The sequence below is a fragment of the Pelobates fuscus genome, chromosome 5 (assembly GCF_036172605.1).
Source record: "Pelobates fuscus isolate aPelFus1 chromosome 5, aPelFus1.pri, whole genome shotgun sequence".
In the NCBI taxonomy this organism is placed as follows: domain Eukaryota; kingdom Metazoa; phylum Chordata; class Amphibia; order Anura; family Pelobatidae; genus Pelobates; species Pelobates fuscus.
This window is the reverse complement of record NC_086321.1, coordinates 128,322,974-128,467,152: the sequence shown is the minus strand read 5'-3', so window position 1 is coordinate 128,467,152 and position 144,179 is coordinate 128,322,974. Positions and strand designations below refer to the sequence as shown.

General features: G+C 40.2%; 3 protein-coding genes across 3 annotated transcripts in view; 1 reads left to right on the top strand and 2 right to left on the bottom strand.

Annotated features, from left to right (window-relative positions):
• The window catches only part of PSMD9 (proteasome 26S subunit, non-ATPase 9), a 10,847-nt gene extending 5,540 nt beyond the window's left edge, over positions 1 to 5,307 (bottom strand). The window contains exons 1-3 of the mRNA XM_063456990.1: positions 5,166 to 5,307; positions 4,699 to 4,801; positions 3,777 to 3,964 (exon numbers count right to left, since the gene is read on the bottom strand). Coding sequence (XP_063313060.1) covers positions 3,777 to 3,964; positions 4,699 to 4,801; positions 5,166 to 5,285 — 411 coding nt within the window. The 5' untranslated portion in view covers positions 5,286 to 5,307. The remainder of the gene's footprint in view (positions 1 to 3,776; positions 3,965 to 4,698; positions 4,802 to 5,165) is intronic.
• Positions 5,308 to 28,383: 23,076 nt separating this feature from the next.
• On the top strand, positions 28,384 to 43,939 carry HPD (4-hydroxyphenylpyruvate dioxygenase). The gene is made up of 14 exons (XM_063456989.1): positions 28,384 to 28,462; positions 28,637 to 28,663; positions 29,864 to 29,926; positions 30,872 to 30,976; positions 31,065 to 31,107; positions 31,835 to 31,917; positions 31,998 to 32,087; positions 33,326 to 33,429; positions 36,313 to 36,390; positions 39,225 to 39,387; positions 42,100 to 42,171; positions 42,284 to 42,406; positions 42,513 to 42,629; positions 42,903 to 43,939. Exons 1-14 carry the CDS (start codon positions 28,460 to 28,462, stop codon positions 43,011 to 43,013), a joined length of 1,182 nt encoding a protein of 393 aa, XP_063313059.1. The 5' UTR covers positions 28,384 to 28,459; the 3' UTR covers positions 43,014 to 43,939.
• Positions 43,940 to 58,454: 14,515 nt separating this feature from the next.
• Positions 58,455 to 127,012, bottom strand: SETD1B (SET domain containing 1B, histone lysine methyltransferase). The gene is made up of 18 exons (XM_063454268.1): positions 126,940 to 127,012; positions 126,660 to 126,814; positions 126,238 to 126,336; positions 125,411 to 125,681; positions 105,259 to 105,371; positions 102,372 to 103,511; positions 87,348 to 88,142; positions 85,415 to 85,588; positions 83,919 to 84,006; positions 78,908 to 79,122; positions 78,324 to 78,417; positions 77,598 to 78,080; positions 75,804 to 77,315; positions 72,924 to 73,090; positions 70,760 to 70,891; positions 69,836 to 69,955; positions 61,786 to 61,923; positions 58,455 to 60,070 (listed from the first exon to the last, which is right to left on the bottom strand). Exons 1-18 carry the CDS (start codon positions 127,010 to 127,012, stop codon positions 59,897 to 59,899), a joined length of 5,943 nt encoding a protein of 1,980 aa, XP_063310338.1. The 3' UTR covers positions 58,455 to 59,896.
• Positions 127,013 to 144,179: the final 17,167 nt, after the last annotated feature.

Below are 144,179 nucleotides of genomic sequence, written 5' to 3'. Positions count from 1 at the left end.
AAATTTTGAGTAAAATAAAAAAAAAGTCTCAGAACGTGAACGATCCTCCGTACCCGAACAAATCATACCACAAACATGTTCAATTACACACACTTTAGACACATTTTAAATGCCTGAAGAACAGTTACATATCCCCATCCAAACAATAATACCTCTTCTCCTTTCCACTTACGCCAAGCATTTTAAACTCAAAGGCTAGCAAGGGCCAAATAAACAAGGTTAAAGTTTATGTGGGCCACAAACAAAAACAAACGTAAATTTTTACCCCTCTACTAAACCCCAGCCCCTGTTTAAAAAAGAAATACATTTAAAAAAAAACAACAGTGTCCAGAGTCCGACCTCTGGCATACCCCCCAATGGCCCCATCCACACCTTAAAAAAAGAGGATCCCCCCGTTACTCCTTGAAACTCTCACACACACACTCACTGACAGACACATTCACTCACAGACATACACACAGACAGCCATACACCTATACACACAGACAACCATATACATACACAGCCATACACCTACACACACACACACACACACACAGCCATACACCTATACACACAGACACACACAGCCAGCCATACACACACACAGAAAGCCATATACCTAGACACACACACAGACAGACAGCCATACACCTATACACGCAGACAGTCAGATACACACAGGGTGGGTTTCTTACACTCAGCGCTCCCTCACCGCGGCCCACATAAATATTAGTTGTGGGCTGCGAGTTTGACATGGCTGACTTACGCCAACAACTCTCATCATTACAGGTAAAGTGAAGTTACATTTTTATTTCATTTACTGTACATTGTGTTTATTATTTTCTATATGATTTTATGCATGTAAGGCATTATTAAACTGTAAAATGAATGTTAAAAATTCTGTAATTATGGGAGTCTGGAACGGATTAAATAAAATTTACATTCATTCTTATGGGAAATGTTGATTTAGTTCTCGAACAAATCGGAACTCGAGCAGTCTTCTCGAACGGATTAAGTTCGAGTTCCTAGGTTCCACTGTATTGTTTTTGAGGGGTCACTATACAAAGAAACTGAAGTAGTAGCAATCTACAATTTAACTTGTTCCTTGTACAGATTCCATTTGTGTGGCATGAGCAGACACAAAAATACAGCCACCAATGGAAGTAGCAGTTAAGCAGTTAAGCTCTGTAACTATTTGAGCACAGCAGTGCTGTAAAGTTTACAACTTTAAAGGGTCCTAAAGAATAGCAGATGAAACTGGAAAGCGTACATATCACCAAGCGGCAATTTTTAGCAGCATACTGATAGAGGCTCGGCATGTTAATGATAAACGTATGTGGGGAATAAAACGGGAGATCTTATCTCTATCAAGAATAGCACTTCCATCTGCTGAGGAACGCTGTGGCATGACTCACAATGCAGGACACATGGCTGATTTTCCTCCCACAACAGATGTTATTGGAACAAAATAAGAACCTCAATGAAGAGCATAAAGTAAATCTTTATGCTGCAAACCTACAGAATATCGTAGCTATAAGATAAGGCCAGGGACTAATGAAAGTATTCAGAAAATAGGGCAGACTAGATGGGCCGAATGGCTCTTATCTGCCGTCACATTCTATGTTTCTATATTCTATCTAAGAATGTGTCCATCTCACTATGGTCTTTCCAGGAGATCAATAAAACTCAGCCCATATCACAGCTAATCTTACTGCATTTTGCCAGACAAACAATCATGAAATTGAAGATTCAGCTAAAATAACATTCACAGAAATGTTAGATTAACACACAGAGTCATTGGATATAACAATGGCTTCCCTTTTCTGTTCTGCTCTTGCACTTTCTTGCATCAAATAACAATACTATGCAATATGCACTGCAAGCACAGACAGGTATGCCTTAACAGAAAGCTCTATCTGATGGTCTCCTATTGTACAGGCTTTATATAATAAGAAAGTATACATTTTAAATGGACACTATGGTCACCAGAACAACTACAGCTTAATGTATTTGTTCTGGTGAGTAGAACCATTCCCTTCAGGCTTTTTGAAGTAAACACGGTCTTTTCAGAGAATAGTCAGTGATTACAATACAGCCTAGTGATAACTCCGCTGGCCACTCCTCAGACGGCTATTAGAGGTGCTTCCTGGGGCAGTGCTGCACAGTGAGCAGCACTGCCATTCAGTGTCTCCACTCTCTGCAAGCAGACAGTGAACTTACCTCATATATTATAGATGAATTGATTCAATTCATCTCTATGAGGAGATGCTGATTGGCCAGGGCTGTGTTTAAATCATGCTGGCTCTGCCCCTGATCTGCCAGTCTCAGCTAATCCTATGGAAAAGCACTGTGATTGGCTCACAGATTTACTTCTGATGATGTCAGCTGGCAGATCAGGGGGTAGAGGCAGCAGCTGCAGACTTGAATACAAGTAAGATTTGACTATATTTAGGGAGGCAAGGCGAGTAGATTGTGTTTTTAACACTATAGGATCAGGAATACATGTTTGTGTTCCTGACCCTATAGTGTTCCATTAACCTGGTCAGCTTATACACTCAGCAAATGAATAATGTAACTTCCACATTAAGAAAAAAAATCAAGCAGGGGGCTGGTCTGTAGGTGCCTCGGAGCATGAATAATACAATTTAAATGAAACGGTTATGGTCCCTAGACAACCTTTTAAAGGAAGACGGTAAGCACCACTGTAGTGGTTATGGGGTACCCCAAAGTAGTCAACTTGCTGCTAAGAGTTTTACTTCTTACATGGGTTATGCTGAGAGACGCTCTATGCCTCTTTCATTTAGGTCATGAGAGCTGGAAGCTCCTGCAAAGAGCTTCTGTTAGCTCTCCTGGTGCAGGGCCAATCATTGGCTCAGTGCAGATAATCTCTACTCTGAGCCAATGAGCTAAGTCTTGCACTGCCTTAGCTCAATGAAGAGAGCTTCTAGCAGAGGAGGTGGAGAGCAACACTCAGTGAATCCAAAGTAAGAAATCAAACTATTACTAAGAGGTTTGCCTAATTACAATGGGAAGGGGAGGCACTCCTGGCAATATAAACCTTGATATTTTATTGAAATCAACCGTCACTGCAATGTTTTAGTCCTCTACACAGACTTATTTTAACTTGCTGACCCTAAAGCTCAGAGGCTATCATTGCTGTAAATGTTTAAAAGGCTTTGAACGGATAAGAGAAATGTTGGCATTATTGAGTGGCAGCAGATAGGCAGGGCTTTGGGTGCTGAGAGAATTGTTTAGCACAGTTTGGCAAAATACAGGGGGGGGGGGGTTGCAGTCTCTAAAGACTAAATGACAACAACACAATGGGCTGCTGTGGTTTTGGTGCTTATAGTATCCCTCTAATATAACAAAATTACCTGAAAGTTGTTGGATTTATATTGGCAAATTATTCAGCAACTCAACTTCAGTGGACTCACTCCTGTGATCATTTCTATATAACATAGCTTGTTCAATCCCGCCTCTACATTCCCTCAAACAAATGAATTATAAAAGACCACAATGCTGTTTGCAGCAATAAATTGTATAATCTGCAGTGTAAGAACTACATAGCAATGGTCACCTTATTACATGCCTGCAATATTATTCTGTGTAAACAAATACTCCATGACCTCTAAAGTGTGTACACACAATGCAAGTCTTTTAGTCCAATATAAGCACTAATTTAATTAGTGAACCTGTATTTTGCATAATGCAATACAATCTTAAAAGCGAAAAAAGTGCTTAACCCCTTACTCTCACTTTTCTATGACCAGATTCCCTGCTGTAATAATGCTTACAGATAGATTAGCTGGAGATCCTGGAGTAACTGCATCTATTTGGGCGAAAGATTCGGGCAAATTCTGAAGACATGCTTCTGCCTGGGCTTCAGCATCATCCTTATTGCGTTTCTCTTTCTCTCGGGAGTGCAAATTGTGAAGAGCCTCCTCAATTTCTTTCATGATGGCTTTGTGATCATTCTGCAAACCTACAGAAGTGGCATTAATAAGCAATATCGTTTTACTAGGTCTGCAAATATTAAGGAACATAGAGAATGATAAGATCTAATGTGCCACTGCTTTTCTTTATAATAAAAAAATTCTGCACATTTAAGGTACCCTTAAAGTAAGGAATATAGCTCACCTATATTGTACCAACATTCTAGCTTTCAATGGTGACCTTGACTGGTGTAGTGGGCTGTTTAGGAATAATTCCCAAAAGGAAATGTGTACAAACATAACACATATTAGGGGGATGCACAGCAGTGCTCAGAGCCAACTAGTGTAGCATTGTTGTAATGCTAGGAATTTATTGTAGAGTGCTGCATAATTTGTTGGAACCATATAATTGATGATTATAATAATAATAATAATAATAACAACAGAAAATTAATTTCAGTTTACCTGTATCGGAAGGTAGTAGGGAGCAGTGTTGCCTAACCTTGACTTGAAAATGTTTCTAAACAATATTTCCCATAATCATGAGTACTATAGAACCAAGTCAGTAAGATAAGAAAATTAGATATCTTGGGAACTAGTATTAAAAAAAAGTGATAGTATTATAGGTTGGATAAAGGGCACTAGAGAGAGCCATCTGTATGTTATTTCAAACTTAATCTAAAAAAAGATAAAGCTACATGCCTCTAGAGCTATATCTCAATTCTTACAGTCAGTGAAAGTCATTATAAACAAGTAAGATATGTATTTTTAAAAAAGAGCTTACAGACAATGTTGTGCCTTGCAGTGCGAACTTGATAAATGTCTACATCAGCTCTTGGGTATCCTTCTCTGTCTATGAGCGGTGCATCCATACCGATTCCTTTTTGCTACAAAATAAAAGTATGGTTATTGTGCTAAATATATGCATTTAGGAGGAGTGTGTGTAAATATATACATATAAAACTTCTATGGTACAAGTTGATTACAAAACAGCTGAGTCACACACTTTCCTAGGGCTAAAGAGTAACTTTCCATAATTTTATGTATGCATTTAATATATCTAGAAAAGCAATTTCTGGTCAGACATAATTTAATTCTCATTCAAATGATAAATCCTTACATTTGTTTAGCTTTGGTCGCTGCTTCCCCCCTACTATTGAAATGGTTTGCTAGTGAAGTTCTGGGACTCGTGTTTACCTAAGCCATAAACAATCAATGACAGGGGGGTGTCAATTTTTACTCCACACTTACATCCTCCAGTACATCGTAGTAAGCCTTAATCTGTGCTTCGATCTCATCCTTCTTGGCAATCAGAGCCTGGACATCAAGCATTGTGACAGCAGATTCACGTGGAACCTCGGCTTCCGACATATTACTGTCTAATAGCAACAACACATGACTACAACTACGGCTACCCGCAAGTGTCAAACATATGCCGGGTGCGAAATAGTGACCCAGGAAGTGTATCCATTACAGTAAGGTGAATATTGGTGCATTTGGCTCCTCTGATTATTAGGTTTGACTTCAGTTCCAGGACATGAGAGGGGTATGGGTTGATCTATTAATTATCCAAGTTTGTGTATATGATCAAATGTTATCAATTAACATTTTATTATTTTATTTTATTTTTATCATTATCTGGTCAGTATAATGGAGTACAAAAACATATTGACCAAAATGGCACTCAAATACTAGAGCAATTTGTCAGAAAACGGCAGTAAACGAAAGCTAAGTACCACCCCAGCCCAGGTATGTCCACAACAGAAAAAGCCATCTGAATCTGATTAAAGACAAACAGAATATACTTTACTTAGTTATTTAATTTTTTTAAATGTAACATGACATTTTTTTGCATTGCAGGACCCATGTGAGGGTTGCAATGGAGCAACTCTCACATCCCATTTTTTGGAGTGAGGAGCAGAGGTAATGCACTAGAGAACTCTATCTGCCACAACATGGTAAAACTGTGACAAGCAGCAAAGGGCTGTTTTGGTGTCACTTTTAGCATTATTAAATTTAATCTACAATTTTATAACAAGACACGGAGGCTCCTATTGCATAACCCTTTCTTTACTGTCCACCAATAGCAGCAAAGAATACAAATATATTGAAAAAATGAAGAACATACATTAACATAGGCCCCTCCCCGCTCAGGTCCCGGTATATTAGGCAGCACTTCCCTTCCATAACCCTCTTTCTTTGCTGCTCCGATCAAAGATAAGTACATGTCACTTCTTTCAATACTATTTTACAGTTATTGATATATTTATATTATCAGTATTAGTTGTTTTTTCTTTATAACCGTTAGCTATCGTTATGGTTATTATTGTTATTAGTATTTTATTGGTATTTTATATATTTTATTAATAATTTATTAATATATTGTATTATCATTTTTATATCCTGATTACCTTATTGATTCTTACTTTTATGGTAGTTCACCTCTACTACACTTGGTAGTTGTGTTTTGTACCCAGGGTCCAGACCTCTCTGTCTTCTCTTACTCCCCGTTTCTTCGCTTCCTTCATTGCTTTCCCGCATCGGCGCCATCTTGCGCACATTTTTCTCTAAACTGTCTTTCATAGTGCACTCTCATCGCTATCACCGTTCGGCAGTTTAGGCCATTCGACTGTTTTGCCGCGTTCGCCTGTTTCTTGCAAACGGCCCATTCGGCAGTTTTGCATTTTGTCCTATACTCTCCATTATATTCACTTATTCACCTCTTTTAACCGAATGTTTGGTTTTTTCTTTTATTCACCTTACTTCTTTTTACCGCGAATCTCGCGAGATTCTCGCCGGCCATTTTCTAACCTCCTGTCTCCTTCCCTATTCCCTGTCAGAGTGTGCACTGGTCTGGGCCCTGGTGAGATCGCTTTTTGTTTGCTCGTTCGTTCTTTGGGTGACTAACCCAACAAACTGTTCCTTGTCAGTTTTCTCTTTAGATTTATTGATTCACTCTATTTAAAATGCCTAAACCCAGACTAAACTCTGGTTCACCTCCCTCTGGGGAGTCTGATACTCCACTCGACAGGGGAGAAGGCCCTGTCACCTCAGGTAATTCACCTACTCACTCCGATAGAACTACCCACTCAGATGGGACTCAGTTCTTAGCGCTACAGCGCTCAGTGACAGACGCCATTATGGCAGCCATGGGGTCCATGTCCTCTACTCTCTCCCACACCATTTCCCAGGCCCTCCAGCCACGTCCTTTGGACGAGCGCTACTCGGGCTCCACGACGCCTCAACCGCGTCCTCCTGTGGACCCACCGGGAGATTTACCCAGAAAAGCTACCCACAAATCTAAAGGTCCCTCTGCCTCCAGAAACACCATGACTGGCGTACCTTCGGTCGCCCCTGAAAGCGTGTCACAACCATGCAAGAGAGCCTTTCCGCGCCAGGCAGAACGGGCGCGGCTATGGAAATGTGCCAGAGCACAGGTAGAGAGCGACTCCGACTCAGAAATCGGGTCAAGTGAGGAGGCTAAGATTGAGTCTGATAGCGACTCCGAAGCGGATACCGCTCATGCAGGTTTTGACCTCCTTCCCTCTGCCCAGGCAGAGATGTCCGGAGGCGAACCAGGGACTAGGCACTCCGCGACCGCGGAGTCCGCCCTTGTGGACCCGTCGGGCGTTCCACTCTTCGACCCGGATGATTTACACCATCCGAGATCGGCAGAGTGGCTCCCGGCTGACCACGTTGCCACATATTTAGAGAAGTGGGTGCGACACCCACTTAGTAAAGCGGCACGCAACAAAATGAGGGCAGAGTGTCCAAGGCCTGTTGTGCCTAACAAAGTTTGCGACACTCCAGAGGTAGACCCCAAGATGACCCAATTCCTTACCAAGCTAGGCTGGAACCCCCGTAAAGGGCTTGAATCCGCCTTGAAATCCTGCCAGGATAAGCACTTGGACATATTTGGCCCTTTGGCTAAACTTTTTGATTTGGCGGAAGACGCCAGAGCGGAAAACCGCATGGTTGACCCTGAAGACCTACGTGGTTGGGTCCAGAGAGCAATCTGTATTGCAGGGAATGTTAACACCTCTTTATCTATTGAGAGACGTAAGGCTATCTTATTTAAGATAGAGCCCAAATTGGCGAACCTCGCCCTAACAGAAGCCGGTAAGGACGCCCAAGGCCTCCTCTTCGGCGATTCCTTTATAAAAGACTTGGGGCGTTTTGTTGGGGCATTTACTGCCCTGGATAAGGCTCAATCCTCTATGAGGCGAGTTTTCCAGGGACGGGTCTCTACCAGGGCCGGCAGATCCAGGAGCCGTCTGTCCGGCCGGAACTATGTCCAATCCCGTGGCACGGGACGAGGCTCTTTTCACCAACGCTCCCACTACCAGGAGGCTAACACCCGCCCCTCCTTCTTCCCATCTCGTGGACGTCCGTGGCGATCTAGAGGCTTCCGAGGACAACCTGGTTCGAGACGACCCTACGGTGAGTTACCTCAAGCCTCATGTTTTTTCTCATGTTTGTGTAGGGGGCAGACTCCGACATTTTTTGCCAGCTTGGTCACAAATTACCTCAGACCCCTGGGTACTGACTACCATTCGAGGGTTTCACATAGAACTGATAGACAACATCGTACACATTCCCCCTCCTCGACCGATCTGCTTTTCACTCCAGGATCGCAGACGGATCGACATGGAGCTTTCCACCCTTCTTACCAAAAGGGCTATAGAAAAAGCTCCTCCCGAACCCACAGGGGTCATAAGCAATATTTTCCTTGTGGAAAAGAAAGGCGGACAATTGAGGCCTGTCATAAATCTACGCCCCCTCAATGCCATAGTCCGATACCGCCATTTCAAGATGGAAGGTATTCACCTATTACGGGACCTTCTCCTTCACGGAGACTGGCTAGCAAAACTAGACCTCAAGGATGCATACTTGACGGTGCCTATTGCCCCGGACTCCCGAGACCTCCTACGCTTCCAATGGCAACGAGAGACTTGGCGGTTTACATGCCTACCCTTCGGCCTCTCCTCGGCACCGTGGTGCTTCACAAAGCTACTACGTCCTGTCATGGCATGGCTACGCAGCCGGGGAGTTCGTCTAATCGTATACCTAGACGACATACTCCTTATGGCCCAAGATCGCTCCACTCTCCTTGCCCACCTACGGCTGGCCATAGACCTCCTCTCCCGCTTGGGCTTCGTTATCAATTGGGAAAAGTCATGCCTAACCCCCGCCACGCAAATGGAATTCCTAGGATTCCTCGTGGACTCAAAGGAGACGACTCTGAGCCTGCCAAGGTCCAAGATTCTCACCATACGCAAGGAGTTACGCAGAGCTCTAATTCGGCCCCAACTCACCCTGCGACAGCTGGCACGGCTCATTGGCCTACTGGCCTCATCTATACAGGCAGTGTTCCCGGGCCCACTCCACTACCGGGCACTGCAGCGCCTGAAGATCGCACATCTGAGAACCGGTGCGTCTTACGCAGACCTAGTGTCCCTGGACACCGAAACGAAAGACGAATTGCGTTGGTGGATTCTCAACCTCTCTGCATGGAACGGCAAGGCGATCTTCGGCCCGCAACCGGAATTCACAATCGATTCCGATGCAAGCCTCCACGGATGGGGGGCCCATTGCGACGGGATATCTACAGGGGGTCGTTGGTCGGCAGCCGAGTCACGGCTACACATCAACGCGCTGGAACTTCTGGCAGGCTCCTTCGCCATCCGCAGCTTCGCGAGGGACAGAGCCCTAACCTGCATCCGTCTACGAATGGACAACGTCTCGGCGGTGAGATATGTCAACCATCTGGGGGGTACACAATCAGCAGTGTTGGCCACCCTGGCGAAGGACTTTTGGGAATCCTGCCTGGAACGGAACCTGATGGTTCACACGGAGTATCTACCTGGTCTGCACAACGTCCAAGCAGACTGGGGGTCACGTTATCTCTCAGACTCCAGCGACTGGAAGTTGGACACGGAGGTGTTCTCCAGTTTATCATCTCTCTGGGGTCCCTTTTCTATCGACCTCTTCGCTTCCCGACTCAACACCCAGCTATCTCGATTCTTCAGCTGGAGGCCAGACCCGATGGCGGAGGCAGTAGACGCCTTCCTGCAAGACTGGAGCAGGGACCTCCTATATGCCTTTCCACCGTTTTCCATGATTCCACGCTCCCTCCTTCAGACCCGCAGACACCGGGCAGAACTAGTCATGGTAACCCCATTCTGGGACACCCAATCTTGGTTCCCCCAGATTCTCGAGATGACGTTGGACTACCCACGGTTGCTACCACCACACCACAATCTGCTGCTAGACCCGACGGGACGGTGTCACCCGCTCCGCTTGGACGGCTCCCTCCCACTCCTGGCATGGCGGATCTCCGGGGACCCTGGGAAATCCAAGGAGTTTCGGACACAACTAGACGCCTGTTGGCGGAAGCATGGGCCCCAGGAACTAGACGAGCCTATGGGTCAGCTTGGCGAGCTTGGACTGGCTGGTGCATGGCTAGGGACGTGGATCCCGTTTCGGCCCCTGTAACCACGGTTCTGCAATTTTTGACGTCCCTCTTCGAGGCGGGGAAGGCTTACAGGACTATCAACCTTTACAGGTCAGCCATCTCGGCAATTCATCAAGGTTTCGATGGATGCCCGGCGGGTCAACATCACTTGGTGTGCCGGCTCCTTCGGGGCTCACGCTTCTCCAGACCACCCAGACCTCGCTACTCCACGTCATGGGATGTGTCCATAGTCCTATCCTTTATCTCGTCGTGGCCCGCTAACTCAGCGCTCTCCCTGAAGCAACTTTCTGCCAAATTGGTCGGCCTGCTCTGTCTCGTATCCTGCAAGAGAGTTTCGGACGTTAGAGCCCTGGACTTCGATGCCAAGTCGTACACCCCGGACGGGGTCACGTTCAACATTAGTCGCCGGACAAAAACCTCTATCAAGTCAGTGTCCTACCCCGCTTTTCCTACCTCTCCAGCGTTATGTCCAGTGGCTTGCCTTCGCGAATACGAAGATCGTACCAGATGTCATCGTTCACAGGTATCCCCACAGCTGTTCCTATCCTTTCGGCCACCTTTCCGTCCGGTCTCTAGCACCACACTGTCACGATGGGTGCGATGGTTATTGGATCAGGCAGGCATCGATACCACGATCTTCGGCGCCCATTCGGTCCGGGGAGCCTCAGCATCCTCGATGATGACTGCAGGGGCTCGTCTGGAAGATATTATGAGGACAGCCGACTGGTCTAGGGAATCTACCTTCCGTGAATTTTACTTTTACGGCCGTAGTTAATCAGCTTTAAACTTGCAATAGGAGCCTCCGTGTCTTGTTATAAAATTGCATGATTTTGCTATTACATGACGAAAAGTCATGATTTTATTTTTGTCAATCTTTGTTTTTATTGAGGCATAGATTAAGACAATACAGAATGCAAAGCAGGGTTTGAAAGCATATAAACGTACGGTATAGAAGTCATAGTTAGTGCGTAAACTCCCACTTGAGTCAGCCTCTTTTTATATTTTAAGGTAACGGTACAGGTTAACTACTAGCCAACAATGCTGCGTTCGACTAATTGTAAGGGATGTATAGGCTATTCAGGCATCATACTGTTTTGAAACTATGTGTTATATTACAGGCTTTAAACATACATTTCTAGTAGCGCAAACACATATAAGGCTAGAGAGTTAGGTAAGCATTTATGATTAGTCTAGTGCGTCGTTCAGGGTAATCGTTATAGGCTAATACTAGCTTTCCTGCAACAGTTAGAAACGCGGGTTCAATTTAGGTTTTGCTCAGGAAGGACATGGTTAATTACAAGCTGGAGTCCAAGTGTATGGGGGATAGCCCCCTTTAAATGCTAGGGTCAGACTAGGGACACTCAGGATCGGCTAGACAACTGCCATTATGAGGGCTGCCAAGGGCTTAGAGAGCAGACCGGGCAACAGCATGACAAAAGAAAAGGGCACAGCCAAAGTGTGGAGGGGGTCGTAAAGTGTGGGTCCATGGGTAAAGTGACAGGGTCACTAAGAGTCTATGTCCGCCCGGGTACTGGGCAGTACTCAGCTGTGGTGGAACTTTTTCTCTCTCGCCGGCAGTTCGTGTAGGATGATAGGTCTCGCGTGCCGGCCTAGTGTTCAGGTCTCTGCTTCATCCTATGCCCGTGATAGGAAGCGTGGCGGTCGGAGCGTGGGTGACCTGGAGTATGCAGGGTAGTCGCAAGAGAGGAGGGACCTCTCTCCAGCCCCAAGCTTCTTGGTGGGTCGGCTTCGGCGTGCCACAGGCTCGGGAACGCAATTGGGCCGGGCCTTTCCTTGATCGGGCGCTGCGGATAGCCCCGGTGTTTCGCCGCCGCCAGCGGCGGGCGGGCTTCCGGCGAGGTGGCTGAAGCTTTAGAGGGTGCCCCCTAGTGACCTGCGGCTCGGGTGGGCCAATAGCGGTTGTTGCGGGCGTATGGGTACAGGCTTTACCCGGGGTCGGTCCGCTCCGTCTCCTCTTCACCATCCCCACTGTCTGCACTCCATGGACAAGGGAGGCCTTGGCAAGGTGTTTTTCCAGCCGGTCCCAGAACCTCTGAAAGATCAGGTCCAGGCTGGTAAGTTGGGGTTGTGTAGGTGGAGGCCTTGGTGTTTCGTCCGCCTGGTTGTTGGGCTCAGTACTGACAGGGCCCCAGCCCGGGAGGGCAGTAGTAGGCCTTGTGGCTGTGTGTGTCAGATTGGTGGGGACCGGGATAACCCCCGCCGGTCCATAGGGGGGGGAACGGTGGCTCAAGCCTTGTCTCCTATCGCGGTGGGATGGCGGGAGAGCGGCCGTCTCCCCCGCCTCCGCCACGTGTGTAGGCCTCAATGGCTGTGCGAGCGGGAACAGTGCGGTGGGCCTCGAGAGTGGTGTCATTGTGCAGATCTCGGTGCCCCAAGTCATTTGGGGGTCAAGAGAAATCGGGTCACAGGTTCTGCTCCGCTGGAACCGATTTTTGGTGCAGTAGCGTGCAGGAGCAACAGAGACCTGCGACCGTCCCGCTCTGCAGTCAGGCCCCGCCCCCCAAGTCATGATTTTATTAAAGACACGGAGGCGAGTATTGTCCCACCCGCGTTTATTATTCATGTCTCCCCACCCCTTATTTCGTAGATTGCAACGAGTCACATGGAAGATTTGGTTACGGTAAGTGGGGCCATGTCTCAAGGATAAGCTTATGTTTTGATAGGCTTACTAATCACACTAAGATGTGGGTTTGTATTTATTTGGAATTTTCTCCTCAGTTGGTACCTGACAATAGTTACAATTATCGATCTTAACCTCTCGGCTCCTGTCTCTTTATGTTTTCACAGCCTAATCCAACAAGATGGCATGCTGTTCTCCAAGTTGAATGGACTCTTCCCGCTGCAAATCTCTGGTCCTACTGCTCATCTAGTCGTGCTTCCCTGTTATGAGAATCTCTTATTTGGACTACTGGACTATGTTTTTCGTTCTTGTTCGGACATTGTTACTAAGTCGCATCTTCAGAAAGAGGGTTATGGAAGGGAAGTGCTGCCTAATATACCGGGACCTGAGCGGGGAGGGGCCTATGTTAATGTATGTTCTTCATTTTTTCAATATATTTGTATTCTTTGCTGCTATTGGTGGACAGTAAAGAAAGGGTTATGCAATACTCGCCTCCGTGTCTTTAATAAAATCATGACTTTTCGTCATGTAATAGCAAAATCATGCAACTTGTGCTGGTAAAAGTGTTAGTAAATCTTTTGATGTATAAAACATTTAAACAAAAATGTATCAAACTATTTTTGTCATACTGGTCTTTGCCAACAGTATTGTATGTTTGCCAAGAGATTGATCAGTGAACAGTAGAAGAAACTTTCCTCTGCTCTTCTTCAAAGCAACTACAGTGAATGTGCAGACTTATAGGGCTCATATCTGCCACCCAGGTATGGTTGCCATAATGTTCTTCCACACAGCTGGGATGTAGGTATAGGCTTCATGTAGTGTACATCGCCCTTATCCAGTCCCCAGCTGTACCTCACCCCTGTACCTCAGCCTCTCAGTTTCGTCTCTTCTACATTCCTCCAGCTGCATCTTTCTCTCCTTTATCCCAGCCCCTCATTTGTGTCTTTTACCCTGAATAGCCCCCCAGTTGTGGTTCTTACCTTTATCCCGGCCACAGTTGTGTTACTCTCCCGTCCTGCCTATGTTTGTTCCTCCTCAATGCACTTGTGCTATCCTACTGGTGCTTGCCGTAAATGGATAATGTGTGATAACAGCTGGCCAGGGTGCTACTGGATATTTTATGCTCTCTGACTCTCAGTTTGCGCATCCATGTGGAGGAGGCAGGTAACACATTTCTTACTGGAACCAAACACGGTCTAAATACCACCCATGCCAGGTATGTCTACAAAAGAAAAAGAAGGTCTGATTAAAAACAGAGTAGGCAAACAGAATATATTTTATGAGTCAGCTTGGATCAGCTGATGACTGATCTCTTTACTGTAAGTAAGCCAAACATGTCCCTCTGCTATGGGTCACTGAGTGTGTAAGTAAGTGTGTATGGGTCACTGTGTGTTAGTGTGTATTGGTCTTTGTATCTGTCAGGGTAGGAAGGGGTGCTGCCTTGAGACAGCAATATCCCTTTAAGTGCAGGAACCCACTATGTAGAGAAAAATGACAAACACAAGGACTTAGAGAGTACAAATAAATATATTATGAAATAAACAAAATTACACTAGATAACTAAACAATTTACAGTAATACAATGCAAATACAAAATATACAGTAGACCAGTGGCGTGCACACGATCCGTGGGCCCCCCTCCCGGCGTTTACTCTGCGCAGGCCAGGGCCACAGCACAAGGCGGCGGGCACCTGGTCGTAGGGGTCACAGCCGTGGTATGTACGCCAGTGCATGCAGATACACATATACTTAAAAGGACCACTATAGGCACTCAGATCACTTCAGCGCAATGAAGTGGTCTGGGTGCCAGGTCCCTCTAGTTTTAACCCTGCAGCTGAAAACATAGCAGTTTCAGAGAAACTGCTATGTTTCACTGAGGGTTAATCCAGCTAGTTCCAGAAAAATCACAGTGAGAAGACGCTGGACGTCCATAGGAAAGCATTAAGTAATGCTTTTCTATGGGCGGTTTGAATGCGCAGGGCTCTTGCCACGCATGCGGAGCCAAGAGGCGGATCGGGGTGGAGAGATCCCCCAGCGGCAAGGGAGCCCAGCGCTGGAGAAAGGCAAGTGCTGAAGGGGTTTTAACCATACACACACTCTCACGAACAGACGCATACACACTAGCTAACAGACACACACACACACACACTTACAAAACACAATCTCACACAGACACACACACACAGGCACTCACTAGCAGACACACTCACTAACAGACACACACATTTTTTTTTTTTTAAATTTAATCCCCCAGCCTACCTACCTTTGGGAGTGACGTAATATTTCGGCTCCACTGCGGTGCCTGCAAGGGAGCTAGGCAGAGAGCGCTCCCTCGCGCGCCCGCTGACCGCGCTGCCAGCCTCGGGGGTTCCTGAGGTGCCCAGCTCCTGGGCCCCCCAGGAGAATAGGCTGGCAAACTGGCGTACATACCGGGTCTCAGGGGGACCATGGTATGTACACCAGTGCAGTAGACCTAGGTTTAGCATGGGAGGTGCAGGCAGAGTATCAGGTACAGTCTTGTAGGTTAAATGAAATACACTGGGCATGACCAGGCAGGCACCATGAGAGACAAACAGGACTCCAGAGCCGCAGCATATACATTTAGGTAGTGCCAAAAAGGATGTAAGGCCAAAATCACAGGATACCAGGCCATAGGGTGTAAGGCCAGAGTCACTGGAACAAAGTCACAAAATACAAGACCAGAGGATGCCGGGTCAGAGTCACAGGATGCAAAGCCATAGGACGCAGGTCAGAGTCACAGGATACAAGACCAGAGGACATAGGAACAAGGAAACAAGATGCAGAGACTAAACTGCACGGGAACAGAGAAAAAGGATGCAGAGACTAAACTGCCTCAGGAACAGTGAAACAGGATGCAGAGACTAAACTGCCTCAGGAACAGTGAAACAATGATCTGACCCTGAGGGAAGGGTGAGGCCAGACTATAAAGGTGCGTAACAAGAGCCAGCTGAAGTGTTTAATGGTCCAAGAAGTAAGGAATAGCACCTAACAGGGAGAGTGGTGATCCATGGTACTACACAAAGGAATATAATAAGGAGTGAACCGGGAACCGTCATAGTATCTCATTAAGTGTGTAGGGGTCCCTGTGTGTATCAGTGTATGTGGGGGTCACTGTGTGTCAGTGATTGTGTTAGCAAGTGTGTAGTATGTCACTTTGTGGCATTGAGTGTGTATGGGTCACTGTGCATTTCAGTGAGTGTGCATGGTATGGGTCATTGTATGCCTCAGGGAGTGTGCGTGACATCATCACCGTTATGATGTTGGCATGCACACATTGTGGCGGGACCGCAACCTGCAAGTGAATTGCTGTTTGACATGTTTTTCACCTATATTGTGTGTATTCCTATGTTTTACCTACTCTCCATTTGCGAGTCCCCATACGAACAAATTCTGTTCGCTTCCTGAACGGGGACCACCTCGATACCCCATTTAGAATGTTTGTTTGGAACGTTCACGCCTCGTTAGAATGTTCGCGCCTAGTCAACGAGGTGTGAAAACCACAAATCTCAAGGTAAGCCTCGGCGCGTGCCAACCTTGGGTGGCGGCCTGTTCGTTAGACGAACGCCATCCATTGGGAGCATTCGAGGATTGCTCCCACCACGTTCAGCTCCCAAACGAGGACCTCCACAGTGCCCCTTGGAATGTTAACACCACTCAATTTGAATGTTGACAACTTGCAACATAAGTGTGAAACCGCAAATGAAGTGATTAAGGAGTGCTTCCCTGCCGTTCGTCCAGATGGATGGCGGCCATGGGGAGCATTTGTGTCCCGAACGAAGATGCTTCCCATGCCTGGTTTGACCCAGGGATCCCACAAATGGAGGCAGTTACCATTCGGCGGGATTCCTGAGATTGGTGGGGACACTCTCTTGGGGACAATGGGGGTTTGGCAGGCTTTCTGGGCCTGGGAGCCCAGGAGGCGGGAATCTTTCCCGCAGTGGGACTCCCAGGTACAGAGGTTCCTCGGAAGAATACCCCCTGGCACGGGAAGTGAGAATCCCTATATTGGGTGGCGGGAACTGGGGACAAAGAGACTGGAGTTCCTGTCCCACGCACTGACCCCTGGGAGGGGGAGGACCCGGGTAGGGGACACTGAGTGGCAGGAACAAGGGACAAAAAGACTGGGGTTCCGGTTCTGTTGTGCGACTCCCGGGAGGGGACATTGTCGCTGTGTGTGATCCACCCATTTCATGGGGAAAGTATAAAGCCAAGTGTTGCCAATAAAGTTGTTGTCGTACCCCTGGAACTGTGTGTCGTCCAGTTACTGGGGAAAATGGGGCTCTTTCTTCCGTACTAGCGGGGGTAATCAGCCGGATTACCAGGGCCCGCTACAAACGTCACGTCCAGACTGCTGGGGAAAGTGGAAGAGCCATGAGAGAAGTCCCAGGTTTTCTTCAGACCTCCAGTTGGTCAAATTAGAAACATGGACCACCAATGGGTATCTCTGATAAACCACTGGCCTTTAACAGTGCGACCATTGTTATATGAAATCCGTTTCCCAAAGCGATCGGCAAACAATGTGACGAACTGCCTGGCACCCCAACTGGGTGCCTCCGTCAATTGATGCTCCTAGTGCTCACCGTGTAATTCCAGCACTCCACCAGACATAATCAGCACCGTAGTCCCCACTTCCAGCATTACAGCTTGGTTGGGGTCTCGCTGTCCTCCACCCACCCTGGACCCAAGACCAGGATCTAGCTTCCAGTGGGAAGACCTCTCCTCCAAGAGAGTGTAGAAATATGCTCTTAAAAGAGCAAGTGATTATAATCCCAGTATAGTGATATAGCAATTCCCAGGTTAGATAAAGCCGTTTCCCCCACACATGAGATGAGAATCTATGAGCCACAACTGGCCTTATATGCATGTCCCAATGCAAGTGGCACTCCCCCCTGGACCTGTGAGTAAACCACAGTATAAACAATTACACAACCACATTGGCTCTTAGATCCAGGACACTCCCATACATAATCAGATAATCCTTCCTCTGTACCTGGGAGATAACTGAGTCATGGACTGTACTAACTAAATTATCTCCAGGCAGAAAAACACACATTTTTATAAAAAAAAAAAAATACCTTAAAACAAACAAAACCCCCACACAAGTTACATCCCCTGATAGCACTGATATGGGTGACCAACATATCCAAAAATCACCCAGATCAGTTCACAGGTTCAGGAATTTCCTGGAAGTCTTATTTTTTACCGACCGCACGCATGGTCCCATGCCTAAAACAGTTCCAGAGAATCAGGGCTTGCGGTCGGTCTAGTTCGGTAGTTTGGAAAACAAACAAACTACCGAAAATAGTCAATGTTCTTACCCTGGAGCTTGTTCCCCTCATCCAGACCAACGATTTCACCAAACAGTGCCCTTCTAAATTATATAGAACCGCAGGCGATGATAGAAGTTAAGGGGTGTTCGGGAGTTTCTGTGTCCGATTTTAGTTCAATGAGATTCATGCCCAAACACCGCTGCATGCGTTCATGCAAACAAGATGGGCAGCCACCTTGTGGTTGTCCATAGGAATTGCGGCCACCCAGACAAACAATTAGAACACTGCAGTGAGAACCGTTCCAGGTTGTAATAGGTGTTAACAAGCTCCCGAGCGGTCCCTGGTTCGTGCGGTTGTTCAGTAGTCGAACGGGACAATGTCAGAATAGGAGGGGAATGCAATCTACCGAACAGAATAGCAAAAAGGCACAAACAAGGTCTTTTATGAGCCTTTTTGCAAGGCCCATAGTCCTGAGACAGGAGGCTGGCAAACAGGCCCCTCCAAGAACTAGTGGCAAGGTTAGTTTCGCCACAATTAGTACTCCGCTCCACCTTTCAAGTAAAAGGCGCCTGTTAGATCTGTAGTGCTAGGAGGAAGTGAGTTCAGGGTACATCCTCACAACTAACAGAGTGCTACACGGGGAGGGAGAGGAGAAGGTAAAGAGAGGGAGCCTGGACAAGGATCACATCAGCCTCATCCAGCAGCCAGATCAGGATCCCAGGGAAGCCAACCTCCCACAAACAAAAGTTATAAAAGCAGGGGGTAATTAAAATATGTAAATTATGACTTGTGTGTGTTTTTGTTAGTGTGTATATCAGTGTGTATGTGTATTTGTGTCAGAATGTGTGTATATCAGTGTATATGTGTATCTGTGTCAGGATGTATGTGTATCTGTGTTAGAATGCGCATGTATCTATGTCAGAATGTGTGTATCTGTGTGTGTAACAGTGTGTGTATCAGTATGTGTGTGTGACAGTGCATTTGTGTGTCATGATGTGTATCTGTATCTAGATTATTTGTGTGCAGCAGTGTATGTGTATATGTCCATACATCCCAGAATTCATACGCAAATGCTATACAGAAACATACTTTAGAAATCAAACACCAACACTACACCTAAATGTACACATGCATTCATATGCCAACACTATGTGCAAACATTTCCCTGTATTCAAATGCAAACACAGCACACTAACACCCCACTGCATTTAAACACCAACACTACACACAAACACGCCCCCACTTTCAAAAACCAACACTACACACAAATGCACACCTACATTTGAATGCCAACATTACATACAAACACATCACTGCATTCAAATGGCAGCAGTAAATACAAATATACTCTTGCATTTACACACACATATACTCCATACAAAAAACATGATTACATTCAAACACAGAAACACTGCTCACAAATACAATCTTGCGAGAATGGTATATATGGTATATTCCCAGCTGGCCAAACACAGTGTGTATTTCACGACAGTTGATGACCTACCTTTTGACCCTTGCTTCAGTGTCCTCTCTACTATGTTAGTTCCGCCACTGCCTGAAGCATACCTTCCACCGTTTCAAATGGTATGGGTGTGAGTGGTAATGTGGCCATGGGAACGGCTGTTCTGAGAAATATAAGGCGACTTACTAATAACAATTTTTGCAACTAAAATGTAATGTAGAACAATGTAACGTAACTGGAGACAGGTTTGTGACGTCAAAATCTCGTTACAATTTCATAGTAACTGCTACTGTGTCCATTTAGGCCTGGTGTCTTTCGCCCTTTAATTGAGGAGATTGCAGACTTTATCTCGTCCGAGGAAAATTCTGCTTCCATGGAGTCTAACAAATTTGTAGGAATCGGAGGTTGGTTCAAAGAGCTAAAGACGTCCACCGATTTTGCATCCGAGTCTGGTTCCTCCCTCTGTTGGTTCTAAGTATGATTATATACATAAGAGTAATAGTCCCTGAAGGTTTTATATACAGTGGGACCTCGGTTTACGAATGTAATGCGTTCTCCGGGACGTTTCTTATTGCGAAAAATTTGTAAACCGAAACGCGCTTTCCCATAGGAATGCATTGAAAACCAATTAATCCGTTCCGAAGGTCAAAATAAAGTCAAAATGAGCTGGCATGGAAACCAACCCACAATGCAGAACACACAATAAAAGGCATGCAAACGACGAAACTCAGGTCTCTACCTTTCCACAGCTTGAGAATGCACCAAAAAGTCCCAAAACAACTGCAAACAATTTCCAGAATGGCTCCAAAACTTGATGCAAAAGCCGCTCCAACAACTCCATACTCGATGCCACTTGCTACCCACAGGCTCCAGCATGCAGGGGGCGGTGCTATAAACCTCCCAGGTGCAATGCATCCTGGGGAAACTTGCTTTGTATTGCGAAAAAAATTGTAGATTGAGGCATTATTTTCAATGGATTTTCATTTGTAAACCAAAAATTATGTCAACCGAGGCGTTTGTAAACCGAGGTCCCACTGTATATAGTGAGCCCGAATAGGACCTGATGGCTGCATTCGGTATAGACCGTAGCCCTGGACGAAGCATCTGAAAACTGGGTTATCAATACTGTTCGCCCTCTCATAGAAATATCTCGACAATATTATCTGCCAGGCCACGTCGTCCAAAAGAAATCTCTTCTGTGAATGGAGAAATCTAAGTTCAGGCAACCTTCAATCTGTCAATTTAATGCTGCGGGTGTTTTAGTTGTGTAAATAGGGTCTTTGCTTTTCAAAAATAGGTTGTTTTTTAGTTTTTTTTTTAGGCATTTGTAAAGTTGACTCTGCAGTAATCACTTTTATTATATCTTAAGACAATTGTTAGTTCACCAGTACCCTTGTTTCTACTATTTCTTGAGGAATTATGCATTTCTTGAATCATCTCATATTAGTTGGCACTCCAAAAAGATCTCTTACTAGCGAAGAGTGAAAAAGTGAGTACTATTTATCTTCCACAAAAGCAGGTAAACAGCTGCATAAGAGATAACTGGAGGGAGTCCAGTTTTTAAGCTATCTCTGTAGGGTTTCTAACATTGTGTTGTTTTATAGACCTTGGATTCAGCAAATGATTGTATCAGGAAATGATACCAACAGAGCTGAGTCAGTGCCATTAATAACAAGTGTTTGGAAACATAAGGAAGGAATGCATTTATTCTCATCTCATTATTTTCATTTACAGCTTTAAATACTTAACCCAATTTTTACTAACGATTAGTAAATAATGCTGTGAAACTCTAAGCACGCTTCATATCACAGGAAGCAAAAATCTCCAACTCCGCTCTAGTCTCATCCTAGCTATTTTATCCTTAAATTTGTAATTCAATCTTCAGTTCACTCCGTTTCTGTGTTCAGTGTATTATACATCCCCCTCTCGGGAAAAATGCAATTTTATTTCAAAACAATCCCTTGAGGCATCATTTTCTTAATGAACTTCAGATCTTGCACATTAGGGGGAAAAAAGTGTTGTCAAAACAGGAAATACATTTCTGTAGATAAAAGTCCGGGACAGGACTTATTTATTGTGTTTTAAACGCACTGTCTCTAACCTTCCCAAATCAGTACCATATGATGACTAGGTTAGCTTTCTATTGCCTGCATATGCAAAACACATTAGCGTGGTACGTGTTAATTGCTTAAAATGTTTTGCTTTCAGTTGACACCTATTCTCACATGTTGTGTGCATTCTGTTTAACAGAAAAACACGGATTCGTGCATGTTCCAATAATCAGCATATTTATTCCTTTACTATAAATAAGAACACCTTCTGCATACTGCCTCCCAACGTTTCATCCAATGGGATTTGCCGTGTAAATAACACCCCTGTTTATTCCTATGGTTACGAAGCAGATGTGCATGCACCCTGCTCTCTGCATTGCACACACACAAGGTATTTGGGATTCTACTTTTTTCATTTTTTTTGTAAAAGGATTTAACGATACGAGAAACATGACACTGATGATGTGAAAATGCACAAACAGCTTCAAATTGCATTACAAATGTTTGTTCAACTAAATATCCATAACGAATAATGTCATAGGGACTTGAATATTAACCCTACATCTGCAGTGGACTGGTGCTTTCTAAGCAGAGGACTTCTATATTAACCATTTAAACTTCACAAGTAATTACACTATATATTGTGCATTGTTACCACCAGGTTACCGAAACTATGTTCCTTATGCTGGAGGAATTGTGCTTAAATCAGTGACATGAAAGACATTTGGTGGTTTAGCCTGATAATTTCCTCTATGGACTAAAATATTTGCATTAATTCAGTGAATATGTGGAGTGGGTCTGCTATTCATAACTCGACCCACCAACCTCTACATGTACCCTGATGATATCCCAAGGGAATTCGTCACTCTTGTCAACCACACACTCCTAGGTGTCAAACGAACCATAGCCAGACACTGGAGAGAAAATAATCTGCCTGTCTTTCTTGAAATAATTGCTAATATAAATGGTAATAATGATCCATCCTCTGTGTAACACTAAACATCTGTTTGGAAAAATCTGGTAGCCATGGATATCAAGAATGAACAAATTCAGTGCTTATCCCAACAATCGCTATTCCCTAATCCTTCTGTTTAGCAATTTCTGTGATTTACATAATTTATAATTCATTGATCTGTGCAGGACTGCTTTGCATCATGTTATTGTATTTTTCGAGCCTTCTCCATGTTATTTGCATTTCTAATGACCACTGTTTGTGATACTGCTCCTTTTTTGTTTCATTATTTGTATGTTTAGAAACCAAAATTTAAAAAAAAACTATATACTAAAAATGTAGAGTATTATTAGAGTGAGTTTGAAATAGGGAATGCATTTTCATAAATATATTAATGTAATTCTGTCATTATGGCATACATCATTACAGTTCTGGATATGAGGGCAAAGAAGCAACAGCGTTTATCCCCCCCACCGTCCATTCAAAATAATATTTACATTTTATTATAACAACATCCATACCAACAGCCACCAGATTGCTTTCCAATATTGTGGTCTCTCATTACAGAACTCAAATTATTGGATGTTGTCTATCTTCCAAAATGTATATGATATAGTGATCCTTGTAAGAAAATAGTCTAGAATACACTATCCCTTCAAAGAGATGGTTATAAACACAAGTATGGAAAATTCTCCCCACAGATATTTGCCATGCAGATTTGGGTGCACACCTGGTGTTCAACTATGTCTGGGAAAATGGTCTCACCATGCAGATTATGCTCCTTTGAGAATCTTTGAGCTAGGGAATTTTTGAAGCCTGTTCATTTCCTCCAACCCCTCTTAATACATATCAGTGTGTGTGCAAATTTGGTAGCATAATACTGCATTAGTTTATTACCTCAACTAACAAGGAGGTACAAGAAGCAGGAAAATCATGTTACTTTGGCCTTTGATAGGGGGAAGAGCTGGTCTAAAGCACATCTGGAATACCTTACTAAGTTTTTCCTTCTGGGATCATATAATATTCTAATGGTGTTTTGGAGCTGGGTTACATAGACCTAGGAAATTTGTGGCTGAGAAGTTTGTTTTTTCTTAGTACAGGTATCAGGCTCTTAATTGCCATGGATGGGCCATTCATTCACAATTTTATGCTTCTGTTATGACCTTCAGTCAAGGCACTTTTTCCCACATGGGATTTGGACATTTGGCCTGTCTGGCTCTCCATTTGACCGTTTGGCGTTACATTAGTTTACAGTGTTTCAGATTTTCTTCATCTGTGACCATACCTAGCGGGCAGGAGAATTTCATTCTTTAATGGTGCCAGCATTCCATTCTAAAGTTGTGTTTTCTATTCACATAAATTAAGAAGTGGTCCTTTCAATAATTTTCCATCTCCATTTTCTAGCTAAGACAGACATCGGCATTCACTAGTATGCTGCCTTTTCATTTCCCTCCACGTGGTAGTTTATCTTGCCCTTGGATCACATGAAGGGTTCAGCTATTTTCTTGTCTGCTGTAGGAATATGGATTGTGGCAGCCATTTCTAATATGTATCAAGTTTGGCAGGTTCTCATTCCTCACGTTCTCCAAGCTTACTCCACATGGTCCCTTTCCTCCTGTTGGGCAGCTGCAGCTAATATTTCACTAGAACAGAACTATTGGTCTGCTACTTGGTTGTTCAAGAATACTTTCTCAAGAACTATAAGCTGGATATCTCTGCTTCTTCAAGCATTATCTTTGGCAGAGTTTTTCTCAAAGCTGCGCCTTGCTATTTCTTTTTTTATGCAGTAATCCTGTGTTAGAAACATAGAAACATATCAAGGCATAGAAGCCACAGGCCTACAACGCTACACGCACTTGTATATAGACAACCGACTAGTACCCTACCAACACTTGCAAACCCTTGCCCCGCTACAAACGCATGACTTCTTCCGATATGTTCAACTAAGAGATTTTGCATAAACTACAGAGGTTAGAACAGCAAATGCCAAACCGACTACGTTCTTTGAACGAATCTGCTTACAAGAACAAATGCCAACAACATTAATCTCACTACTATACAACCACATATGCTTAGAATCAGGAACATGGGGCACACATACATACACAGATAAATGGGAGGCAGATCTAGGCGAAACACTAGAGGGGACAGATTGGCAAGACATTTGGGAGGCGAATGCGAAAGTATCCATATGCACGGCCCTACAGGAACAAGCATACAAAATAATGCTACGGTGGTACACAACCCCAGTTAAACAATGTCACATGCAACTAAGCCCCACAGACACCTGCTGGAGGCTATGTGGAGAAAAGGGTACATATATCCACATATGGTGGCACTGCACCAGAGTTAAAGAGTATTGGGGAACTATAGCAGATCTGACCACCAAAATCCTACAATGACGAATAACACCAGACCATTGGGCGTGCCTACTGTCATGACCAACAGAGGGACTAGACAAACATGACCAAAGACTACTGAATATGCTTAACTTAGCGGCTCGAAGAGCATTGGCACAATACTGGATTAAGCCCGAAGTACCCCCAATCTCCCTAGTAATCTCCAAAATCAGGGACAATTACTTAATGGACAAGTTAACAGCACAGGTCCGCAACACCAGCACCACATTCCAAAAGACATGGGCCCTCTGGGAACAATACGACGTATAGAATCAAAGCGTCATAGCGCTCACTCACAGACAAATTTTCACTTGTGCAATACAGGGTAATACAGCTAGCTTTACCCACAGTTTTCTTTTATTCTGTTCTTTTACTGTATATATTTACCTGTTTATTGAAAGTATAAGAAAAACCACAAAACGATCCATAACAATGGCTTCTGCGCAAGCCACTTGAATTGTATCACCGATATATATTGAACGCATTGCTAACCTATCCTTCCTTTCTGTAACACCACTTGAGCAATAGCTGATGATTAGGCTTCTGCGTAAGCCAAATATAATGTCGTGCTGAATGCCTGTTGATACATAAATAAAGAATTGAAAAAAAAAAGAAACATAGAAACATAGAATGTGACGGCAGATAAGAACCATTCGGCCCATCTAGTCTGCCCAATTTTCTAAATACTTTCATTAGTCCCTGGCCTTATCTTATAGTTAGGATAGCCTTATGCCTATCCCACGCATGCTTAAACTTATTTACTGCGTTAACCTCTACCACTTCAGCTGGAAGGCTATTCCATGCATCCACTACCCTCTCAGTAAAGTAATACTTCCTGATATTCAGCACAATATGTGTTACTCTGCTTCCTCCCATTCTTCTGAATACACTTTGTATTACCCATTGTAGTGCTGCCATGGTTATGGTCAGGAAAATGGAAAAATACATTAAAATGAATTACCGATATTTTTTCTTGTCTCCCTTTCTATTTCTATATGTTGTGTGCTGAGAACTTAGAATGGGGAGTATTGGAAAGAGAGGGCTCTTTTGCTTTGTTTGATGTTTTTAGTGTTTCAAATGGGATTTTGTGAGGAGATGCCCATTATAATGCAATTTGTAGGGTCCGACAAATAAAATATTGGTTAGTATGAATCCATTTTTTAGTTTCTCTTAGGTTATGAGCCTTGATGAATATTGAAGGAAAGCTATATGTACCAATTCTTTGTATATCTGACTCTTTTAAACAATTTGCCATAATTGTTGTAATGCATTTTATAGATAATGTGCTAAAATATTAAAAATATGGAATGCATTTAAAAAAAATATTTATATTTACATATTATGTTCCTGCATCTATTTCTACTTTTCCATCAAATTGGTCACTTAGAGGACACCTAGGAACTTGGACGTAAAAAAATCTCTACTTTTATTAAATTTGTAATGCAAGCATGAATCATGGTTTGAACAACCACTTGTCATATTATAAGCTCAGTTTAATAGATGGAGTTGCCGTTTTAATTTACATTCTGACACAAACAGAACTGCAACATAAAAATATCAGAGCAAAACCACCCCACAGAAAACCAGAGAAACCACAATACGGTAAGCCATTTAGCAGATTACACCATGGCTTCTTGCATGTAAAATGAACAATGTTTTTGTCATCAGTTCAACAGTTACAGTGACCAGGAGCAATTCTCCTTCAACAGATCTCCTCCTGGGTGTGCTCATTAGCAGCAAAAGTAGCCCATTTAGTGCCACGACACACAGCAACATGATGCGCTGTTCTCCTCCGTGGTGCTGAAAGAGCCAAATTACTAAAATAACTAAAATTAAAATACATAAAGAGTCTATCTTACTCATAGGGTGTTATGTTGGCTGGAATGTAATGCTACGAGTGTCTGCTCAATAAATTATACACACAGGCATGAGGTCTCAAATCCAGAGGCAGTCTATTACTCACTGTATACCGGATGAGTCAACACAAGGCTTTCTTTACTATACACACTATACACCTTCATAACCAGTGTCTCAGCTCTTCCCAACATGTGTATTCAGTTAACCAACAAAATGGCTGCTGCTTCCTGATGAGCAGTACATCCTCCTCCCAACATCCACTGCAGCAAGAAAAAGGGGAACAGGCATAATGCCACCCCCCAACATTTGAAAACTCTGAGACAGGCAGTGAGTCTGTGTAAACATCACATGATTTATACTGCAATTTTGCAAACAGTGAACAGCACATTGAGGATTTGTTTAAAAAAAACAAACGAAAAAAAACAGCAGCGGGCCCAGGAGACCCCATGTGTCACGATTGGGTTTACTCTCAGTCTGGTGCAGTACCTCCCAGTGCCACTACCAGTCTTCGGTATTGTTGCAGGCTGCTGCACCCAGACTTAGCACTCTCAATGTTCCTAGCTGACCTTACTTTGTGATTAACATCTCCCTATTTAGTTGAGCCTCACCCTTTCTTGTTTGCCAGGTCATTAATGTTATGTTGTTGGTCTGGTCCTCCTGTCCTGAGTTCCCCATATCCAGAGGACCTTCTGCTACATTCCGTTATCTGTGTTTATATTTTATTTAATAGTCTTTCTCATATATATCAATGCACTTATTTTTTGCCTTGATTTGTGTGTATATTGGTTTCTTTGAATTCTGGGTTCCACCCTATAGATGTTGCTGCGCTGGTCAGCACCCCTTCCTGACCAGACCCCTGACATCATGATTAACCAGGATGCCTCTTTGACTAGTGGAGGTGTAGTAAATAGTCCCTGCCCCTTCACCCACTTGCTGTGTTTGTGTGGAGGGTAATAATAATGATAAAACTGGGATAGGTGGTCCCCATGACCCCAGATGCTCAGTTCCTTGCTCTTAATACTGGTAGTGCTAACGCGCAGCTAACAGAGAACTGCGAGATTAAATCCAAAATTAATTAAATCTGATCTTATCACTTTTGATGGCATTGAAGTTTCAATGAAAGTCCAAAGCAGTAGTTAATGGGATATATTGCATAACAATTCTATTTAATGTGATATTAATGTTTTATTTGTCGTGTTTTACTAGATTATACCTGCAAATACCAAAGCATGGTGTAGTTAGCGCACATTGTGAAATAATTTGTTAAATACTACATTGTTGCTTCATATTACAAAGAAAGAGGCGGAGCAATGAAAGGCTGTCCTTTTTCCCAGTTGCATATGAGATGTCTTTCTGACAGCAGTCTGCTCACATTGACTTGCTACACTGCTAGCACTCTAATACACTATATTCAACAATGGTAAGTTTACGAAATTACTAGCATTTTCGATTAAAACATTTGAATGCCTTTTTTTTTTCTTTCTGGCAGATAACTACAATGTGTAGTCTGAATGTTATTTACTTTATCATGATATCCATTGCTGCACAAAATGTTCCAATTTTACTGTGCAAATAATTTGATTTTCTTTTCTAGACTTCCTACACAGACAAAGGAGAAAAGGTATGATAATTTACTATAAATAGCCAAATATCTAGTTCAGTTATTTTTTTACAGTTTATTGTTTTAAACTGATCTCTTAAATAATTAAAGTTTTTTTTATTTTTTATTATCATCTAGTAAATTATGTTGCAATATTTTATTTTTAGAAGTGGCTGTAAAGAAAAAAAGTAGTATATATTTAGCATTCTATTCAATAAAATAAATCGAGGGAAATTGAGATATGAGAATTGCAATTTTAGGGCAATATAATATATAAATATATTTTAAAACAGTAAAAATAAATATATGATAAATTCAAGATTTTGTTTTTCATTAGACATAAAAATTGTGATCATGAGGCAATTCTCCAGGATAAGTGGTTAAATGATAAAAAAAAACACACTGTGAATCAGTGCTGCAGTTACATTTCTAATGGTACAGTTTGGGATGTTAGTACACAGATGAAACTGAGAACATTATTCACCTAAGTGACGGTACAGGTAATGCTTGAAATTCAGCAAAAACTGGAAAGATCTGATTTGACAATACAAAATAAATGAAAAGCAGTTAGGAACCTGCTCTGAGCAGATTCCTTTACCCAGTAATTAGAGATAAACATGGGGTATTCAATAAATAGTTAATTGTAAATTTGCAAACTTTTGCCTAACAATATGACATAGATGTATTTTTATTTATAATATTAGTACAACATATTCCAAGTTAACTATTAACAATCCACAATTTAGCAAAGGATTTTGAAACACTCAGGGTGGATATATATGATAATCTCTGAAGTGTTATTCACTAAACTGTGAACTGAATTTTAAACATTAAGCCTTACTAGCTCATTAGAATATTTTTTTTTTAAATAGCCTGAATTTTGACAGTTTATTTTTTAGTGAGTAGACATTCACAATAAATGCATAATTAGTATTTTAATGTTTAGTGTTTTAAAAATTTTTTTTGGTTACATTTTGTGCCTAATGGGTGAATTTCAGTTGTACCTGTCTCGGAAGGGAGCTGTTTTCATGCTTTCTTATAGTGTAATGCTACTTTTACAGTGCACTTTAGATTTTTTATTTTTTATTGCTATTTTGTAAATTTTTTAAAAATGATGCTACGTCGATGCAGTATAAAGTGATTTCTGATATTCAGTTTTACATCTGTTTTGTATATTGTATGGAAACATAACATGTTTTCATGTTTGTGTTTGGAATCCAGCATGAACAAGGACGATTTCTAAACTTTCATTCTGTAACACTGTGGGTCAGTAATGCAAAACAGGTAGGTTACTTTATCTGTGTTCTTTAATGGGTTAAATTAGAGATGAAAGCATTCCTCCATGTGTGTGCTCTCCAACTAGATAGCCTGAGCTTGTGATTGGTTCGTAAAGGGGAGTATCTGATGTCCCTCGAACAGTCTGTTTCCACTTAAGCTATGTGCCACATATGGTGCTTCTGCTAGCATAGACACAGGCTGTTGTCTCTGATATCAGCCACAGGGATGTGTCATAAAAGTCACATAGGTCTATTTGGGTCATGATGTTCTATGGTAATTAGCAAAGTAACTTCCTACAAATAAATAAGATTTTGAGGTTTTATCAGGAAACATAAACATAAAACCAATCCCGTTTTCCAGGAGTTAATAAGAACATAGGCCTTGATTTTATATTTTTGGAGCATTTTTTTTTTCAAATTTATTTAATACTTTTTTGGATGCAATTTTCAAATTATTTAATTTTTTAAAGTTTTTTTTTATAATGTAATATTTTATTGATATTTTTATGTGATATATTTGAATTTATGTCATTTGGAAACTTTATCCAAAAAGATTAAATCATTTGAAATAATTATCCACAAAATATTTAATCAAGGCCATAGTCGGTCTAACGGATGGGGAAGGTGAGAAATTTGGTTGTTTCTGAAGACCTTTGGCATTTAAATCTGGTTTTCATCCCTAGTCCTGCTCCTAAAGGATGTTAGGATATAAATACCTCTACAAGAATGGGAACTCTGTAAAGGCCCAAATGCTTAAGCAATCATTCTTTTTCTGATCTACCACTTACATGCCAGTTATACATGTTGGCTGGCTTCATGTCTATCAGTGTAATTTATCTTAGAACCATGTGGCCACTTAATAAAATGTATTTATTTTATTTAAATTTCTGTTGTAATTTTTCTTTCCCCATCGTTATTTGTACTGTGTTTTAAAACAATCTCTATGCTACAGGCTGCCTCATTTTATTGCAATAAAATGGGATTTGAACCCTGGGCATACAAAGGTCTGGAGACGGGTTCTCGTGAATTGGTATCTCATGTTGTAAAGCAAGACAAGGTATACGTATTTACCCATCCATTGGAAATACTACTCTGCAATTGTATATAACAGTACTGTACCAATATTGCTCATATTTGTCTTGCAGATAATTTTTGTTTTCGTATCTGCTCTTACACCGGGTAACAAAGGTAAATAATTTTGTTCTTTACACCTGTGCCTTTGTGTTTGTAATATTCAATACAGATTGTAATACAGATAAGTGGATCTATGCAGGCCTCCCAACCGTTCCAATTTCGTCGGGGAAGTCACAATTCTCTTGTCCTGACACCTGTCCTGGCGCCAGGGAACTGTTCACAGCAAGCATAGTGCAAGTGCATCCTTAGATGCGCTCATGCTTTGTTTAGGACACTTGGACCCTACAGAGAGCACCAAAACAGTGCTCCCTGCGGGTTCAGCCCTCAGTGGGTTGGCCTTAGATGTTAGTCAGGCAGAGAGACTGGTGTGAATTCATGCCAGGATGACCTGCCAGTAATTCAGGTGGTTCAGCCCCTTTTCTGTATGGTTCCTCGTCCATTGGGGTGGAGCCAGTGATCCAATCTAAGCGGTGTCCTACTTTTCTGGATGCTATAGTTGGGAGGTAGGTCTACTTTACGAGTAAAATAATTATAAGGTCAACAAGTACTATTATATGGAATTCTATCTTCATTCTGCACATGGGAAGAAAAGTTCGTGTTTATCCAATGTCTTCTTTGTGTGTATGCAACAGCTATATTCTTTGCCTATCACCATAGGCCATAATGGAAGCTAAAGTGTAGCATTAAAGGGATGGCCTAAGGATTTGTGTCTTTCAAACTAAGTTACCTTATATATGACTCAATTTCTCATTTAGACATGTTTTCATATTTTTCATATCAGAATTTGGAGCTCACTTAGAGAAACATGGTGATGGTGTCAAAGATGTAACTTTTGAAGTAGTGGACTGTGACTTCCTTGTTCAGGTGACACATCGAGCACAGTGTTTAATCTCTTCGGGTAATATCTATATGCACGTGACCAAATATTTTTTTCTACCCTACAGAAAGCAAGGGAAAGAGGAGCAGTGATTGTAAAGGAGCCTTGGATTGAAGAAGACAAAAATGGAAAAGTGAAATTTGCGATCGTTCAAACGGTACTTAAGTTTTTAGTCTTCAGAACCATTAGCATTTTTATTTTCAAGGAAAACGAAAAAAGAAATGTTATTTACTTTACAGGTACAATATTTTCATGGTAGTTTGATGACTTTTCACAGAATACATTCTTTGCATTTAGAATCCCTTCCTCTAAAACATTCCTTTATAGGAACAGTATATTTTTTGACACATCCAACATCATAACGATCTGCTGTTTATCGCTAATATACTAATATCATAATTAGGGTCATTTGTTAAAATGTGTTAGGAATTCAACATTAATTTCAACATTTAGACCAAAAGAATTTTCTAATTCAAGGATTTTGGCCAAAAATTGTAAATTCATGTTGAAGTCATTTTGAATTTCTGACAATACAGATTCAGGTAATTAACCCTGTGTATTTCAAATTAGATGATGCCCTGTCTATATGAATGTTTGACATCATCATGCAATTAAATAAAATGTAATAATAGTTCTTCACTTGACCTCAAATTGTAGAATCTGAAATGATCTGGTATGGAAACATTCTCCAACTCCGCATTAGCTACAGCTTGGCCATTGTTGCCTAAATTTCTCAATTTAGATTTTTATTTGCAAATATTTGGAGTTTAGTGAAAAATGCTGTCCATAATCTGTTGAGTGACTGATGCTTGCATGTTTATGGTCTTGACAAAGATTGTACGGGTTCTTCTTGCTTGCTTAAAGTTGAGGGGGGGAGGTGGAGAAGATCCTGGAATTGTCCCTGCAGGGAAAACTGTAGGCTTGGCCTTTATAACCCGCACAGAAATTAAATTTGCATTAAAGTGGCTCTGTCCCATCTTTTTCCTCTGTCACCGCTCCCTAACCCACCCAATGCTCTGTGATGAACCCAGGACTTACTAATTTTTTTTTTTATGTCCTGCCAGTCCCATCTGGTCTTCATACGTACTGCCACCATCTTGGTAAATCCAATATGGCAGCACACCTCAGCTTTTTAAAAACATGAGCATCATTGCTTGCACTATATGAGTTAACATTGGAAGGAGGCAAGCAAAAATTGGCAACCAATGAGAAAGATGGCAGATTATGTAGAGCTTGATTATATCTTCTACTTTTGTAGTCCATACTTTTCCTTATGTATAACTTCAGTGGGGGGGAAAAAAGGTTTTGCTACCCAACGGGACAAAGAGCAGCAGTACAAATTATATAAAAAGTGTCAGAGCTGCTTTGAGTTAATTTTCTTTTCTGTTTTATCAGTATGGTGACACAACACATACTTTAGTGGAAAAACTGGATTATACTGGCTTTTTTCTGCCTGGCTTTGAACCTCCCCTGTTTCGAGATCCACTTCTACCAAAACTGTAAGTGTAAGCTGATTTGATATGTATAAGATAAGGGCAGGGATAGTAGAGCGGATATATTTGATTGTTAAAATGTTTGGATTATGATACTGGATAATACATATATAAATACCACTTTATCATGTTTTATTTTACTTACAAAAATAAATAAATAATTGAATACAGTGAGTGACTCCCAAAGAAACAAAGCAGATGATAAAATAAGTGAATTATGAATGTGGTATATAATAGTTCAACAAATTTAGGCCTCAATCATATATTGTTGGATAACCAGTTCAAATATTGAATATTTTTGGATAAACTAATACAATGTTAGTATTAGGAGAATAATTAATTACATTTTGTAATATATTATAAATATTTTTATTTATTTTAAATTTATTTTTCTATATATATTTTAAAATTCTGTCCAAAAATATTAAATAATTTGAAAAGCATTCCCAACAATACAAACTTAAGGCTTTAGTTCTTTTCAAGAAAACAGAATGCTTAAAAAATATATTTTTTCTCTATTATAACATTATTTGATTTCAGGAAAAAAAACAACCACCTCATTGAAAGGTTTGTGATTTTGGTATTATTAAACTTATACGCTATTTACTTTGTACAAGTTCTTGTTCAAGAGTGGAACTTTTAGCAAAGTGAGCATTTTCTCTCTGGATATCGTTAATAACTTGTATTTTGATAATAGTTTCAAATTGCTCACACAAAAAATATACTAATAATACTAAATTAAAGATTGTATGCAATATTTTTTACTTTTGCTGGTTCCAATCTCTACTCCTTCCATTCAGGATAATATATAATGTGGCCAATATGAATAAAGTTTGTTGGAAAAAATCAGGGCTATTGATTAACGTGTAATCAGGAGTCAAGTCCTGGGGAAAAAAGTGTGGGAACTCACCCAAGATCCACCTCCCCAAAATAAAATGATACGCTTGTATGCATATATATAACTGGGTGAAGGGGTGACAGTGTGTGAGGGCTGAAAGTGATTGGGGATGGTGATATTGCATGGAGGGGGTGTCAGTAGTGTGTGTATGGGGATGATAGTGTGGGGGGTGACAGGGTGTGTGGGGGGGGCTGTGACGGTGTGTGGGGAGACAGGGTGGGGATGGCTGTGAAAAGGTGTGGGTAGGGTGGCTGTGAGGGGATAGGGGGACTGTAAGGGGGCAAGGGGTCTCACTGACTCACTGACAGACACACACTCACAGACACACACTGACTGACAGACACACACACACACATTTCTCCCCAACACTCAGATTATTCTTTTTTTATTTTATTTTAAATCCACCCAGCTGCAGAGTGATGCCGGTGGCCTGGACTTCAACCGGCCGCCTGCCCCGAGGCTAACAAGGCAGATGCCTTGTTTGCCTCGCGGGCAAACAAGTCCTCCAGGACCACTAACGGGAACGGTGTTCCTACTGTGGAAAAAGTGCAGGAACGTAGTTCCCATGCGTTCCTGCAGGACTTGAGCCCTGCTTGTAATTGTCAGGAAATTCAAAACAAACGGAAAGTTTTTGATTTATTTATTTATTTATTTTTCAAATGTTAGGCCAAAATAACAGAACTGACACATAACTGACTTGGAGATATGCTTGTTTTGTCAATTATGGCATACAATTTGATATTCTGACATTCTTTATTTTTGTGAGTTATAGCAGAGAGCACAACATTTTATGTGTATAAACGAAATTGAAACAGAAGCTGGATATATATCTCCTAGCTAACCCTACACATTTTTTATGTTTGTTAAAGGACCACTATAGTGCCAGGAAAACATACTCGTTTTCCTGGCTCTATAGGGTCCTTGGGTCCCCCTCACCCTCAGGGCCCCCCTCCCACCGGGCTCTAGGGTAAGGAAAGGGTTAGCCCCTTACCTTTTTTCCAGCGCCTGGCTCCCTCGGAGCCGGGGACTCTCCTCCTCCTTTCCCGTCATCGACTGAAAGCGCATGCATTCAGCCGCGCGTGCATTCAGCCAGTCGCATAGGAAAGCATTCTCAATGCTTTCCTATGGACGCTGGCGTCTTCTCACTGTGAAAATCACAGTGAGAAGCGCGGAAGCGCCTCTAGCGGCTGTCAATGAGACAGCCACTAGAGGCTGGATTAACCCATATGTAAACATATATTTACAGCAGAAAGGGTTAATTCTAGAGGGACCTGGCAACCAAACCACTTCATTAAGCTGAAGTGGTCTGGGTGCCTATAGTGGTCCTTTAACCGTGATACCCAGACTCTCCTCTAGTTCATAATAATAAGCTTTCATCTGGGGGGATACTGGTGATGGGCTTCATGAGCCTTGTGGCTGAGTGGCATAGCGCCATTGTACAAAGGCTCTTGTAGGGTACCTGTGGTAGGTTTATTCAGCTGGGAAGCCTTCTATAGCTAAGAAGTGGAGCTTTAGTACGCTGGTGCTTAAGCGGAAGGCCGTGATCATGTGCAGAACATGCAGTGACTAGCTTAATGATACAGGGGGACCCCTTGCGCGCACTATGTGGTGGCGAGGGGGGGGGGAGTGGGCAGGTATATGCTAAGTTAGAGCTTCATGTTACGCTTACAGAGCCAGGTCAACAGAGATACTATAAACAATCTCAAGAAACATTAAAGAAAAAGATAAACTGAACACATTTAAGGAACACTTTGTGGAGGTAAGGGCACAGGTATCTGCAGCCACAGATTTCAGGTCGGTTGTTTCAGGTGCTCCCCCTTCTGGGTACCAATGGGGTGATTCCTGCCACGGTTCAGGCTAACAATTTGATATTCTGGTTGAATTCCCAACAATTCATACATAATCCTGATTATCTGAGCTGGAAACTTGATTGCCCTGACTGAAAGTAATTTTCTTGAAGTAAGCAAGGTTCTCTTTTTTTCTTTTTGTAGACCATGTTGCAAATTGAATTTCATAGACCATATTGTGGGCAATCAACCAGATGGTGAAATGGTTCCAGTCTGTGACTGGTAAGTTCATAATACTTTAAAATCTAATTTCCGTTACCTTCTTGCTATGGCTGATTTTTATCCCTTTTCTTACTGTCTAGAAAAAGACTATTAAACTTTAATAGGGAAATGACCTACCACCCCATTCTACATGACACTTCAACCTCCCTATATGTGTAAAAAAAATGTGATGGATAGTACCAACTGAATAAGTTGAATCAGTTGGTTGTGTCTAGTGAGAAATGGCAGGAATAACGGTGGGTGTGCGGAGGGTGGGGTCATGTGGACCAATAAGCAACTTAGAAACATAGAAACATAGAAACATAGAATGTGACGGCAGATAAGAACCATTCGGCCTATCTAGTCTGCCCAGTTTTCTAAATACTTTCATTAGTCCCTGGCATTATCTTATAGTTAGGATAGCCTTATGCCTATCCCACGCATGCTTAAACTCCTTTACTGTGTTAACCTCTACCACTTCAGCTGGAAGGCTATTCCATGCATCCACTACCCTCTCAGTAAAGTAATACTTCCTGATATTATTTTTAAACCTTTGTCCTTCTAATTTTAGACTATGTCCTCTGGTTGTGGTAGTTTTTCTTCTTTTAAATATAGTCTCCTCCTTTACTGTGTTGATTCCCTTTATGTATTTAAATGTTTCTATCATATCCCCCCTGTCTCGTCTTTCCACCAAGCTATACATGTTAAGATCCTTTAACCTTTCCTGGTAAGTTTTATCCTGCAATCCATGAACCAGTTTAGTAGCCCTTCTTTGAACTCTCTCTAAGGTATCAATATCCTTCTGAAGATATGGTCTCCAGTACTGTGTACAGTACTCCAAGTGAGGTCTCACCAGTGTTCTGTACAATGGCATGAGCACTTCCCTCTTTCTACTGCTAATACCTCTCCCTATACAACCAAGCATTCTGCTAGCATTTCCTGCTGCTCTATTACATTGTCTGCCTACCTTTAAGTCCTCAGAAATAATCACCCCTAAATCCCTTTCCTCGGATGTTGAGGTTAGGACTCTATCAAATATTCTGTACTCTGCCCTTGGGTTTTTACATCCAAGATGCATTATCTTGCACTTATCCACATTAAATGTCAGTAGCCACAACTCTGACCATTTTTCTAGTTTACCTAAATCATTTGCCATTTGGCTTATACCTCCTGGAACATCAACCCTGTTACATATCTTAGTATCATCCGCAAAAAGACACACCTTACCATCAAGACCTTCTGCAATATCACTCATAAAAATATTAAAGAGAATGGGTCCAAGTACAGATCCCTGAGGTACCCCACTGGTGACAAGCCCAAGCTTCGAATATACTCCATTGACTACAACCCTCTGTTGCCTGTCACTCAGCCACTGCCTTACCCATTCAACAATATTGGAATCCAAACTCAAAGATTGCAGTTTATTGATAAGCCTTCTATGTGCAACAGTGTCAAAAGCCTTACTGAAATCTAGGTAAGCAATGTCTACTGCACCACCCTGATCTATAATTTTAGTTACCCAATCAAAAAAATCAATAAGATTAGTTTGGCATGATCTCCCTGAAGTAAACCCATGTTGTCTCTGATCTTGAAATCCATGTGTTTTTAGATGTTCAACAATCCTATCCTTTAACATGGTTTCCATCACTTTCCCCACTACTGAAGTAAGGCTTACTGGCCTATAGTTGCCCGACTCCTCCCTATTACCTTTCTTGTGAATGGGCACAACATTCGCTAACTTCCAATCTTCTGGGACTACTCCTGTTAACAATGATTGGTTAAATAAATCTGTTAATGGTTTTGCTAGTACACCACTAAGCTCTTTTAATAGCTTTGGGTGTATTCCATCAGGTCCCATTGACTTATTTGTCTTTACTTTTGACAGTTGAAATAGAACCTCTTCCTCTGTAAACTCACGTGTAATAAATGACTCATTTATCCTTTTTTTTAACAGAGGTCCCTTTCCTTCATTTTCAGCTGTAAATACCGAACAAAAATATTCATTGAGGCAGTCAGCTAGACCTTTATCCTCATCTACATACCTTCCTTCTTTTGTTTTTAATCTAACTAATCCTTGTTTTACTTTTCTTTTCTCATTTATGTATCTAAAAAAAGTTTTGTCCCCCTTTTTTACTGACTGTGCTATTTTCTCTTCTGTGTGTGATTTGGAAGCTCTTATAACTTGCTTAGCCTCTTTCTGCCTAATCTTATAGGTCGTTCTGTCTTCCTCACTCTGGGTTTTTTTATAATTACTAAATGCTAACTTTTTGGTTTTTACTATTTTGGCCACATCTGCGGAGTACCACAGTGGTTTCTTGAATTTTTTGCTTTTACTGACAAGCCTAATGCAATTTTATGTTGCCTTCAGTAGTGCAGCTTTTAAATAATCCCATTTATTTTGGACTCCATTTAAATTGCTCCAGTCTGATAATGACTCCTTTACACATATTCTAATTTTAGAAAAGTCTGTTTTTCTAAAGTCTAAAACTTTTGTTTTTGTGTGGTGTGACTCAGTCACTGTTCTTATATTAAACCACAACTAATTTGAACCATCTCCATAGGATTGCCAGAAAAGTATTAAGCATATTGATGCATTAGAATTGATAGTGTTCCTTTTAACATGAAGATACATGTCTCTAGATGTATCTATATTATTAATATTTTAAAAGAATGAAGGCACTGTGCATTAAACTGGGTGCTCCCGGATGTGTCCTTTTAATGTAAATTATATTACTTTATATTGAATACTTCTTGTTGATTATGTTAATTTGATCTTTATCACAACCATGTTAGTTTGCGAATGAAGTTGTTTTGGTTTAAGCCAGACCTCAATGTAAGTTAAATTATTTACATAGGTACCAGAAATCCCTTTTATTTCATCGGTTCTGGTCTGTGGATGACAAGCAGCTTCACACAGAATTCAGTGCCCTCCGCTCTATTGTGGTTGCCAATTATGAAGAGACTATCAGAATGCCAATAAATGAGCCTGCATCAGGGAAAAGAAAGTCCCAAATTCAGGTATTCCGAGTCAAAATAACACTTCAATTGTTATTTACAATCAAGCTTTGAGAACGTCCACTAATATTTTCTGCCTTATGTCCGGAGTCACAATATGGTTATTAAAAGCAACCACAATCCAAAATTCACCGATTGCCTCTGCTATTTTCCTTTGGCTTTACTGGATTCATGAATATTATAAATAAGGAATAATAAATGAGAACAGGTTTGTGATTTACTCTCAAACTCAATAGTACAATATTGCAGATTAATGGGGGAACAAATGGGTTTTTGACTAGATTACTGGATGATGGTCATAAGTGCATTAATGATGATAATAGAGTATAGGTGTATCCTTAACCTATTATGTTTCATATGGACATTGAAGTATGTGGTGTTTTTTTTTTTTTTTTTTTTAAAGGGATACTTAAGGCACAAAAACAAATCTAGCTTAAAGGAGCAGTCATCTTACCCAATGCATCTTCACTGAATTCCCTGTAGTGGTCAACATTAAACCATTTAATAATGGGTGATGTCTTACCTGGGTGCTACCAGGCATCGCTCCCTGCCTTTACTACTTCCTATGGAAAGCCAGAAACACCTAAGCTAAAGCTTTTGTTATAGATTCTGGACTAAGCCCTGCAATACAGGTCTTGCTAATTGGCAGAGAACATCAGCTGATTGCTCTCAGCCAATGAGCCAAGTCCTGCACTACCAGGCTTAGCTCAGATAGAGAGCTTCTGCTTCTCCGTAGGAAGTAATGGAAGGGGAGCTTGGTGGACCTTTAGTTAAGAAGTCAGACTGTTCTGAAATATTAACAAGATGTCTTTAGTTAACCCCTTAACAACGTTAGGGTGTGCTATGCCGTTCTACAAAAGAAGGGTCTTAAAGCTGTTAGGGCGGCATAGCATGATTTAATTAATGGGCTGTCCCAGAAGCAAGGATATTCACATTCCACTCAAAAGTGATTGAAGGAATTGCCTGAAAACCCAGGCAGTCCCCCTGCAGCAAATCCTGCCCATACTCGTCATGTAATCGCAATGACCCCAAGATCACATGACTCACATGGGCTGAGTTACAACATTTCCTGCAGGCAGATCTCCCAATATAGAATTAATTAAATATTATTCTAGAAAATGACTATATAAAATATATATATATATTCTGTATATCTCAAGCCACAATATATCCACCAGAAGGAGTGGACACAGCCGGATTTCAGCTTCAAAAGTGTAAGTATAATTTATTTATAGATGCATATCGACGTTTCAGTCCACGCAGGGACTTTCATCAGGATCCTGTTTGTGGACTGAAACGTCGATATGCATCTATAAATAAATTATACTTACACTTTTGAAGCTGAAATCCGGCTGTGTCCACTCCTTCTGGTGGATATATTGTGGCTTGAGACAGCACCCTGGTAATTACTTATTTGACTTGGCAAGTACACAATTCCAAGGTTTAATTTATTTATATATAAATATGTGCGTGTATCTTATTGTACGTGTATTTTTCCATAATTATGACTTTGCTGAGTTTCACAGATAAATTGCCACTGGGGATCCTGTGTCCAAGTGCGTAGGTTAAAGTGCGATTTACCTACCTACCTGAACCTGTCCCTCGCAGGCATGGCCATCTTGATCCAGCGGATCCTCTTTCTTCAGAGCCAACGTCACTGCTGTAATCTCACATATGAGCAAGAGTACAGCGTTGGAGTCTGGAGGATCCCACGAGAACACAGGATCCTCCATAGTCAGAGCTACTTCCCTGCAGCTGTCACCATGACTTGTTGAGGATTTGTCCGTAGAGATGCAGATTTAGAAATAGCACTAGTATAGCAACATATGACTATTCATGATTTGTAGAATGTACACAAAGTTACCTCTAGTGGAAATTTGATTTGACTGATACAATGTTAAAGGTACCGAAGTACTGTAGTAAGGAACAACTTCACTAAAATACATAACTGATTTATCCAGAATCCATGCTTGCTAACATTCTTAATAAACTGGCCTGCTGTCAGAATAAGAGACAACTTAACACACAGAATAATTACGCAGGACATGGTTAATGATGGGTATGCATTGCCGAATCTTAGAGTGGTCAGGCCTAACGCAAAAAACACAGAGAGATAACAAGGTCAATAAAGAGCCAAAGGTGAAGGATAACAGACGTACAAGAATTCAATTAGACAAGCCAAAGTCAGGAATATATAAATTACAGTAGTCAGGACAAGCAAGGATTAAAAACCATGTAACAAACAGAATATAAAACGTTCTTGGATAATCAGAAGGAAACTACAACAGGCACTAAACAGATTTGAAGCTCAAGCATTTTTAGGCCTTGTGCATTTCCTTGATAGCCACGTCCCCAACATGTAAATGGACATTGGCAATGACCGGATCATGTCAAAAAGTGGATGTGAATTAATGTCATAGTAAAAGGGACGGAGCTACAGTCTGGCATCAGAAATGCTGGCAAAGGTTTCCGAGGGTGTGAAACGGATGAGGTGCCTATTTGGGCAGGTAGAAGCACCAGGTGAGTGGCTTAGCGCAAGTGTATATATATCTATAATCTTGAACTAATGTGACTGCTTCAATAATAAATCTTTAAACTTAGAGGGTTACCGGAGTACACTCATCTAATAGACATATCACAGTGCACAAAATGCCTCTGTGGATTGGATTCCATGTCTCCTTCCAAATGTAGCTAATCATTTAACTTGCTTTGTAGGAATACGTTGAATACTATGGTGGACCAGGAGTTCAACACATTGCTCTAAATACTTCTAACATTATTGAAGCGGTGAGTGTTACCCTATCACAGTGCACCACAACTGTGTGCTATCTTATCATTAAATGTACAGATGTATCACTTAGCCTGTATGTAAAAATATAACCCAAAGTATTTGCTGCAGATTATCAATTTAAAAGAACGAGGTATGGAGTTCATGTCGGTCCCCTCCACTTACTACCAGACACTAAGAGAAAACCTCAAAACAGCCAGCATCCAAGTGACAGAAAACATTGACAAGCTGGAGGTAAAGTGTTCCATCATTTATATCCATGTATGCATTAGAGTAAATATACATATGACTCTTCTTTTGAATATTGGATAACTGCAGATGTTCACTTCTCTCATTTTAGGAGCTAAAGATTTTGGTAGATTATGATGAGAAGGGATATTTGCTCCAGATTTTCACAAAACCAGTTCAGGACAGACCAACTTTGTTTCTAGAAGTCATCCAGAGACATAATCACCAGGTATGACAAATGATGAAATCTTATTGGAAAAATTAACAATTATTGTTTTTTTTGGAGGTGGGGTGCAGAATGTAATTTCACACATTAATCAAGCTTTATTTATAATCAAAAGCTGGTTGAAAGTATCTTGGCTTGAGAAAAATGAGTTCACACTATCTTCTGTGTTTTATCGTTGTGGTTTCCTATCTTTACTGCTCTAAAGTATATTAAAACAAAAACCAAAAAAAAAGCTTAACAAAATCACACCAACATTATTTTCTTCTAACACTACAGGGCTTCGGAGCTGGGAATTTTAAATCACTGTTTCAAGCGATTGAAAACGATCAAGCTGCCCGAGGCAACCTCACTATTTTGACACCAAATGGAGACTTGGAAGTTCTCTAGATATGGATGGCAATTCAGATACGAATTTGAGATTTACCATTGGAGTCCTTACATAGCCTTTTAATTAGATTTAACTGTTTAATTACTCCTAAATTCATGCAAACACTTCTGTAAATACCAGAGTGCCCTGTGATTGTACACTGTACACCATGGCATTCAGATTGTAATATTCATTAAAATAAAGAATATAAATATAAGAAATATACTTATTTTAGCAACAGAACATTGTCCTAGGACATTAGTTACTACAATAACATTTCTTTAATTGGGTGTTTAGTATATCTTTTAGATATACATGCTCTACAGCACAACCTGGTAGATTCATTTTACAATAAAATATGTTGTTGTTTTTTTGTCAGATTGTGAAGCATACTAATTCTTTAGTTGACGCATCACAGACAGATTTCTTCCAGTAAGGCAGCAGTGCATTGAGACCGAAATATGCTATAAGTCAGAATTATGGTCTTGGCAGCATTATAGGATAATATATAAAATGAAGCAACGCCAGTAACACATTCATATTATAAACTATTGCTAATGCATGCAGAAAACCTTAAATACTGTCCATTACTAAATTTAGTTAGACTGTATAACGTTTCATCAGATTTTGTAAAAAAAAATATACCGGTATATATAAATCACTGAATGGAAAGCAGAGCATCAACAAAAGTGCTGCTTTTATGTACGTGTATACAGTGCCTTTTAAAAATAACTATGCCTAAACGTAAATACGTAAATTCTTTCAGTGCTTATTCAAAAAGAGCCTCTTTATTCCGGTGGTAAAAAAAAAAAAAAAAAGAGACCACATAGCAATATATACAGGAATACTACAGGGGACAAGATATGCAGAGGCATGACAACGGTTACTTAAAGGACGACTGTCACTTGAATTTTTTTTTAAATATAATCCTTTCTTTAAGTTTTGAAAGGAAATAGATTTTATTTTTAATGAAGTATATGTAAAAAAACGCTGTTTGAAAACTGACAATTAGTCTCTATGGTCTGTTTCACTTTCTGCACAAAAGCAGAGAGATTGGTTTTCAAACACTGTCCGAGTTTTTTTTGCATATACTTCGTTAAATTTTTTTTTTTTTAAAAAAATCCTTTTTAAAATATTCTTTTAAAAAAAAATAGTTTTCATGTGAGAGTTGTTCTAATACTGATTTAGCTCAACTTTTTGTCAAATTTGGATAATGCAAAGGAGATTATTCACAGACCAATGAAGTGTGTTGATTTGAAAATTAAATGTGGAAAATGTAGGTCAAAACAAGTAAGCTGGTGATAAAGCAGAGTAGGAAATGTATGCAACTTGGCTTTATTAGTTAAACATTTGCACATTCAGCACATACCATATGTTGTCTGAATGATCGAGAGAAAGATGATCAGGGGAATTTTCTTACATTTATAAAAATGATTTGTACTAATCTGTAAAGTCAGCATTTGTAAATATCTCTCACATCGTGAGCTAACATTTCTGCTAATCCGCAACTGCAAAAAAGGGAAATCCTTCAAGAAGATAGTCATAAATAGATGTTAGGGACCATGTGGAAGAGTTACATTAAATAAATTAAATATTCCTTCATTACTAGTTCACTACAGTGTTTTATTAAGAGCTGCAATAGTGGTGTTTTCTAAACATTGTTTGGCATTCTGATCTGATTTACCAAAAAATAAAAGTGTACACTTTGCCAGTATGTGCAATAATCATGTAAATGTGCCAATAACAGATCTGTCTATTTTATGCTTATTCTATACCTTGTAAAATTTCCATTTTCAAGAATATACGTTATATGTTTGTTGTGAATTATGTTTCTGAAAGGGCTTCAATAAACATTTCATTGATTCATTTTCTTGTCATGTATTGACCATTTTTGCTTCTGGTAAACGATAGGGTAACATTGCTAGAAACAAGTCTAGATTTCAAATGCGTCCTTTTATATCCTTTTTAAAACTAACCATGAACCACTATCTATGGATAATCGTGAATAGCGGGTAAGATTGGAAAGGATAACCATGTAAGTTTTTGAATATTATATTAGTTATTAAATACGTTGCAATTCAGATGCTTTTTGAGCAACAAAACAAAGACATATGGATTTGTAATGGAAAATGAATAATAAGAGTAATAATAAATATTAAAACCAATCTTATTTCTTTTACGCACCACTACTTTTATTACATACCCCATATTGAAATTGTACTCTATTCTCCATTATATACCTGACTGGACTACTGTCAAAACAAAACTGTGTAGTGGACAACTCCTTTACTAGACAAGATCCAGAATATCTAATAGAAGCCCATTCTAGCTTTTACCTATTCTTTCCTAACAGGACATTATGCCTAACTTGTTTTAGTTATCCTCATAATAAGGCAGACTTAGATCAATGTTTTTTGGGGTGGCCCCTATCTTAAAACTTTATAGTTCCTCCTCTGATCCATGCTTCCATATTTTGGGACCTCTCCCCACCTGTTCCCTAACTCCCCAAAACTTTTTGGTTGAAAATTAGGAACCAACCTGGCACACCACCACTTACTTTATTTTTTGTTTAAAATGTATTGGTTATAAATTAGTGAATAAAGAATTAACCGTTAAAAGGAAGAGATTCTATCCCCCTACTTTGGAATTGTACTTTCAACGTTAAAGGAACGTAGTACACTGCTTGGTTTTCCTCTGAGGTGATGGACAGTACGCTTTCAAATTAAGATATTTTAAAGTAAAATTAGCATTTTCCTTGTCCTGTTCCACAATTTCTGGGTTAGTGAATAAATCTATTCACTTTAAACAGAACAAATCTGCATTAATATGTAGAATTTTAGTTAAGCAGTTTTTTTTAAACATTTTTTTTTTAATATGAAAAGCTGTTTTGTTCATTGGTGATCGATCAACCTTCTAAATTTGAGCATAGACTGATGTAATTTATTGCTCTAAAACTTTCTCTGGCCTATTTTAAATCACAGAAGATTTCTTATGAAAAAAGCAAATATGCTAACATTTGAGCGACAAATACACAAACCCTTTTAAATATCTGAAGCAAGGGACAGCTGTATTTCAAATGTTCTCCGTGAGCAACTGTATTAGACCTTATGAGTTCATGAAAATGGGCTCTTCGAAAATCACTTCCATGTAATCATGTAAATAAAACAAATGATATTTTGGAACATGCTCAAAGTATCTACTCAAGAGGTTGCAGGTAGGTACCCTAACCTATGCCGCTAAATACAAATGCCGTTGTGGCAAAGATCAACTGGCATTTAAAAACAGAAAAGAGCCCGAATTTAGCAAGTAAAGCATTTGTCTCTTTGCAGGCTCTATGACCAGCCCTGAAGTCACATTGGTGCAATATGCCAGATTGTGTAAAATGCTCCTACATATAGGGCGGGATCTGACCGCCGACGGGATCAGACATGCTCTGTCTGAGCTCCCGCTCCAGGGCCCGAAAATCGGAGCAAACTGGGGGCCAAACGCGAACTTAGAGCCACAACGGTGACTACTCCGACCCCCCAACCACGGGGGTACGCGGGGATAAAGCCCAAGACCCTGCCCGGCACCGACATAAACCTGACAAGGGCCCAGAGCTCGCTTGAGCCAGGACGAGACGGCCGCTCTCCCGGGTCTCCGGCCGGCGTCTCGCTTCTTCCCCCCTCCTCTGGACCGGGGGGGGGGGGGAATCCCGGTCTGCAAGGGCACCACACACCACCCTAAGCTGGGTCCAAACAACCGCCCTGGCGAGAGAAATGCACTGGGCAAAGCTCCACAAGATGGCCGCCGCACGCCAGCCATGTGCGCAAAAAGCCTGTAAGATCGAACTGCTTGAGGAGAAGCACACCCAGCACCATCATACCACCATGGCAGCCCGCCCCAGGGCTATGCTGGCGGACTACACTGGGCAGATCAAGGTACAGACCAGGGGCAAGCAGGGAGAAATGAGGCACACACAAAGTGGGACCCCACTGACCAAACCTTATAAAGCATTCCCCTAGAACCCTAGCACTACCTGCCCTGATGAAACAAGCCAGAGGGACAGAAACAACAATCCACTCGCCCTCCACCCAACCAGACACAACCTATACCACCAGTCTGGACCTAAGCCACCATAACCACCGCCACAGACCAAAGAAACGGCGCAGGAAGACGCCACTGCACCACCGGGGCACAAGAGGCGTCTACCAAGCACCGGAGTGGGCTGACACTACAGACGGGGAACCGCACCTCGAGATACCCACGGCTCCAGCCTTGCTTCATGATAGCGCTGGGACAGGCGTTTGCTGGGCACACACAACGAGAAGCTCAAATGAACTAACACGATTCAGATGGGCTAGTCCCAGGACTTCACGCTGAGTGTTTGACCTGCTTACCCAACTGACCACGACTGGAAATACACACAGACGGTTAAGCTTAACGTGTTCACTGCATGCCATCCCACTCTCTCATTGTATAAGCACCCTAACTAAACTACTAATCTCATAAAAGCGACTGTACACATGCTTTAGTTTAACATAGTGACACAGAAAATATCTTGATAATTAAGCGACGACACTCTAAATAAACACTGTTTTTAAGCCACTGTTACTAATCGACAAAATAATTCATTATTACAAATATAGTTACCCAGCTTGTACCCAGCTTGTATTACTAACCAAAAAATTGTGCATATAACCTGAATGCTGTACAGCAGTTAACGAATGTGTTTTTTTTCCAACTGTTTGCAAATGCTGCTGTGGCATTGTTGACATACGAATGTTATTTCACGCACAGCAAAAATAAAGAATAAAAATAAAATAAAAAAATGCTCCTACATATAATGTTTGCTGTGATTAAGACTGCTTCATAAGTAAGAAGAGTTGTTCTGTTTATACCAGATCCCAAATAAAGCTTGCTTTTTGAAAGAACATATGGTTAATCTGCTGTAAATTGGAATATCAAGCACAAAGCCAGAAAACAACGAAGGCAAAATGTATCAATATGTGGATCTCCAAAACCATTTTTTCATAATATTGGTTGGCCCTAGTACAAGAGAACAGATTTTACAAGTATTGTCAGGTTTGGCTTATGATACCCACAAGCAGCAAGTATAGAGAAAATAGTGTATTACCTGTTACATTAAAGTAATATGCCTGGTGAAAGCATGGATAGTCTGAGAACAGCCACATTCAAGAAGAAACAGAAAGGTGACAAGCAGAGGTCAGACATACATAGGACATAATCGTAAAACAGAGTCAAAAGCAGAGTAGCCAGACAGAATAGGAAGCACTCTAAGGTATGATAGTGCAAAGATCTAAAGGTGGAGTGAGCTTAAAATGGTTCTTACCTTTCTCCTATTGTTTCCTATGCTCTTCCTCTTCCAGAATACTCTTCCTCTTATTTTGTAATTTCTGATCTATTTCTTTTTACAACATAAGACAAAGTTGGGACTAATTTGTCTTGTGTATTTTTCAAACACATGACAAATTTGACAAAGGAGTGGAGCTTAAAGGGACACTATAGTCACCTGAACAATTACAGCTTAATGTAGTTGTTCAGGTGAGATCTATAGCACCCTGCAGGCAATCTAATGTAAACACTGTATTTTCAGAGAAAATACAGTGTTTACATTGATTGATAGGAATACCTCCAGTGGCCGCCACTCAGACGGCCACCAGAGGGACTTCCTATCATGCAGGGCCCTAAAAAGGCCCTGTACACGTCAGACGTATTAAAATACGTCTGATGTGTGCAGGAGAGAGAAGGCACTGTGTGCGTGCCTTCTCTCTCCTGCCTGTCTGCAGAGGAGAGGGGGCGGGCAAAGACCGCGAGCTGAGTTGTCAGTCAGCTCAGCTCGCGGCCGCGCACGGTAGTGCGCTCAGCACTTCATAGGACGTCATGAGAAGCGTATGATTGCGCCCTGCTCGCACCCGCCTTTTTCAGCATTTTGATGAAATAGGGGGCGCGGCTTCACGAGGCTCCCGACGCTGGAACGAGATGAGTAAAAAGGGCTGCCTGGAATGTCCCTTTAAAGCATGCTTCACTTCCTCTGTCACGTGAACAATGGGTAAAGCCTTAAAGGGACACTATAGTAAGTAGCCAAAACAACTTTCGTTTAATGACTATTAAGGTGTACAGATTATCTCCATGCAGCCACACTGCTCCGTTCTCTGCCATATAGGAGATAAAGTCACTTTGTTCATGCAGCTACTTTATACATCTAGTCACAAATCCCTGCATGCTTAAACAACCTTCCTAAAGACTTCCTGTAAAGAGTCATCTAATGTTTACGCTTCCTTTATTGCAATTTCTGTTGAATATAGAATTTCTTATCTCCTGCTCTGATAATAGCTTGCTAAACCCTGCAGGAGCCTAGTGTGTGTAAATAAAGTTAAATTTAAAGAGCAGGAGATAAAAATGTTTAAAGTAAGTTACATCTAATTGAAAATGAAACCATTTTGTTTTCATGCAGGATGTGTCAGTCACAGCTAGAGGAGATGTGGCTTTAACCAGAAGTTTGACGCAAATAGCTATTGTCATAACACCATAGCTACAGGATAGCAGGCATTAAGCAATCACTCAGGGCAAAGGTTTTGAAAAGTTTATAGACGTGTCTGGCAAATGAAGGTGAAGTATCTGACTACACCTGCGGAGTAAAATCTGAATAACTGTAATTTAATTCCCCCCACCCCACTTAATGCCAGGATGAGGGAATAGCAAGTGTCCTCTCTTTACCATGTGTTTGGTATGGGGGAAACATGGCAGATCTTCCCATATTCATTAGTTGAGGGGCATCTACAACATAATGTTTGTAAGGGGAGATTTTAGCCAGGGCCGGACTGGCCCACCGGGATACCGGGAAATTTCCCGGTGGGCCGTCGGCACCTGGGGCCGGGCAGACACCTGGGTCTGCTGGCGGCCGCTGGGGGCTTGTACTGGCGGCCGCTGGGGGAGCTGCGCTGGCTCTGCTCCCCAGCGGGCAGCTGAATGAGACCGGGGCCGGAATATGACGTCATATTCCAGTCCCGGTCTCATTCAGCAGCGCGCGAGGGCGGGAGAGCAGAGCCAGAGCAGAGCCAGAGCAGAGCCAGCGCAGCTCCCCCAGCGGCCGCCAGTACAAGTCCCCCAGCGGCCGCCAGCAGACCTCCGCCAGCACAGGTGCCCCTGCCCCAGCAGCCTCCTGCACTGCACGACCCCCTGGATGCGTACTGGTAGAAGAGTAAATGCTGGTAAGATGTTATTTAGAAAAAGCTGTAGCATATACAGTATGTTTTTCACAATATCTTTCTATTGATGAGTTTACTACACAGTACGTTAACATGTTTCTATTTGTGTTTGGGGCCAGGACCCAGTATGCTATTTGCATATTCCTAAAATGGTTTCAATGTGCCAGAACGTATGTGCGAGTAAGTGTGAAAGAAAACATAGTCTACCTAGAGAGAAAAAAAATACAAGTAAAAGGGAGGTAGATTGATGACTAAGAAAATATGTTGAGTCTTAGTCTATGGTGCTACTAAAGGATACCAGCCTTCTTGTGTTTGTACAGAGATCTAGACTGAGAATCCTTCACACATACCCAAGTAGGTTGAAGTGTGATGAAACTTACATATGAGTAGACTTGACTTGTGTGTGTCCGTCTGTCTGTCTGTGTCATGGTGTGTCTGTCCGTCTCATGGTGTGTCTGTCCGTCATGATGTGTCTGTCTGTGTCATGGGGTGTGTGTCTGTCTGTGTCATGGTGTGTGTGTGTCTGTCATGGTGTGTGTGTCTGTGTCATGGGGTGTGTGTCTGTGTCATGGGGTGTGTGTCTGTCTGTGTCATGGTGTCTGTCTGTATGGTGTGTGTGTCTGTCTGTCATGGTGTGTGTGTGTGTGTCTGTCTGTCTGTGTCATGGTGTGTGTGTGTGTGTCTGTCTGTGTCATGGTGTGTCTGTCCGTCATGGTGTGTGTGTCTGTGTCATGGGGTGTGTGTCTGTCTGTGTCATGGTGTGTGTGTCAGTCTGTGTCATGGTGTGTGTGTGGGTCTGTCTGTGTCATGGTCTGTCTGTGTCATGGTCTGTCATGCGTGTTTCTGTGTCTGTCATGGTGTATATGTGTGTTTAAAAATTGTGTTTTTGCTCACCTTTTTTTCCCCCCACGCAGCGAGCTGGTCTCCCCTCGACTGGCCCTGCCTCTATGGCTGAGATCATCAAGCTTGATGATCTCAGCCAATCCAATGCTTTGCCATTGGATTGGCTGCAAAACGTTACACCAATCAGCCTCTCCTCATAGAGATGCATTGAATCAATGTATCTCTATGGGGAACGTTCAGCACCTACAGAGTGTGGAGGCCCTGAATGTAGGTGCACTGGAAGCACCTCTAGTGACCGTCTGAGTGACTGTCACTTTGAAGCAATGTAAACACTGCTTTTTCTCTGAAAAGTCAGTGTTTACGTTGAAAAGCCTGTAGGGACATTTACGTTGAAAAGCCTGTATGGATTACTCAATCATCTGGGGTGGCAAGACATAGCCTTACATGTTACACGCGACAATATATGGCGCAGTGACTTATGGGGCTGGCATAAATTGTTTTATCCAGGGCTGCTTTGTATCCTCAGTCCGGCCCTGATTTTAGCTCCCAATTATTTGTGGTAAATTAACACCCATATACAATATAAAAAAAGTAAGTTGGCCACACATTTAACCCTTGTGATGCGGAGTAAATGTTTTGTTTTTTGTTATACTCCTGCATCCTGTGACCGGAATATACAATATTTGATTCAAAGGGGTGCCTAAGTAAGTGCTATAGAACAACACCGTGGACATGAGGGACATCATTCAAGAGATCAAGCACTCTAAGAAAATAACTGGATGGCCATCACAGTTAATCTCAGGAATATTTAACAAAGAGATCTGAGCTCTCTGAAAGCACAAACTGAGTACTACTGGAGTTGGAGAAGACAGAGTGTAGTGGTGGACTGTTTATTTGTATTTTATGTGTATGCAAGAGCATGTTTAAATATTCTGTATTTTCTTAATTATACCAATTCTGTTCTTCACTTCAAAATAGCTCCATACAGGACTTTTACCCCGTGGAGAAGGGATGAATACAGTTGCAGAATAGCTCTTAATGTCAAGCCAGGGATCCTTCTGTGTCCCCTACATTGGCAACTAAGGTTTTTGTTAAAGGGACACTATAGTCACCTGAACAACTTTAGCTTAATGAAGCCGTTTTGGAGTATAGAACATGCCCCTGCAGCCTCACTGCTCAATCCTCTGCCATTTAGGAGTTAAATCCCTTTGTTTATGAACCCTAGTCACACCTCCCTGCATGTGACTTGCACAGCCTTCCATAAACACTCCCTGTAAAGAGAGTCCTATTAAGGCTTTCTTATTGCAAGTTTTTTTCATGCAGGCTCTGTCAATCATAGCCAGGGGAGGTGTGGCTAGGGCTGCATAAACAGAAACAAAGTGATTGAACTCCTAAATGACATTGAGCAGTGAAATTGCAAGGGAATGATCCATACACTAAAACTGCTTTATTTAGCTAAAGTAATTTAGGTGACTATAGTGTCCTTTAAGTCAAACAGAATGGCTGTGTGCAGAAAAAGAAGATCTTCCCAACAAGATCTAAGATGATAGAGTGGACATCTCTACAGAGGGCAACAAGGGGGATCATTTTAACATTAGCCACCCTTTGTTTGTAGTGGGCAAGTTTATGGTCTACACCAGCACATGAACAGCTTATAGTTTGTTTCCTGTAACAGAGATATGGTATCCTGGTGAGCCAAAATGAACATATGAACATTTTGCACCACTTGCCCTCTGAACATGTGCATTTGCACTCTTGTTCCGAAGAAAATTGAGAGACAGCATTGTGTATTCTACAGCCCATAACAACAGTAATTTGTACAATATAGAGATACTTTTCTGTGCAGTTAGTGTTCAGTGAAAATGTTTGGGAAGTAGGGATCTATGACCAGTGGCGTACACACAATCCATGGGGCCCCGGTGCGAAACTGATCCGTGGGCCCCTCCCCTGATCCGTGTCCCCCCATCCCTCCTGACACATACATACAGACACACACACATATATACATACACCCCTCGACAGACATATACATCCAGACACACACACAGACATACGGGGCTCCCTGGATTGTGTGTACATATAGACACAGACACACAGACACACACACATACACACGTACATACAGAGAGACATAGACAGACGTACAGTGACACACAGACACAGACACACATACAGAGACACAGAGACACACACACACAGAGACACAGAGACACAGACACACATACATCCAAAGACACACACACATACAGAGACACAAACACACACAGACATATAGAAAATGTTTCCTACCTTGTTACTTTCCCTGGGTCCAGTGGGGGATCCGCCTGATGGGAGTCAGAGTTCCCACTCTGACTCCCCCCTCCTCCTCCTTCATCCTGCGCGGCTCTCTGTATCCTGGGAGGAGTGACGTGCAGTCACTTCCTCCCAGCAGGGATGATGTAATCACAGGGGGTCCGGTCACGCTGTTAAAGCGCCCAGCGCAGACCGGGCCCGCTTACAATCCCTATCCATCGGGTGGCCCTGACAGCATGGGCCACCCGATGGACCCCTCCATATGCGGCCCCGGCGGTTTGCCGCGCGGGCCAGGGCAGCAAAATGTGGCAGCTGGCCCGGTCGCAGCTGCGACCCCTGCGACCGCGGTATGTTCGCCGCTGTCTATGACTATGCATTATCTGAAAGCACCAGTCGCATTCCCAAGTCCTCTAAAAAAAAAATACTAATAGCACTGTATGAGTGTATGTGTACACTATCACCTTCCCCCTCCCCCCCCCAAAAAAATAAAACTAATTTTCAATGATGTACCTATAGCAAGTGAACAGTGAACCAAGTGTTTTAAGTATTCAATCTGTTAAAGGGACACTATAGTCACCAAAACAACTTTAGCGTAATGAAGCAGTTTCGGTGTGCCCCTGCAGTCTCACTGCTTAATTCTCTGCCATTCAGGAGTTAATTCACTTTATTTATGAACCCTAGTCACACCTCCCTGCATGTGACTTGCACAGCCTCCCTAAACAGTCCCTGTAAAGAGTCATCTACAATTTATCCTTTATTGCAAGTTCTGTTTAATTTAGATTTACTAATCCCCCGCAAGAGCCTCCTGTATGTGATTACATTTCAATTTACAGAGAAAAAGAGTTACAATTGTTTAAGGTAAATTACATCTAATTGAAAGTGAAACCATTTTTTGTTCATGCAGGCTCTGTCAATCATAGCCAGGGGAGGTGTGACAAGGGCTGCATAAACAGAAACAGAGTGATTTAACTCCTAAATGGCAGTGAATACATGAGAGGCATGATCTATACACTAAAACTGCTTCATTAAGCTAAAGTTGTTTAGGTGACTATAGTGTTCCTTTAATTGTTAAAGAATTCGGCACATAAAATGATTTCAGAAGTCACTGTAAACCATTTTCTCACAATTAACCAATTTTCTAAGTGACCTCCCTGTTAAAAGTGCTGTTAGCTATTGTTCAGAAGAATTGTGATAATGGTGAAATGTGTTTTAGGTAAGGTATATTGTAATGGTATATTGTAATGTCAACAGTGTTAATAACTCATCAGCGACCATTAAGTAAAGATCAAAGAAAAGACTCATTTAGCAATGCATTTCACAACACCAATACAAAATAATGTATTGTTAGAGATGGGACTGGAAAATATAAAAAATAATTGACAATAATACAGTTTATCTGTAAGAAAAGTGAGTATATTTATGGTTTGCTTTATAAAAGTTACTATAATACAATGGTACAGAGTATTGAATTCACAAAAATATGAACAAATATATACAGGCAAGACACACCCACAACAAAAACACTTTCATTTCAAAACAAGAAATTAGATCCAAGGCAGTTTTATATGCACAAAAAAAAAATCATTTTATATAACCCGCAAAATCTCTAAAACAGAGATTTCAAAACAAAAGCTAATGGAGCGAATGAAAAAATAAGATCTTTTATTGCAAAACCTGTCACTTGGCTTCTGGTTGAAGGTTTTTTTTTCTTTTATACTTTGAGAATTAAAAATATCTTTATATACAAAATAGTCCCATGGAACTTTCAGCTGTGTGCTGCTTTTTTTGTTTTTTTTAAACAACCCTTTTAAAATATTTCTTATAGTGTTTTATTTTAACAAATACTACAATGGCAAATTTCTTCTGAGAAAACTTTTAAGAAAAAAAAACCTATTTTTCAGTTGTGGTTCATCACAATTGCAAGAGATCTATCATCCTTTTATCCTTTTGAAAAAAATATTGCAGGAATACCTGGCAGTAAAATTATTAAACTTATCCACTATACAGAGGTGGAAATTGGTTAACACTTTCAGAGCTGGAGGGTACAGCTGAATCTGTCAAGCCACATAAGTGTTTAAAATGGTTTACTTTAAAAACGAAGTTTTGTTGTTTTTTTTGTAATAAATACATTTTGCGCACAAGGTTTTCTACTTCGGGAAGCCTCGCCTGGTCTTACTTCCATTACATTTGTTAATGCTCCTAAATTTCATCTAGCTTGACACAAAATTTATACAGAATATACATGGTATAAGCTTGACACAAGCTAAAGTATGCTACTTATTCACTCAGATACACAATGCCTTATTATCCTGATTTCTTTTCAATATGGTAGGAAGTTGCCTTTTAATAAAAGGTAAATATATACTTGCATTCCTAAATCATGTAGTTTCAAACTTTCCCAGTAAGCTGATCGCAGCATATTGAATAGAAACTTTTATGCTTCAGTTGTAACTTAACAAAAAAAAAAAAAAAAAAGAAATTTCAAATTACAATAGTTACTTTAATAAATTATTTACACACTTTTCAAATACAAAGGAAATCAGCAAAGAGAGCAACCAAAATCATCTTGTTTCTACAAGAAACAAATGTTTAGAGATTCAAGACTTTGTACAGAAGATGCAATTTCTAATTACACTGAAAACCCTATGCATATATACACATATATACACACGCACATACAAACATTTATTTTGAATTTTTTTTAACCTTTTTCTTTTTTGTTAAACCTAAATGCACTGAAATGATCCCTGAATTTTCACAAACCGTTTCAACTATAAGTTTGTTGAATTATCAGTTTAAATGAATTTTGTTTTGTTGACAACAGTTGTGTGTAGTAGATCATGTTTGCCAGGGTAGAATATTAAACTATAAAAAAATAATAATAATAAAAAAATAATAATAAAAAAAAGTTAGTGAAACTGTCACACTGAAAAAACGAAGAGAAAAAAAAGTCAAACACAGGGCCTAGTGCATTATAAAAATAAACTGCTAGCTTATGTACACTTCAGACAAACACACATACTAGGGGTTCTTAATTTACAACTGAATATGGTACAATTTTGAAATTTCACATTTGCTATTTAAAAGGTGAAGACCTTTTTAAAAAAAAAAAATATATATATATTTTTAGGTAACCCACCTAACAAAGAAGAAAATAGTAAGGTTGGCTGTTTAGATGCCTTATTTGGGGGAATTGTGGACAACAATGGTGTAATTACAGCTGTTTGAAATCTTCTATCATCCTAAGCCAGTCCACAGCCCAAGATTGGCTGAAGATTATAGGTTTACTTCCAAGGTTGTTTTTGGGCTACACCATTGTCCACCTCAGCTACAGAGTTATTTGGGTGTTATTAAAGTAGAAAGTATTCAAATTCATTAAAACAATCACACACATATCTCCAGCCATTTTAAGTGCAGAGGCAAAGTCAAACGTATGCGAATTGTGTCAATTGTCTGACCAATCTCCTTCCTACTGGAGTGTTGGTAAATGATGGACTCCTATGATTATATTTCAACTAGCCAGAATAAAGTGATGAAATGGCTATACATCTTTTAGCATAAGTTTGATGGCGATTTTTCTTTGACTTGAAACATTCCAAATGTGTTTTTTTTACCCTGAAAGCCTACATGACATTTGGCTTACAACTACTGAATCACTATTTTGTGCTTTATGCTCTATTTTAACTATGCGGTCACTCACGTCACTATCAGAAGATGGTTTGCTTTTCTTCTTAGTGTGGATCCCTATGTGTCACTGATCTGATTCTCTTATAACACAGACTTTAATAAGTCAATTCTAAGTCTATTTCCATTGTGTGATAGTATGCAGGAACCCTGTGGTAGTAAATTGGGTATGATCGATCATATTTATCACAATTTCTGATGTTTCTTTAGAACTGGTGTTAACACATTTCTTCCTGGAGAACCCTGCATTACTCAAGGCACACTAGGGGGAAAGTGGAAAAAAAGGGGTCTGCAGTCTTTGGAAGCACTTCAATAATAGTTGGAGGGGAGGTATATTTACAGTTCAATTGCTGCTTCAAGTTGCACCAAGGCTATTTACTGCACATGCTTTTAAAGGGGGTGGGTGGGGGGTGGGGGGAAGGGGCAAAAAAACATTGTGCTATAAACTGCATTTACTCCAGTTCGAAACAAGGGTTTGTTTTTACAGGATGGCTAAACTAATCTATATATATTGAACAGTGATGGCTAACCTTGACACCATAAATTGTTTCTAGACTACATTTCCCATGATGCTCAGCTAGCTTTTAGAGTCTAAAAGTTAGCTGAGCATCATGTGAAATGTAGTCCAGAAACAATTTATGGTGTCACGGTTAGCCATCACTGATATAGAATGTCAAGCATCGTTTAATTTCACCATACAGAAAGACTGCCATCATTTTTTCCTGATGAGGCTGGGTAATCTAGATCAGAAGCAAGCAATTTAACTCTGCACATTATGAATACTGTAGATTGGACCGTCTGCATGTGATCCAAGTCATGCAGGAGAGCATATCATAATGCACACACATTAATGCAACAACAGAATATTTTGCTGAAAACAGAACAGACATTAGTGAAAGAGTGGATTAGTGTATGCTAAACAAGTGTTTAATGTAACCAGCAGATACCCCTAGTTATACAATCTTAAAAAAATATGCCAAGCACCTTAACCTCTAAAGCTAGCTGTTGTTATGGTGCCAGGAGTGCCCAGGCGCCCCATTGTAAGTAGTCAAACCAGTTTGATTTAAGCCCTTCATCTGCAGTTCGCTCTCAGCCAATGAGCTAAGTCCTGCACTCTGGCTTTAGTAGTGGAGGCGGGGAGTGGTGCCCAAAAGACCTCAAGTAAGACATAAACCATTCAAAAATGGTCTGTCTCCTAAAACAATGTTTTGGAATTAGAGCACACCTGGCACCATAATCACTACAGCAAGCTGTAGTGGTTATGGCGGTTGGAGTGTTCTTTTCTGAATGCTGATGTTTCTGCTTCAGTTAATCTTGCTGGTCAAAGACATCTACATGACCCATCAAATACAATCATTAAAATATGAAAAAGCAGCAGCAAACTGGAGCAGAGATATAAGAAAAATATCCTCAGCCAGATATCCTTTACGTCCACTGAAAAATATATGTTTTCAGTTTTTTTTCTGTTATTTCATTTGCATAACAACTTCCTTGATTGATTGCATGATTTTCAAAACATGTAGGACATGGATGATTGCAACTTTATTGGAAGGCTGGTGTTAAAAAATACAAATAAAAATTATAAATAAATAAAAAGAATAATTTAATTCATGCTCAAGTCAACTAACAGAATAGGATGGCCTGGTTAATGGAGAATAATTGCCTTAATTTTTGCATATTAGGTTATGCAGTTTAAAAATAAAAGAATCCACTATGTATAGACTGCATCTAACACGAAGCCATCATTTTAAACTTCTTTATATAGAATTGGTAATCTTAAGTTACATGGCCAAAAAGTTAAAGCATAAGGATATTAGAAGGATACTGCTTCAAAATGAGGAAATGTTTTTGTTTGTGCTGCACTTGGAAATAGTATGTCAAAAATAAACATTAGATGAGCAACTACAGCTCTAGACTAGAGAGTAGCAAAATATATAATCATGATATATAATTATAGCTTCTCACTAATGGATATTTTTAAAGTTAGCACAACAGCCTTGGGTCTGATAAAATTAAATTGTTGCATTAATAAAAGGTTACTAGAACCTTACTGTTAGGAGGCTGCAGTGCATTATGAAAAGTTTCCTTAGAAGTGCAGGGTTTCAGGTTATTGAACTTTTCATCTGAAAACCAATTATTCTTCTAATAAAAGAAAGTAAAAGGCTCTAATGTAAAAAAATATGCCACCTCTGATAGTGAAAATATTGAAATGGATGCCTCAAAAAGGATGACAAAATCCCATAATAAGACCATAACAAAAGAAACACATACACACACACACACTCACGTTCAATTGAAAACAAATTATTTTGATCATTCTACACTTTGGAAAAAGGAGGAAAGCAGAGCAGAGCATTGGATTCGGGTGCTTTGGAAGATAGAAGAAAAAAAAAGAAAAGAAAAATACAACTGGCCAAGCAAAAGCTTACTTCTCCACTAAGAAAAGAGTCCCTTTGGAAAGCCGAGGGGCATTCCCAGTGGATACCAATACAACATTTCCTCTTCACATTTATGGTGACCGTTCGATGAGGAAGCTAGCAGCATTCATGGAAAAAATAGAAGGTACCGTTTTACACCCAAAGGTGAACAATGTGGGTATCAGACAGGAGATAGTGTTGTTTTTTTTTTTTTTTTTTTTTTTTTTTAAACATACATTTATTCTGTGCCACTGAGTGGTGATCACCTTTTAATTTCTCATTGAAGAAAGAGCACCAGGGTCCTTACAATCTGAAACAATATCCTAATGTACATGTGCTCTTGCTGCTCACAAGCCCAAGAGAAGTGCGAAATCTTTTTAATTTTTTGGCAAAAGTGCAACTTACACCTATAACCTGCAGTCCAACATGGCTGAAAGGTGTGATAAGAAGAGGCCTTTAATTTAGTGTCCCTCTGCAGTTCTCTGCTCCGCAAAGACAAGGGATCTTGACATCTTCTATGGGGAACTTGTAATCGTATGTTATCTCTTCGTTCACATTAATATATTGTTTGGAGTAGATGACAATCTTCTTCTGAGCCTCCACAGTGATGACTTTTGCGTAACAGTTAGGCTGCAAACATACAGAATTAATGAATTACAGTTATGATCTTTAGCAATTAACCATACAATGTCAGTAGAAAATATATTATTTGGTTATAGCCCAAATAAGATCAGCAGAGGAGATCTCCGCGTAGATTCTAACGAGTTAACAATGTTTTATAGACTAGGAACATCCCTCATAGAAAATACAATAATTATTCTATTTAATGATTCCAAATCTTGAGGGAAAAAAAGAGACTAGCCCAACACATATTTTAGCTAAATAGTCAAGAAATACACATAGTTGATGTATAGAATTGATGTAGGAATTGCAAATGCTAGGCCAGGGGTAGGCCTCCTTCAGCAATCAAGATGTAGTGAGCTACATGTCCCACAATGTTCTTACAGCCATAATGTTGGCAAAGCATTAGGAGAGATGTAGTCCACAACATCTGGAGTAATAAATGTTGCCTACCCCGTGTTATGTCAATATAAGCCCAAACGAAAACATTCTCCAACTTTTTTTTTTTTTTTTTTTTTTTTTTTAACTGCTCGAGTGCTCAATTACCAACATTGACAAATCCATCATTAATTTTTGTTGCATTATATATAACCATTCTTATATAATATAAAGATGTTTATCTGCTTTAATTTAACCAATTATACAGTCTCCTTAAATCCTTGGTCGTTCGAGCATAATATATTAAAGAGGTAAACAGTGCAGTCTTAACTATAAAGTTAAGTTGTAAACTCTGAAATGCCAAAGTTGGATCCATAATATATTAAAGAGGTAAACAGTGCAGTCTTAACTATAAAGTTAAGTTGTAAACTCTGAAATGCCAAAGTTGGATCCATAATATATTAAAGAGGTAAACAGTGCAGTCTTAACTATACAGTTAAGTTGTAAACTCTGAAATGCCAAAGTTGGATCCATGATCAAATTCCTTAACTGAAGAATTAAAAAAAAATAAAAAAAGTCTTTTATTAATCATTAAATTGACGGTTATCTAAAAGTTCTTGCCGATTGATTTACAATTAGAACATTGATCCAGATTTGGTTTTTAAAGTAAACCTGCATGGGTGTAGGAAGCGGGGGAATGAGGGTCTTTGGTGTAGCTATTAAGATCACATGTTTTATTGTTTAAGAAAAATAAGAAAACCAAAAATGTATGTTAAAATATTTTGTGATCTGATTCTACTAATAGACTCCTTAGTAAACAATAAATAATTTTGGCTATAGTAAACTGCAGAACCCCTGGGGTTGTATCATAAAATAAGAACATTTCATTTCCAAAATCGATACAAAATGTATAAAATGTTTAGACATTTTTCAAACGTGTTTAAATGAAAATACCATAGTGGATGATGCCCGACCTCTGGTACATTGTAAAAGCCATCCTGATACATTATCACTGGGGTGATTTATACATACTTCTATATTCTGTTAATTATGGTAGTAGCGCTATCTATCTTTGCTAAATCTGCACTATCACTTGTGAGGTTTTTGCATCTCTTGCAAAGACCCTCATAGGTGAAATATCTGCATGTGTGCAGCACCCTGTAGCACCTCAAAAAGCATGGCTATGTGCCAGTTATGGAGTAGGGGAATGGACTGAGCTACACACCACTCTTACCTCCTCCAATTCCAGAGTGATCTATATTAAAGAGAAAACTGTAACCCTGCATGCAGAAACAGATGAATAAACTCCATGCCACGAGGTCTGCACCTGGCAGGAAACTACTTACATTACAGCTGTGATTAATAAAGCGGGCAAAATTCCCACATTTGGTGGCATCAATGATGGTGTCGTGGTCAACTCGGAACATGTAACTGCTCCCAATTCCTTCATCCTCATATCGTTTCTCACGCATATCTGCTATTACCTAAAATAAAGAAGAAGCTTTAAATATTTTCTAATGTTTTTGAGAACATTAATACATTGTGTGGTAGGTTATTGTTTAATAAACAGGTGTCCTGATGGACAAGTAAGCAATGCTGAACGGTTGTATGTCTCTGAAACTTATTTCTCCTGGGTTTAAAATCCATGAAATCTATATGAGACTAGTTCTTTTTGCATAGTTTAGCGAGAAGAACCCCTTGAAGTTTGATGCCCCTTTATATCCGGTTTTAAAGATTCTAGAATGCCGTCTGTTGGGGACACTGGTTAGGAGAAGTTTCCAATCTGTGTTTTTTGGAATGGTAATTGAGTTATCAATTTCTTTTGAGTGTCTCTCTTTGTCTCCCGCAATCTATTTGGCCTGTTTTTGGTTAAAACCCATTCTTGCTGGCAATCAATTCAGATACTGCTTTGTTCCACCAATTAGTACTGTTAAAGTCACCTTGTTATTACAATATAGATGGCCTCATTGTTAATCAAAGTGTGTAATTCTGGGACTGTTCCTATCCAGGGAAGTTTGTTTTCATTGGCACTTACAGACCTGATCTTCCTATATTTCTTTTTTTTTTTTTTACACCATCTTAATTTGTACATTTTAAGAGAGGACACCAGTACATAAATTGGCTACAACATACAGCAAGTATGAGTAGTAGACTTGGCTGATCAATGTATACAGCCATATCTAGTGAACCGAAAAAGAAGTTCCTGGTACAAGAAAATTGCAATCTAATTAAGCCAGTTGTCAATTTTCAATTCCTCTGTGATGTATAAAAAAGCAGCCATAGAAACACCTATATAGGTTTGGAGGGCCTTGGTGCCTATGGGGGGAGGGAGGGCATAGCTACCAGAATACTATACTATAGAGGAGACATCTGCAATACCAGCAGATAGTCCACCACCAAACTGCTTACGGACGGATCCCCCCCCCAACCCAGGTACTGACAATCCCTCAGTGCACACCGCTAGACATCACAGCGATTGCAATTCACTAGCCCACCACTGTAGATACTAAGCCCCGACCTATGGCCAACGACAGAGTACAACACGAGTACCGACACTGACCACAATACATACGGGGCGACAACAGGCAATTCTCCCCCCCCCCATACTTAAGGATCAGGAATGTTATCATATTGGTTGTAATTATACACACACGGGTCTCGACAGGGTGCTGGGACGTGAAACCTCCACCCCGCTAGAGGAGATTCCCTCAGCGCTGTGGACGCACCCCCCCATAGCTCCTGGCGATTGGTAAGACCCGGTATTGTACTTGTTATTACTGTTGAATTGTTGAACTGTTCACCTGCAACGTTTTTAATTGTGTATCTATACACTTTTATCTTGGGTGGAAGCTGACTAAGGCCTCCTACCCTATACCTCTCATTTCTCTCTCTCCCTTTTCACTCACCCCACTCTCCGACCAACACTCCTCCTCTTTCCTTCCCCTCCCACCACCCTCAGGAAGAGCGGCTTAACGAAAGGGTGACCAAGCAGTGCAAGGACTGACGAACATAGTACAGAGCTACCGAGAGACAGCGGCACAAATCGTGAGTACAACACCACAGCACACACGACCAAACATGGACCTGCTACTGACCTCACTAAATGTGAATGGACTGAACACCTCTACCAAACGTAGACTGCTCCTAAGGGAAATACACAGACAAAAAGCTGACATAGCATTCATCCAGGAAACTCACATACTGCGCACCTCGAAGACACAATTGACAAACCACATATATACGAGAACCTACACCTCCAGGGCACCCTATAAAAAAAAAAAACGGGGTAGCAATACTCTTACACAAAGGATGCCCTTTACAGATCACGCGGGTCCAAACGGACACTGAAGACCGGTGCGTGGCACTCTCAGGCACAATGTATAACAATACATACCACTTCATCAACATTTACGGCCCAAATGGCCTGACTCCGCACTTCTGGACGGACCTAGAGACCCTAATAAAGACCCTCCCTAAGGGAATAATCGTCCTGGGGGAGACTTTAACGCCACCCCCTGCCCAGTGGCCGACCGCAGTGGGGGACAACACTTACCCTGCTCACACAACAGAGGGGGACAAGATAAACTTCTCCACAAATTCATACAAAACACTGGACCCATGGAGGCTCCAACACCCGGGAGAAAGGGACTATACGTTCTTTTCAGCGGCACATAAGACTTACTCCCGCATAGACCTCTTTCTTACAAATAACACGGGCATGCACTGGATCAGAACCTCAGTGATTAACCCGATCACTTGGTCGGACCACGCTGACATAGCGCTCACTTTAAGAACCCCTAGGTAACCACGCGCCCTGGAGATGGAGACTAAACGGCTCCCTCCTGAGAGACCAACAAATAAAAGAGGACACTCAAAAAGAACTTGCACACTACTTTCAGACTAACGATACACCTGACATATCCCCAACAACCCTCTGTGTGACACACAAAACAGTAATCCGCGGAATCCTCATACAAGCTGCGACCCGACGTAAACAAAAAAGGTGCGAAAGACTCGCAGACTTACAAAAACAATTACGAAAAATTTAAATAAAACATAAACAGGGGGTTACCCAGAACACGACTAGGGACCTCATGGAAACCAGAAGGCAAATTAAAGAGATAATGATAGACGACGTTAGTAAAGATCTTCTCAGAACGAAAAGACCTTTCTACGAAAAGTCTAATAAAATGGACACACTGCTTGCAAAAGCCCTCAGACCCAAAACCAATGCCCCCATGGTATCCGCCATTAAAAGTGATCAGGGACAGACTCTCACAAACCCAACAGACATAAACGAAGAATTCACAAGATTCTTCATGGCAGTGTACAATCACTCCCCCACCCTTACGGACACTAATGGGACATATACAGCGACGGTAGCGGCATTCTTGGACAAAGTCCAACTCCCACAACTCACGGCAGACCTCCCCACGCCACTGGGTGCCCCCATTGACACAGAGGAAGTAGAAAGGGCAATAGCAGGACTGAAAGGGAAACAAGGCCCCAGGCCCTGACGGCTTCGACGGGGCATACTATAAAACCTACAAAGAAGAATTGACACCCCACTTGACGAAGATGTATGCACATTGGACAACAGGGGAGGCCCCCACCCCGGACCTCACAACAGCAAACATTATCCTTATCCCAAAACCTGACAGAGACCCCACACGAGTCACTAATTACCGGCACATCTCGCTAATAAACTTTGACATAAAGGTATATGCCAAAGTCCTTGCAAATAGGCTAAACCCCCTCCTAACAAAATATATACATGCAGACCAAGTAGACTTTGTGCCCAATAGACAATTGTATCAAAATACAAGAAGAGCGGTGGACCTCATGTGGTGGGTAAAACAAACCCGAACGCCCTCCGTGGTCCTCTCGTTGGAGTTGGAGTAGGCGTTCGATAGGATCCAATGGCACTATATGTTTGCCCTCCTACGTAAGCTGCATATACCAGACTCCTACATCGCAGCAGTTAAGGCCCTCTATAGCAGCCCTGGAGCGCAGACGGTGGTACAAGGTGCAACGCCCCACCCCTTCAACCTCACAAATGGTACACGCCAGTGCTGTCCACTATCTGCCTTACTTTTCATACTGGCCCTAGAACCACTGCTCCAATCAATAAGAGCCCACCCGCACATCACCAGCTCACCCTTGCCAACCCCACACACTCCATTCCGAATCTCCTCACACTACTGGAGACGTACCACCAGGTCGCAGGCTACAAAATTAACCTAGACAAATCGGTAGGAATGCCTATAGAAATGAGAGAATTGGACATTGTCCGACTAAAACAAACAACGAGCATAACCATAAGCCAGAGGCCCATCAAATATCTGGGAGTTAAGCTGACCGCCAATCCTGACGATTTATACGCTGAAAATTATCGATGCCTCACAGACACCCTCATAAAAGACCTAAACAAATGGCAGGAAAAAACAATTTCTTGGATTGGCAGGTTGCACAGTGTCAAGATGAACCTGTTGCCACGCATACTCTTCCTGTTCCAAGCACTACCGATAAAATTAACTAAAGGAGACCTCAAGGTGCTCCAAACCACTATAGATGACTTCATCGGAAGAGACACAGAATAGCGAGACAGACCCTTTACACTCCCAAGAGTAGAGGAGGACTGGGACTCCTTAACCTCTACCTTTATTATCTCTCAGCCCAACTTGCACAGATCATTGAATGGCACTCTCCACCAGACACCCACAGATGGGTGGACATAGAGACCTAAATCATGAGAACGGACCTCCCACAGTTCTGGATCTGGGTACCGCGGCCAGACAGACCGGACCTTATCACTACTTGCCCCGCTATCTTGAACTCGATCTGGATCTGGGACTCTACAGCACATAAATACGCCCCTACACACCGACCTCGCCTCTAACCCCCTACCTACACAATAAAGCATTCCCACCTGGCTTAAATGCACGAGATTTTAGAGAAATAGAAAACACAGGCTTACAACGATACTACCAACTGTATCGCACAGGTAGATTTCCAACCTTTGATGAGCTAAAAGCTTTGGCCCCACTGACCACGAAAGACTACTTTAGATACATACAACTGAGAGATTTTGCTACAAAACCACAAATCCGTATGGCAGCAAAGGCTAGACCAACATTCTATGAAACGCTTTGTGCTGGAGAGGGGCCACGCACCGGTCTTATCACGGAACTCAGCGCCCCCATGGGCGAGGCCCATACACCTGCATATGTAGCACAATGGGAAACAGACCTGCAACAACCATTAGACAGTGGGGAATGGCATGATGTCTGGGAGGCGGCAGCAAAGGTGTCAGTGTGTGTACTGCACCAAGAACAATGCTATAAAACCCTAATGAGGTGGTATACTACCCCGGTGAAACAATGTAGAATGGGCAAAACAACCACAGACACCTGTTGGAGGGGATGCGGGGAAAAAGGCACGTACCTCCACATGTGGTGGACGTGCCCAAAGACATAAACCTTTTGGGAAAACATAGCCAAACTACAAACAGACGTGCTCCCCCCCCCCCCCCCTCTCCCTATAGCTTTTCCTCCTACTATCTTTCCTGTTTCTCCCTCTTCTCTACTAAACTCATAGAAATATTGAATACATGGACGTGCTAGTAAAAAAGGCGCTTACCAGACGCAACAACTACTGGCGATGCATAGTCATAACGAAGGATAATCACAGACCTCAACTAAGGTCACTCGTAGACTGCACCATGAGAGCAACTACTAGCACATTAAGATCTGTACGCATTCTAGCTACTAAAGAGGTACAAAGCAAAATGCCCATATTTTGTATGTACGCATCGCTCCTGTCTCTGCACGAACCCCATGTATGCTGTATTATCCACAATACTTACAACAACAAAAAAACTCTGCCAGACAGCGTGTGACCCCTTTGTGATTGATGGCTTCGGCGCAAGCCACCAAATGTAACAACATCACTGTATGTAATGCCTACTAACCATCCAATCTTTCTTTCTGTAACCCAACCTATGCAAACAGTTAGTAATTTGGCTTCTGTGTAAGCCCTCTTTATTGATATGCTACCTGTCTGACAGTGCAAAAATAAAGAATAAAAAAAAAAAAGCAGCCACAAGGAAGCCATACCCATTTCTTAAAGTTATGTTGAAATGTCCGATATTTTATTTACCCAGTCCCACAATCCTCTCTCTTTGGAATTAGATGTCTAAAGACTTTGTGGCAATCACGTTCCTTTCCGAATCACCCTACAAACTGCAAAAAGTCACCTCAGAGAAAGTGTCCTGTGTGCTATAAGAAAAGAGGTGTGAAAGGACTCCAGTTATTACTGTCCTTCCTGCCCATCTCTACCTGCCCTCTGCATAACAGACTGATTTAGAGTCTCCCATACAGAGCTGAAATATTAAATAACTTGGTATGGGACATTGTCAGTTTGTTTGATCATTCTGGATTTCTGACCTTGGCTGTACCGACTTATTGGCTTGTAATATCGACTACTCTGACTTCTGGATTCCTCTGATCTTGGCCTCTCCATGTTTACGTTAACCCCAAAGTGGCTACACCAAACAACTCAAAATACTACATTTAGCATACTTGTTAAAATGGTATGCCATCATGGGACAATTGTCTTTCTTAGAGTCCATGTTCTCTTAAAAGTGACATAGGTCAGAAAATCACAGTCAAATTTACAAGTTGAAAAGGGCATCCAATATATTTGGCCATGTGACTTGCCCAAACAAACTGGAAAATCAGTACATGGGGGAAACTGTTGATGAGACAATGGGAAGTAAAAATATTGAGGCTTTATTATACTAACACACATCAGAAATATGTGTGTGAAAAATCACATATAAAATTATAACCACACAATGGGGACTGCATTTGTGATGCAGTGGCTAGACCAAACACCTCAATATACGCCATTAGGAATATTCTGGGTTGCTTAGAAAATTTAGAAAATGGTATGCAATAATGAAGGAAATGTTATTACTCGGGCTGCCATACTCTCAAAAGGGACTTTGTCAAATGTCTAGGTACAAAGACTGAAATGGGCAATTGGCTACTAAAAAAAAAAAAAAAGACTGGACATACCCCATTTTGAATACACTGGGTTGTCTACTTTTGCAAATAGTTGCGATGATGGGGGCAAGTCTCAATCCTAGGCTGCCATTCGGTTTCAAAGGCAACATTGGCCTGGCAAACCAATCTGGCAAATTTCAACTATGACATTTGATGTACAGAAAAAAAAATAGCGGATATCAACCCTGTTCAAACAAACTAAGACTCTAAAAGAAGGGATTAACTATACATAAAGGTAAAAAGAAACGTGCAGAGAAGGCAGACCACTGGGTATATTAAAATTTACAGAATGCATAAATTATATAACATATAGTAGATGCAGATGGAAGAGGTTAAATATGGTTAGTGCAGGCATCAAGAAAATGATATTGTGGAAATACGTATGCAGTTTCTTAGACAGAAAACTACCAGGAGTATTTACTAAAGTAAGAATTCAAAGTGATTTTCCAATTTAAGGCTAGAATATATTTTATATTTGAAATTCATTCTAAGTTCACTTTATATTCTCACTTTAGAAAAAAAAACAAAAAAAACCTGTGTAACGAAAATGGGAAGAGTTTTAAACAAACAAGTTAAAGATAGAAAACAGATCTTTAAAGAAGGTTACATTCATTTCATTAAAAAAAATAGGCTGGCTTGTAAAATAGTCCATTGGGCTACTAGATATAAACTGCACTTGTCCAGCCACGTTACGTTTAGCGCTGCCAATGATGCTATTCCTACAACTGTCAATATTGCAGTCACAGAGGACTGAGAAGGAAAACTATGATAAAAAATAATTTCTTAGGCAGCATCTATAAATAAATCAGCGTTGAATAATATTTTTCTAGTGCTTTTTTTATATATATTTAAATTGATAGTCTATTTATTTATGAAAAGGATAGTACAATTGTTTACTACTATTTCAATAAAAAAATGTGGGATACTAATTTTGACTAAAGACGAAAACAAATATACAGCTAGTAAAACATCTGCAAATACTGGTTAAACAACTCGGCTTTAGGCTGCAATCTATTGTGCATGGCTTAAATGGCAGATAGAATCTTAGTAACAAAATGCATGTAGGTGAATTGCTTTTTAAATTTTTTTCTCATAGTCAGTGTCTTACAGCTTTATTAAAGAGATGTTTGATAACATGCCAGTTAACACAAAGAGCAATAGGGCTTTGGTCCCCATTTTTATACTCCCCATTTACGTCCAGCATTTGTTGTATTAATAAAGAAATCTTGTTCACTGTTCTCAGGTCAAGGCTTTCCTTGTGGCATTCTGGTAACGAACTGTTGGATCAAATTTAGTGTGGTTCTAACGCTGAAAGCTCAAACCATCTTACCTGTCGGATGTTTTGTCCCACATACTCTATGACCATCTCATCAGCAGCAATTGGCTCCATAGCAAAAAGACCCCAGTCATGTATATGGCTCTTGCAGAAACGCAACTTTTTCTTACGAAACTAAAAACACAACAATAAACAACAACAATAAACTCAGTTATGGTGCAATGACAATTTAATTTCCCCATCGGTTTTGAATAAAACTACTACAGGGCAGTATTAATATTCCTTATTGTCTAAAGTATAATAATAGCACAAACAGGTTTTAATTCTTGTTTTCATTTGCAGTTGCAAGAAAGAAAGAAAAACTAAAATATCCTAGTAGTATTTAATCATTTCTTTAGACTGCTCTCTCCTTTCTCCAAAATTGGCCAGAATTCGAATTTAAATTTGTATTTGTATTTATGTTTTGTAAATATTTAGTTTTTTCTTCTTTTGTTGTCCTGTTTTATTGTTTATCTGTAAATTTAATATTTGAACTTTCCTATATAACTATATGATATGTATTAACTTATTGTTCATTTTGTATGTGCATATATATTTATGATGTCTATACTTATTGTTATATCTGTGACCCATTTGGACTTATGATGTTATATGGGATAAGCAAGAGTGTTTTTTTTTATGTACCTGTTGAAAAAATGATTCTATTGAATAAATTAGATAAATATCAAAAAAACAAAAAACTAAAAACAAAACAAAAAAACTTTGAACTTATGGCATACAAAAGGCTGTGAGGACCCTGCCAGGAATCAAAACTCCAACCCAGAGGTTTGAATGGAATGTGCAGTTAGTGCATGAACAACAGAGTTTTTTTCTACAAATTAATAAAATGTATTATTAATAACTATTGAACACAACAAGTTAGCGTGACTTAACCTCAAAAACAGAAAACCGTATTAGATCTGAAAAATATCAGCTCACCTTCAACTGATTGAATTTGAGCAGATCACTGTCACAGCTCCCAGTAAAGGAAGAAAGCAGACGCCGCTGTTCTGACCTTCTCTCCGAGCCTGCTCGGGTTGAGGCATGAGGCTGAGCTGGGATACTCATTCCCTATAGTGAAAAGAAAAAAAAAAAAAAGAACAGATTTGTGACATTTACACAATAACTTTGAGAGCATTGATTCAACCACTGGATAAGAACACACATGTTAAACTTGATTTAGATCAGTTATTAAAAGGACTCTATAGGCACCCAGACCTTTAACGTGTCATATTAGTCCTGCGATGATACATCAATGTTTCCATTGCAGGACTAAACACATCTAGGCACTTCTGCTGTGAGAACTTAGTGAGACTTGGCTCTCACAGCTAACCTCTTCAAATACTTTTCATAGAAAGCATTTGATTGGAGGAACACGGCTTCTCGTCCCCCAAGAAGATGAAGAGTCGGCGTAACATTGAGGGAGGCGGATCGAACACTGGAAAAAAATAATAATAATACCTTCTCCACTTTCAAAAAAAAATAATAATGAAAATAAGATTGGGAAAGCATGTAGGTTTGTAGTGTTCCTTTAAACAAACTATTTTAAAAATGTGAAAACTATAAAAGAACGTTTTACAAAAGTATAACAGTACAAACCAATCTTTCTCTGGTTGCCTTCAAAGAACTAATGCTTTTAGCTAATCGTTAAACCAAATTTGACCTTACACTACAACTGAAGAGTAGTTTTGCTATGTTTATACCTGCACCTGCTCAATTTCATTTATATAATTATTTAAGACAATAATTATGACTGATTTCTTAATTTATTCATCTTAAATTCAAATCAAATCTTACAACTGTAGTTGAACTTATTCTGAAAACATCACAATATGTAAGTTGTCGCACAATAATTAATCGAAGCTTCACTTATACAAAATAATGAGGCAATAGGATTGTGAACATTTAGAGCTGAGATTTAATAGTAATACATGAGAATTAGTGATGTCCCAAACAGTTCGCCGGGAACCGTTCGCCGGCGAACATAACGTGTTCGCGGTCGTGAACATGCGCAATGTTCGGTCTGCCCCCTATTCGTCATCATTGAGTGAACTTTGACCCTGTACCGCACAGTCAGCAGACACATTCCAGCCAATCAGCAGCAGACCCTCCCACCTCCATGACGAATAGGGGGCGGACCGAACATCTTGCGTGTTCGCGACTGCGAACACGCTATGTTCGCTGGCGAACTGTTCGGGACATCACTAATGAGAATCTAAGGAGAAAAGAAAATTGGATGTGTACAATTACAAATCTAAATGCACAAATTTTATGTCTATGGTCCACTCATCATGGGTGAGTATAATGAGCTGGGCATCAGCAAGTAAAGAGCAATGCAAAACTCAGACATTGTAATGAATGTTTGCGATCATATCACTCTAGATAGCAAACTAGGAGCTGTGCTGACTGGTACCTGCAGAGTTGCCATCTCCCAAGCGGTGGATGGCAAGGAAGGGGTAGGTAGAAGTGCAGGGCAATAGGTAATACATTAATCACCACTTTAGTAGTGCATGAGTAAATTCTCTGCTTAGATCTGCAAAAAATTATAAAAAGCACTGAAGGAAACACATCTTAATCCTACAAGAACCTTTTTCAAATGCTGGGTTAGGTGAGAAAATTGCCTGTTTACCTTGGACTCTACAAGTGTTTTGATTTTTAGATAAGAGCCGGTTTGATAAAGGTCCTTGTAGGAACAGACTGTTACCAGCACTGTGATATATTAAAGACACAGTTTAAAAGAATAATTCTTTTGTGAGATATCTAAAGAGCATAACAGAAGGATTTAATACGTGGAAACCTGATGATAACAGCAGTATAGAATGTTAAAAGTTCATGATCATAGAGAGAAAAGAATAATACAGGGATATCTGCAAAGAAGAATTTCCATATAAAAACTAAAAACGTATTCTCAGCCTTTCATTAAGTCGCCGCCACAATGATCAGTTCTAAAAATCCTACATATTTTACCAAATGTGTTTATCCTCACATGTAGTCTTAATCTGGTATACTTCCTTATCAGAAATATACCTGCCCTCTTAGATCCAATGCCTTTCTTCCGCTTTGAAACTTTTGTATATGATATTTATGCAGATTGACTACGTACCTGGGTATCAATAGGAGGCTCATCTGCAAAAGATCGACTGTCGTTGAGGTATTTCAATTTGTCTTTCTTATCAATTTTATAGTATCCCTCACTACGGGCACACCCTGTCACATGTTCCCGTAAACCATCATCTCGTTTCTTTTTCTTGGGAGAATAAACACTGGTTGGTAAGACGCAAGTTAAGGAACATAACAGAGATTGGATCCAAGAAAAAAATGATTACACATTGTCATTCTTCTTAACATCGACTGCCAGTCAAATGTGGACCTCTATCAGTTGCTTATTGAAACAAAATGATTTTTGGGGCATAGCCCATTAACTGCTAAAACATTTCTTTTGACTACTGAAAGATTTAAAAATAACAAAAACAGGAAATTAGTAATTGATCATGTGGAAACTATAAAGCTATCTAGTATTACATGTAAACAATTGCAATTTGAATCCTCCCAGCCTCTTAAGAGTTATAATTCTACTTGGACTGTGCTATGGGTTTCTTTGGCTTTAGAACGAAGAGGCTTTAAGCGGCTGTATTATAACTTGCTCAAACGGTTTTCTTTCCATTAGGAAGAAAATTTCTTAGCATCAATTTAAAGCTGTGAAGGAAATAAAAACATCTGGTTTCATTAGGTGTGTCTGTCAACTATCTAGTGCAACAAATAATTCTCTTTGATATTTACTCATAACTAATTATTAAAACATAATCCAGACCTCACAATCAAAAGATCATTAAAACCACCCAGAATTGGGTGGCGGGGCTTGTAGACTAAGTGAAGCAGATAAAAGACACCGGAGGTCCATTAATAAAAGGGGAGCTCCACTACCAATGGAGAACCGCTCCAATACAAAAACAAACAAACAGAGCAGTATTTCGTAGAAATACCCAAATGAAAACATATTTGCATTTAATTATGACTTTTTTTTCCCTTTGGGGGTATATCTAAAAGCAGTTTGGAAAAACTGTATAACTAGTCTGTTGCCTTTGGAAGCCCTCCCCTTCTCCAACAGCCCAGGCTTTCTGCACCCGTCCAATCACAGACTTCTTATTGCAGTTTAATGAGAAGTCTTTGCAAGGCAGATGCTCTGGGAAATTGCTGCCTCTTGAGTTTAGCTCCACGTAGCTAAACAACCAGGAAGTAACAAGACTGACAACCAGAGGGGTGTAACATGGTTCATTTATAAAAGTGTAAATTTCTACTGAAATCAGCTCTTTGAGTAAAATGGAAAAAAAGGGGTGGGGGACTCTTCACACATAAAGCACTAAGCTAAAGTGCTTAAAGGACCACTCTAGGCACCCAGACCACTTCAGCTTAATGAGGTGGTCTGGGTGCCAGGTCCTTCTAGGGTTAACCCATTTTTTCATAAACATAGCAGTTTCAGAGAAACTGCTATGTTTATGAATGGGTTAAGCCTTCCCCCTATGTCCTCTAGTGGCTGTCTCATTGACAGCCGCTAGAGGCGCTTGCGTGCTTCTCACTGTGATTTTCACAGTGAGAGCACGCCAGCGTCCATAGGAAAGCATTATGAATGCTTTCCTATGTGACCGGCTGAATGCGCGCGCAGCTCTTGCCGCGCGTGCGCATTCAGCCGACGGGAAGGAGAAGAGGAGGATCGGAGGAGGAGAGCAGGAGGAGAAGAGGAGGATCGGAGGAGGAGAGCAGGAGGAGATCTCTCCGCCCAGCGCTGGAAAAAGGTAAGATTTAACCCCTTTCCCCTTTCCAGAGCCGGGCGGGAGGGGGTCCCTGAGGGTGGGGGCACCCTCAGGGCACTCTAGTGCCAGGAAAACGAGTATGCTTTCCTGGCACTAGAGTGGTCCTTTAAGGTGTGTAGAGTGTTTTCCATTAAGGCAACCGAAAACAAGATAATGCTTAAATAGCAAGAATACTTATTCTGAGTATTTAGAACAAACTACAGACTAAATTAATGTTTTACAAAGCGTTGCTGACAGTGTGGCTTACTGCTGTATAAAGTCAGAGAAATGTACGATTACTGGCATTGAGACACCAATATGCAATACAGTGCCTTCCCTTCTGCCTTCTGCCCCTGGACTGGTGGCGGTTTTCCCAGTTTCAGGAGGCTGCTACAGCTAACAAATTTGGTGTTAATTACCATTACAGACTGATCCTTACCCAACATGGCCTACCACTCTTGAAATGGAGTATATTGTAACAATATTCGGCAAACCTAATTAACATTTTGGAACACATATTTTAGCTGAGTCAGAAAGTAACAGAGGTCCACATCCACATCAATACTGTTGCTTAGTTAAAGCAACAGGAGGCCGTGCCAAAGGCTGAGGCATGCCCGCAGTGAAACACTGATGCTATGCTTTGACTGCACAGCGTGTGTACCCTGGACAAAGATTCATTAATAGCTAAAAGTAGTTCTTCCTCCAAGTAGAGCTAGCAAGATTACAGCTTAGACCAAGAGACTGGTACCCTCTTGAATCCATTGCAAACTTCTGAATGCATCTTCTAGCCTCCCTAACTCATTCAAAATGGTGGTTAGGTAGGCATCCATAACAGTACACAAAGTTTGCTTTTGGTGGTCACAATCCTCAATTGTGTCTAATGAATTGCTTCTTACCTTTATTGGCATTGGATAACTCACTTGTTATGGGACAGAGGAATAACCTATCACATAACAGATGGTTTCCTTATAACATGCATAATGAAATTATGCCTGTCTTAGCAAAGATGTAACTGAAACTCTGCATCATAAGTCACACTCTTTCAATATCACAGGACACACACACATGATCAGTTTCTGGTCAATAGTTTTTGAGCACCATAAATAAAAATAACAATTTATAAGTACCATATGTAAGTTACTTAAGATCACCCACCCACACTCCATTTTGTCTCATCACTTTTTAAAGGATATGAGGATGAAAGACCCATAAAGTGTCATTGAGCCAGTCCATGCCATTGTCTTGCTGCAGCAGCCTTTCATATGTAATGCACATATACTTGACATCTTCATCGTCAATTCCTGCATTCCATATGTCATAAAGAATAGTCATCTCTTCAAATTCTGAGCGAGGCTTGAAGTGAGACCGAGGTGGGGAATATTCTGGAGAAGGAATAGTAGAGATTTCTTCTAACCGCTTTTTTAACTTCCAGTTCCTCGGTTTCTTCGGTTTTAGAATTTCTTCCTCTTCCTTTAACTCCTTATTCCACTTATTTTCCAACTCTTTTAATGGAACTTTCTGGTTTATGGCATCATAACTTATAGTATCAGGTTGCACCTCGTTCCTAAAATCAAGTGGTTCAGCTTCAGGGTCTTTAATTCCAGACACTGCATCAGGCTTATCAAGAAACAGCTCTTTGCCTAAAGCACTTTTTGACAATTCTGCTACAGTAGCAGGGAGAGTGTTTTTTTCTGCATAAGGATCTAAGTCAAGAGCTGAAAGAGGAGGCCGTTTGGATCTTCCAGGCTTCTTTTTACCAGCAAGATGAGGAGTAGACGAGGAGAGAGACGATTCCTCTAGGAGAGAAATTTGCCCTTTAGCAAAGTCAGGTTCAATATCTTGACTTAATTTATAATCAGAAATAAGAGTCGCAGATGAATCCAGATTAACAAGTGTTAAATTAATATCTTTATGGGGATCACCTCTTGGAGGGCTTGCCATTGGGACTGGTGAGGGAATACTGTTCATGGTTAAGGAAGCACTAACTGGTTCTTTAAATGACTTTTCATCTGGTTCATCTACAGATGGTTTCTTGCTGGATGACTGACAAGGGAAGGTCGCATTTGAATCTGGGAAAGTAGGTGTAAAGTTAAAATCTCTTCCTGGAGTCCTTGGAATACCACTGTTAATTATCCCGGGAGACTGATTAATGTATGAAAATGGGCTTCCAGGAATGTGGGGAGATATTAATGTCAAGCTATTACCTGTGAGAGGAGCATCACTACCTGGTGTAGCAGGGACAGTTTCAGTGCTTTGGGACTTCCCAAGGTGGGCTGATTTTATTGGAATATCTCTACCAGGAGTTCGAGGAAGTTCTTCTTCTGACAGCATTTTAGTCACTGCCAAGTTTGCACACATCTTTTCATTAAGCAGCGGTTCCTCTTCCTTACTGAGGCTCTGGAAAGGAGGAAGTGTAGAAAGGGCCACATTAGGTAAAACTTGATAAGAGGCCTCAGAATCTGAATGAGCTGCCGGTTCTCTTCCAGGTGTCCGAGGGCAAAGTTCCTCATCTTCTGGAGTGATTGGTGTTAATTTCACATGAGGCCTACTATCTGAGGTAAGCTCTTCAGGTTTCAGTATGACACCCGGCTCCCCAAAAGCTCCAGTTGGTGTTAAAGGACGAACAATCACAGCCTCTTGAGCCTCTGTATTTGGGCTCTCTAAAACAAAAGGCACAGGCTCCAGCTGTAGTACATATTCTTCCTCTGTATGGTGAAAAGAGGACATAACACAATCAATTTAGTATGGATCACTTCACGAAGTGTTAGAGCAACAAATGCACTGTGCCAAATTACAATTAACTGCAAATTATTCATTGATATACTAGACTAGCTAAGGACAATTTTAACGGAGCTTCAGCAGCAGATTAAGAGAAGAGGTTTACTGGTACTGGTCTAAAAATATGCATGTCTATATTCTAAAAAAGCTAAATGATATGCACATAAATACATAGATATGCACATATAAAAACACAAAAACATACATACCTTCATTTGGTGGTGATGGAGCTTTTTGTAATTCTTCATTAATGTCCACAGCCAGTGGTATTTCAGGAGCCTTTTCCACAAAATTAATGGTATCCAATTCATGGTCTTCCACCTCTGGTGATTCAAGTCTTTCCTTTTGCAGAAGAGACCCCTCATCTACTGTTTCCGTCACAAGATTATCCTCTGCCTCTTCTTCTTCAACTTTGAGTTCCTCCTCTACTTCAGTTTTTGCTGGACTGCTATGCTCAGAAATTACACCTCTTAAAAGAATTTCTTCTTTTTCACTGTCTTCATATTCTCCATCTACATCGACATCTTCTTCTTGGCTATCATACTCTACTTCTTCCCCATCTTCCTCCTCATCTTCATCTTCATCATCATCATCATCAGAATCTGAATCTGAACTGGATACACATTCAGAGTCGTCACTTTCATCTGATGAGTCCACTTCACCTTTTGAGGAGGCCACACTGGTGGTTTCTTCTACAGAAAGTAAAAAATCACATTAAAAAAAAACTACTGACAATAGTGGATTACTAAAAATATTTTCCTGCGCTTATTCTGTGAGGCACATACACATTTCAGCTACCACAAGGTTACTTGTTGAAATTTATGTGCCCATAATTAATACTATGGCATTTTTTTCAATGTTGACCTCAGTGGAAACAAAACCCTATGAGAACCACAATTAAAAGGATACATGTATATAGTTATTCCACCACATACCTTCTTCAGAGTCTGGTTCCTCTTCTTTTTCGCTGGCTTCTAAGTCTTCTTCCTCATCTGCATCCTCATCGTCCTCATCAATGAACGGCTGCTGCTTTAGGGAGAGAGAGATTTTAAATTGTCAGACTTGGAAATTCATATGTTGTGTAAGGATAAAATTAAATCACATTCTCAGACAGAAGGCAGGCAATACAAAACAGAGAGTAGGAAACAAATGCATGGAAATTTTATTTTAAACAAAGCTATGCAATTGTAGATAAACTATTTGTAGATAAAACCAGATGTAAACAATTGAGCAGGAAAATCAGATGCAATTGACAGAAAAAATATGAATATATATGTATGTGCTGAAGCATGAAAATTAATATTACATAACAGTATACACCTAATCAGTTTTATTAAGGAGAATTAGAGAATCATGTTATCCTGCTTTTTATTCCAAGACCAGTTAGCATTGGTTGGAGATTGCTCAATTCTACATTAAATATGAAGGTGTATTTAATATGATTTTCTATAAGCTTTACTCTTGTAAGTTTACAATGTAAGATATTTAAAAACCATGATCTAAGAACAACAGGACATACTTTACTGGACAAAGTGTCAACAAAATCATCTTCTTGCTCATCTTTTTCAGAAGACAAGTCTTCCTCTTTCACTGAAGTCTCGTCTTCTTCCACATCACTTTCCCCCTCCTCTTCCCCCTCGCCTTTGCTGACTTTTCTTCGAATGCTCACTGCGTCTGTGTCTTTCTTAACTAAATTAGATGTAGTGCCCAACATATCTTTGTCTCGTTCAGATTCTAGGAGAATAGGAAAAAGAAGTTTCAGTTAGAAATCACCAATATTGGAAAAATATCAGAACAACATTATTCTTTCAAAGAGACCATAAATAAAAAAAAGAAAACCATCTACATGAGTTGTATATAATCAGAAAAATCTATGACAATACCTTAGCACTAGAATATTGGGCCACATTATTCTTATACAGAAATGCTCTTAAAGGGACACCAAGTACCAGAACTACTACAGCTTGAAGTAGAGACTGTCCCTGTAGTCACATCAGTGCAAACAGACAGTGTTTACATTGCTGCCTAAAACCACCTCTACTGGCTGTCACATTGGCGAGGCGACAGAGGCAAGAATGGAGCACTGGAGGACTACAGGCAAGTAATTCTAATTATGTTAATATACTTGTATGTGTGTGGGGGTGGCTGCATATTATACATGTTATACATGTTTGTATTCCTATTGTTGGAATGCTCATTGAAACTTTTTTTGACAGGGACCAGAGTTATATATGCTGCTCAAATTAGGTCATGTACCCATTCTTCATTGTCATATAATCTATACTGAAAAATCTCACAAAGGTAAATTAGACTCTCCCCAGCTTCTGAGGGATCAGCAATGCACTGGGGAAAGAATTTACGGTGTGTGTTTTCCTTAAAGGACCACTCTAGGCACCCAGACCACTTCAGCTTAATGAGGTGGTCTGGGTGCCAGGTCCTTCTAGGGTTAACCCATTTTTTCATAAACATAGCAGTTTCAGAGAAACTGCTATGTTTATGAATGGGTTAAGCCTTCCCCTTATGTCCTCTAGTGGCTGTCTCATTGACAGCCGCTAGAGGCGCTTGCGTGCTTCTCACTGTGATTTTCACAGTGAGAGCACGCCAGCGTCCATAGGAAAGCATTATGAATGCTTTCCTATGTGACCGGCTGAATGCGCGCGCAGCTCTTGCCGCGCGTGCGCATTCAGCCGACGGGGAGGAGAAGAGGAGGATCGGAGGAGGAGAGCTCCCCGCCCAGCGCTGGAAAAAGGTAAGATTTAACCCCTTTCCCCTTTCCAGAGCCGGGCGGGAGGGGGTCCCTGAGGGTGGGGGCACCCTCAGGGCACTCTAGTGCCAGGAAAACGAGTATGCTTTCCTGGCACTAGAGTGGTCCTTTAAGGCTCATGACTAGATTTGCCACCTGTTTCAATCAATGGAAATCGTGTGGAGGCTCAATTCTGGGTCATAACTCTAGGTTAAGAAATACTATAAAAACAGTAAATTCTGACGTGTTATGCCTCTACATGCTACATTTAATTTCAAGGATATTTTGGTTCCAAGCAGTAAGGACACATGACATGTGTGACATGTCATGATTCCCTTTTATTCCAGAAGTTTGGTCCTTAAGGGGTTAAATTGATGCAATGTTGCTACATGTGTAAAGTAGTTTTTGCATGGCAACATGGCCTTTCATGCAACTCTAAAATCTTAAATTGAGAGAAACCGTAAACATATCATGTCATAATATCAAAACAGATTTTAAAAGTGCCTTTAAAATAAGCTAAAATGTTTTAACTTCAAGAGGATATTTCAGGCAAGATATTGAACGCAAAAGCTAGACAATCTTGAATGCTAGAATGCTAGGAAATGTACAAGAAATATTTATTTTATCTTAGCTTTACTCCACATGCTGATCCAGTGGCATCACTTAAAGGGACAACCCAGACCCCTGAAGCACTTTAGCTTGCTAAAAAATCTTTATCTGTGAAAAGTGTGTCTTTTTTTTTTGCTAAAAGTGCAGATTTCAATACAAATTGGCACTTTTATAAAATAACATGGTTACACCCCCTTGGCTTTCAAGCAGACAACAGGTGCTCTGTGAAGTTTTGTTATCTCAGTTTATCTAAACTCAAATGCATCAATTACTCAGAGCACCTGCAGTGCAAAGACCTCTCATTGAGCTGCATTGGGAAGTCTGTGATTGGACAGACAGATAAAGTCTGTGTGGGGTTAGAAAGGTAGGGCTTGTAAAGAAACATAGAATGTGACGGCAGGTAAGAGCCATTCGGCCCATCATTTCATTAGTCTTTTATATCTAGGATAGCCTTATGCTGCCTATCCCAAGCATGCTTAAACTCCCTCACTGTGTTAAAGAATGCATACAAGAAAACTGATGGTTTTGTGATCTGTTTTTGGATATACCACCAATGAAAATATGCATAACCAAACACATTCAAGTTTTCATCTTAGACATATATACTAAACAGTGATTTTTATTTATTTGGTGTTTGGGCAGTGGAGTGTCCTTTTTTTTTTTTTTTAATTCTTTCTTTTATTGAGGCATATGAGAAGGGGTACAAAAGAAAGAGAGGGAAATGCAATAACAGTTTACAGTTGGGGGTAGGTACATTCAACTTTAAGAGATTACATTTTCCTGAAAAGTGATGCCTCTTTTTTTTCATGTCATAACAAACACTTGACATAACCATATGCAATGCCTGTCTAGCTAGACTATGAAAAGAGAATCATTAGGCTATGCAATATTTTAGTCACGTATTAAGTAGCTAAATTGTCAGGCTGTAGTTTCAAGGTGATGGCAAGCTAGGTAACTATCTGATTATACTTCAGTAGAAAAAACACAGTTATGTGCAGTCAGTCGATTGTGTAAGTATTAGGTTAGACTGACTTGGGGTTGCAAAGGGTGTATAGGCTATAAGTAATAGTGAAGCATGAGTAGGTCAGGTACAATAGGCATATTAATACAATTGCTGAGTGTGAGTTAAATATCGAGGGACATATTAGCCTGGACATAGCCGTGCTTAGTAATGTATTTATCTGTGTGACAGATGGTACTATGCCTGGCTTTGAGTCTCAGTCCTTTTGGGGGGTCAGCCGATGCCTTGTTGGGGCTGTGTATGTGCCTCCTGTGGTGGTCGGTGCAGCTGGTGCGGTCTCCTCGGTGTGAAGGCACTGACATCCCCTGGGCTATGCAGAGTTGCTGTGGGCGCTGAGTGTAGCTCCGACCAAGCTGTGTGTCGGGTAAGGTTCGCCTGTCTTGGGCTGAGGTAGCATTGTATGTACCTTCCTGAGGCAGTCACCTCCCCTGATCCAGCTCCCCTCCGCTTCGCTTGCCTTGTCTGGGGAGGTCTTGTGCTTGGCTTCGGTGGTCCCCTCCGTGTCACTGCTTTGCATGGGGGGTGAAAGTACTTGACCCTCCACCTCCGTCCAGCTTCTGATTTTTTGGGCCTTGTAACTTGACTCTGCCCCCTCCGATTCGGGTTAGCGTCACCCTTGTGAGAAATCTGTCGTTGGGGTTGCGCTGCTGTTTGTCCCCGTCCGGCCTCCTGTGAGGTGCGCTGTCGTGAAGCCTGGAGTGGGTCTTTAGACTCTGAGGCTCTCATGCGGGCTTCCAGGGAGTCCCAGAAATTAGCGAAGATGCTGTTCAGCCTCATCTCCGTTTCCCGCCATGCGTCGGAGGTGTGAGAGGCATCCGCCATATTAAAGACCGCTGGGTCGGTTGGTTTCGGGCTCCACGGAGCCGGTACTGGCCCATCGTTTTGCCAGTGAGTCGGCTGGGGATAGACCGGGATAACCCCCACCGGTCCAGAGGGGGGGGAACGAGGGCATGTAGACAGATTCCCGGCGTGGCATTGCAGCTGGGGAGCGGCCGTCTCCCCTGCGCCCGCCATGCTTGTAGGCCCAATTGTGAGTTGTGCTCGGTTCGTCGCTGGAGAGGTATCTTTCTCTTCCCCTCGGTGTCTGCTCTTGAGTGGTAGCTTTAAATTCACGATTAAGTGCCTGTGGGTCCGTGAAATTAGCATTAAGTGCCGAGGTTAGCAGGAGCTGCTGTGGTGAGCGTCCTCACAGCTCTGCGGTCAGGCCCCGCCCCTGGAGTGTCCTTTTAAGTCTTTCAGAGGATCTGTAGTGAGCAACACTATACACTATAAGTACAAGTGTACTATAAGCTCATGATCAGTGTTTAACTATTGTAATTTTGTACAATTACTTGGTTACTGTGTACATTGCTTTAACACACAAGTGACTGCTGAACACGAATAGATGAATTCTGTATAATTAAAGGTGAAGTTATCACAGACGCACAGATATAAGCAATCTGAAAGTACACCTCACATGCATAGTGCATCAGCAATATTTTTTTCACGTTCATTTTTATGGGGAAATGTTCTGCACTCCCGCAATGTATTTTGATAAAATTGAATATACAAATCTGCGCATATGGCTAGATGTACTCTTAAATCCTGATTTACAAGACAAAGTAGGAGGCTCAGGAACTACAACAAGCAGGAGAATTGCGAGGTTAGTTAACGTTTTTTTAGTGCATTCAAATTTAAAACTGAGTGATTTTATTTTAATGTAGCATGAGTTAGGAATTGTCATACTAAATGAGCAGTCCTGATTAATGCGCATGTGTATTTTTTTTATATATAATCTATAAACACACATACATATACACACACACATCCATACATATACAAACACAAAGCTTTTACTCGCCACTAGCTCCCGGAGAGTGAGAATTTTGCTGTAGCGAGTAGAAATTCCATGTGCCATAGACCTTCAAGGTTAGCAGTAGCAAGCAACTTTTATGGTCTGACAGGTACCCTGTGACTTGGGGGAAAAATTACATGTATCTATAGGTGTTTTTTTTGTTTTTGTTTTTTTAAGTTGGTGTTTAGTGAGGGAGTGTGCATATATATATCCCTTTGAGGAATCCAAGAGTTCTATCCTTCCTACAAATAAATTATATATATATATATATATATATATATATACACACACACACACAAACACAAACATGCTTAATAGCAAACCTTCATCATCGTCATCCACAGAAGGTGATGGACGGATTCTCTTCTGATCGCCAGCAAGTGCAGTCTCAGGAGGAGCTTTCCGCTTAACCTAAAAATACAAACAAAAAAAAGGTTAAAAAAAAACCAAATACAGTCTTTATAGCAAATTCTGCAATAATTTCTCAAGTCATAAACTTCACACAAGCAAATAAATTTATATCTGTTACCTACATAGCTTTTAGCACTACATTGAATATATTCTGTTAGCTCTATTAACCTTAGTTGGCTCAATGGCCGAGAGCATTAGCTGAGTGCTCTCAGCCAATAAACTAAGCCCTGCATCGCCGGGCTACCTCAGAACAGACAAAGCAGTGGACTTATTGGGTTGTAGTAGTTATGATCCTTGGGCTGTTCCTTTAAACAAATGTAGACAGACAGACAGTTTTAAAAATAGGTAATGTCTGATCCAAATCAAGCTGAATTATATATATACTACACACACAAGATCCAGCGCACTCACCTAGCCACTAAACAGCAACTTCAATGTTGACAGATTGTATTAGTTTTTAAAAAAAACACCTAATCTAGGCAAAAAATAATGGGGGTTTAGTTACATTATATGATCATACATTGCATAAGCCTGCCACAATGTCAATGTACCCCATCTTTGGCAGGTCGTACTCTGTAAGCTTATCTATAGACTGTAAGCTTATCTATAGACTGTAAGCTTATTTGAGCAGGGTCCTCTTCAACCTATTATTCCTGTAAGTTTTCTTGTAATTGTCTTATTTATTGTTACATCCCCCCCTCTCAAAATATTGTAAAGCGCTACGGAATCTGTTGGCGCTATATAAATGGCAATAATAATAATAATAATAACAGCCTAATGTCTGCTCTTATGAGTAGGGGGAAAAAAATCCATCTGGAGCTCTCTGCAGTACAACACACTCTCTCTCTCTCTCATGAAGATACCCTGTGTTTCTAATATATATATATATAATAGTTATTTCATACTCTAAACACAATTAGTTTGAATTAATAAGCATGTTAAAATGCACAATATGGGACTTAAAAAAAACCAAAAAACAATTCAAGTAGATGGATATGGGGGCATTTTCCAATCGACCTAAACTTAGGCCATCAAAGAGGAGAATTACAGCACATGCTGAAACTTTCTATTTATCACTATTATAGTTAATTTGATATTGGGCAGCTGCCTGTAAAATATTGCTTTTGAACTCATTAACATGCCTGCCAACCCTAAGTGCATAGATCTCACCCACCGGAGCACTTGTGACTCTTTACACTAATATTGAGTAGCCAACAGTTCATGCACTACCTGATACATGAGTTTGGAAACGCGAGGATACCAAAAAGTAAGCGTTTGAAGTCACACGAAAAATTTCCCGTTTGAATTAAGTCCGTCAAGAACAAGTCCTTCACAAACAGGAATGCAAAAAGATATTTTTTTTTTTTTTTTTGTAAGCATAAAAAAAGAAGAAAAGTTAAATGTTTACCTTAAATGAGGGCAACCTAATTGCCCCACGCAGTCCAATGCCCAATCCAATGCCATCATATCCTAGACCTTCTCCTTTGTTCCAGCCTTCAAGAAGGCTTGAAGTTATTGGGTCCCTTGGCTTTGGTTTCTCTTCATCTTTGCTCTCCCCAGTTTTCACTGGCGTTAAAGACTGCTAGGAGATATAGTGCACAATTAAGTACTCATGTAATAAAAATGTTAACATAAATAAAAAAAATAAAAAATCTTATCAGAGAAGGTACAGTAATTTCAAGAGCGTTCATGAGTTTGAAATATTGGATTATGTCTCTTCCAAGAAGACATTGAAACACCCATAATGCAAGTTCTAACTAACTGCACTCTCTGTCCAGCCCCTCTAGCAAAATATGTACTAGACACATTGTGATAAATGCTACTAGTAACAGATTTAAAGTAAACCTGTAGTGCAGCTTAAAACTTTAACAAAATAAAATATATTAAATGAATACTTACCAAAATATGTATCCCCCCACATGTTCTAATTGATCTCCATCTATTTTTCAAGGATACTCACCTCTTCTTCAACTGTACTTTTACAACAACGTCGCAGGGGGGGATGCACGCAGAACGTATGTGTAGTTCCATTGCTAAAGCTCGGTATCAGGGTAAGCCGGTGTCAGATAGGAAGGATAAACTGCAGACATACGTCTGCAGTGACTTAATGCCGGTAGTCTGTGTGCCAGGGATGGACGGGGAGGAAATATTAAACATAAAATATTGGAAAATCTATGCATTTGCTAGCAAAATCACTAGTACAATGTATTGATGAAAATGCCTTGAGAATCTATTGGTGAAATAAAAAAAATAAAAAAAGACCTTTAAATCAAGGACACAACACACTTGTGGCTGACAAGGGCAACCTTTATAAAATTTGTCTAACTTTGGACATAATGCTCCCAACAGAGCTACAGCAAAGCCTGAAGAGCCTGATGAAAATTTACTGAACCACTCTAGGTCTCTTCTATTTAGATTTCCAACCAGCTGATCAGATTGTGAGGTATAAAGTAAAGATTGCTGCAGTAATGGTGTCTCAATAATACTGCTCAAATTACAAACTTGGGACAATGGAGGAATACCTAGGTAGAGCCTCAATAATCTAGGGCAATATAGGAAGGATAGAGAAACAAGTAAGCACACTGACACAGAATCTAGCACTTGCCCGTGGTGACTCAGGTTCCTCCAACAAACCTAATATATGCCATGTGGAGCTAAAGTCAGGCCATCTGCAATGGGCATCAGTCCAAGGGAAATTCATGATGATTGGGCAAACCTGTAAGTAGCAGACTCTTCGTGCTGCCCAGAAGGGTACAGGCTTATCCACTAAAAGAACATTGCCAGTCTCATGCACTCCTCTGTGAAACCCTGAGCTATATATGACTTGGGAACCATGAGTCCCTCAATAGGGAACACTTAACATCAAGCTTGTAAAGAAGAAGAAGAAAAAAAAAGTCTTCTTAATTCAGCATAGCTTGCAACAAATGCACTATTTTCCTGGGAGGAGACAACAGAAATGAGGACTCTAGAGTAGCTTCTAGAGTGGGAGGAAGGTGCTTAAGTGGTGCATTATCTGTGTTTCTGCCTCGTCAAGTTGGGAGATAGTAGTTTATCCTTTATTTGTCAACTCATGGGCTTTCACAATTCAAGAGAGGAAATGAGTTGTATTCAACATGATGAGATAGACAGACAGACAGACAGACATAAATGCAAATAGGCAAAAAAATTATTAATATTGAATAAAACAATGTTGCAGCAAATTACATTATATAACATTTATTATACAGATTATATATATATATATATATATATATATATATACACAAACTAGAAAGTTGATATAAAGATAGAGCTCTGAAAATTGAGGATATAATTAGGGTTTCTTTTTGTATAACACATACCTTAGCTAACCGCTCCTTCTTTTCCCACCACTCATCAAATGCCCGGAAAGCCACCATCTCAACCATCTTCCGGTTCAGGTCTCTTTTCATTATGGCTTTTAGTTCTTTTACAATGACCTGCAGAACGCCATCCACAGTGGCTTTGTGAGGATCTTCTTTTTTGGGCTCGTAGCCTGGTGGTGGCACAGATGGGTCAAACTTTGGGAAGGGTTGCCATGTATGCCCTTGGGATGGATGTGAAGATATGGTGAAAGGGCGGTATTGATGCTGGTTACCAAATGGAATTGAAGTTTCCATAACATGGTGGTAGGAGAAAGAACTTTGCCCTTGCATCATACGGCTAAGCATTTGAGTCTGCATTTGGAAGGACATTGGCATTCCACCCCAGTGGGAACCTAGGGCACTGATCATTTCCCCTTGCATCAAGGGAAACATACCTTGATGGTAGGGTGGTGGAGGATGCAATATATGGGGAGGTGGAGGGGGAGGTGGTGGTGGTGGAGGTACCCCAGGTGGGGCAGGTAATGGAGGAGGTGGTACAGTGACAGAAGGGTGGGTTGGGGGTGGGGGAGGAGGAAGAGGTGGCGGCATGGGAAAACCTGATTGTGGTGGAGGTGGTGGAGGAGGAATCGGAGGAAAACCTGGAGGTGGTATTGGAATGACAGGTGTCATGACTGATGAATTGCTAACAGCAGAGTTCATGACTATTGATTTGGCACATTCTTCACTGGTGATAGGAGAGGCATTCATTTCATCATCAGAAATCTCCATATCTTCTCCAGAAGAAGGATGAACCTGTTTAGATTGACAGAAGTTAGATGGCTTGATTCAATGAGTGAATTAGATATATACAAACAGTACAGCTTACAAACTGACCGAAAACAAAAATGAACATTATATGTTAGAAATAGTCTTATTAAATTATTTGTATTATAAATTATCTTAAATAGTGGTAATTAACTTTTGATATTTTGCAGCATATACTATGTGCAATTTTGCAAAGTTAAAAATCATAACACCCATGAATTTCAAGTTATTTAGATTTTACTCCCTTCTTTATCCCTGTTATACTACCAGCACTCTAAACAAATAGACAGTCCAATTGCCTATCTAAAGCACACTAAAGAAACACAGCAGTTTATTATTAACCGGAACCAAAAACCCTTATATTTTTTGCGGTTACAAGTTTGCAACTTATAACTCCCCTTCGAAACTCTGAACAGATAGTCATAAAATATAAAAATATTTCATGCACCAGAATTAAACTATGGCTAACTAGCAAGGTTTTTCGATCTGTCGATCTGCAACATATAGAGTACTATAGAGTTATTAAAAATATATACAGGTGTTACTAGAAAATGTTTTCTTCCAACCGAAAATGAAATATTTTACCACAAATGGTAAATTTACAAGAGGCTGACATGTTACAAGTATGTTACTGTCAAATAGTTTTTTTTTTACGGATGTACATTTTCTTGCAGACTATTACATATAAGCAAATTACAATGTTCTATCACAGAACAGTTATTTGCCTTTCACAGTATTCACAGTCATAAACTGTATACAATTTAAGAGCACAAAAAGTGCCCTGAAGCTCAAAATAAGCCATCTATTATTATACCAGCTAAACACCAGAATCGGAAGCAAAGTAAACAAAAATGGTCAGTTATGGTTTAATGGCTAATGGCTTTTATGTAGAGAAGAAAGGAGAAAAAAACAAAACAGAAGTTGTAATGTGTGAAATGTTGTTACTCTCGGTGCTTTAAGCCAAAACAGAATATTTTCAAATCATAGACCTTGTCAATGGCTAGAAGATAACAGATAAACAACAGACATTAGTCTCCATTAAACGTATGCTTCATAACAATTACACACTTTCAAAATGCTGCACATGACGGAAGCCATTATATTGCTCCACATAACTTGGTGTCACTTTTTTAATGAATACCATTTCATGCATATGTGGTACTAGCTTTATTGTGATCATGTGCCAAACATGAAAATTATTCCTACATTGTACACAAACCCACTCACTATGTAGCATGTTCTGTCATGTGAACAAAAATAGATACTTTCCAAGAAAATATCTGTGGGTGGATTGGCGCTATTAATACTGGTATAAAGGTGAAAACACAGCAACTACCCCCAAGTGCCTAGAAATCACCCAAAGGCACTATACAAATGGATACAAAAAACAAAACATAGAAAGGGGGGTGCTATACATACATAAAATACTTCAAATACTTATGTCTGTACAAGGAAGGTCTTACTGCTGATAGTCAAATCAAATCAATCTAGAAAAACAAAAACAGATTGCACATAGCATAATACTGTATGAGGAAAAATAAAATCAATAATGATGGTTTGGGTCACTCACGATAAACAGAGCCTATTGTAGCAGGCTCTGACTGTATGGGCTCATCAAAATCTCTGTATGCTGTATGTTCCAACAGGATCAGCTCCAGGATCAGCTCCCTCCTCCTCTTAGTACTCTTCCAATCACACCAAAGAAACCAAATGGTAAGGTGTAAAAAGGATTTATTCAGAATACTATTAAACAAAATAAAATGACAAAGCACTACGCGTTTCGACTGTTCAGTCTTCTTCAAAGGTGCATAACATACAAGTCCCTCTGATTTCTTTAAATACATCCGGAGTTGTTGATTTTCGCGGGTAAAAGTTCGTGTTACTTCCGGGTTGTGATGTCACTTCCGGGTCCGCCGGCTCAATTTGCGTCATATGACGTCATCACGCTTCCGCCCGTCTGGCATCCTTCAACCTGGATGTTTATGCTTACGGACGCCATTTTTGTACCTGGCATTGTACTAGCGAACTATACTTAGATGAGGGAGAATAGATCAGGCAAAACTATAACATACATATTGTAGAAATCCGCTTACAAAGCTGGTAACATATATATTATACTCTACAATATTAGGAGAAAATACTAGAAAAAGGAAAATAAGAAACCATTAAAATTATCCTTATTGGAACCGAAAAGATTAAGCTTATCGGTAATAAGAAAGGGAGGGGGTTAAACCAATATAACCCTTTCTCGAAAAAAGCAAAAATATACTATTTTAAAAGAAGGAAATCCTTCCATATAACAAAAAAATGGATATGAGAAATATATAAAAAATATAAAATATATATAAAAAATATATATAACCCCTATAATCTGGGCTGAACTTATTAGATAAGGGCTGCCATCTCAAAGTCCACATTGAGCCCGCCCGGGGTCAGTGTTCCTAGATCAAAGATCCACCTCATCTCACAGCGGCTCAATGCGGACTCGAGATGACCTCCCCTCCAATGGGGTTTAATGGCTTGGATCCCAAAAAAACTGAGCCCCGCAGGGTTTCCACCATGTACATTTAAAAAATGTGTAGAAACACTATGTTTTAAAAAGCCTCTCCTTCTATTGTAGATGTGCTCACGTATCCTTGTCTTTAAGTTTCTTGAAGTTTTCCCCACATATTGGAGTCCACAAGGACACGTGAGCAAGTACACCACATTCTTCGTGTGACAGGTCATAAATGAATTAATTTTAAAATTAACAGAGCCAATCTTAGAGTGAAAAGCCTCTACTTTTTTCGGTTTACTCTGGTGGTTCCTACAACCCATACACTCCCCACAATAGTGAAAACCTTTCTGTAGGGATTTATTGATGGTTAGAAAATTTTCTTTCAATTTAGGAGCTTCTAAATAACTCGAGGTTAATTTCTGTCTTAGATTTTGCGCCCCTCTAAAAATCAATTTGGGTTTATCATAAAGGTATGGTAGGATTTCTTCATCCTGTTGGAGGATATACCAATGTTTATTAAAGATTTTTTTAAACTCTCTGTGATCTTGACTATAATTGCAGATGATAGGTATTTTATCTTGTTTTTCCTCTGATATGGTTTTTGATTTATATTCTAGTAGAGTGTTCCTTTCCATATTTCTAACCAATTCTATCTCCTGATCTAAAAGTTCGTTACAATATCCTTTCATTAGAAATTGTTCTTTTAGAATTCGGGATTGGAGATCAAAGGTTTCTATTTTTGTACAGTTCCGTCTCATGCGTAAGAATTGACCCTTCGGTATGCTCTCTAACCATGGACGGAAATGACAACTTTTTTTGTGGATATATCCGTTCACATCAACCGGCTTAAAGAAAGTGCATGTGTCAATACTATTCCCTGTAGCTGAGATCTCTAAATCCAAAAAATGGATTTTCTGCTGGCTATATTCCTGAGTGAGCTTAACATTCCACTCATTAGAATTCAAGAAGTCGAAATATTCCAAAAAGGTGGAATAATCCCCCCTCCAAATAATGAAAATGTCGTCTATATAGGAGGTATATAGACGACATTTTCATTATTTGGAGGGGGGATTATTCCACCTTTTTGGAATATTTCGACTTCTTGAATTCTAATGAGTGGAATGTTAAGCTCACTCAGGAATATAGCCAGCAGAAAATCCATTTTTTGGATTTAGAGATCTCAGCTACAGGGAATAGTATTGACACATGCACTTTCTTTAAGCCGGTTGATGTGAACGGATATATCCACAAAAAAAGTTGTCATTTCCGTCCATGGTTAGAGAGCATACCGAAGGGTCAATTCTTACGCATGAGACGGAACTGTACAAAAATAGAAACCTTTGATCTCCAATCCCGAATTCTAAAAGAACAATTTCTAATGAAAGGATATTGTAACGAACTTTTAGATCAGGAGATAGAATTGGTTAGAAATATGGAAAGGAACACTCTACTAGAATATAAATCAAAAACCATATCAGAGGAAAAACAAGATAAAATACCTATCATCTGCAATTATAGTCAAGATCACAGAGAGTTTAAAAAAATCTTTAATAAACATTGGTATATCCTCCAACAGGATGAAGAAATCCTACCATACCTTTATGATAAACCCAAATTGATTTTTAGAGGGGCGCAAAATCTAAGACAGAAATTAACCTCGAGTTATTTAGAAGCTCCTAAATTGAAAGAAAATTTTCTAACCATCAATAAATCCCTACAGAAAGGTTTTCACTATTGTGGGGAGTGTATGGGTTGTAGGAACCACCAGAGTAAACCGAAAAAAGTAGAGGCTTTTCACTCTAAGATTGGCTCTGTTAATTTTAAAATTAATTCATTTATGACCTGTCACACTAAGAATGTGGTGTACTTGCTCACGTGTCCTTGTGGACTCCAATATGTGGGGAAAACTTCAAGAAACTTAAAGACAAGGATACGTGAGCACATCTACAATATAAGGAGAGGCTTTTTAAAACATAGTGTTTCTACACATTTTTTAAATGTACATGGTGGAAACCCTGCGGGGCTCAGTTTTTTTGGGATCCAAGCCATTAAACCCCATTGGAGGGGAGGTCATCTCGAGTCCGCATTGAGCCGCTGTGAGATGAGGTGGATCTTTGATCTAGGAACACTGACCCCGGGCGGGCTCAATGTGGACTTTGAGATGGCAGCCCTTATCTAATAAGTTCAGCCCAGATTATAGGGGTTATATATATTTTTTATATATATTTTATATTTTTTATATATTTCTCATATCCATTTTTTTGTTATATGGAAGGATTTCCTTCTTTTAAAATAGTATATTTTTGCTTTTTTCGAGAAAGGGTTATATTGGTTTAACCCCCTCCCTTTCTTATTACCGATAAGCTTAATCTTTTCGGTTCCAATAAGGATAATTTTAATGGTTTCTTATTTTCCTTTTTCTAGTATTTTCTCCTAATATTGTAGAGTATAATATATATGTTACCAGCTTTGTAAGCGGATTTCTACAATATGTATGTTATAGTTTTGCCTGATCTATTCTCCCTCATCTAAGTATAGTTCGCTAGTACAATGCCAGGTACAAAAATGGCGTCCGTAAGCATAAACATCCAGGTTGAAGGATGCCAGACGGGCGGAAGCGTGATGACGTCATATGACGCAAATTGAGCCGGCGGACCCGGAAGTGACATCACAACCCGGAAGTAACACGAACTTTTACCCGCGAAAATCAACAACTCCGGATGTATTTAAAGAAATCAGAGGGACTTGTATGTTATGCACCTTTGAAGAAGACTGAACAGTCGAAACGCGTAGTGCTTTGTCATTTTATTTTGTTTAATAGTATTCTGAATAAATCCTTTTTACACCTTACCATTTGGTTTCTTTGGTGTGATTGGAAGAGTACTAAGAGGAGGAGGGAGCTGATCCTGGAGCTGATCCTGTTGGAACATACAGCATACAGAGATTTTGATGAGCCCATACAGTCAGAGCCTGCTACAATAGGCTCTGTTTATCGTGAGTGACCCAAACCATCATTATTGATTTTATTTTTCCTCATACAGTATTATGCTATGTGCAATCTGTTTTTGTTTTTCTAGATTGATTTGATTTGACTATCAGCAGTAAGACCTTCCTTGTACAGACATAAGTATTTGAAGTATTTTATGTATGTATAGCACCCCCCTTTCTATGTTTTGTTTTATGTTCTGTCATGTGTTTTTACTCTACATTTGTGGACAATGAATGCTACTGCAAATCATACATTCATGCCAATCTAGTTTGAGATTACAAACTAAAAAACGATATGTTTTCTCTTAACTTTCTTCATACAGGCTTATAGAGGCACCTGCATGCCCAGCTGTACACAAGTGACACATTGGCATCTGCACACCGAGTATAGTTGGATGTCATGTATCATTTCAAGCTGCTCCATTATTTTTATGAAGCAAGCATAAAGGTGGATGAAACAGTCTTCAGATATATATTAGAAACTATGTATTAGGAAAATATGAACTTTATACTTCCCTGAGCAGAAATGTAATTTAGATGAAAGATTAAAACACAGACTGAAAACAAACAAACCAGACTTTTTTTGCATTCAATTATTATGACTTTTTAAGATAAAACTATAACTTATTAATGGTGTTACTTATAATTTCCCTTTAAAACAGTACATAAACACGTTTTAAACCTGCATTCTTCAGAACAGTTATTTCTAGACATGGGAAACAACTAATTGTATCACCTGTGCTTTTATTCTAACTTTTAGAATATAATGTTTCACCAAGTCCTTCTGCCACTACCAGAAGCCAGCTGGCCTCTTTTATCCTTAGTCAATAACTGCATAAAACAGCATTGTGCTCAGTTCTAAATCACACAAAGCATAAATGCTGGGAAGGAACAGTCAATTCACTGAAAATGCACCAACCATATTCCCCAATGTACTCCCAAATCACATCATGTTGTCATTGAAAACAAAGCCATGGCATGGTGCTTTACGATACACCTGTTCTATAGTAGCCATGGTTAATAATTTATATTAATTCCACAAAGTTTATCCAAATTCCTCTTAAGTTCACTATCAAAGCACATGGCACAGAAAATACTGAAAGATCCAAAAACTATTTAGTGTGTTTAATAACAGCACTCACTGTATTTCATGCTAATTTCTCAATTATTAAACGGAGGTGTACACTCTAACAGGAAGTGTTAAGGCCATGCTGAGGAGAAGACTCCCTCATCTATCAGACAGTTCAGGAGACTTAACATTTTGCCATGCAGGCACAAATACCATTAGCCTAAGTAGAACTTATATTGAAGATGTCTGAGCAAACATACCAGGGGTCTGCACGAAAAACTAAATTTGAAAAGTCAAGCAAGACAGATATACCTCACTTTCTACAACTCTTGTTTCTTTAACGTCAAACTCAAAAGGGCCCTGAGGACTAGCCTAGTTTTCATCGTATTAGCAATATGACAAAGGCTCCCACCTTGACAAATGTGCCACCTGCCTGGCCAAGATGGCAGTTTATTCACCTGTATGAAATAGATAGACTGTCATAATTTGTCTTTATGTGTGTAGGTTCTGATGCAGGGCTGCATATTTTAATTTATTTTTTTCTCAGAGTTTTATATACCTCTCTTATTGTCTAGATCAGGCTTCCTCAAACTCCGGCCCTCCAGATGTTGCTGAACTACAACTCCCATGATTCTCAGCCTATTTCATTCATAGAATCATGGGAGTTGTAGTTCAGCAACATCTGGAGGGCCGGAGTTTGAGGAAACCTGGTCTAGATACTTGAATTTAAGTCTGACTATCTTTGGTGTAAGTGAAGAGAATTTAGAACACCTCTGTACTGTTACGGATGGGAATTAAGCACCACCCCTACATGTTTTCAAATCTTGATAACATGAAACATAGTTTGATCCCACCGACGCTACTGAAATATCAAATTTTCTGTCCCTCAAGAAAGTCTACAGTAGACATCTCAACTTCTAGCTCCCCCCCCAGACCTAACTGAACTACAAGTTCCATGATTCTGTGACCATCTACTGCATTCATATAATTCTGGGAGTTGTAGGCCATGTACATCTGGTGGGGCTACATGGCTTTAGCTCACTGGTTTTCCAACTTTTGGGCAGAAGTATTTGGTGCTGTGCCGATAACTTGATGTTTTCGGTGCGACTCCAAATTATATAGCATTATAAATTTAAGCTACAATAATCTATATCAATTAGATATTGCTCTTGAAATAGTCCCTTAGTATTATCAGCAATGTTTCTTAATTCAAGTAGTTTTTGGAGAATGATAGTTTAGACTAGATAGAAGTTTCCTTTCAAGACAGGCAGAGTGCAAACAGGATTGCTGTGTACGTTCTTAGAATATGTGTAGCTACATGTCAGCTACATGTTTCCTTATGCTAAGCTCATGTGTTATTGCACTTCTGTTTTTGGCTTGTTCCAATTCGTGTAACTGCACAATAAAAATAAATTGTTATTTTTGAATATCCTAGTTTATAAAATGTTGATTTCTATTGAGCTATCCAATATAAGTGTGCAAAAGGATCTCAACAAAAATGTAAAAAAGAAAAATGGGTGGCAGTTTTGCAACGGATACTTGGGAATTAATCAAGAAATAAAATGTAAAAATTAAGGGATATGGCCAAATATAAAATGTTGAATCTAAAGTGATATAAAGCTTTGACGGAAGCTCAAATTCGACATGCCTCCTTCATGGAAATTATTAGACAAATGACACAAAGTGGTTTACTCATTAAACAGTGCAATGTAGCAAAGTGAATCTTGAAGGGACACTATAGTCATCAAAATAACAACTTCATGAAACAGCTTTGGTATATAGATCATACAACTGCTCAATTTTCTGCCATTTAGGAGTTAAATCACTTTGCTTATGCAGCCCTAAATCCCCATTATTTTTGCACAAGTCATTTTATGAGCTTTGTTGTGTTTAGTAAGTGCGTGCCCTAGATTTTTTATGTTGTCATAACTCGCCCCAGCAGTACCCTTATAATGCATACATATTCAGGTAAGTGCAGCCCTAATGCATGTCAGGTTTTATGGCTGATATTAGCAGATTTTGTTGACACTGCTTGCCATTTGTTCTGCTTAGGCTCCAAGAGCCTCCAGTGAATACAACTTCTAATATAACGGAGGAAGTCCCAAGGCTTTTCTTTTTTTGGGGGGCGGATATCATGGCCTTTCGGTAAAGGACCTTAACCAGAAATTTTCTATTTAAGGTCATCCATCTTCTTCCAGCTATGAACAGAAGATATTCAAAATCTACAACTCTGAGATACACTAAAACAGTCTGCATTAAAACATATAAATGGTGAAGGTCTACTGGCTCTGCCCACTTGCTCTTCTTTTAGGAGACTAAGTGCAAAATGTATCCTGAAACAATTATCATATGAACATTGTACCAGACTCATACAAAGTTACCTCTGCAATCAGAAGTGTATGTGCTTGAGGTGTAATTTCTTATGAGGATTTTACAGTTGCATACAAGGACAACCCTTCCCTTTTTCCACACACTGCTACACAATCATTAATGCTAACAGAGATTTTGATGATAAATAGGAAACAATAATTATTCCCCTAGCAGTCTCCGCAAGGAATGTCCGGGATTCCCTTTAATTCCCTTGACCCAGACTCAGGTGCAGTTTCCTATTATATTTTCTAATCTCTGACATCTTGATTACAAACCAATTCCATGATTCAAGCATTCAACCAAGTCTGGCATACCCATAAATACAGCTGTTATGACATTGCACATTGCAAGTGGGTCATTTCTACAAAGAGTGGGCAGTTATCAGCACGCAGTAGGCAACGCTTTCCAGATAAGTGTAATAAATTACAAATATGGAACAATTCCCATTGTACATAGGGAGGGAAATAGTTTAATATAAAGATGTGTTCCTTCTACTCCATTCTGTTTTCTCCCTGGATAATTTTCATTATCAAGCTGACTCCTTCAAATATATAAGTTTTACTATAATTATGGAAGCATACTAGTCTCAAATCCTTTTGTCTCTGTATTACTGTGACACAAATGTTTTATCATCTAAACAGAGAAACATCCTAAATTGAAATCCACATTTTAAAAGTTAGGCAGAATAAGTCAATTAATAAACAGATAAAAAATAGAATATTTCCAATTCACCAACTCTGGCTACTTTTCAATTCACACCTCACTGTCTAGTCTAAAAGTAAAAAAAAACACTGGAGTATCGGGTAGTCTCCTTGGCTCCCTTCCTCCCAGTATATGAAAATAAAAGGGTTAACTTTACTCTAATCAAATAGCATGAGTGTTTCCTTAGCACAGCAACACTCCATCTGCAGATAGAGACTGACATGCAATCTTGCAATGCTTTTCATAGAAAAACACTGAATCCAATACTTGTTAATGGGAAACATAGGCTTCCACTTTGTGCTGGGGCAATCATGACAGTTTATAAAAGTGCATATTTCTGTTAACCCCTAAATCACTTCAGTTTGTCGTGTTTGTCGTGATCATTTAAACTGGTATTCTTGCCATCAACAAAACTGTAATCCCAAATTGAAGCTATATTGATTGCAAACTGAAATAATTGTAGCTTTTGCGCGCACACACACACACAAAAAGTTTTAGAATACACCACCATACATCTGCCTACTTAGTAACACCTCCGCAATCTAAAAAATATTCTTTTTTTTTTTTTTTTTTTTTTATTAATGTATCACTGCTGGAAGCCAAGCAGCCAGAATTAGATGATGAGGAAACCTAAGCAGACACATCGTAAGACATGCCAATCTTTTGTCTCTCTGACTGTCTGCAGCTTCATTGCTCTGAATGAAGGCGATTCATTACAGATTATAAATGATCGACGGGAAAATAGCCTCATAGGCCAAAGATGCCACTCCAAGGATAGGGATACACATATAACACGGTGGGAGGGAATTTTAAGGGTACTGCTGTTTTTCATGCTGTGATTCCTTTTTTTTGTTTTTTTAACCTTCTGGTTTTATTGGCATTTTTCAGTTAAATCAGGTTGCAGAAGAGAACGGGTAGGCACTGACATGATGCGTCAAACAGCCATCAATGATAGTCATGACATTAACACTTGTTGTGGCAAAAAAGAATAGCTAGTGGTTACAAATAAGTAAGTGGGTATGACTGTGTACAAGTTTGTTCGTTGTGTAGGAGGTGTAGTTTTGTTGCGGTTGTTCCCTCTAGTAGTTCTGAACCTCAAAGACAATGTCAAATTCATGGCTTTGCAGATAGTTCTTATTGTTCCCTGGTCAGGAACGTGTTGTTAGTGCCAATGGGTAGTATGTACAACGAAACTAGGATAGGGGATGAGGGAGCTCGGTATTCCGACCATTCTTGGTTCCAGTAGTCTCTTGGGAGTTACTCGGCGGCTAGGTTTCTTGGTCTTGTGTTGGTTTCAAGGGATTGGGGACATAGGTGAAGGACTGTGGAAGTGTTCTAAGCACATCTAACTCAGGCATGACTGTGTGCAAAAGCTAAATTAGCACGGTCATCATTGGAGGGTTTTGCATGATTTTTGTAAGGACCCCAGAATGTGACATTCGGTGTGGAGCTGCCCAAGGGAGCCTACTCTGTATTATATTTCTTGATAGTGTTGTAATGTCAATGAAATCCCAAAGCAGTAAACATGAGTATTTCCTATGGATTTAGTATTTTCCTAAATACTCAAATAGTGACAAAGTGACAGAGCCACTTTAAGCTTTGAAGAAAAGACGTTAAAAATTTATTTAGAAGATCTTGCAACTTTATGTTAATGAAGCAGTTGTGGTGTATAGAGCATGCCCCTGAAGTCTCACTGCTCAATTCCCTGTCATTTAGGAGTTAAATCACTTGTGTTTCTGTTTATGCAGTCCTAGCCACACCTCCCCTGGCTTTTACTGACAAAGCCTGCATGAAAACAAAATGGTTTCACTTTCAATCAGATGTAACTTACCTTGAAAGTTTTTGTCTCCTGCTCTGTAAATTGAACTTTAATTACATACAGGAGGCTCCTGTAAGGTCTATCAAGCTATTAACAGAGCAGGAGACAAGAAAATCTAAATTAAATAGGATTTGCAATAAAGGATGTGTAAACATTAGATGACTCTTTACAGGAAGTGTTTAGGAAGGCTGTGCAAGTCACGTGCAGGGAGGTGTGACTAGGGCTTCATACACAAAGTGATTTAACTCCTAAATGGCAAAGAATTGAGCAGTGAGACAGCAGCGGCATGATCTATACACCAAATAGCCTTTGTTCCTGATTGTTTGACTTTAGAATTATAAAACTGTTGTATACAGCAGTAGACTTACCCTTTTAAGAATATATGCTAGGTCCTGTGCAACAAATCACAAAATACTATTTGCTTTCAACAACGATCCACATTTAAATCTTGGACAGATCTTAAACATTTGATTTTTATGCAACAAAAAAAAAAATAGTTGCAGTTACAATGCAATAATAAAAATCTCCTTAACAGACATGTTTGCAATATTAGTGTAATACAAGGTAAAGCATGCAAAAGGATTTCAAAGATGCACTACACAGAGTCTGAAAAGGTCATGTTTCTGTCCAAAATTAATCTAGTCTTCAGGATTTAGATTGATTTATACTTGGCATATCTCTGATACACGAATGTTCTTTAGGTATAAAATAAACAAAACAAAAAAAATCAGAAGCCATTGGTTTAATATTACAATCAAGGATCTGCTTGCTTGTTGTGTTAATATTCCCAAGCAGGTTTTCCCCCATAAGTGGTGTGATCTCCAGATCAGACACCATGTTACAATGGTTCACAAGACAAGTGAATGAAATTGGAAATATATAGATTCCTTATCCCAACAAATTTTCATTGAGTAACATCCAACCAATTGCTATTTTTTTCTTCTTAAACATCATAATTCACAAATTAATGGGATAGAGTTGCTGGTCGCTGCAACCCACTCCATTATCCTCTGTTAGAATAGCTCATGTATTTTTTGTCAACTTTAGCTCCCAGATGTCAGTGTAGATTAACATTGCGTAACAGTGAAATTATTATGTTCTTTCTAAACACATTCAAAAAGGAAAGGGAATTAGAAAGCTACACAAGAGACTCTAAAATAAATTTTGAGTATCCAATTATACTATGCTTATGGTCATCAACACTCAACAAGAAATTGACGTTCTAGTGAGTCTAGTATAAGTGTAAGACCACCCACCAAGTCAATGTTTGCAGTCTTTACATACATAAGGAATATGTACACATCTGATACCAAGTTTGACACACTGCAGTGGCAGCATATTGGCTGATGCGAGTTACACTTGAGGCTGATGCGAGATACTCTCTCCGAAAACAGCTTTTATTTGTGGTGAAGGCTGTATCAGAAAGTGATCGATAAACTATGAACAATTTTAATGTTGGGTCTAGGACTTGGGTTTGGACAGCACCAGGGCACACACAGGGCCGGATTTTCCTATAGGCTAACTAGGCTTCAGCCTAGGGCCTCAAGATCAAGAGGGGCCTACATTCAAATTGTTAGCAAAATTAAAATTACACTATTCTAAAAACAGCGAACAATAAAACACTGAACCGAAAATAAGGAGAAATTCTACGCATATGATATGACCAGTGGCGTACTAAGGGGGGGGTGGGTGTGCCCCGGGTACCACTTACTAGGGGGGTGCCCAGGGCAGACTGCAATGCAGACCGGAAATGCGGACCACCAGGGACCCCACCGGACCACCAGGCAGCCCCCACTGGACCAACAGGGATTTAAGGTAATTTTTTTTTTAGTCACACCCCCCCCCCCCCCTCCTCATCACCCCCCTCCCTCTCCTCATCACCCCCTCCCTCTCCTCATCACCCCCCTCCCTCTCACAATAATCCCCCTCTCTTCATCTCGACTTTTTTTAAATTTATTATCCGTGCCACATTTTTTATAAAGGTAAGTACCAATCACAACATGTTTCATTTAACATATTGATATATATCACAGTAATGATGTATTTTATTGTCTCTCATGTAATTTACAAACTTAAAAATGGGAGGTGAAAGGGCCTCATAAGTGGAATAGCCTAGGGCCTCTTTTCATCTAACTCTGGCCATGGGCACACATATCATTTGCACAATATTGGTGGGTGCTACATTCCTAAGAAACAGTTAGCCTTTATTAAAGACCCATAAAAAATGCTAAATGCAATGTGTTGGTCCCCGTTATAAAGATCAGGAGGACAGAACTATTCCTTTCTCGTAAAGATTAATTGCACAGCCACTTTATAATTACTAATAGTCATAAAGAGATACCCATATTCACTGATGTATATCAGGACAAGACGAACATAGAGACTAAAGTTGGACTTTAAGTTTCCATAAACCTATTTTACTAAAGGTAAATTATGATCATCCATTTTTGTTTCATTACATCTCATTAAGGATACACTGATGGCATGTAAGTACACTTCTATTGATGCAGTAATTTTTTTTTTAGAGTCGTCAGGTGTATTAGGCTGAGAGCATGTTTGCAGAACAAATATCATATATTCTTCTAACCAAAATCTTATCACAAACAATGCTATTTCAATTAATGCTAATTTCTCCAGTTATTTAAGTAGTTCATACTTTGCTTTTTTTTTTTTTTTAATATTAAACCTTTTGTAAGCCTTGTGGGCATTGATTTCAACTTGTTGTAAGATATCACCTAAAGAAAATATAAAGCATGTCTTAGCCTCACTCACCTCATCCATCTTCTCAGATGTTGGAGTCTCATCTCCTGTTAATTGTTCCTTCACATCTGAGCTCTCCATTTTCCTCCCAGGTTGACTAGGCTGCTCAATGGGAGTTGTTGACCTAGAGTTCTGGCAAAGGGATGCTGTGCCAGGAATAGACTCATCATCGTCCGAGTCAGGTAAAGGGGTGGGGCTGATGTCCTCAAGTCCTGTGCTTGAGGGTCGAGAGGAAGGAGTGACATCTTGGTAATGGGAGTTTGCACTATACGGAGGGATTGGTGAAAGCTGTGAGGAAGAAGAGGATATAGGACTCCCTTCCATCCTCAATTCATTATCTGAGCTCTGTTCATGGAGGAAAGGTAACTTGGTTCTTTGCTCTTTTAAAAGCATTTCAATACGAGAATCTAAACTGTTGTGCATCATTTCATCCTCCAGAGTTGGCGTTCCTGGGGTTACACATCTTTCTGGCGTCCGTGCACAAGAGGCTACTTTCTGTTCTGTGGGGCACTCCGGTTCCGGAAGAGGGGGTTCATCTGGTTTTTCTTTAACTGGAATAAAGTCGATATTTACAGAACTACATCCACTATCTGAATAGGTGTCTGTAGGTGGGGGTGCTGTTCTCCTATACTCTATATCCCTTGAGGTTTGTGGGAACGAGTTCTCATCAGCTTGGGAATATGCTGTTGTTGCTTGATAAGGAGAAAATGCAGACTTATAATTCACACCAGATTGGTTCAACGGTGATGTGTGTGAAAACGGCAATGTCTCTGGCTGGGATCTAGCAGTGTTAAAGCTGTGTTCAGAGCCCCTAAACAAACTAGAGTTATGAACATAGGGGTGCCCTGGCCTTCGATTGTAAGCATCTGGAAATTTATTTTCAGGCCTCCTAGGTTTGTAGCTAGAGTCTTGTCCAAAATGAAAAGCTGGTGTGGCTTGCCGACTGGAATAGTTAGAGTCTTGAGAGAACGGTGTTCCTAGACGGGGTGTGTGAGGGGTCCCTTGCGATTGTGGTGTATACTGGCTAAAGGAGTTGGGGGTGTCTTGTCGACAGCTTGAATAAGCTGTATCATGTGAAAATGGGGTACTGCTATTCGGAGTAACAGGCGCCCCTGCACCAGTCTCTTTTGTCCGTTTCGAGGATTCATTCACCTGTATAATAATTAGAATATATAAGACATGAGTACAGAGTATTTTTTTTAAACAAATATTTTTATTGTCTTATAAGCGATTATTTTCTATAGATAAGGATCTATAGAGCAAGAACAATGGCCCCAAGACATAGTGACACTAAGTCAAGAGGTGAAACGCATTTAAGACTTGACAGCTAAATAGTGGTTTTATTTAAAAATTGCAGTTTTGTTTTCATTTTCTCTATGTAATACAGAATGTTGTTGGCATTTACTAATGTGTCTTGTATGAAAAAAAATTGTTTATATGGGTATAGAAGTCTGTAGTATTACAGTTCTATGGATTACATTCCTTTACATTTTATACAGCCTATATAAACACCTATTCTATTAATAGCTGGGAAGTGATTCATGGAATTGTAATTAACCACAATTTACTTATAAGCAGAATACGAAATAATAAAAGATTGAAGGGGCAAGGACTACAACAACAACTAATTGCCGAGATAAAAGGCGACACTCATTTATCATTGTTTCAACTACTCTAAACCACCCAAGAACTTGGAGAAGTGTTATAAACATCCGCCTTTTTCTTTACTAGTCTGAAAGACCCCATACTGAATCTTAGTGTATTTTTAAAATGTAAAAATGTTTTACTTTTTTTTTTAAATACACTTTATTTAAATAAAGTGGTATACTTTTGGGTACACAGATTTTATGTAATAGCATTCGGGTAAATGACATGGAACAAAACATTGTTCTCATCAAAACAAGCAAAACACTAGGAATAGGTTTTTGCAAAGGGTATTAAAAATTGGACAACACTGTATCTTTCTTTATACTGTAAGTGTTAATGTACTCTTTTAATATATCATCTCAATAAAGTGGTCTAGGAGTCATGCTCCTGTGCTATAAATCCTGCAATTTCCTGCATCTTGAAATTAAACAGGATTAAAACGGGAACAGCAAAGTTTACATTACAGGGTTAAAATGGACCTTGCGGCTATCACATTAAAAGTCACTAGAGGTCCTCCTACCGAAATAGCCAAGTGAACTGCCATTTCCATCAGATTGACCATTTGATTGGCAGAGCGCGTGGCGTTTTGCCGCTCATGCACACTAGTCTCCCAATGCTTTCCTATGGGCCTGTCCATGAATGCATTTACATTTCTGCCTAGGGACCCTCTAGTGGTCGTCTTAGTGGGTCTGAGTTAGTGCTGCCTGGGTCATTACTGCAGGCTCTGCATGGAGACACTGAACGTTTCCTATAGAAATGCATTAATCAAAAGCATCTCTATGAGAGGTTCCTGATTGACGCAGTGCTGCATTTTGCCGCGCATGCGCAATAGCCTAAAGGAAAGCATTGGATTGGCTGAGATCACCAACTTCAATGATCTCAGCCAAGGGAGTGGAGCTTGGGCAGGGCTAGTCATGACAGACCTGTACGGCGCCGAAAGAAAGGGGACTAAATTCCACTTTTACTTCAGTGAGAGGGGGGTCGGCAACCTAAATAGTGTTTTCATAATAGATTGACTGGAACACGTTTGTTTTCATGTCACTATCGTGCTCCATTAAATTAGCTTAGGAGGAGAAACTGGCCATGGAAAGAGCACTGCAGCGAGGGAGAAAAGGTAATTAAACCTTTTTTTTTTACTTTAGCTGGGAGTAGGGAAGAGAGCAGTTCACCATTAGGAATACATTTGTTTTTCAAACTCTATACTGTTCCTTTAAAATGTAAGATCTTCATGTTCGGAGAACTGCAGCTGTACCTGTGGCGTTTCATTCACAGTCGGGGAAACATCCAATTCACCACCAACTGGAAGGGTCTGCGGTGTGTAGAGACCATTAACTAACAGTTGATAAAATCTCATGCGTGTTTCTCCTGTAGAAAAGAAGAACACATAACACAGTGATTAATATAAAGCATGTAGAGTTCATTAGCCAAGCAGAAATAGTTAGCAATAACTTTATGGGACACAGTAGCAAAAGCTTGTTTACAATATACTGCTTGGAGATTTGGCAAGCAGTAACATATAAGATCTACTGATTATATTCTCAAGCAACTTAAGCTGCTGTAAAAACAAAAACTACTGCAGGTTAATAGCATATAGTCCTAATAACACTGTAAACATAAGTTCACATAGTCGAGTCTATATACCAAAGTACTAATGATCCCAAACCAAACATACCATAACCATCTAAAAAAAATAATGAAAAAAAAAAATAAATCTAAAAGTATTAAGTGAAGTGGAGTGATTATTTAATAATCACCACAAAATCTGACACAAATGTGTTCATTGGCACGTGTAGTATTATATTTTTGCTCTACCTGTAAAGTATTTGTGCCTTTTGGAAATAAAATAATATACAAGGTGTTTAAATATGATTGTCCCAAATTCAAAGCAGTATATTTTACAATGGCAACATGTTACAATTTACAATTACACCAAAAGTTAAAAATGGTTTAATGTGTTATTAAGTTTTACTAATCATTTTGTGAATGCTTATATGCCCCCCCCCTTCCCCCCCCCACCTACTGTACGGACAACATTGAGACGATATGGCCTCATGATTAAACATCACCTTATCACATTCCAGACAGTCATATGAGATCGTAAGTTCTTCGCTTGCATGACGAGTGGACTTGGGTGGGCTACGCTGAAAACGCTCTTGAATTCTTCTCACGTTTTCCTCCTGCCCTATGCTCTTCCCCTAACATAAACAGCCTGTTTCCTCAGATTGTCGGTACCAATAACAAATACTCTTTGGCATTGACGGATCAATGCCAAAACGCTGTTGAAACACACGCTGCACAGCAAATACAGATTCAGTCTTGCTGAACTGCAGAACGCAAGACGCCTTGTATTTGGGGGGTCGCCATCTTTGAAATATCTGAAGCTAGGGGCCGTTTGTGCACTGGTAGAGGCATCTAGCAGTAATCATTTGAACCTTTATGCCCCACCCATCCAAGTGGTAAGAGTTTCATTCATGGGCGGTTCGTGGAGATGAAGCGATTTCAAATCAGGTACATCTTTTTGAAACACCCTTTTGTATTATTTATAAATGATGTAGACAATGTAACACGTACATGTGTAAGCAAGCTCTAGATCTGTTTAGGTTACCACTCTACCCTAAACACAATGATAAACCAAGGTGATTTTCCACTCTTCACCGCATTATCTGAGGAAGAAAGTATAAAAACATAGCACACTACATATATGCAAGAGCAATATAGAATAAAAATGCACTCAATTAAAAAGATCCTCTATAATAGGCACTGATGTGTAGGTACTGTGTGGATAAGGTACACACCAAACAGCTTTCTCAGACTGTCATTTAATTTCCCTGCCTAATGCCTCCACGGGCCCTGAAGTGGGAAGAGTATATGGGAATCACACTGGTTGAGAAGGAGTGGGATAAAATAATGCTTTTGACACATAAATGTGCAGTCTCCACACACTTGGTACTAGGTTCCTCAGTCTCTTCATGCTAGAACATCTCATACGTCACACATGCTGGCAATGTTCCTAATAATAATAATAATGATAAATGGCAATAATAAGACAAATTTGTGTAGTGTCTTGTTTATCCTTGATCCCATTAAATTTATCTCTGGAGGTCTGAATATCTTCAGTAGCAAATTAAATATATGCAGGGATAGAGACTAGTCTGTTTCTTTGAAGTAATTTCTGCTTAAGCTCTCTGCCAGAATATTGGAAACCGATTTGATATAAACGGATATTAATCCAAACGGTAGAAGAGGAGATCTCTACTTGCTTACATTCTATAGACGAAGAAACATTGTCATTATTATTATGTTATTTATATAGCGCCAACAAATTCCACAGCACTTTACAGTAGGTGGACGAACAAACATGTAGTTGTAACCAGACAGGTTGGACACACAGGAACAGAGGGGTTAAGGGCCCTGCTCAATGAGCTTACATGCTAGAGGAAGTGGGGTAAAGTGACACAAAAGGTTTACAATTTAATTGATACGCTTTTATGAAGAAGTAGGTTTAATGATTTTTTGAAGGCGTGGAGACTGCGTGAGCTTCTAACGGAGGAGGGAAGTGAGTTCCACAGGAAAGGTGCAGCTCGAGAAGTCTTGAAGGCGAGCATCAGAGGTGGGAGTACGGACAGAAGATAGACGTAAGTCTTCAGCAGAGCGTAAGGGCCTAGACGGGACATACTTGTGTATTAGGGAGGATAGATAGGTGGGAGCAGCATTATGTAGAGATTTAAAAGCAAGAACCAGAATTTCAAATTGAGCCCTATATCTTACAGGAAGCCAATGTAGGGACTGACAGAAGGGTAAGGTATGGGCGGTGCAGGCGGACTGGAAGATGAGCCTCGCCGCGGCATTCATTATGAACTGTAACAGCGCAAGTAGGGAGTATGTAAGACTACTGAGAAGCGGATTATAGTAGTTAAGGCCAGAGAAAGTACAGTGGAATGGCACCTTAGTCGCATCTGGTGTTAAGTAGGGTCGGATGCGCGCAAAGTTTTTTAGATGGAAGCGGCAGGATTTGGCGATAGACTGTACATGAGGCATGAAGGAGAGGTCGGAGTCAAAGAGAACACCTAGGCAGCGAGCCTGCGTGGTGGAGCTGATGGTAGCACCGTTGACTTGGAGGGAGACAGACACAGGAGTAGCAACACTTGAGGGAGGACAGACCAGAATTTCAGTTTTGGTCAAGTTGAGTTTAAGGAAGTGGGCAGCCATCCAGTTAGAAATAGCAGAGAGGCAGTCAGAGACACTAGTCAAGAGGGACAGAAAGATTTGCGTGTCATCCGCATAGAAATGATATTAGAAGCCAAAGGAGCTAATGAGTTTACCAAAGGTGGCAGTATAGATGGAGAACAGTAGGGGACCAAAAATTGAACCTTGAGGAGGAGAAGCAGAGCCAGAGAACACTAAAAGAACGCTGGGAGAGGTAGGAGGAGCACCAGGAGAGAGCAATATCTTGTAGACTGATATTGCGGAGGAAAAGAAGAAGCTGTTGATGATTAACAGTGTCAAAAAGGTCAAGGAGAATTAGGATAGAGTAGTGACCACAAGATTTTGCAGCGAATAGATCATTTGATACTTTGGTCAGTGCGGTTTCCACAGAGTGCTTAGCGCGGAAACCAGACTGAATCAGGTCTAGCAGAGAGCTGGACTTGAGGAAGTCTGTCAATCTCACATACACAACTCTGTCAAGGATCGTGGATGCAAAAGGCAGTAGCAAGATAGGACGGTAGTTGGATGGGGAGTTAGGGTCAAGGTTGGGCTTCTTTCCAATTGGGGTTATAGTTGCATGTTTGAAAGGCAATGGAAATATGCCAGAGGAGAGAGAGAGACTGAGAATTTTAGTGAGAGGTAGAGAAAGAGAAGAAGACAGAGTACGGATGAAATGCGCGGGAATAGGATCTAGAAAGCAGGTGGTGAAGCGGGAGGACTGCAGCAGAGCAGAAACCTCTTCCACTGTAGAGGGTGCGAATGAACATAGAACAGCAGAGGGAGTGAGGTTAGGGGAAGTATTGTAAGGGGAAGAAGAAAGATGAGAGATCGTCAGTGAAGTGAGTTGCAAAGTCTGAGGCGGTCAAGTTAGTAGGTGGAGGAGGAACAATAGGGCAAAGAAGAGAATTAAATGTGTTAAATAGTCGTTTGGGTTCGCAGGAGAGAGTGTGGTTATGAGGGTATTGAAGTAATTTACTTTTGCAGAGGAAAGAGCCAAGCTGTATGAGCACAGCATACATTTATAGTGGAGAAAGTCAGACGCACAGTGAGACTTTCTCAAACAGCATTCAGCAGTTCTGGAGTATTTTTGGAGATATCGAGTCAGCTTGGTGTGCCAAGGTTGTTGTTGGGGGTGCTTGCTGTGTTTAAATGTAGGGGGTGCCATGATGTCTAGTTAAGAGGAAAGGGTGGAATTGTAGAAGGAGGTTGCAGAGCTAGGACAGGTGAGGTTTGAGATAGGTAAAAAAGAGTTTGGAGATTAGTGGAGAAATGCTCTAGGTCAAGACATTGGAGGTTTCTTTGAGACTGATGTTCAGATGGTGGTGTCAACTGGGTCTTAGGTGTGCCGATGTCAAAAGTCAGCAGATGGTGGTCAGATAGAAGAAAAGGAATATTGAACCGATTAGAGGCGGTAAAGAGATTGGTGAAGGCGAGATCAAGAGTGTTTCCCACTGTATGGGTTGCTAAATTGGACCATTGCGTAAGGCCAAAGGAGGAGGTTACAGAGAGCAGACGAGAGGCATCAATGCAGTTGGAGTTGTTGATTGGTGTATTGAAATCCCCAAAGTATAATGGAAGGAGTGCTAGATGAGAGGAAGTGGGGAAGCCAGGAAAAGAAGTGCTCAATGAATAGCCTATGATGACTGGGGGGCAGTAGATGATAGCAATTCTTAAAGGAGTAGGTTTAAATTGGTGGACAGTGTGAACTTCAAAAGAAGAAAAGGCTAGGGCAGGGGGAGTTATGATTGGTTGAAAGGTACATTGAGGGGAGAGAAGGATCGCTACACCACCTCCTTTACAGTTGAGTCTGAGAGTGTGAGAGAATTGTAGCCCACCAAAACATAAAGAGGCAAGATTAGCGCTATCAGAGGGGTACAGCAAGGTCTCTGTAAGTGCAAGTAGTGTGAGTGAGTTTGAGATGAAAAAGTCGTGATTTTAAATTACTGGAGATGGAGCGGGCGTTCAAAAGTGCACACTGAATGTTGGTAAGTGAGGGTAAAGGGCAGGGTATTGTGCTAAAGTTTGTGGGGTTTCTGCTTTTCTTAGTGTGTAGAGAAGGTGAAGGGCCTTGGGTTGGGAGAGACATCACCAGCTGCTAGAAGCAGGAGGAGAGAAAGTGACAGGAGGTGTGAATGGGTTTTGTATGCATGGGGTCTAGGATGAGATCGATTGTGGGTAGGAGTGAGAGAGTAGAAAAATGAGTGCAAGGCATGAGATGAGAGAAGGAGGCAGTGTAGCAGAGAGGGGCATATTAGGGATGTGCATGGGCAAAATATTCGGTTTGGTTCGGCATTCGGGACTTCGGATATGTTCTCTTGCAGCTGCTTAGTAGATAACTCCCATTATTCCCACGGTATTGGGGAGCTATCTACCAAAAGGCTGAAAGATCTAAATTGGTATTTCAGGCAAATTTACAAATACTAAGTAAAGATTACTTAGTATTAGTCAATTCTGCCCCTACTCACTGTACTGTGAGTAGGGGCATGTCTAATAAACAGTGAGCAGCCTGTAGCTGCTCACTGTTACAAAAACAAAACAAAGCCCCGAGCCCCCACCCGTGCCCTGAGCGGCGGGTGGGGTCCCTAAACTAGAATAGGTGGGGGGACCTATTGTCCTCCCCCCTGAGCAGCGGATGGCAGCCCTAAATTAGAATAAGGGGGGGGACCTATTATTGTCCCCCTGGCCCCCACCCCTGAGAGGCTGCAATTAGGCTCAGAGCACTCTGATGGTTGCCAACCAATTTAAGCCAACCAGAGTGCTCTGACAGGTAAATGAAGAGACTGATAAGTAAGTCTCTACATTTACCTGTCATAGCATTTTGGTTGGCTTGAAATCCAACCAGAGTGCTCTGTGTCATTTTACACAGCGTGGGAAAGTTCTTTGGAATTTTCCCATGCTGTGTAATTTGACTAATAACACTCTGATTGGTTGATTGAAAGCAAGGGGTGGAGGTCGGGGGGAGGACAATAGGTACCCCCTTATTTTTTTTAGGGCCCCCAAACGCCGTTCAGGGGTTGGGGACAGGGGCTTGACGACACAATAGGTGTGTCCCCCATTCTGATTTAGGGCCCCCACCCGCCGCTCAGGGGTGGAGGCCAGGGGGAGGACAATAGGTCCCTCCACCCATCGGACACGATAGGTTCCCCTCATTGTCATCCAGGGCCCCTGGATGGGCCAGGGTGGGCAATAGGTCCCGGGTGGGGGGACACTTGGGGTGTTTTTTTTTGTGGTTTCTTTTTTTGTTTTTTTACACTGTTTACTAGACATGCCCCAACTCGCGGTATAGCGAGTAGGGGCAGAATTTACTAATACTAAGTAATTTTTACTTAGTATTCGTAAATTTGGCTGAAAGAACACTTTAGGTCTTTCAGCCTTTTGGTAGATAGCTCCCTAATACCGTGGCAGAATTTACTAATACTAAGTAATTTTTACTTAGTATTCGTAAATTTGGCTGAAAGACCACTTTAGGTCTTTCAGCCTTTTGGTAGATAGCTCCCTAATACCGTGGGAATTAGGGAGTTATCTACTTACTCATTCCCATCCATTGACTGGCTAAGTAACTTACATTTTATATGAACGTGTAAGTGTTGCAAATGCTTACAGCTGAATCCTGGATATATGTGCATACTTTTTATTTAAACTGGTATACAGTGTAACATTCTTCATTCTTCCACTGGGTATATTAGTACTTCGGCAATTCGTCTATTCGGCAAATCCTAAATTCGGCAAATCCTAAATTCGGCAAATCCTAAATTCGGCAAATCCTAAATTCGGCAAATCCTAAATTCGGCAAATCCTAAATTCGGCACTTAGGCTATTCGGACATTCGGAAGTATCCGAATGTCCAAATTGACATTCGGAACGAAACAAATTGCACATGTCTAGGGCATATGTAAATATGAATGGGGGGATGAGTGAAGTGAGTGTAAGGAGAGATTTTGATACTGAGGGAGAAGGAGGAAATAAAGAGGAGGAGTAAGACGGATCATTGCTAAACTGGGAAAAAGTAAATTGGAAATAGTTGGAATATCAAGAGCAGGTGAAGGTAGGTAAATATTAAGTTTGATGGGTTAAGAAAGTGCAGGAGTGTACTAATAATATCTCCATCTCTATGGAGTCTATGATAAGTTATCTAGATAAGGAATTATTTGAAGACCTTTTCCCTCAGATGTGCTGCAAACATCACTAGTACAATCACCACTAGTTTTGTGAAGGTCGGGTCGTTGAGAGAGCAAAGAAGAGGGCTCTGAATTGGAAATGGTAAATAAAATTTAGATCAACAGAAAACTTTTTTTTTTTTTTTTTTAAATATATAATTCTTTATTTATGTAGTGCATGATAGGTACAGATTTGCCCATAATGCCACAACAGCGAGTACAGGCTGATCAACACATAACAATACGCCATAGCTTAACTGCACATTTTTATTTTATTTTTGTATACATGGTGACACAGAATATGCCAGTTAGGAAAGGGATAATTGTAGTGTTGGAATGACATATCGATAAGAGGACTTAAACTTAAGAGTGATACAGTGCCAGGGATTAAGTGTAGACTAAGAACTTGGGGTGCGTCTGGTTGGACTGATTTTTGCTGAGCCAGCAATAGAAGTGAGATGCAGAGCGTAAATAAGTTGAGGAACCTCAACAGAAAACGTTAAATATTTTCTGCTGCAGGCTGCAATAGGTATGTGAAGGTAAGCGTCCTTCATGTCCTGGGAACACATTTCTTGGAAACTTGTAGATTCATCTTCTTTAAATCCAGAATCGATCTGAAAGCGTGATCTGGCTTCTGAACCAAGAACATTCTTGAAGATGTTCCCAGGATCCATTCTGGAAAAGGAACTTACTCTACGACTTGTTGTCTACTAAGGTTCTTACTTCTAGCAGCAGGAGAGCTTCTGACATAGAACATTGAACTGAACAGCGCATGAATTGAGGAAGAGGAGGAGAATCTAGTTCTATCCAATAACGTTTTATTAGAATTTTTCAAATCCAGGAATCTCATGTGGTTTGTTCCCAGATGTTGAATAAGTGAAGCAATCTTCCTCCTACTGCTCTGGCGTCAGAACTATTTCTCTTTAGATTTGGGAGGAAACATTTTGATCTTGAATCCAAGTTTTGTCGGTTATAGCGCTTAGAATCGAACCTCTGAAAGGAATCTCTGTAACAGCTTCTGCTTTTAGAAAATAATTTTCTATTCCATCTTTCTTTTTTTCTTGATTTCAGGTAATGCCCTTTTCTCTTCAGACATATGTTTCAGAATGCCATAAAGCTGAAACCCAAACAGGTCTCCTTTCACAAAATGGGAGATCGCATGTTGAGTGTTTTGATGCATAAACTGCCATCCAATTGCGTAGCCGTATTTCCCTTCTGGCAACAGTAAAAGGACCAATGGTTCTGGCTGATATGCTTCTGAAGAACAGAAGTCCAGTCAAAAATTCAGATGCCAAACGAATGTTTTGAAGAAGTTTCATTTGATCTTCTTTATTATCTCACATGAAAGATTTTACCAAGGAATCCAGCCACACACGTTGTGCTCTGGCAACTGATGTGCCTGCAATAAGAGTTTTACACTGAGTTTTGGATGCTGAAAATACCCTTCTTAATAAGGATTCTACTCTTTTGTCCATCGTATCTTGAAAACTGCTTGTACCTCCTATAGGGAATGTGTTGTCTTTTTTTTACCCAGATGGGCAATTAGAACATCCACCTTAGAAAGATCTTAAATTTTTATCTTATAGTTCACATGCAGTTTAAAGCTAGTTTTAAAATGCTTAGTGATGCAAGTTTTTTTTTTATGAATTTTGGATGGAAAGGAAATGCTTTAGAATTCTTTTGTCTGTGAACCTCATTGTGATCTTCCATTACAGCAGAAACTCCTTTAAAGGAACACTATAGTCACCTGAACAACTTTAGCTTAATGAAGCAGTTTTGGTGTATAGAACATGCCCCTGCAGCCTCACTGTTCAATCCTCTGCCATCCCTTTGTTTATGAACCCTAGTCACACCTCCCTGCATGTGACTTGCACAGCCTTCCATAAACACTTCCTGTAAAGAGAGCCCTATTTAGGCTTTCTTTATTGCAAGTTCTGTTTAATTAAGATTTTCTTATCCCCTGCTATGTTAATATCTTGCTAGACCCTGCAAGATCCTCCTGTATGTGATTAAAGTTCAATTTAGAGATTGAGATACAATTATTTAAGGTAAATTACATCTGTTTGAAAGTGAAACCAGTTTTTTTTTTTCATGCAGACTCTGTCAATCATAGCCAGGGGAGGTGTGGCTAGGGCTGCATAAACAGAAACAAAGTGATTTAACTCCTAAATGACAATGAATTGAGCAGTGAAATTGCAGGGGAATGATCTATACACGAAAACTGCTTTATTTAGCTAAAGTAATTTAGGTGACTATAGTGTTAGGAATACTAAACTGTATTCAAAATGTTATAGTAACCCTATCCTTAGCTTTATACAGGTTTTATTTGCCGGTTACCTGTGCAGAGACTTCCTCGGCAATGCTAACATCTCTGCTAACCGTGACAACACTACCTCCTCCGTAATTGTCCAATCTGACGATCACGGAGGAGGTAGTATTGTCGCATTGGGTACCTGATGCTCATGAGTGGATCCAAGCTTCCCCATAGGAAAGCATTGTATTCTTTCCTATGGGCTTCCACATCACGTGACCGAGTTTTACTTTGTCAGTGCCATGGAAGAACCTCTAGTGGCAGTCTTTCTAAAAAATTTTAGTGTTTTAAATTGGGTGACTTTCATGGTCCTTTAAGGACATGTATTATTAACACTATAAATCTAAAAACACGGTTTAGAGAATCTGGCCCTCCTTGGCACCATTAAAGGTGATTTTACTCATCTTATTTCCAGCGCCCGACAGTCTTGTTGTGTCGGGCTCCGCTGCACTCTGTCTCCATGGCTGAGATCATCAAATCTGACGATCTCAGCCAATCCAATTGTTTTTTCATAGGAAAGCATTGGGACGCTACTGCACATGTGCAGCAAAACTCCACGCTGCATCAATCAGCATCTCCACAAAGAGATGCATTTAATCAATTGCACCGTAAGTAGCACTGACCCAGGAAGCACCTCTAGAGCAGATCTCTACGCCTGGGTGTTTGTTCAGTAGTTGCGGAATAAGCCCCACTGCACCCCCTCAACTGACTGAGGCAGAATAGAGCCAAGGGCAAGGAAACTTATCTTCCTGCTCTGCTCCCTCATGCGCCCCACTGTAATACCGGGAGGGGAGATATGACAGCACTCTGGCCCCGAGCAAGGCAGCAGAGCAAGAATACAGCAGCCACTCTGGACCCCAGGGAAAGAATCCAACTTCAGCTCTCCCAAAAGGTAGGAAGACTGGGTGAACTTAAAGGGACACTCCAGGCACCCAGACCACTTCTGCCCATTAGAGTGGTCTGGGTGCCAACTCCCACTACCCTTAACCCTGCAAGTGTAATTATTGCAGTTTTTTTATAAACTGCAATAACTACCTTGCAGGGTTAACTCCACCTCTAGTAGCTGTCTACTAGACAGCCACTAGAGGGAACTTCCTGCTCTATAGCACAGAAAACCTTTGCTAGAGCGTCGCTGGACGTCCTCACGCTGTGTGAGGACCTCCAGCGTCGCTCAAATCCCCATAGGAAAGCATTGAAAATCGTTTTCAATGCTTTCCTATGGGGAGCTCTAATGCGCATGTGCGGCATTGCATTGGCATTAGGTCTCCACAGCCGGCGGGCGGGATCAGTCTATCAGTCTCTCCCACTGGCCGACATAATGAAGAGGAGGAGCAGCGGTGACCCAAAACCACGGCCGAGGGACATCGGCGGGGGTCTCAGGTAAGTGACAGAGAGAGATGTTTACATTGAAAAGCCTTCAAGGACAGGCTATAGATACCAGAACAACTACATTAAGATTTAGTGGTTTTAATGACTAGTGTCCCTTTATGAATTGTATTTTTGTCATTGAAAATATAGCTTTATTAGTGTTAAAAAAAAAAACAAAAAAAACACTGTCTCTTAAAAAAAAAAAAAGGCAGTTTTTTTTTTTTTTTAACTGGCTCCTAGATTCCAAGCAAATTCATCAAGACCTGCTCTAAAGGTGGTGACACCTTTGATATTAATGTGGGTGGTGGTAAGCAAGATTTGTTTTGTTATTATTTTTAAGCTAGCACAGACAAATAATGATTTTGTTACCCTTTCACCCCCAAAACCAAATCACGAGCACACTTGGAGTAATGTGCATCATGACACATTTTATCATCAATTACTTCCAACATTTCAGCTAATTTGTGGTTTATAAAGCACACACTGTATTTTATCGGTGCATTTCACAAACCTGGTTTATTTTACTGGAGTAATATTTACAAATGTGTGTTCTAAGAGAATTTCCAAGTACCAGCAGGGGAGGATTTACATGCCAAGCACCTGTAGGAAAAGAATTCCAAGATGCCCCTCTGCCACCTCCACCCCCCGTGACAAACAAAAAACAACAAAACAAACAACATTTATTATCTGGACATTGCAAGCATAACATGTCTAAAAAGCATATACTGATAGGTATGCGCATATTTCTGTTTGTTATAAATATACTGTGTCTAAATCTGTGAGCATAGTAAATGTATGCAGCTGTGTAAATGTATGCAGGTTCAAATATAGATTAGGGTGAAGGAGAGCTTTAAGTTTGAGAGAGTTAATATCACAGTTAGATTACACATACACAAGGGGTTTAAACGTGTTACGAGGATTAAATGCTTGAGAGGGGTTATAGTTGTAATATAAGGGGTGTTTCGAATGGAGTTTAGGTTTGGAGTAAACTTAGTACTGGGGTACATTTATTGTGTTTTATAAGAGACATTAAACATATGATTAAAGTTTTTTTTTTTTAGATTTTGAGTGTTAAAGGGACACTATAGTCACCAGAACATCTACAGCTTACTGTATTTAACCTCTTAAGGACTGAGCCAAATGTACACGTGATCAAAACAAAAAGTAAACAAAAACTTGAATTTGCACTATATATCTGCGCTATATCTTTCATATTATGGGCACCCACACTTATTATATATCATTTTATTCAGGGGAAACAGGACTTTCATTTAACATCAAATATTTAGATATGAAACAATTTAATATCAATAAAATTATTCTTTTAAAAATGGGAGAAAATAAGAATTGTTAAAAAAAAAATTTGTTCTACGTGACATTCTAACTGTGAATGTCATAATACTGTTTAATTTTACTGCAATAAAATACACATTTGTAAGTCCGTGTAAGTGCCATTTGTGTGTGAAAAATGCAAAAAAATCTAACTTTCACTGACAATATCATCGTTGTAATACATTTTACTGTTTTGAAACACTAATATTTGTGTTCAGCAAAGTCTTCCGAGTAAAACTGTACCCCCCATGTACAGGTTTTATGGTATCTTGGAAAGTTACAGGGTTAAATATAGTGCTAGCAAACTGGACTTTTTGGCCTGGGTTGTCAGGCAGGTCCCGCTAATTGTAATTAATAAAATTACCTAATTATGTAAAATTATTACATAAACATATATATATATATATATATATTCCACAAAGAGTGCACTCATAGGACTTTCAGATTCAAATTAGTGTTTTATTTGAGCAAATAAGTGCATATAAAGTCGACGTTTCAGTCCAAACGGACTTTTATCACTCTTTGTGGATTATAACCCTGGTTATCCTGACGAAAGTCCTGATGTAGGACTGAAACGTTGACTCTTCATGGCAGTTGCCGAATAAAGCGAAGTTTATTATTTTTTCACCAATTGAATGAAGTCCCTGAAGTGCTTTTTCCTATTTGATATATATCTATATATATATATATATATATATATATATATTTTTTTTTTTTTTTTTTTTTTTAAACGTAATGTCCCGCAATCACTGCTCCCGGTCTTGTCTGTTGCCCAGGTGCAAACTTCGACCTCCAAATATATAAATCCTTGTTTGAAGTGCACTCACAGGACTCGGAATTATAATTCAGAGTCCTGTGAGTGCACTTCAAACAAGGATATATATATATATATATATATATATATATATATATATATATATATATATATATATATATATATATATATATAAATAAATAAATAAAGGTAAAAAACAGGAGCACTCACTTGGATTTTTCAAACGTGTATTAACCGTCTAAACACAAATCTACATCAACGTTTCGACCCTTCGGGGTCTTTATCAAGGTCGAAACGTTGATGTAGATTTGTGTTTAGACGGTTAATACACGTTTGAAAAATCCAAGTGAGTGCTCCTGTTTTTTACCTTCATATCTACTGGCCTGGAGGCACCCTGGTAATATTTTTACATATCATATATACTTTTTTGGGGTTGTGTGCCAGAGTCTGGTCTGTTATATATATATATATATATATATATATATATATATATTTTTTTTTTTTTTTAAATACAGTTAGAACGAATTTACACATGTATATTTTTTTATTTAAATTTTATTTTTTAACATATTTACATATTTATTTTATATATAATCAATATCATTGTACGTGTATTTTAATAATATATATATATATTTATTACATTAATATTAAAATACACTTAGACAGTGTATGTATGTATATATATACACATGATCTAAGTATATATTATTTAATTTTACACTGATTTAACATGTATTTTTTTTTTTTTTTTTTTTTTTTTTTTTTTACAGGCAGCAGGGGGAGTACCTGTCATTACAGGCACTCCCCCTGCTGGCATTGCCATGGACGGCTATGCCGTCCATGTGATCGTGAGGTCCTTGCAAGGGGGGGCCGAAGAGGACGGAGGGGACTCCCTGGGCTCCCAGGTAAGTCCCCATCCTGCGATCGCCGGCGTGGGATCGCTGGCGACCGGGTAAGTAGAAAGGATGGTTAGCGCGTTCTATGCCGCCCTCCAGCGTTTAGAGCCAGTTCCCTTAGGATGGAATAGAAAGCCCGCCGTCCTTAAGGGGTTAAATAAATACCAGTAATAATATTTGTTCTGGTGAGTAGAATCATTCCCTTCAGGCTTTTTGCAGTAAACACTGTATTTTCAGAGAAAGGGTAGTGTTTACATTATAGCAGAGGGATACCTCCACTGGCCACTAGATGTGCTTCCTTGGGCAGTGCTGTACTGTGTGCAGCACTAACATTAAGTGTGTCCACCCTCTGCATAGACACACTAAATGTTCCTCATTGAGATGTACTGATTCAATGCATCTCTATGAGGAGATGCTGATTGGTCAGGGCTGCTTTTGGCTTATGCTAGATTGTGTTTTTAACACTAAAGGGTCAGGAATACATGGTTGTGTTCCTCATCCTATAGGCTTATTATTATTATTATTATTATTATATAGCGCCAAGAAAATCCCATAGCGCTTACAATCAGTGGACTAACCAACATGTAATTGTAACCAGACAAGCTTGACGCACAGGAACAGAGGGGTTGAGGGCCCTGCTCAATGAACTTACATGTTAGAGGGAGTGGGGTAAAGTGACACAAAAGTCAAGGATAGTATTAGGTGAAGTAGATTGGCAGAATAATATTTACTGAAGAATAAGGAAATTGTTTCTTTACATTTATGAAGGGGTTTAAATTTAGGATGTTTGCAAATAACCCTTAAAATTCCAAATTCTCCAAAGTACACACCCTCCTATGTCTTCAGTAGACAAGTTAGTTTCTTATGATTGATGGCAATGATGCAGCTATTATACAGTATGCATCACTCATTGATGCCCCTACTCCTCTTGCAATGCATTTACTGTGTGAGGCTATTAGAGCACACAAGGGAAATTATCCCTTCCACTCCCTGCCAACAGACTCTGGAGGAGCTGGGGCAGAACTGTGTTTTTTTGTGCAGCTCTGCTATCAAGCATAGGAGAATGACTGGACTCCTGAGGAGACTTATCTTTCCTGATCGGTCCACTTGAACTACAAAAAAGTACATTATAAGTGCTGAAAACAGATTCCCCCTACAGGACACGTAGCTGTAGACAGGTTTCTTTGCACAGAGTACCACAATGCCCCTCAAGTTTACCTTTGACATTTTTTGTGAAATTGAGGGGGCAAGTTTGAGACCTGGCCATTTCAATTTTAAACCTGACCTGTCACATATTTTGCAAAGACCCCTGATATCACTGCTTGGTGGTAGAGGCTGCAGCAGAGGTAAGTTACATTACCAAAAGCTGTCCATAACAGGTGCCGCAATATATTTTCTTCAGCTCCAGGTACTTTATGAGTCAGAAGCCTGCATCAATGCTGTATTCTCACCCATGTGTGGGTGGAGAATCCAGCGAGAGCCTCTACAAATCAAGTCTTGTGATAAGTAAGACAATGCCCAATTCCCAAAACCATCGCTAGAAGCAACTCTGAAAAACTGAAGTTGGCAGTGGAAATTTTGCCTTTTGTCAAAATTTGTATAACTTTAGGCTTATTCATAAGACAAAGTAGCCCCTATTTTGGTTTATGATATCTTAACTATAAATATAGATTGAGTGGAGGCTTGGAGTGGATACATGCAAAGCTTTAGTAATGCTGTGTGTGTTTATATTCATAATTCCCTCAATCACCAAGTGTTGTCCTCTGTCGGGTATGTTATGGTTTTCTTAATGTTGGGCTGCCACACTCATGTGCAAAAGAAAGGCACAAATGTGCAGTAACATTTTTCACGTGTTTCCTTAGAGCTTGATAATCCAGACTCTAGTAGCCCTCTCCATGTTCTTCAAAATCCTAATGTTCCCTAGACTGAAAGCTTATACAAGAAGGACCAACGACTGCTACGTACAATGCATTGACAAAAAAGGTATATGGATATCCACTTCCATCCATAGAAGAAAAATCAAAACACATAGCCATGCAATCACACTTCAGGGATATTGGCAATAAAATTGCCCACTTGTAGAACCCAGTTACATTGAACATTACAAATGTATGCTCCACAGAGTCAAAGTGCTGTTATCGTGAAGTCAAAATGTCTAGGAGCAACAATAGCTCCACCTAGATGTGGCTGGAAGCAAAGCTCACAAATGAGACTGCCAAGCACATATTTAGAGTTGTACATGAACATTGCCCGTCATCATCTACAATCCTGGCTCTACTATTACTTTCATGGTAAATCACTTTCATATACCATAAACCCCTTCTGGAGATCAAGGGTTTATAAGGACACATATAGCAGAAATGTAAGGGCAGAAAATGCAGCATAAATCCAAACAGAAGTGATCTCACCAACACTCATACATATACTTGAGCATCAAGACAGTGAATCAATGCAAAGAAAGGCTGTGTTTCTTAATATAAATGTTGCTGTTCATATTTACAGCAGGAGTTTGAGGGATTTTACAGGTTTTGTTTTTTCTCAACAATCATAAAAAATAAAAATAACAAAAAAAGGCAAAAATAAGTCAGACTAGATGATATTTATGAATCCTCAAAATGGTTTGCAAGGGGATATTTATAGTTAGACAAAGTTCTTTGTATGTTTCGAAAGCAGGGGCATGAAGACGTTTGTTTTGACCTCTAGGTCCTGCATTGGTTTATTCCGCAATGGAAACATTTTGAGTCAATCATAGAATATATGTAATAGTGCTCTAAGACAGTTATCACACCTCCAGCAATAGCTGAAAAGTTTCAATACATAATGCAGCATATTATATTGTTTAGACCGTTGTCCCTCGGTAAATGTGCACCATCCCAATGTTGCATATACTGGATAGGAGGAAGGTCTTCATTGTGTACCACCAATTGGTATAAAGTATAAATCAACTTGGCTAACTATCCACCTGCAGTACATACTCACTTAAATTTTCCGATGGGTCGAATTATCCTTTTGCCAATGTTGAACTTGAGAGTCGTGGAAGCCTAAGACTTGAGCTTGTGAATAGTTGGGGACCTTTGTGCACCTAATTATATTATGCACCTTATATTATACACCACCACATCACCCATTGTGTGAGGTGGGGGAATCTTTACAAAACCCATTGTTTAATATTGGAGGTACAGTACAGCAATGATGATTGATGCTATAATTAACCACTTCTGCAGTCTTCTTGTCCTGCAGTGTCCAAACGCACAAAAATATATAGACAGACACACACACACTATATAGCAGTGTAGGAGTTTAACTAATGAACTCTGTATATGTGCACACAGACATATATAATTTAAATACATTACTCACATTTAAAGATATATAGGGTTATTCACTAAAGTGTGAAGTCAAAATGTAATTTTATATTAAAATAGACATATTGGAAAAATGCCCAAGTCAACTTGTTTTTAGCTATTTGAGCCTAAAATTTGATTTTCATTTTAAATTCACTCAAATTCTCAATTTATTAAGCTAATTTTTAACAAATAAAATGTCCACTTACTCCAGCATAATGAATAATACTTAACTGATAATAACACAATTTACTGTAGGATAGATTGATAGACAGAAAAAAATATACTACAACTTATGGATTTAGGCACCGGCCTGAGTTATTTTTTTTGTCAGTCCATGAGCATTAGTGCAAGTTCACTGGATGTTTATATATATATATATATATATATATATATATACATACATACAATAAACAATACACAATATATATTATGCCCAGTACTTATCCTTAAGATACAAAAACTCATCTTCATATGCTAATTCGGCAAAACTAATATAATAACAGACCAAACAACCAATTAGGCCTACTAGATGGGTCTAGTGCATCACCCTTCAAAATACAGAGTAGTTAATTGTTCTCTAAAAAGGGATGGGAAGAGCGGTCTGGTATATGTAAGGTAGCCTTCAAAATCTAATTATATGTCACTAGATATGAGTAACCCATAGTATGCTCCAAAGTTAAAAAAAAAAAAAAAAGCAAACCTAGATATGTCTATATGTCTCTTGATTTTAAATATCTAATGGTAAAATACTCTGCGGACCAGACTATTAAATTACAGTCCACTGTTTAAATAGGCAATTGTATCCACTCTTGTGAGTATGTGTTACTTTGTGTCTTTAAATTACACAGGAGACACAAGTAACCACCTTCAAAGAGACTGTGCCCTCATCTATTTTTACATTTATATTCCACACTAGACAGCATTAGTTTAGTGTTTGATAATTTATGATCGATAGTAGATATTGGCCTATTTTAATAAAGCCTCAGATTGCATGTCGTTCAAATGTCTTAAATAACTTGTAGAAGCATGACAGAATAAGCGTTTGCTTTCAGATGCATTTCTTGTGTTGGAATCTTCGAATCTATACAAGCCCACCTTTAAACTCAACTATCATCTGGTACTATCATCCTAAAATAATGGCAGGTCATAATACAATTTGATTTAACATGTTTCCAATTTAGGTTTTGCACAGAACCTTTCAAATGAATGTTCTTTTTTCTTTTTTTAAAAGCAAAATAAAGCCATCAGGATTCTATTACATTGCAAAAAAGATACTATATTCAAGGGAGGATCTGCAGGTTACCTGCATTTAAGGGTAGCTGTATACATAAGAAAACACACACTGGGTGGGAATATCATGTGGGCATACTTAAATAAATTTCTGAACTTTTACATATTATAATTATATATTGCGAACTGGAAGCAAAGTTATATTTAAGGTGCAGTTCTATGAATCCACTCCACTCCTTGTTTCTTCCAACTTGGAATGTTACTATACCTGCACCAATACACAAAGGAGCGGTTTTGTGACTTTTTTTCCTCATATAACAGAATTGTAAAAAGTATGAAATACTAATCTGAACACAATACAAACAAAATAAAAATTTACTAGAGAATTAATGGTTAAATGACAACATAAATTTTAACATTTCAGACCAAAGTTGTATTGGAAATATTTTCCACTTCAGCAACAGTCACATTCTCCAGTTCTGAAAACAGTCACAACTTGAAGGCTGCAATTATGTTTTCTATTCACAAGTCACTGTTTAGTTAGTGAATAAACCCCAATAAATTGCACAACAATTGGTATGACATAACTAGGAAAGTAGATAATCAATAACTGTTCTATAAATTACAGAGCGTTGAGATGATACCTGCTGTTCCTCAAATCTTAGAAGTTTTGCTTTTAAACACTGGCAAACAAACAGAGCAATCAATGTGTCGCTTTTAAACTTGCTATTCAACCAAAAGGCAAAGTATTTACTACAAATGTGTAAATTTAGAAGGCAATAGCCAAAATAAAAAATGGATCTGCAATATATAGTAGTTAGACAGTTAATATATGTAACAGGACACTCAAAATAATGTCTAGGAATAGCAGGTAAAATTAGTAAACAGTTAAGGTATGCAGTGACAGGTGAGTGGACATTCTTCTTGTATTATACTGGACCATTTATCAACATATCACAGAAATATATACTTTGTACACCACTTTCATTTCATATATAAGCTATGCTGACATTCATACACAAATCAAAAAAAGTCCTGTACACGTAGTACAAACTGTATCTAACAGTGTTATTCACTAGCTGCAAAACTGTTTTTGTGCTCTTTTGAAAACATTTAGTTTAGTTGTGTACATAAGTACTGAGTGTCACAAACAAATATATATGTATAACTTTATAGTTATCTAATAAACCTGGATTTAGATTTGCCTGTCTTCCTCTACATCTATATTTCTCATGTAAATAATAGAAACATTATCTTAGTCAAACTAGCCATGGATCTGACAAGTTGACAAATAATTTATCATCAAAATGTACTTCAATGCTAGATTGTCACATTAAAAGTAAAGTTGTCAGCAACCTGTCTTGAAACTACATACACAAACATGCAGATGCTCTATCAAATTAGTTGTAACAAACATTACATGTCCATTTTACACAGTCTAATCACAAAAAAAAACAAACAAAAAAAAAACAGTTATGCAATTAACAGCAGTGGAGAGTCAACAGTATACCCTGTATTGCTTTAAAATAAATGAGCATCACTGACATGAGCTGAAGTTGTAGTGATCTACTACAATCAGGATCTGTAGTCTCCTAGCAACTGAAAACACACTTTCCACACGTGACTTGCAGGGAACCTGGAGAATATGCAATCACACAACTGTAAAAGGGTTCACTTGCAGCCCTATTTAAGAGCTCAGGTTGGGTGCCCACCGGGGGATTCGAACCCCAAGACCCCAGGTAGCTAATAACACACAGCAGGAGCCCCCTGTTCGCTCACCTTTAGTATCCAGTTCCACGTGCATGATGTTTCCCATCACGGAAGTGTTGTGCAAATGTTTCACTGCATCCCTGGCACCTTTCACGGTGGCAAATATTACTTTGGCAATCCCCAGGTGCTTCTTATTTTTAGGATTATACAAAATCTCCACTTCTTCAACCTCCCCATACTTCTTGCACATGTCACTCAAAAAGTTCTCTCTGATGTTATCGTTGAGTTTTGCAAAAGTAACTTGTTTTGGAGGGACAGGACCCACATAAAACTCATCAATCTGAATAAGAAGAAAAAACAACAACAACCAATATAGCAATTGCAGAAGGGATATTTGTCAGCTGATTTAGAGGGGGGGGAAGTAATATTATCATTGCATGGTTTAATGGTCTAGTAAAAATGTATCAAACTTAGCACCTGTTTGCATTCGCCAAGTTATCGTTTAATACAAGTATCAAAATCGAAATCAAAGGTCTGTAAAACTACAGATACATGTATCCACGAGTACTGCAATGACTCCTACTTGAGAGATGACGTTATAAAAAGCAGCATGTGTGCACAAGCCATTGTAAACAAAAGCATACATGGCATGTTACTATCAGATACTACTAAAAAATATTACATTACTATGGCTCATCAATCCACATGGTTAACCCTGTCAATACTGAGGGAGGGGCTAGCGCATGCCTCCCTCCCAGCACTCCATTAATTAAATGTCAAAACAAAGTGGCAAGTGATTAGCTCTGTTAAGTAGATGCTCACACACACACAAAAAAGTTGTGTGTGCTGACAGATGTCGCCTGGCATGCAGAGAGTGCTATCTAACGAAGACATACCTTGAGTTTAGGGACAGGTAAGTCTAGCTCTTTAGTTTTGGTCCATATCCGTCCGATCCGGGGGTCCCTCAATGAATCCACTGGGGGTACTCCAGAGTTCTGTAAAGAAACAAACCCACAGATTAGAACAAACACAGCTCCTGCCAAATATGAGGAGTTCAGAGGCAGCGTGGATGAGATGGAGGGAGGGAGAACTTGGATTGGGAAGTGTACATATGACACAGTTGTCAAGCTGCACACATGGGCATTTTACTATAGGGGGCCGGCTCCATTCAGGAAACACTGAAGTATCTGGATACAGGATGAGATGCTGGGCAGATCACACAGGGGGTAACTTTGTAATCACTGGGGACCCAGCTGCCATTAGAGCAAGCCATCATCTCCCCCCCACCCCCCCAGTGTGGACCAGGGGCAGCACATACAGGCATGCTGAAGTGGAGTCCATCGTAACGGTAGAGTTTGTGCTGCCCTTTCTTGAGAGCCGGGTCAATAATCAACTTGTAACTCCTCCAATGGTGATTCCTCTTGTCGGCCGAGGTGCTCGGTTGGTTGCCAGCCTCCATGCCGTTGATCCAGCCTGCAAGCCACAAACAAGAGAAAGATAAATAGAGCGCAGCCGGCGGCAGAGACTCAGACATAAAGGGATAACCGTGCAGCCCACATCCCTGCCAGGGGGTCACAGAACGGGGGTCCCCTCCTCACTTGCAGGCGGCTTTCTGCCATGGTCCTCTGGGTTCTTGCTTCTCTCCCCAGGCTTGGCCTCCTTGAAAGACATGCCTGCCCGCCTTCCCCACACCCCCCAAACCCCTGCTCCCCTGCGCCCAGGGTCGTCTCCGTGCCCTGCAGGAAAGGCCCAGCAGCTTCACAGGCCCCTTCCCCGGTTACATGGCACACTGTGGAAGGGACCCTGTCTGCTCCTTTTTGGCGAGCCAACACATATTGTGTGTGTGTGAGCTGCTTCTGCTCGCTCTGGGGCGGCCCACAATGCACCGCGGCCTCCCCCCTCCTCCTCTCTCTCTCTCTCTCTGTCCCCAGCCAGCCAGCAGCAGCCCCGGGAGTCAGCCTACCTTCTCCGCGCGGCACATTCGACACAGATCCTGCAGTCATCAGACCTGCAAAAAAAAAAAAAACGTCGGTTAAAAAAAAAAAGAATTTTAACAAGAAATGACCGTTAATGTTAGGAATACCGTGTACCGTGTAGGTGTAATGTTAAATGCAGACACGGGATTGCTGTGTAACTGCCATCCTCACTGAGTATTCACCATACATTATATCTGTATATATATATCTGTATGATCTTTTATTAATTAATGCCTGCTTTCCTCTATTATTATGATGATGATGATGGTGGTGTGTATGTGAGCCATTATAGGAGCTGGGATCCCCTGGCTGGCTGGGGGAGGAGCAGGGCTGAGCTCTGTGTGTGGAATCTGCCGGCTGGGTTTACCTGGCGCTGCTCACAGTTGGCAGACAAGATGGACCGGGCTTTCCTCACTCTCTCACTAACCCGGGGCAGGGGTGGTGGATGGGGACACTCGGGGACACACACCGTGTTTAGGCCGTGTCTGGGGACCATGGTTATACTGTGAATAACCCGCCTCTCACCCTCTCCAGCTTCATGGCGAAACAACCAATCCCAGAGCGGCTTCCATTTTGTCTCACCCCATGGGGGGGGTTACATTCCCACACTGTGCTCACTATATATGTTATTATATATTATTATTATTATATTCCTGTCTGATAGACCATCTTTCTGTAAGAAGGCTGGGGGTGAGGGGGTGCACAGCCATAGCTATATCTATACAGACTCAGTGATATCCCCCCAGACATGCAGTGCTCTCTGTATATAGTTATTATTATTATCAACACACGTATTACAGTCAGTGTACACACAGTGCTGCTGCTGCTGCTATCAGTGGGCTGTCTCCTGTCTATCGGGTGGGGGTGTCAAAAGGGTGTCCCCGACTTGGGTATGAGCCACGGTGACGTCACGGGCCGTCGGAGAGGCTCTCCCGAGACTGCAGCCAATCAGCGTCCAGCTTGCATCCGCCTTTTGAGTTATTACTGAACTCTGTAAAACATCCTTCATCAGACACCAAGGAGAGGCCAACAGAGCAGGCTGCCATGATCCTGCCATGGAATGAAATGGCTAACTCTGTGTATTACACCCTGGGTGTTATTTTTTTTTATTTATTTATTTTTTCAATACCTTCTTTTGTTTCAAATAAGGGAATGCTTTTAATTGAATCCAACACTTGCTATCAGGACTCCACTGTGTGCATGTTCTTTATGTTTGCCATTTTCAAGGATTTTTGTTTTTATTTGGAAGAAGGAAGATTAAAACCATAAATATCATTTTACATGTCTGGATTTTCTCACTAAGATTTGGAATCCATCTTTGTTCTAGCTAAGTCATGGCACACCCAAAGTCTAAAATAAGTAAATACATTTTCTCTTTTTTTTTTTTGGATGGGTGGGAATCGTGATTCGCAGTGTAGAACTGCTTCTGGTTGGTGTCTTATGAACAATAAATGAGATGAATTTACCTCTTTTTGCATAATTTCTGGTTATTTGTAAACTCATGTTCTTTAACTCTTAAAGAAATACTTTTCAAGTGCCAATTAAAACGTATTAGTAATTGTATTTTATCAGGGCATTGCTGCTGATAAATGTAAAGCTTTGGGTTGACATGTTTTTAAGGCATGCCAGATTGATATTTAATTTGATTTTCAAAAGATTACACGATTTAACAGGATTTTCTCTTAAACCAGAGTTGTATTTCCAGAATCTTCGATTCACAAGAACCTGCTGATGTATGCAAGTGCATTATTCAAGCTGTTTTTCACTCTTTTTGCTTAGAGGAAAGATCACATTGTTTATTAAAAGAAAATAGATACCAGCTTAAACCCCAGCAAATCTCCAAGGCTGTGTATTACGGTAAGTACATGTGTTTGCCCTTCAGTACATGGAAAGAAAACAGGGCCTGTTAAATTATTGCTTTGATAAACACCTTCTCCATTTGATCTCTGAACAGTTAAGGGATGAATGCATTTCTGACTATAAGGAGCACCCATCTTGGTTTTTATTATGTCTCAAAACAACGTTTTATAGGGAAACCTCGTTCACATTTCTCCTATTTTATATATTGATTGTGAAAGAACTACATGTGTACCCCAGATTAGCCTGCTGCGTATACATACATCTATATTTGTGATAGTTTATCAATATCCACCCCTACCAACTCCATAAAATCTTTTAATCGTATGATGCTTTAAAAGGGGTTCAAAGACATAACTGACACTGAAGTGATGGAACCTCTGTTGCTGCTAGAATTCCATCTAGGCTTCCGATCCCTATGCTAAAAATAGGTTTTGTGAACAGTAACCTCACACCCAGAGATCCTGTGTTGTTGACGTGAAGCTCTGTAAACTTGTATCCTTTCTGGGCTTCAGTATAGCAGACCACGTTCTACATTGTGAAACAAAGGGCCATCGCTGTTACTGTGTATACGTGTGCGTTTCTGGTTACAGTTAAACCCCTGTCTCTGCATTCCTTGCTCTGTAGTACAGGCCTGGAAATCTCACTGCCTTGTGAATTGCAGCCTGAGAGATAATTATGGAGGGTGAGCCATAAAACAAGGCCGTGCTTGTCACAGAGGAGAATGTAATCAGTTAAAAGGTCGGGCTTGATGTGTACTTAGCCATTTGGTAACCTGAATATTTAACTCCTTCTAGCCATTTACTAACCCTTTGAACAGTGTGTTCTAGATTCGTCATCCGCTCCAGTTTGTGAAAGTAGTATATTTGTTTTCCCGTATTAATCTTTTTGACAGGCTATGTGGACGTTTACTAGGAGACTTGCATAATGGGGAATGCAGAGAACATTGATCCTTTTGTAAGAAGTGTGATCCTGTTTAGGATGTCCACCATGCACCATATTGTGTTAGAGAAAGAAAGTTCAAATCCTTGCTCCTGAGGCTGTTTTGTGAAGTATATATTTGTGATTACAGCTGGGCTTTATATAAAGCTAATTTATATAGCCATGGTTGTTGGGGGAAAAAATAAGCAATTCGTTTGTAAACCAATGATATATAAATTCCAGCTTAGGGCTGTATTTTTTTTTCTTCTTTAACTTTTCGTTTTCAGAGTGCTCTTATAATCGACCTTTGCGTGTTTGTGGAGGAACTCAGTTGGTAAATATGCCAATTGTATCAATCAGTACAGCAGCCTGTTATGATTGTTAGTACACGATCTTGTCAAGGCATCCATGTGATAGCAAATTGTACACAGTAATGGAGCTCCATGAAATGATCTCGTTAATAAACATCAAATCATGAGTATTTGGTAACCAAATTTACCTTAAAATAGCCAAGGCAGAAAACAAATAATCACACTGCTAATATTGATGCTTTGTTTTCAATCTTGATGTTATTTCCTAGACGTAGTTGGTTGCATTCTGACCAGAACTCACTGTGACTAGTCCCCTGTTAGATTGTTATATGTAGTTAGTACTATTAGAGTCATTATTGTGTAATATTTGTAGTCATATGCAATGATGATTAAAACTAATATATAATAAAAGGTTAGGATTGGCATACTGTTATTGAACCCAATAGTCACCAGTTAAAGTGTTGTGTGTTTGAAAGGAAAAATAAAAAAACATGTGCCATGTAGTTTTTATCTAAGTTCATACAAGGTTATTTACTTAAGTGAGAAGTGAGTTTCAAATTTAAGTCCAAAGTAGCTGAACTGAAAAATTCTCTAAATCCACTATGCTTCCAGTTCAACTACTTTCCCTTTTAATTTGGAATTCACTTGTAATTCCTGATAATTCTCACTTTAGTGAATAACATTGAGGGTCTTCGGTCGTGGCATAGTGGAAATTCTGTAGCTAGTACACTTCTCCATTGCATCACTAAATAAAATGCTTATGCAAGCTTACTAAACTGTTCGAGTTTTACTATTGCAGTGTTTCACTTTAAAACAAAATCACCCAAAAAACAAAAACATTGGATTATTCAGGTATAAATAAGGTACTACCAGTGAGTAGTGTTCTAGGGCAGGGGTGGGGAACCTTCGGCCCTCCAGATGTTTTGGACTACATCTCCCATAATGCTCTTACAGCCATAATACTGGCAAAGCATCAAGGGAGATGTAGTCCAAAACATCTGGAGGGCCGAAGGTTCCCCACCCCTGTTCTAGGGTGATCTTTTGGTATTTTGCAATGCCTTCTTCAGGCCTTCATACACATAGGGTTAACGGAGAAGTAATGTAAACATACTGGTTCTACCGGTTAGGGCTTGTCCTTATTTTGCCTAAACGAGCCCTATCGCATTGTGTAAGCAGCATACATTACATTGTGCCTCTCCTATCTGTTGCTGTATCAGCAGGTTTTCACATACAACATGTCCGTAGCATTAATCTACGTTTATTCACTAAAAACCATATGTATGTAATAGAAAACCGAGGCAAGGCGAGCTGCTAAAAGAAAAGCTTAGCATTGCAGCATTTAAGCAAACATAGTTGCTCTGGTAAAATGTACATCTCTGCTATAGTCACAGCTATACTATTTTAGCCTCAACTAAAATTTAGTGAATAATTGATAGGGTTTCTCATTAAAGTGTAAATTTCAAATCCTAGGACAAATACCCGCATTTAAATAATTCTTTTGTCTTCTAATCGTTCAATTTTGGCCTAAAATGTTACATTCACTTTGAATTCCTGACAATTCACACTTTTTAATACATCTGCCTGTTATGAAATTTGTAATTGGAACCTTATTCAGGCATAATGAAAAGTATTTTCCAATACAATCAGGAATATATTAGTATGAACTAAAATCTAGTATATATAGTTGAACATTGCCTTATCGTTCAAGATATAAACCAGTATACAACCAAGAAAGTGTATACTAACAAGCTGATCAGAGCTATTCTTGATGTATACAGAGTACCAATAACTCATTTTGTAATGAGGAAAATTGTGGAGTAAAAATAGTGAACTGTCAAAATGTGACATAATAAAGTAAGACATGAGACAATAAACATGTCATATATGTCAAAGACGTCACTTTTATATGAGGCCTGTAGAAGACGCAATAAACGTGCAGGTCATAAGAAGTAAAACAATGGAAAACATAGCAAATTTATGAAGTCTTGTAAATATTTTTGTCAAGTAAAACAAAAGCCTCTTTTAATGTGCTGTAAAATATTTTTACTCTTTACACATTAAACAGTTAAACATTTCAATGTGGACAGACTGTCCATGTTAATTAACATTCACTGATTTATCAGAGGACAATTTGTAACCTTGTTATGCTTTGTAATGCTTGGCTACATAGTTCATGAGATAAGCTACATTTTGCCTTCTGTTCGTGTCATGCCACAGCTCTGACCTAGCAAGACTAAGTGATGTCAGTATGTCCGTATATCGTGTGTATTTCTATGAGACCGCAAAATTGCAATACTGTTGTAGGAACTGCTTGTGCTAGTTTGTATACAATGTTGTGATATATTGAATCCTGGTTTATTAAGTGTTCTTGCATAGCAAGACCACTTAATGTTATCTCACATATATATATTATTATTATTACTAGAAAAGCTACAATTTCTGGGGAAATTGTGAAGTGTTCTTGCCTCCACCAGTAGTATACAACTGGAGTGGGCGGAGTAACTGTTATTATTTATTTATATAGCACATTTAATTGCAACGTTGTTGCACAGTTACATTAAAACATACAGTTATAAAAACATTAGCAGGTGCAAATGGCCCTGTCTATGACATCACTTGCTGCTGCAGCCTTGCACAGATCAGAGTATTTTTGCGGTTGCCATCTTCAAACGGTCGTATTTTAAAAACTATAAATCCTACAGTGAAGAGCTTTATATTGTGAGAATCACAAGACCCAGACCTACATTTTGATGTATAGTATGTCTCTGAGATATTAACAAGGAAGGCACAGTCGCAGTTTAGAAATTGCCCTTCAAATGTGAGCTTTGCAGAGTGGCGTTTCAATGAATGTCAATGGACTGCGTGAGTTGCAAACAAATGGTCATATTGCGAAAACAATCAGGACTATGGCTTAGCCGTGGACATTTTTAGTGGCAGCAGGGATAGCTGAACGTTTTGATATAAGATTTGTGTAGGTGGGCTTGAAAATGAGGGAGTAGTGGCAGTTTAGAAATCATGTCCTGATTTTTCAGCTTTTGCCAGCTCCCACTCTAGCTTTGCCATTCATTCCTATGGGACAAATTTCGCCACAAGAACGACGATATTCCGAGAACCATCCAGCGAAACGTTCCACAAAGTAATAGCAACGCGATCGGGAACAATCTGCACGTTTTGGTAAATTTTTGTCTATGTAGTGTAAAAACTGTGGGAGGAGTTAGGGTGGCAAATTTGGCTATAATAAGAATAATAATAATAATATATATGTGAGATAACATTAAATGGTCTTGCTATGCAAGAACACTTAATTATTAAGTGTTCTTGCATAGCAAGACCACTTAATGTTATCTCACATATATATTATTCTTATTCTTATTATTCTTATTATAGCCAAATTTTCCACCCTAACTCCTCCCACAGTTTTTAAACTACCTAGACAAAAATATACCAAAACGTGCAGATTGTTCCCGATCGGATTGCTATTACTTTGTGGAACGTTTCGCCGAATGGTTCACGGAATATCGTCGTTCTTGTGGCGAAATTTGTCCCATAGGAATGAATGGCAAAGCTAGAGTGGGAGCTGGCAAAAGCTGAAAAATCAGGACATGATTTCTAAACTGCCACCACTCCCTCATTTTCAGGCCCACCTACACAAATCTTATATCAAAACGTTCAGCTATCCCTGCTGCCACTAGAAATGTCCACGGCTAAGCCATAGTCCTGATAGTTTTCACAATATGACCATTTGTTTGCAACTCACGCCTTCCATTGACATTCATTGAAACTCCACTCTGCAAAGCTCACATTTGAAGGGCAATTTCTAAACTGCGACTGTGCCTTCATTGTTAATATCTCAGAGACATACTATACATCAAAATGTAGGTCTGGGTCTTGTGATTCTCACAATATAAAGCTCTTCACTGTAGGATTCATAGTTTTTAAAATACGACCGTTTGAAGATGGCAACCGCCAAAATACTCTGACCTGTGCAAGGCTGCAGCAGCAAGTGATGTCATAGACAAAGCCTTTTACACCTGCTAATGTTTTATAACTGTATGTTTTAATGTAACTGTGAAGCACTTTGGGCAACAACGTTGCAATTAAATGTGCTATATAAATAAATAATAACAGTTACTCCGCCCACTCCAGTTGTAGACTACTGGTGGAGGCAAGAACACTTCACAATTTCCCCAGAAATTTTACTTTTTCTAGTTTAAATTGTAATTTAAATAAGGAACATATGTAGAAGAGGATAAAGGTCTAGCTGACTGCCTCAATTAATATTTTTTGTTCAGTATTTACAGATGAAAATGAAGGAAAAATGAGGCATTTGTTACATGTGAGTTTACAGAGGAATGGGACCTGTTGGAATACACCCAAAGTTATTAAAAGAGCTTAGTGGTGTACTAGCAAAACCATTAACAGATTTATTTAACCAATCATTGTTAACAGGAGTAGTCCCAGTAGATTGGAAGTTAGCGAATGTTGTGCCCATTCACAAGAAAGGTAATAGGGAGGACTCTGGCAACTATAGGCCAGTAAGCCTTACTTCAGTAGTGGGGAAAGTAATGGAAACCAGAATTATTATTGTAGTTTAAGGGATGTTTCATATTGAGAATGCCCGTGCAAAGATATATCTTTTTGTTATCTCACGTGTTCAAACAATGATAGCAATGATTTCTTGCTTGCTGGTCACAATGACCTGTTTGACATGTTTATTGCTATTGTTATGATAAACCACTTCAAATATGCATTTCATGCAGTTACCTGATTTTAATATTAGCATTTAAAGAATAGGATTGTTGAACATCTAAAAACACATGGATTTCAAGATCAGAGACAACATGGGTTTACTTCAGGGAGATCCTGCCAAACTAATCTTATTGATTTTTTTTTTTGATTGGGTAACTAAAATAATAGATCCAAGGTGGTGCAGTAGACCTTGCTTACCTAGATTTCAGTAAAGCTTTTGACACTGTTGCACATAGAAGGCTTATCAATAAACTGCAATATTTAAGTTTGGATTCCAATGTTGTTGAATGGGTAAGGCAGTGGCCGAGTGACAGGCAACAGAGGGTTGTAGTCAATGGAGTATATTCGAAGCTTGGGCTTGTTACCAGTGGGGTACCTCAGGGATCTGTACTTGGACCCATTCTCTTTAATATTTTTATTAGTGATATTGCAGAAGGTCTTGATGGTAAGGTATGTCTTTTTGCTGATGATACCAAGATATGTAACAGGGTTGATGTTCCAGGAGGGATAAGCCAAATGGCAAATGATTTAGGTAAACTAGAAAAATGGTCAGAGTTGTGGCAACTGACATTTAATGTGGATAAGTACAAGATAATGCATCTTGGACGTAAAAACCCAGGGGCAGAGTACAGAATATTTGATAGTCCTAACCTCAACATCTGAGGAAAGAGATTTAGGGGTGATTATTTCTGATGACTTAAGGGTAAAGATGACTTAAAGGTAGGCAGACAATGTAATAGAGCAGCAGGAAATGCTAGCAGAATGCTTGGTTGCAGTAGAAAGAGGGAAGTGCTCATGCCATTGTACAGAACACTGGTGAGACTTCACTTTGAGTATTGTACGCAGTACTGGAGACCGTATCTCCAGAAGGATATTGATACTTTAGAGAGAGTTTAGAGAAGGGCTACTAAGCTGGTTCATGGATTGCAGGATAAAACCTACAGGGAAAGGTTAAAGGAACTTAACATGTATAGCTTGGAGGAAAGACGAGACAGGGGGATATGAAAGAAACATTTAAATACATAAAGGTAATCAACACCGCAAAGGAGGAGACTATATTTAAAATAAGAAAAGCTACCACAACAAGAGAACATAGTCTTAAATTAGAGGGGAAAGGGTATAAAAATATCCGGTAGTATTACTTTACGGAGAGGGTAGTAAATGCATGGAATAGCCTTCCAGCTGAAGTGGTAGATGTTAACACAGTAAATGAGTTTAAGCATACGTGGGATAGGCATAAGGCTATCCTAGACTAAAGATGAGGCCAGGGACTAATGAAAGTAGTGGTTCTTATCTGCTGTAACATTCTATGTAATGTTCCATTATTTTTTTTAGTGTTTACATTTTTGCGAATTATCCTCTTAAGTGCATATCCATGGTTGGTAATTTTATAATAATCCAAAAATAATAATTGGTCTTCAGAGACAGAGGCTCTTGAGGGATATGCAAAAAAAACCTGTCTCTTTCTCTTTCATTTGAAATCCAGGGCAGGTGTACACAGTCTCATGTTAACCCAGGCAGCTGACAGAAATAAAAACTAAAACGCATAGCTCCACCTGTCAAACTGTGGACACACAATCTACAGTGCCTCTTGCTGAGTAGGTAGCAAATAATCGAACTTTCTACCTTTTTAATCCATTGCTGCAAACCCTTCTTGTAAGGGGTTACCCATACAATAGTCTTATATTGACGTGATGCGTAAATAAACTGTAATTATTGCTGCAAGACAGGTTCCCAGCTTTTGCAGAACTACAGCTCCCATGATGCATTGGCATCCCTAAGGTTCTATCTGTTGGCCACTCATAGTGTCAATTATGTACATTATTATTATTATTATTATTATTATTGTAGTTTAAGGGATGTTTCATATTGAGAATGCCCGTGCAAAGATATACCTTTTACCTTTTTGTTATCTCACGTGTTCAAACAATGATGGCAATGATTTCTTGCTTGCTGGTCACAATGACCTGTTTGACATGTTTATTGCTATTGTTATCATAAACCATTTCAAATCTGCATTTCCTGCAATTACCTGATTTAATATTCGCATTTATATAGCACCAACATATTGCAACTTTACCATTATCCAAAAGGATTATTAGAGGTATAGAATGACCAGAGCAAATAAGCTTTCAATCTATGATGGTTTCAGGTAGGCGAATATGTATCCTAGTTCCAAGGTGTCCCAGTTCCAAAGCAGGGACTTTGTCCTCCATAAGTTGCTTTCTAACAAGTCTTCAATACTTTCAATATAGCTTTTTTTATACAGAGTATAAAGTCACTTAATGATTGTCTTTCAACAACTAAATGCTGTTTAACTAAATCTGCTCAGTAAGAACTCAAAAAAATATTTAATTACTGTTATTGCAGTAATGTAATATTTGTCTTCTATTTAATTTTTTGATTGATGTGGATGTTGTGGAAGTAGTAAATATATGTGCTACTCCTGTTTTTGCTCTTTGTTCACATCATTTCCTTGTTCAGGGCAGTTTTACTTTATTACTTGGCTGTATTTGCAGGTATTTCCTAGTATTTGGTTAGTTCTCCTAACAAGTATGTGATTGTTTACACTAGGAAACTGTTTTTTTTTTTTGTTAAATAGAAATATATTTAAAAATCCAGATGTATTTCTGCCACTTCTTAATAAGCAAAACATCAGATGGAGAGGATATATTGCAGCAAAAGAAACTCATAATGTGTCAGAAATGTTCTAGGTAGAAAGACATTTTCCAAAAAGTGGCCTAATCCCAGAAACTATTGTGTATAAATTAAACCGTATGACTCATCAGTAATTATGATTTTCATATTTATAGCAATATTATATTCTGCAGCATTGTACAACAGGTTAATGTGCTTATGTGCCTTATTTAATGTTGAAAATAATGGTTAGCCGTACACTGATTATATGGCAGGAAACCAGCTGATCGCAGGAAAGGAAGTCATTCTGCTTCCTGAAATTGCATCTGCAGAAAAAAGCATGTTCCAAATGTTTTAAAGGCACATTGCTACTCAATGCAAAATGACCTTTGAAATTCTAAATTCAATTTTTACACATCTGTTTAAATTCTTTATTTTATTTGTGCAAGGTACGTCACATCAGGCTTACGATGCCACAACAGCGAGGGTAAGCAGTTATTCAAAACAGTTTTACATTTGTTAGGCATTAGAGGAGGTTGCACATTTTATATGTGTTGGTATAACTTGTCGAGTAGTTGTACAGTACAACAGTAGCAAGGAGACGTGGTACATGGTTAGATAGAACAGTAAAACATGGGTTAACATAGGATAGATATCAAAGCTAACAACGTTGTTTAGCAGGCTGGCAGTGCCTGCACTGCTTGGTTGAACGTGCATTGTAGGTAACTTGCACATTTTCTAATGTAGCAGATAATGTTAGACAAGGAGCACATTTTAATTTAACGTATCATGCATAACGCTAGATAACTTGTATATTTTGTTTTAAAACAGGAAAAGAACCGGCTAAAAGAGCCCTGCACATATAGTGTAACAAGCTGGGATAATTAAACTTACTATTAGTGGGACCTGAGCTGAGCTATCATACTGTGTGGGAGAGAAGAGTTTTCCAAAACCGCTGTCGTTGGGTAATGTGTAGTGCAGGTGAAGTAGGTTATCTAGTGGTGAAGCGGTGTTATGTGTCTTCGGAGGGTAGGGCGGGGGAGTAAGGTTTTTCCCTGATAGTAGTGACTTTAGGACCGTAAGCCCTGTATGTGGGGAGTTGCCCTCTCAAGGCCCGCCTGACTGAGGGAGTCTGGTGGTAGACCTAGCGCTTGCAGGAGCGGGGCTGCGTCGGCCAGTTCCCTGATTCGATGGGAGTCTGGCCCCAGTTGTACGGTGAGTATGTGGGTCATTTGCCATCTATATTTAATGTCTCGTTGGCGGAGAAGCGTAGTAAGTGACTGGAGGGAACGCCGCCAGGCTAGGGTGTCTCTCGAGAGGTCGGCAAAGAAGCTCACCGCCATCCCATCAAATTGGTACAGTGTCTTTCCCCTCAGGGCGGCTTGGACCGCTGTTTTATCCCTCCTGGTTTGGAAGGCAAGTATAATGTCTCGCGTGGCTTCGGTTGGCGCCCTAGGCGGTTTTGGGATCCTGAATATGTTGGTGAGGACCATCTTGTTGGCCTGTGCGGGTGGTAGTATAGCTGCAAGTAGGCGCTTGACAACTTGAGGTAAATCTGTGTCGGGGATCGTTTCAGAGATCCCTCTGATTTTCAGGTTATCGCGTCTTCCTGCTCCGCCATACGGTGTTCATGTAACTTTTGTTGCCATCGAAGATCTTGTACGGTCTGTTTAAGTTCCCCAAGGTCCCGAGCGGTGGTCTCGGTTCCGCATTCCAGCGTATTTAGGCGGGTTGTCAGACCCCTCAGGTCGCCCCTTAGAGCTGTGATATCATCATGCAAGTCTTTGTGATGGCCTACAAGAAGCCGCGTGAGGACCGCTATAGTCACTGGAGCGGTGTCTGGGTTAGCGTTAGTCGGCTGTATCGGCTTACCCAGTGTGGGGGCTGGCAGATATTCCTCCCCGGATAGATCATCGGAAAAGTCGGAGCAGCCGCCGTGGAGCGCCGCCATGTTGGTCTCATTTGCCTCGCGGGCCTGTCTCCATATGTCGCCAATTGTAAGTCCCTGAGTGTTTTTTTTCCTCAGGTAATGTTTTCGTTTTTCGCCCCATGGCATGCAGGGGGGTATAGAGTGTCGTTGCTGTAATTTGAGGGTTTGCAGCCTAGGCTTTTTCCTGTTTTTCCCCGTTTTTGTCACGGAGCTCTCTGTCCGTGCGACCGCTTGTCTCGGCAGTCAAGCTCCGCCCCCCCACATCTGTTTAAACAGTAATTTCTCAGTTGCAAAAATATCAATAGAATCACAATAATTCTGTTTATGCCTAACATAGGTAGATTAATAGTGGAAAAATCAGGCACTTCAATTAACTTTGTTTCAAGTTGGCTCCTAGCACACTGTATGAAAATTTGAATATTGTTTTGCTGTATGCTAAAGATTAGTGATGGCGAACATTTTTGAGCCCGAGTGCCCAAATCGCAATACAAACCAACTTGGGGTCCAGTGGGGCTGCTTGTGCTGCTGGACAGGCAGGCAGGGGGCGAACTGGCAGAGTAGGTGGCAAGGGAGCTCTGATCTTACTGCTCAGCTCCCTCGCACGCAGCTTAGTGATGCTGGGAGCCGGTGTGATGTCCTCTTCCGGCTCCTGGCATCACTAAGGCACGTGAGGGAGTTGAGCAGTAAGAGCTCAGGCTACAGCACTCCCTCGCTGCAAGCCCTCAATAGAAGCTGCCGCCCGCCTCGTGGGGGGCCCAAAGGTGGCCAGCCGGCCAGCTCTTGGGCCCCCCAGGGCACAAGGCTAACAAGGCAGTTCCGCCAAGTCAAATTTTTGGTAGCCTCGCTGTGAATACCTATGGCCGCGTGCCATCACTGCTAAACATGCCTGTTTCTACACTGTTCAATGAAAACTCCTAATATACATCCAATGCATTTTGCATCAAGTAGATGTAGTACAATAGACAAAATGATAATCAAGAAGCGTTTCTGCAAAACAGAACTTGTTGGCCAAATATATTGATGGGGATTTCATACAAAGCATCAGCTCTAATGAATAGCTTTCTCTGTGTCAATTCATGTGTAGAGGAGTTCATGAAGTCACAAATATTCACATTGGTGAAATTATGGTGTAAAGTCATCAGACCTAGTCACTTTTTTGGTAAGCCTGGATCAATTAGGACACCAGGAAGAACATAGGCAAGAATGCAATGGACCTATACAGCTTAAAGAAGTCCTATAAGCACCATAACAACTTTAGCTTAAGGAAAGCATTTTGGTGTATAGATAACTGACCTGCAGTCTCACTGCTCAATTATCTGCCATTTAGAAGTCATATTGTTTATGCAGCCCTAGCCACAATTCCCCTAGCTGTGACACTCAAGGCCTGAAAACTCCCTCCACAATCTTTCACAATAAGCATTTAGCGTCTACTTTTCTAAATTAACTTCCTCCGCACTACCTGCCTCAGTTGGGTTCCACCATGGCTCGGTTCTTATCCTCTGCTGATATCAATCCCGCCTTTTAGGAGTGTGCATTGAATTTCTTCTTTTATGTATAACTGGATTTCTTCCCACTTTCTAAAACTCATTCTTTCCAAAACTGATCTTTCTTCCTTCAAATATCCCACCTCCTATTCAAACTACTGCTGATACTAACATGCAAAGTGCTCAATTCCTTTTTATTACATTTACTTTTTATTTCACAAAGGCATCCTGTATCATTGCCATCTCTCTGTGAGACAGTGGCGTACCTACCACGGTCGCAGGGGTCACAGCTGCGATCGGGCCCCTCACGACCCCTGCGACCGTGGGCCACCTAGATGCCGCCCCCTCAGTGTTCCAACTGTCATAGGGGGCCCCAAGAGGTGGCCCACTGGCCACCTAATGGACCCCCCTGGCGGGCAGCAGAATTCCTGTCAGACGCAGCAAGGGAGCTGTGTTCTCTCTGCTCCCTCGCTTGCTGATGCCGGGAGCCAGAATATGACGTCATGTTCCAGCTCGTGGCATCAATAGACAGCCCGCGAGAGTGCAGACTAGAGAGAACACAGCTCCATCGCCGCGTCTGACAAGAACTCTGCCGCTCGGCACTCTGAAGCCTCACTGGACCCCAGGGACAGATCCATGCCAGCTCTCCAGGTAGGGAGGCTGGGTGGACATTTAATATTAATAATTTGTGTGTGTGTCTGAGTGTATGTGTGTGCCTCTACATATGTCTGTATGTATGGGTCTCTGTGTGTGCATGTGTACCTGTCTGCATGTGTGGGGGGCGGGGATGTGTGGGGTAGGAGGTGGATGAATGGGGCGGCCCCGGGGCAATTTTCGAACCAGGGTGCCGTGGTTTCTAGTTGCTCCTCTGCTGTGAGAGACCTTTTCTTGTCATCTGTTTGTTCCCCCATTTGCTCATTTTTATATACATAATTTTTCAAGGGCCACGCCATTGCAATTGAATGTCTTGATAGCCTTTCTACCAACCTTCAGTCTATTTAAAAAGTCACTGAAAACTCGCCACTTTAGGAAAGCCTACCATCTTCCTAGTTAATTCTTCTCTCCTTGCAATATCCCTCCCACATATCACCTACCGTATATACTCGAGTATAAGCCGACCCGAATATAAGCCGAGGCCCCTAATTTTACCCCAAAAAACTGGGAAAACGTATTGACTCGAGTATAAGACTAGGGTGGGAAATGCAGCAGCTACTGGTAAATTTCTAAATAAAATTAGATCCTAAAAAAATTATATTAATTGAATATTTATTTACAGTGTGTGTATATAATGAGTGCAGTGTGCGTATGAGTGCAGTGTGCGTATGAGTGCAGTGTGCGTATGAGTGCAGTGCGCGAGTGCAGTGTGTGTGTATGAGTGCAGTGCGTGTATGAGTGCAGTGTGTGTGCGTATATATTAATTTAATGTTTATTTTCAGTGTGTGTATATAATGAATGCAGTGTGTGTGTATGAGTGCAGTGCGCGTATGAGTGCAGTGCGTGAGTGCAGTGTGTGTGTGTGTGTATGAGTGCAGTGTGTGCGTATATATTAATTGAATATTTATTTCCAGTGTGTGTATATAATGAATGCAGTGTGTGTGTATGAGTGCAGTGTGTGTATGAGTGCAGTGTGTGTGTGTGTGCAGTGTGTGTATATGAATGAAGTGTGAGTGTGTGATGCAGTGTGTTTGTGTATGTGTTGGTGGGCATTTGATTTATTATTTTTTTTATTTTTTTTTGTATTATTATTTATTATTTAATTATTATTAATTTTTTTTTTTTTTAATTCTTTTTTTTTTCGTCCCCCCTCCCTGCTTGCTAGCTGGCCAGGGAGGGGGGCTCCTTCCCTGGTGGTCCAGTGTCATTGGTAGTTCAGTGGGGGGGAGAGGGGTGCTGGCAGAGCTGTACTTACCTTTCCTGCAGCTCCTGTCAGCTCTCTCCTCCTCCGCGCGGTCTGTGCAGCTCCCTCTGTCAGCTCACAGTGTAAGTCTCGCGAGAGCCGCGGCTCTCGCGAGACTTACACTGGGAGCTGACCGAGGTGCTGAACGGACAGCGCGGAGGAGGAGAGAGCTGACAGGAGCTGCAGGAAAGGTAAGTACAGCTCTGCCAGCACCCCTCTCCCCCCTGTCTGTATTATGGCAATGTAAATTGCCATAATACAGACTCTGACTCGAGTATAAGCCGAGTTGGGGTTTTTCAGCACAAAAAATGTGCTGAAAAACTCTGCTTATACTCGAGTATATACGGTATGTTTATTTATTTATTACTGGTATTTATAAAGCACCAACATATTCCACAGCGCTGTACAATATACACAGACAAATAAAAAAAGGTAGAGAGGGCCTTGCCGTAAGCTGAGATCTAGCCATTGAAGCTTTTTTTTTTTAATATAAAGTGCTTAGCTAGATGGCCCGTGAGCTTACAATCTAAATGATATAATGCAACATGTCACCGCTTGCCTTTCTTCTATTTCTGATTGGATGTCCTCCCGCTTTCTGAAACTGAATCTTTCCAAAACAGAACCTCTTGTCTTTCCTCCTCCTAATATTAATCCTCCTCTCTCGCTCTCCCTTCAGATTGGTGGTACCCATATCAGCCCATCCTTACAAGCACGTTGTGTTGGTGTTACTTTTGATTCTGGCCTTAAATCTGGTCTGTTGTCAAATCATGCCATTTCCACCTCAAAAACATCACCCGCATCTGCCCCATTGCTACTAAAGAGCTTTTCCATCCTCTAGTAATCTCTCCTAATTGGTCTTCCCAATAGCCATATTGCCCCACTACAGTCTGTAATGAATGCTACTGCCAGACTGATTTTCCTCTCGAGTCGGTCCTCTCACCCCTCTGTCAGTCCTTACATTGGCTTCCTGTATACTATAGGAGTCAATTGAAAGTGCTAAGCCATACCTATAAAGCACTGAATAATCTTAGCCCCTTTTATATCTCCTCACAGATCCCTAGATATATGCCCCTTCT

Excerpts from the sequence above, each read along its gene's own strand:
- SETD1B (XM_063454268.1), bottom strand. The coding sequence starts at position 127,012 with ATGTCTTTCAAGGAGGCCAAGCCTGGGGAGAGAAGCAAGAACCCAGAG. Across the intron at positions 84,007-85,414 it reads TTAGGTTGCCCTCATTTAAG|GTTAAGCGGAAAGCTCCTCC; the intron begins GTAAACATTTAA and ends TTGTATTTTTAG. Across the intron at positions 77,316-77,597 it reads TCCATCACCACCAAATGAAG|AGGAAGAATATGTACTACAG; the intron begins GTATGTATGTTT and ends TTCACCATACAG.
- HPD (XM_063456989.1), top strand. Across the intron at positions 33,430-36,312 it reads GATCCACTTCTACCAAAACT|ACCATGTTGCAAATTGAATT; the intron begins GTAAGTGTAAGC and ends TTCTTTTTGTAG. Across the intron at positions 42,630-42,902 it reads TCCAGAGACATAATCACCAG|GGCTTCGGAGCTGGGAATTT; the intron begins GTATGACAAATG and ends CTAACACTACAG.